At 50.2% G+C, this 139104-nt stretch overlaps 7 protein-coding genes across 16 annotated transcripts; 4 read left to right on the plus strand and 3 right to left on the minus strand.

Moving 5' to 3' along the window:
• Nucleotides 1-1845: 1845 nt before the first annotated feature.
• On the minus strand, nt 1846-6814 carry Ankrd63 (ankyrin repeat domain 63). Its single transcript, XM_013117965.3, has one exon. The coding sequence runs from the start codon at nt 6090-6092 to the stop codon at nt 4932-4934; it is 1161 nt and encodes a 386-aa protein (XP_012973419.1). The 5' UTR covers nt 6093-6814; the 3' UTR covers nt 1846-4931.
• A 4057-nt stretch (nt 6815-10871) lies between these two features.
• On the minus strand, nt 10872-29641 carry Plcb2 (phospholipase C beta 2). 4 transcript variants are annotated; one of them, XM_021230949.2, is made up of 33 exons: nt 29517-29641; nt 29283-29382; nt 26734-26811; nt 26090-26158; nt 25307-25447; nt 25092-25171; nt 24949-25002; nt 24785-24860; nt 22517-22617; nt 22234-22400; nt 21996-22142; nt 21678-21835; nt 21374-21456; nt 21017-21101; nt 20197-20371; nt 20020-20132; nt 19811-19907; nt 17909-17993; nt 17672-17796; nt 17011-17165; nt 16317-16481; nt 15665-15764; nt 14916-15020; nt 14667-14761; nt 14471-14546; nt 14204-14248; nt 13880-14090; nt 13634-13799; nt 13467-13543; nt 13284-13379; nt 12834-12891; nt 12209-12295; nt 10872-11857 (listed from the first exon to the last, which is right to left on the minus strand). In XM_021230949.2, the coding sequence occupies exons 2-33, from the start codon at nt 29364-29366 to the stop codon at nt 11654-11656; spliced, it is 3558 nt and encodes a 1185-aa protein (XP_021086608.1). In that variant the 5' UTR covers nt 29367-29382; nt 29517-29641; the 3' UTR covers nt 10872-11653. The 4 variants fall into 4 exon arrangements, 3 of the variants coding, with proteins under 3 accessions (XP_021086608.1, XP_040601971.1, XP_021086613.1); XM_040746037.1 differs by lacking the exon at nt 14204-14248 and having other exon boundaries at nt 29283-29606; XR_002384118.2 differs by lacking the exons at nt 10872-11857; nt 12209-12295; nt 12834-12891; ... (1 more) ...; nt 13467-13543; nt 13634-13799 and having other exon boundaries at nt 13986-14090; nt 14204-14304; nt 29283-29613.
• A 17260-nt stretch (nt 29642-46901) lies between these two features.
• Inafm2 (InaF motif containing 2) lies at nt 46902-48005 on the plus strand. The gene has a single exon (XM_040746038.1). It carries the CDS (start codon nt 47271-47273, stop codon nt 47727-47729), a length of 459 nt encoding a protein of 152 aa, XP_040601972.1. The 5' UTR covers nt 46902-47270; the 3' UTR covers nt 47730-48005.
• Nucleotides 48006-54605: 6600 nt separating this feature from the next.
• On the minus strand, nt 54606-64159 carry Ccdc9b (coiled-coil domain containing 9B). Of its 7 annotated transcripts, none has more exons than XM_040746040.1 (11): nt 64057-64159; nt 62225-62338; nt 61836-61943; nt 61072-61212; nt 60856-60987; nt 60075-60274; nt 59762-59814; nt 59121-59174; nt 58948-59038; nt 58391-58430; nt 54606-58307 (listed from the first exon to the last, which is right to left on the minus strand). In XM_040746040.1, the coding sequence occupies exons 2-11, from the start codon at nt 62312-62314 to the stop codon at nt 57765-57767; spliced, it is 1452 nt and encodes a 483-aa protein (XP_040601974.1). In that variant the 5' UTR covers nt 62315-62338; nt 64057-64159; the 3' UTR covers nt 54606-57764. The 7 variants fall into 7 exon arrangements, with proteins under 7 accessions (XP_040601974.1, XP_021086597.2, XP_040601973.1 ...); XM_021230938.2 differs by lacking the exon at nt 64057-64159 and adding an exon at nt 63114-63268; XM_040746039.1 differs by lacking the exon at nt 64057-64159 and adding an exon at nt 62535-63083.
• On the plus strand, nt 63871-77249 carry LOC121140291. Its single transcript, XM_040744986.1, has 6 exons — nt 63871-63942; nt 64789-65044; nt 67167-67269; nt 73884-73931; nt 75006-75013; nt 76906-77249. Exons 1-6 carry the CDS (start codon nt 63871-63873, stop codon nt 77136-77138), a joined length of 720 nt encoding a protein of 239 aa, XP_040600920.1. The 3' UTR covers nt 77139-77249.
• A 1373-nt stretch (nt 77250-78622) lies between these two features.
• On the plus strand, nt 78623-94462 carry Disp2 (dispatched RND transporter family member 2). Its single transcript, XM_005064741.4, has 8 exons — nt 78623-78872; nt 85417-85746; nt 86069-86098; nt 86227-86350; nt 86622-86737; nt 86931-87058; nt 87374-87471; nt 89004-94462. The coding sequence occupies exons 2-8, from the start codon at nt 85433-85435 to the stop codon at nt 92223-92225; spliced, it is 4032 nt and encodes a 1343-aa protein (XP_005064798.1). The 5' UTR covers nt 78623-78872; nt 85417-85432; the 3' UTR covers nt 92226-94462.
• A 14228-nt stretch (nt 94463-108690) lies between these two features.
• On the plus strand, nt 108691-123135 carry Knstrn (kinetochore localized astrin (SPAG5) binding protein). Its single transcript, XM_040746045.1, has 9 exons — nt 108691-108982; nt 109084-109175; nt 111537-111663; nt 113372-113419; nt 115683-115788; nt 115978-116071; nt 117894-117949; nt 120338-120412; nt 122496-123135. The coding sequence occupies exons 1-9, from the start codon at nt 108774-108776 to the stop codon at nt 122625-122627; spliced, it is 939 nt and encodes a 312-aa protein (XP_040601979.1). The 5' UTR covers nt 108691-108773; the 3' UTR covers nt 122628-123135.
• The last annotated feature ends 15969 nt before the right edge of the window (nt 123136-139104 follow it).

Raw genomic sequence — 139104 nt, forward strand, 5'->3', positions numbered from 1 at the left:
CACAGGACTGACCCTGTCAACCCTATGACCCACAGGACTGACCCTGTCAACCCTAGGGAACCACAGGACTGACCCTTCAACCCTACTGAACCACAGGACTGACCCTGTCAACCCCACTGACCCACAGGACTGACCCTGTCAACCCTAGGGAACCACAGGGACTGACCCTTCAACCCTACTGAACCACAGGACTGACCCTGTCAACCCCACTGAACCACAGGGACTGACCCTGTCAACCCCACTGAGCCACAGGGACTGACCCTGTCAACCCCACTGACCCACAGGACTGACCTTGTCAACCCTACTGACCCACAGGACTGACCTTGTCAACCCTACTGACCCACAGGACTGACCCTGTCAACCCCTACTGACCCACAGGACTGACCCTGTCAACCCTAGGGAACCACAGGACTGACCCTGTCAACCCCACTGACCCACAGGACTGACCCTGTCAACCCTATGACCCACAGGACTGACCCTGTCAACCCTATGACCCACAGGACTGACCCTGTCAACCCTACTGACCCACAGGACTGACCCTGTCAACCCCACTGACCCACAGGACTGACCCTGTCAACCCTAGGGAACCACAGGACTGACCCTGTCAACCCTATGACCCACAGGACTGACCCTGTCAACCCTACTGACCCACAGGACTGACCCTGTCAACCCTATGACCCACAGGACTGACCCTGTCAACCCTAGGGAACCACAGGACTGACCCTGTCAACCCTATGACCCACAGGGACTGACCCTGTCAACCTCACTGAACCACAGGACTGACCCTGTCAACCTCACTGAACCACAGGACTGACCCTGTCAACCTCACTGAACCACAGGACTGACCCTGTCAACCCTACTGACCCACAGGACTGACCCTGTCAACCTCACTGAACCACAGGACTGACCCTGTCAACCTCACTGAACCACAGGACTGACCCTATCAACCCTACTGACTCACAGGACTGACCCTGTCAACCCTATGACCCACAGGACTGACCCTGTCAACCTCACTGAACCACAGGACTGACCCTATCAACCCTACTGACCCACAGGACTGACCTTGTCAACCCTACTGACCCACAGGACTGACCCTGTCAACCCTACTGACCCACAGGACTGACCCCTTTCAACTTGGGCTTCTCCCCTTGCCTGGTCCCCAGGCTGCCCACAAAAGTTCCCTTAAATTTCTACCTGAAATAAAGCAGACCCTGTTCATTTCATAAAACTGAAGGAGTAAGTTTGAAATTTCAAAAGAGCAGAGAAGTGGCCAGAAACCAAGAAACGTGGGTTCTAGCCCTGGGGTTGGGAGGCGGGTAAATTTACCTTTTAGCTTTTAGTTCTTGCAGTGATTTGAGCTTCCTTTTCTGAGCTCTACACCCAAAGCAATACTCACTGAAATCACTTAACTAGGAGTGAGGAGCCATACCCAGCCCCAGCCCCAGCCCCGCCCCCGGCCCCAGCCCCAGCCCCAGCCCCAGCCCCAGCCCCAGCCCCAGCCCCAGACCCGCCCCCGGCCCCAGCCCCCAGCCCCAGCCCCAGCCCCAGCCCCAGCCCCAGCCCCAGCCCCCGGCCCCGCCCCCGGCCCCAGTCCCAGCCCCAGCCCCAGCCCCAGCCCCGCCCCCGGCCCCAGCCCCAGCCCCAGCCCCAGCCCCGCCCCCGGCCCCAGTCCCACCACTTTAGCAAGAAGCAGCCCTGCAGCTCTCTCCCTTCAGGCTCCAGCTGCAGAAATGTCCAGGGCCAGGGCTGATGAAGGTAGGAAGCACCTCCACATCAAGTGTGTGCTTCCATCTTTTCAAAGGAAGCCAAGAGGCCGGAGTGAGCAGGAAGGCAAAGAGAGGCCGGTTGTTCTCCAAATGGAATAACACTGGGTTTATTAGCTGCTCTTACCCCCCCCCTCGGCTAGTCCTTGTCACCACACGCATCATTCTAAACGCATATGCCAATGCCCTTTAGCCTTCTACACCAACCAGTACTGATCGGCAGTGGCCTGGGTGACTCTTCACAATGAGGACAATAATATGAAAAGCAGAATACACAGCAAAATCTTTTCTACAGCAGGAGGGAGCAACGGGGCACTACAGCCTCAGTGTACGAGAGCTGACAGAGGAAGTTTAGGGAGAGTGAAATGTGCTGGAGCTCTCCATGGAGCTTGTTAAGTCTGTGCAGACAGCAAGGCCCACAATTCAGTTCAGACAGGAAAGATCTGCTGCAGTCTTCCAAAAACATCATTTCAACCGCCCAGCTTCCGGCCACTCCGCAGAGCACAGACAGCAGCAGTGTTTACCCAGCAGAGATGGCCCAGGTAACATTCCCCCAGAATACATCAGCAGTGCCGAAAAGATAACAGCACCCTGATACCCAATGTGTGAGCCAAACTTCATGGTGCTTGAAGCCAAAATATTTGTATTCTCACACCATTAAAAATGTCATTAAAATTAAACACAGTTGAAAATGGAATGTGAGCGAGGAAGGGTTAGAGGAAAAGCAGCGCTCGCTTGAGTGTCCCTGCCCTGCCCTCCTCTGGCTTCTCAGACTTTGTGGCATTGTTCATCTGCCACTCGGGGGACTGAGGAGAGGCAGGTGTGTGCTAGGGGGCGAGGGGGTGTCTGTGTGTGTTGGGTGGGGTGGCAGATTGCTAGGGGGCGAGGGGGTGTCTGTGTGTGTTGGGTGGGGTGGCAGATTGCTCGCCACAGAATGGAAAGGAACTCATAAGAAAACAACGCACATGGTAAGGCAAGGCTCAGAAGCCTTAGGCGTTGGCAGCTCCGGCTGTTCCAAAGATAGCAGGGGCTCTCTCAACGGTAGCCTTGGCTCGGGAAATGACTTAGGGTTCTTGGTAAAGGGGTTCTGGGCACTTCTTACACCCAATGCTGACTTTCCTTGTACACTGTTCCTCACTTCATTGAAGTGAAGTGACTTCAAGTATCCGGATTTAATATTCTACAAGAGGAACACGCTTCATGGGTGCAATGCACACAGAGGAAGAAGTTACACATCAATGATCCCCGATAAAAAGCGAAGCCTGAGTTCCCTCGGCACAGCGAGGAGAGCACAGAGGTGCCACCAGGGGGCAGCAAGGATCACCGTCCAAAGTGTGGCCTCGGACGCTAGCGAGGCCAGGAACTGGGGAGGTGTCTGCGCTCTGCAAAAGCTGAGGCCCAGTTTCTCAGCACCAGCATTCTCTCTTGGCAGTGCCCTCGGAGTTACTGGTGAGAAACCCTCCCACAAATTCAACAGATCAACGTCTTAAAAAGACTTTATCGCCGGTAGGCGAGGGGCAACACGCTCACTCTTCCGGATTCACAAACAGAAACCGGAGATAAAGTCATGGCCAGAAAACTTCCACTGCTTTGAAGCAGGAGTTTTCACCACACCCTGCTGGTACAGCTCCACCACCAGGAGCTAACACTGACACTGAGTCGTAGAGCATGCGACCTGTCAAACCCTTTTCTTCGCCGCGGTGGAGGCGGTACAGTTAGTTGGACGGCAGGGGCGGAGAGGGAGAGGACAAAAGACTTAGCGGGGAGGGGGCCTAACTACCTCTTCGCGGTTGCTTCTGACTCACCAATCTGCCCAGTAATAAAAGCTGGAAGCTGGGCTGGGCTGGGCCTGCATCCCACGCGGTGGGGCACAGGCAGGGGTCCTTGGTCTCGATCAAGCATCCATCATCTGCCCTGCCCTCCATTACTAACCCAGCGAGAAGCAGGAGACGTTTAGCAGCCCCCTCCTAGGCTCCCTCCGGAGTTTGATGTAATTTAGATCCGGACCTGCGGTTCGTGTGGGCTCCCGACTCCCGCGCGCCGCCGTTTAACGTTGCAAACACTCCAGTCAATTATCCCCCTCGCCGAGGTGCTATTTAAAGAGACATTGTCAGGTTCTTAAGCCTCGGATCAGACCTGCTGCTTTCCGCCTCATACACAAAGGCTCAAAACACGAGTTCTTTTGAGGGTTGAAAGAAATACAATTAAGCAAATCCTTCCTAACTGTTCTACCCTCCTGGAGCACCCACGTGCAGAATGGGGGAGCTGGGAGGAGGAGGAGGAGGTGGGACGCTAAGTCCTTTCCATTTCAGGCCTCTAGGACTAAGTGGAAATATAAGAAAGGCTGGGCCAGAATGAGTGAAGCACTGAACCTCAAAGATGAAATCCGAACGCAATCATGCTGGGGGTCAAGCTGGCCCAGGAGCCAAGAGTCAGGCAGTAGGGGCTTGGAGGAGCAGCAACCCTATAATATCGATGAAGTCAGAAGATGATTACTACCCAGAAAGGACAACTGGTGAACAACACCTAGTCGGGGTACAAAGCCCCAAAATACTCACTGCCTTGAAGGAGGAGTTTCTACCTCAGAAAACCTTAACCACTGGATTTCTTCATAATCAGCCCTCTGATCCAAAAAGCATTTGGGGCGACTTCAATCCTCCCTTTCCCCAACACTTTCAGCGAAGGGAAACTTTGGTAGTTATCAAACTATTATGGTCAGCAACTGTAGGCACGGCCGGCTGGGCCTTTGTTCTGCAAAGCCAGCTCTACTGTTGCCGGGCTACCAAGGTGATGGGAAAAGTTAGAATAAGTAGTGGATTTCACAGGAACCGAAGCAGAACCTAGGCGGTTGAGCTGCAGGGTCCACTTTTCTGGCTAGAAAGCTGAAGCCTACAGAAGTCTTTCGAGTCTCTTTTTTTTTTCCCCAGGACAAAAGAGTCAGGTTGTAGGAAGGTGAGACTTCTACACAGGAAATACCAAACAGCACAAAAAGATGAGATCTTTCTTAAATCTGGTGGAGGACTGGTAGAGGTCTCCCTTTATCTGTAAGGACAAAACGGGGGGGGGGGGGGCGAGCCACAGAAAAAGGGAAGGACTTGGAGAAAGGGTTATCTCAGTGGCCAGAGACAAGAGCCATATGGACTGTGCAGGTCTCGATCTTCATGCCCCTTACCGTTGAGGCTGCAGTACCACAGCCTCCGTGCCCGGCTGCCAAGGCTTTGGCCCAGGCACTGAGAAAGGCAGAGCGTTGGTCTCTAATTCCGGGCCACTCTCTGGCCCTGAAGCCTCCCCGACCAGGCTGGGAATGTCTGGGGCTGTGGACCGTCGCCGCAAACCCAGGCGGCCAGAGCCCGGGCCTCCCTCGGGATGAGGACTAAGGCCGATAGGGGCTTGCACAAAGGTCGGGGGCGCTCCCTCCAGCACCTCATGTGAGCGCCACCGGCCACTCCCCGAAGACTGGGGTGAGTTTGGTCGGGCCATCAGAGCTCCTGCCCGAAGGCGTGCTGTCTCCTCCTCCGTCATGGTACCCAGCGCTAGGCTCATGCTCCGGCCCAGCTCTGGCCTCTCGCTGCCTTGTGCCCTGTGACGGCCTGAGCCCTTGCCAGCAGAGGCAAGCTCACCTCCGTGGCCATGGCCGTGGCCGTGGCCGCCGGCAGCTCGCGCAAACCGTGCCAAAAGGGGCCGCGGTAGACGACGGGGACTGGGTCGTCGACGCTCGGGGCTGGGCGCCGGGGCAGGACGGCCAGGGGGACTATCGGAGTTGGAGCCCCGGGCCGCTGCGGCCGCGGCTGCCCGACCCCAAGGCCCGGTGAGGGCCTGCACACAGGTCCCGTGCCCGCGGGAGGCGGCCAGCTGCAGCGCCGTGAGGCCCGCACGGTTGGTGCGGTCAAGGCGCAAGCCCAGGCGGCGGAAAGAACGCACCAGGAACTCCAGCACCGCCCCGTGGCCGCACGCCGCCGCCCACATCACCGGGCTGTTGCCCGCCGAGTCCGCTGCCTCCGGATCGCCGCTGAACTGCACCAGCAGCTGCACGGCGTCCAGGTGGCCTCGCTCGCAGGCCAGACTGAGCGCGGTGCGGCCGCGCTCGTCCCGCAGGTTCACGGCCGCACCCTGCTCCAGCAGCAGCCGCACGAAGCGCGAGCGCATGGCGGGGTCCGGCAGCCCCACGGCCACCATGAGCGGCGTACGGCCCTGCTCGGCGCGGCAGTCGATGATGCTGCGGTCCAGCGCGTCCAGCACGAAACGGGCCAAGTGAACTTTGCCCGCCTGCATGGCCTCGAGGAAGGTGCGCGTACCCGCCCGGGGGCATAGGTCCTTGGGCTTGAGCATGGCTCCGGCGACCGTGCCCGGGCAGGCCGACCGTTCCGCACGGGGGCGCCCCTGTTCTCTCACCCTACGGGGCTACGGCCCCAGCCCGGACACCGGTACCGCTCTTTCCGCTCGTAGGTGGCAGCAGCCGAGGGTCCTGCGGTTCCCGCTCAGGTCTCCCTGCTGCTCCCTCTGTCTCGCAGCTCCGGGTTTGTCTTGCGCTCCTCCCCGGGCCTCCCGCCTGGAGGTGTGAGCCGCTTGCAACTCCTGGCTCCCGCTCAAGCTCGACCTCCTCAACTCGGCCTCAACACGGGGCCGTTTTCCCCGTGTCCGACGTCCCCTCGGACCTTCGTGGCTTGCAGCAGCGCCACTCACAGGCACCCCGGGCAGCCCCGGCTCCCCTGCTGAGCGGGTGACTCCCGCCTGGCGCGCCTGCCTCTTGCCTCAGCGGGGAGCACCGCTCCTCCAGCTCTCCGAGCCTCTCCCCACCTCCTCCCCTCTTGCGGGGGCCGGGACGCTTGCTTTTTTACTTGGGGGGCTCAGCGGCTCGTGAGGTGCCCGACGCCTAGATACCTGGCTTTATAGCTTCAGGGGTCTCCATAGCAATGGCTGCCCGGGAAGCCGGCTCTGCCGTCAGGACAGGGACGGACAGGGCGAGGGAGACCGCCCCTGACCCCCACCCCTTCGTGGGCCACGAAGTTGGGGAGCGGCTCCTCCTCCGCGCTCCCCTGGGAATGCGGCGGCGGTTGCGGGGCGGGGGCGGAGGCTGCTCGCCGGGGGCCACATGCACCCGGCGGGGCCAATCCTAAAGTCTGTCTTCTTTCCCCGCCCCCCGCCTCCGCCTGAGTCGGTACCCTCCGCTGCTTAGAAACTGGCGGGAGCTCCTGCCATCGGTTCTAGATTAAAGGGACTGGGACCCCACAAAGACAGAACTGGACAATACACGAGCTTGACTGGGGTGGGGGTGGAGGGGCAAGAGACAGGAGTAATTTGGGGTCTGAGGCATTTGTGCTCCGCACTGAGGGTGCTCAGTCTGGCTGATAACTGCCATCCAAAGTGCAGCGAATCAGTCACACACAATTGTGCCTCCCGCACACGCTCACTCAGAGCAGGGCGGGGGTGCGTTCTCCAACCTCAGACGTCTCCAAACCTGACAGCGCGCCCGCATGCCAGTTCCACGGGCGCTGTGGAGCAGGCTGACTAGACGCCTGTGCCCAGGGCAGGTGCCCTAGGAAGGACCTGAGAGTGCAGGCGTTAGGACTTTCCGGGAACTACCTCCCAGCCTCTCCAGGACAAGCTATGGTCCAGGAAAGGACAAAAGACAAAAGCAAGAATTCCTCCGCAGGGAAGGATTCTCATGAACATAAAATCATCTCTAGGCCACGGGCCTCTAGGCCTGACCCCTAAAGAAAGGAGAGAGTCTGAGATCCATTTTCAGTCAGATGTGTGAAAAAGCCTCTGGATAGCTTCTTCCTTTGGGGAACCAGCTGCTTGGCTGTGGGACAGGGCGGAGGGGGTGGGGAATGATACTGATGGCCTCCTCTGAAATGAGTTACAACGAATGCCTCACAGCTTCGCAGGTCCAGAGGGCATGAGGAGAGTTGGAATGGAATTTATGTGTCGAGTAAGTAAAGAGCTAGGGATTTTTTTTCCAGCTAGTAGAGTGTTTTGTCCAATATGCAAAAAACCGTTGGTTCCCACCATTGCATGAAACCAGATGTGGCACTGCACTGTAAGCCAGCACTTGAGAGGCAGAGGCAGGAGGATCAGAAGTCCAAGACCATCTCTGGCCACATGAGACCCCCAGTTTCAAACAAAGAAAAAGTGAACTACTGAATCAGCTACTGAATTTCTGAGATGTCATGAGCCCGTTGGTGTGTTTCCAGATGCACAAGCTGGATCCTGAAAGACATTCGCCTTCTCAGTAGGAAGACAAACCCAGGATATGACACGGGGCGGGGGGGTATTGCTTAAGGACTGCTACATACAAAACTAAGCCAGCCAGTGGAAGGAAGGGTGGACTGATGGGGAAGAGAGGGATCTGCGGTCTTCTCAGGACAGCAGCCAAAGCTGGCTGGTCCTTCAAGGATGAGTGCTGTTGGGCTGCTAAGCAATAGGAAGGCGGTCCAGACAGAGGGGTTACAGACAAGGGCACCTAACAGGGACAACTGTAGGGAACAGCATTGAGGGTTGTGTTCAGGGGTCCCCTGCTGTAAGAGACAGGAAACTCAGTGAAGAACTGAGGGGCCCCCAACCTGGGCAGAACAAGAATATGCTTTGTAGATGGCTCCTGAGACACAGGATTCCGTGAGGAGGGCTGTTGCTGCTGCTGGGAAAGGATAAAAGGCCCAGGAGCCGCCCCCCACCCCAGGGTGCCTTCTGGAACTCCATGGATTTGGACTAGACCTTAAGCAGGGACTCACATGCCATTGTCCCTTGAGGATCATGTACAAACTTCACCCTGTGAAATGAGCCCGCACACATTTCTTGGCACAAGAGCTAGGCCTGTGACATGTGTTAGCAGTGTCACTCCGAACCCGCACTTCCCCATTTTTAAGAGGCATGGCAACTCAGTCTGTTCCACACTAGACCAGGGAGCCAGTGTTCGAGAAACAGCACCACATCACTACTTAAGGGTAACCCTTAAAGTCTGTCCCACCTACGACCAGGAAGGGAACCGGGATGTTGTCCCTCTTGACTCAACAGAAGAAAGGCTTTTGTTCCTTTTGGACTCAAGTTTTCCCTGTCTGCATTAGGAGAGAAAACACGTTCTTCCCTTCGTCTGCATTCAGCATCAGGAGAAAGGCTGTGTGCTTCTAGGAGAAGAAAAGCAACAAAACCCAGGGCATTGCCAAGCCCTTCCACCCAACGGACCAGCTCAGCCCCTGCTGCCTGTGGTGGAGGGAAACAACTTCGGGGGTCAAGTCCCCTTCAGAGCCTTGCTGTGTCTGTGCCAAGTTCCCAGATGGGCAGTGATCCCAGGTCTCAGGCCCTACAGCCTCTGCTCTGACTTTCTTCCCTGGGTTCACTGTGTTCTGAACAGAAGCGAAACAGCAAAGCTGCAAAAAAGCTGAGACTCCACCGTGGAGCTCAGAGGCACCAGCAGCCGGAATTAGAAGCTGTCGCTGAGGGAGCTGAAGGCTGACAGGAGCAGGAGCTATGCTGGCAGGGGGCAGGCAGGCACTTCACACTCCTTCCCTCCCACCTGCCCAGCTTCTCCCCCTGCAGGCCCCAGGCTGGCAAAAGGGCTTCCTCCTAGAGGTGCCTCAGTCTGCAAGTCTGTCTGTAACTGCCCCTCCCCGCCCCCTCCTTTCCTCCTCAAGTGTCACCAGCCCCCTCATCCTGTCACATTGCACTAGCTAGCTCCTCAGGGTTGAGCCTAGTGGCACGTGCCTGGGAGTTGCAGGGAGCCGGGGTGTGTGTGTGTGTGTGTGTGTGTGTGTGCGCGCGCGCGCACCGCACTCAAGGGGTGGGGTGAGTCAGCAGAGGATCTGATTCTGAGTCAGCCAGGGGACTGCTAAGGGATGAGGACCCTTCTCCATGCAAAATAAATGGATCATGAGTGGAAAGGGGTCCTGGTGCTGAGGTACAACACGGATGGAGCCCAGGTGTCTTTCACCTGACCAGTGCCCAGGGTCCAAGGGACAGCATCAACTCTTCCTCTGTACTTCCCCTGTGACCAGAGATTAGCTTCTCTCCAAGGCCTAGAGACAGCATTTGCCCAGGGGGAGAACAGGTCCTTAGGCATCAAATTGAAAGCAGGCAAGTGGGTATCCAGACTACTTGAAAAGCCATTCAGAGGCCCCTTCAGGAGGCAGGATTGCACCCCCTTCCCATTCCTGGGCTGCTCACTTCCATCCTGGCCCGGCAAGAGGAGAACTGAAGGCAGTTTCTCCTTGCTCTGTAGGTTCATGGGTATTGACTGTGGCTATTGCCCAGTGGCTGTGCTGGTCCTGATGGATGCCCATGTACCTGGCTCACTGAGGTCCTCTCAGTCTGGATCCTAGCCCCAGGAAGTAGGAGGGAAGGGAAAAATAGGACTTCTGGAGTAGGTTAAGGTCAGGGCTTTGCTCTGGAGTGTAGATGTCTCACCCTGGTGGTATCCAATGTGGCTATGATGGAGAGGTTGGCTGACAAATTTCAGGCTTTAGCTTTACCCTGTGGTCAAGTACTGGTAGGGACCCCTGGGGACAGGCCCTGAGAGGGACAGGGGAGGGTGTCCCTGTTCATTTTCCAAGGGCACAGGTGCTCGAAGTTAATGGCATCTGTTGTAACGCTCAGATAAGAAAACAACCTCTTCCCAGAATCGCCCCACCCTGCCAGCCCCATTTGGGATTTGGGACGGAGCTGAAGGTGTGGTAAAGGGCTGCCCACAAACCCTGCCTCCAGCAAGAGCAAGAATCAACCACAGCAGAGGCAGGTCCCCAAGCACATGCTCACTCTAGCTCTTCCTAAAGAGGCCCTGATAACCTAAAGGTTTGGGGTTACCAAGAGGGCGGGGTGCACTTTTGTACTGGGAACTTCGGCACCAGCCCTGAGGGTGGAGACAAGGAAGGCCACATCTGTGGGGGAGTGGAGAAGGGGGAATGACATCATCCTCCAATGGCTCTGGCATCAGGGCCAACAGATGGGGAAGCAACTCCTGTTCCATGCCAGAGGCGGTCATTTTATGGGGCCTCAGAAGGCTCCCAGGGGACCCTCCCCATCCCCATCTAAGTAGCTTCATTTCAGAGGCATTCAGAGGCATTCCCCTGCTGTCTTTTCCTAACCTGAGAACAGAGGCCAGCCTAAGGCAGGAAATTCCAGGTTATGGTTCTTTGATAGGCATGGGAAGGAGAAAAATAAATAAACCACATACATCCAGGAAAGAAAACGATGGTGAACTCGGCAAGCAACCCGCCTGATAGGGCTGAGGTCCCTGATAGGAAATGCCGGACTGAGACCCAGAAAAAAAGGGTGAACCAAGTTCAGAGCAGGGAGAGAGAGCAGCAGAGAAGCTAGTCTCCCTTCAAGCTCCAGTGCTTGGGCAGCCGAGGAAACTCCATGCAGTCACCTTTCCCCACAGGCAGGAGGTAAGGGCAGGGGCTTTTGCTGCCATTCTGGAAGTAGCCATCCCTAGAAAGCTTTGGGGCAGTACCAGGCTCCGCCTTAAGGGGTTGGCAACACTCTGTACTCAAGGCAGGCCTGAGATGTGTCCTTAAGCCTGTGTAGGGTACCACATCAAGGCAGGAGGGCTTGGATCTAGCTCTGCGGGAGCCAAGAGTAAAGGAAAGGAAAATGAGCTTTCCTGGAAGGCCATTAGTTGCACACTAGGAAAGGCAGAGGGGGAGACCAGAACGCAGGTTCTTCTCTTAGTCCATACTCCTTTGCCTCCAATGAGCAATATAGGTGGCATGGTCAGCAGCCAGCTTAGAGAAAGACTTGGGTTCCAAGCGGTCTCTTGTCCTGATGGTCTCTTCTTCCTACCTTTATCCGGATGAGAAGGGGCTGCAGCATCCAACAGAGCCACAGGCTCCACAGTCTCTGTTATTAGGGTTCTCTTCTTCTAGGGAATGGGACCATGTCTGAGTGAGATGGTGGCATCAGAGACGGCTCTCCTGGGTGTCTGCTTTGTCCATGGGTAGTTCTTGTGGGCACAACTCCCTTGAGGCCTCACAGGCCCTCTGAGGCTTGTCCTCTGTTTCAGAGGGGAAGCAGGCCTTGAAGCAAGCCCTCACTGATTCCTTTACTTCAGTCTCCAGGCCCTTCATCCTGGCCTCAAACTCTGCCAGGGCCTCCTCCTGGAACTGTAGGAACAGCAGGGGGTCATTACCTGAGGCAGGAAGGGGCCCTGCCCACCACCTCCAACCCTGGACTAGCGAATACTAGGATGCCTAGTCTAGTCAGAGTTCCCAAGAGACGGGGCGAGGTAGAGACAGTGGAGCCCATCAGAGAACCTCCCAAGAGAAAGATGAAGTAATCTGCAGAGATGTCTCATCTGAAAGGACCTCAGGACACCATGAGAACTTGCCTGTGACCCACTGGTGAGATTTGATGGTCCCCTTCCCTCACCTCTTGCCCAGAGCCGCTGGGGTTGGGCCCCTTCCCACCCTAGATCTCGCTTGGCTCCACTGGGGCCAAGATAGAGATCCTCTCACCTGCTTTTCTAACTCCCGGATCTGCTCCAGGCAGGCTGTCTGCTTCCCTTCCAGCTTCTCCTGGTGCCGCTCCAGGGTCTCTGTCATCTGAGAGTCGGAGGATCAGGACAGTATAGTCGAGGTTGGGCTCCAGTTCTAACCTCAGCTAACCAGCAGTGAGACTTAGAACAAATGCCTTAACCTCTGGGCAGATTTTTTTTCTTTTTCACTTTGTAAGATGAGGTGATAGTACTTAGAGTGTGAAGGATTACATGGGAACATTCACAGGAAGCACTTGGCATACACAGTGCCTGACAAGGTCAGGCCACAGGCAGTGCGAGGCCTGTCCCTGAGGTCAGCAGTGCCCAGGGAAGGAGCTTTAGGTCCGTTCTCAGCAGGGCTTCCCTCCCTCTTTCCACTCCCCAGCACCTCAGGAAGCCTTCCTCCCTGCCCCATCCCATCCCACTCTTCCACAACTGGCTAACCCATGTTCCCGCACAGTTCCCCTCAGACTGGCACCCCGCCTCTATACCCAGGCCAGAACCTCAGAGTACCTCCTCCCATCCCTAGTTGCACGGACACTTCTGGACAGCGTGCCATAAGGGCTCCCAGGAAAGACAGCCACATACCCACCCAGCCTGCGTACCTGCTTGATAGCCTGCACCACTTCCTGGATGTGGGAGTTATTAATCTCTCTCTTGAGCCTGTTGATATAATTGGAGTCTTATAAAGGGGCACGCCTGGGGGACAGGGTCCTACGGGCTTGACAAATAAGAACTCCAACATTGAAGCAGCAGTCAGGAGCAGGAGAGGGGGCACCGGGAGCCTGCATTCTCACTGAAACACACTGACTTAACGGCATCCAGGTGGGGAGCACAGACGTCCACCCCCTCTCTTTGTGTGTGGTTTCCCTCTATTGCTCCTCTCTGCTTAGGCAGTGTTGGCATCTGTGTTTTGCTCAAGGGAAACTGAGATACAGCAGTAGGACCAACTTGTTAAGGGCCGGGAGAGAGAGACGCAGGTCTGTGGGAAGCGAGTTAGGATCCCATGTAGGGAAACCTTGGCTGTTCAGCTGAGCTTCCCCTTCAGGCCTTACCTCTCCTGGGCCACCTTGTCTGTGGTGACTTTGGTCATGGCCTGAATTCGTTCCAGTCTCTTTGCCTCCAGTTTTTTCTTCATCTCTTTGGTGTCACTGCAGGGGACAGGGAGAAGGAGACAGGCAGTGAGCTGCGGCCTTTGGCAGGAGGTAGGAGCAGGCAGACAAGGGAGGAGATCTCACGTTTCTGAGGTCTCCTTGAAGGTCTTGAGTTCAGCAGCCTGTTTCTCTCTGGCCAGCTCCAGCATCTTGGCGATTTGCTGAGAAGGAAGAAGACGGGCTTAGCCAGAAGCCTTTGGCTGCACAGAAGGGGTGGGGTTGGCTGCTGCTGCCGCCGCCAAGTCCCACACCTCGGTCACATGCTGCTCCTTGCGCTTGAGGACAGAGCGGTACTGCTCCTCGCCGTGCTGCTGCAGCTCCTGCTCCAGCCTGTCCTTCAGCTCCCGAACACGCGGGTCTGCACCCTCGGGAAGCTCGCTAGGCGCCACCACGACAGTCTCCTCACAGGGCAGGGTCCTGCGGAAGCCACGTGAGAACAGGCCCTGAGCCAGGCGCCAATACTCTGGGGGAGGGCAGGACGCTGTTGACTCCTTTACCTCTTCTTGCGGGAGCCCTTGCCCGGGCGGAGCTTACAGCCGGAGGCTGCAGCCCCGAGTTCTGCCAGCTGTGCGGTGCCACGCTGCAGCAGCTCCTCCCAGCGCCTGGCTCCACGCCGCTCCAGCTCTCGAAGCTCCTTCTCGTGTCTCCGCTGCAACTTCACCACACCCTTCAGCTCCCTCAGCTCCTCCAAGCTGGCGGTCTGCGGTTCTGAGGAGGCAAGGTGAAGACAGCAAGCCACCTATAGAGTCCTCCCTACCCTGCTGCCCACCCCCCCAGTTCGAGGCCCCTTATCTCAAGACCACAGGTTCAGCAGGCCTTACCTGCCACTTCCTTCGTAGCTTCCTCCTTGGCCTTGGCCCCAGGTGCTGTAAGAGCACAGGACTGGACTGTCAGGTGCCTTGGGGGCACCTCATTTTGGATCCTGCAGGGTTGCAGTTTGAGCTCTCTGCAACTACCCCTTTCTAGTGCTGAGGCTTCAGACCCAGATCCTCCCTCCCCAGACGAAAACGTTAGTCTTTGGGGGACTATGACTATGGTGGGAGAGGTGGAGAGGTATATACAAGGCAGGTGGGCCCAGAACTACCTACCTGTCGACCCATTGCCCGCTGAGACTGATGCCCCATTGGACTGGCTGGCAACAGGAATCCCGGACTGGAAGGGCTTCTGTATGAGGACAGCCTCTTAGAAAGGCGGCTCTAACACCCCTTCCCCTGAGCAGGAGATGCCCCCCCCACTCATTCCACAGCTCCTGGAAGATTTGGACAGAGTCCAGGCAACACAGACCTCAGGCAGACTTCCTGTCACCTCCTTGAACTTCAGAGACTTCTTATCATGGGCATTGAAGTACTTGATGGGGTTGGCGAGCGCCACAGTAAGATCTGGGAAGCAGGGGACATGGCCAGCCTGGTAGGTATGAAGCTGGGCCTGGAAGGAGCCTCCTACCAACCCTTCTTGTTCCACTTGAGCTGCCGGCTTAAGGAAGGGAAAGGGAACAGACGGTCTGGGTCCCCCGGCATGCCACAGGTCTCCTACCTGCCCACGTGTCAGGCACATAGTCCTTCATCTCCAGGAAGACAAAGAGGGCAGGCATGGTAAGAGGCATGTTGCTCTCACTGCGCAGGCACAAGTGGTGGTAGCCTAGTGAACATGATGCAGGGGATGGTGATGGCAAGCCAGAGCCCACTCCTGCCCAGGACCGCACAAACAGCATTTAGGACGTCTGGCTTCAGGGCCAGGGTCTTAAGTGGAATGCTATGCTTCCCTACTGTGTGACTTGGGGCAGGTTAGGTTAACTTCCTCATCCATCAGCCTCATCTGTTTATTATGAGAAAGCGTTTCTATCACACGCTTGTGTGTCTACTTTGGGTGTGCACGCATGTACACATGCATGCAGAGGTCAGAGGACAGCCTGTGGGAACAGGTTCTCTCTTTTCACCATGTGAGGCCTGCCTAGGGTCAAACTCAGATCATCGGGCTTGGCAGCGAGTGTCTCTACCCGCTGGGCCACCTCCTCGGCTCCTCTCACACATTCTAAGTGCCCATAGACGCCAGCTGCTCAGGAATCTGTAACAGAAGCTCCAGAAAAGCATGGGCATTCTGTGAGGTGGGCAGAGTTCCCACAGGTCAGGGAGAAAGTCTATTCCTGTCCCACTCCTTAGATAAGATGATGACATGAAGCTGGTGAGGCCTCAGAGACCCTGCCTGAAGCCCCCCCACCCCTCCATGGGATGCCGGTTTCCATCTTAGTGTCTCAGCAAGTAGGTAAGAGGTCCATTCTTTACCAGAATGTAAGGCATTGATGGGGATGATTCGGTGTCCAAGAAATTTGTTGCCTTCTTCCATCACAGCTATCCTGAGGGAAGCCAGCTCAGGCATCAAGATCTAGAGGTAGTTTAAGGACAGGAGAGAATGAAGAGTGGGCATGGGGGAGCCAAGCTGTCCCTCCCCCATCTCCAGGAGTCTCGGTGCCAGAGAGAGAACCTGACAGGCATTACCAGATTTGGTGAGGTTAGGCAGAAGTCGTACCCTATGGCACATACAGACATCTTACAGTTTGTGTCAGGCTCACATGGGGAAAAGGGTTAGATGTGCAGCCCCGGACAGTGAGCCCCATGCAAATAGCCCTTGGTAGCTTTGCCAACCAAGGAGACAAAAGAGGCCCATCAACCCCTCACAGGAATTCATGTTTCCACCTCAAATCCTAACTTGTCCAAGCTCTTTCCCAACACACACACACAGACAGACACAGAGACACACAGACACACACACACACACACACACACACACACACACACACACCTAATGAACTTGTGTTTGAGACTTCTGAGAGAGGAAGCAGTAGGTCAAGGAGCCCCTCTCCCGTTGTTTTTTCTTCTCTGTAAGCAAAAGTCAGGAACTAGGGACAGACCCCAATGCCAGCCCCAACCCTAGCACCTTCTCAAAGACAAAGGGCTCCTCTTTCCAGACAGGATTGATGGAGTTAGTGGTAGGTGACAGCTTGGTACGATAGCGCCTCTTGGGGTCTCCTGGGAGGCCAAACAGCTCCACTTCCACATAGGTGCGGACGCTGCGCTCTGACAGGAACTGCCCCGAGATCACCTGAGGGTGAGGGCCCATGGAGACCAGCATTAGATACCCCACATACACTAGTTCCTAAGCCCCTGGGCTTTTGTCTCCATAGAGCTAAGTATCTATCATGGGTATTAAGGAAATCCCCTTTCAGCACTGGCCATCAGAAGCCAAGCTTTGCAGCCGAGCTCTGAGGACCTGGGTGCTTCCGGCACTCAGGGGAGAGGTGGGCCACCCACATTTCTCCTTAGACAAGAAGGAGGCACCAAACATTTTCCCTCTGGTCTGGAGCCTGAGCTCCTGCTGCCCAACGTGGCCCAGTCCCTCTCCCCTCCCCCACTGGAACCTCAGCCCTTCCCCTTGGTTTCCATGGGGACCAAGAGGCAGACTCCTGTGCTGAGGAGGAGGCAGTTTCCAAGGCAACTTGCTAATGCATGAAGTGGCTGGGGCTGAAGTCTTCAGGATATCGGGGAAGGGGGTTGGAGTAGAGGGGTGGGCTTCTCTGCCTTCCTTCTCAAGAGCCCAGCCCTCCCAGCCCCTCGTCAGCCCTGGGCCTTGCCGTAATGGAAAGGGTGGTGGCTACCACCACATCAATGCGGTCCACCGAGAACGGGTTGAACTGCTTGTCCAGCCTGCGCATAAACTCGTGCTTCAGGAGGTATCCACTCTGCCCGTTGAACTCAAACAGTGCCATGTTCTGCTGCATTGGCAGGTCTGGGGTGTGAGAGAACGCAGAGAGGACGGTGGAGTCAGTCCATTCTCAGTCTCTTCAATACCTTCCAGCCTTTCTTGCCTTGGCTGTGGGGAGATCTGGGTAGATCACGAGGGTGAGGGTTTCTCAGATCCCACCCCAGGTCCTTGGGGTGTCTAGCCTCTCAGGAAGGGTCCTCAGTCTAGAGTCAGCAGGGAGCAATGACGTGACTGGGCTGCAAACTCACCGTGGATCTGGGATAACCGGCACAGGTATTACCAAAAACACAGCCAAACAGAGCAGCCAGAACCCATGTCAGCCTTGGTCTCTTACGTATGTTCCAATATATGAACAGCCGAACGGGCATCAAGGGAATGTTCCCCTCCCCGATGTGCTCACATACCAGGACATAGTCCCAGAGCCTACACAAACACCATATCCAGTATGTATCAAAGATCCCCCAGGAAGGGGTAAAAATGGGCTAGACAGGGCCCAGGGGAGGGTTCTTGGGGTCTAGGAGTGTTCTCACCCATTGTCTGGAAATTGAGGGCAACCATCTGGCATCCAGCATTCCAGAACATCTGGGGCATGTAGTTAGAAGAGTCCATGCGTGTGCCCTTGGGATACACTCGGCTCATCTGGCGTTTATTGTAGCTGTTGCTGAGTATAGGATCTGACCAAGGCCACTTGCACCAGCAGGACCCCAAAGCCCTCCCCCCAAGACCCATCCCACCAGGGACGTTGGCTGGTGAAGCTTCAAGGATACTCCACAAACTGCATCGAGGCCTTGGAGAGCAGCTCATTGGCCTTGAGCTCCGTGAAGGAAGAGATGACATAACTTCTGTTCTTCTCTGTGCAGGGGAGAAAGGGAGGGGAAGTCCACATCAGGCTGTCCTCTCTCTCAGCCCTGTCCTTTTGTGGTACCTTCCTCCATAGAGCAATGCTTCCAACCCTGGACTCTGAGGACTCTGTTGTGGTCTCAGGGTTTAGCAGCCAGATTGGAGAGGAATGTGTCGGATAAATGTGCTGGGGTAAAGGGACTTCACAGTGGACACGCAACAGGAGGGAACCTGAACCAGTGTCCTAACGAGTGAGGGCTACGTGCTATGGATGGGCGTGGAGGGTGTGGCAGCCATATGAAGCTGAGTCCAGAGTATTAGGAACTTGTAGGCCATACACCTAGTGAAAGAATAGCTGGGGACACACAAAACTCATATGTTGTTTGTTATTGGCTGTCCCTGAGTATAGGTGGTGGCCAAGGCCATTTTCACTGGAAGGGTCCCAGGCCTTCTTGCAAGCCCCCATCAAGGGGACTTTGGCCTCAAGGATACCCAGGCCTTGACATTTACAGGGAGTGAAATGTGCAAGCAATAAGCAAGTGCACAGGGGCTGGAGAGATGGCTCAGAGGTTAAGAGCACTGACTGCTCTTCCAGAGGTCTTGAGTTCAATTCCCAGCAACCACATGGTGGCTCACAACCATCTGCAATTCAATCTGGTGTATATGTAATAAATAAATAAATCTTTAAAAAAAAGCGAGTGCACAGGGCAGTGCGGTACCCCATCATTCCAGAGCACACCCTGTGCGGTACCCCATCATTCCAGAGCACACCCTGTGCGGTACCCTGTCCCTCCAGAGCCCACCCTGTGAGGTACCCTGTCCCTCCAGAGCACACTCTGCGTGGTACCCCATCATTCCAGAGCACACTCTGTGCGGTACCCCATCATTCCAGAGCCCACCCTGTGCGGTACCCTAACCCTCCAGAGCACACTCTGCGTGGTACCCCATCATTCCAGAGCCCACCCTGTGTGGTACCCTGTCCCTCCAGAGCACACTCTGCGGTACCCTGTCCCTCCAGAGCACACTCTGTGTGGTACCCCATCATTCCAGAGCACACCCTGTGCGGTACCCTAACCCTCCAGAGCCCACTCTGTGGGGTACCCTGTCCCTCCAGAGCACATTCTGGGTGTGTCCAGGTAACAGAACAGGTTATAAGGTTGGGCATGGGGACTCAGTGTGGCAGAGAACCAACCGCACAGGAGTGTTCAGAAAGTGCTCCTACTGGGGAGACACATGAGGGTGGGAGATGCACTCAATGCACCCTGAAAAGATCAGGGCAAACAGCTTGTAGACACACACAAGAGGAAGGAGCCAATGGAGTTAGGAGAGCATCAGGAGGTTTCTCTCTCTGCCTTCTGCCCCCTCGTGGGAAGCCTCTCCCTCTGCCTCTCTCTGGACAGGATTTCTTTATGTAGAGCCCCGACTGTTCTGAAACTCACTATGTAGTCTCTAATTCAGAGATTCACAAGCCTCTGCATCCCCAGTGCTAGGATTAAAGGCACACTCTCCTAGAAACTCTTACCTCCAGGACTGAGGCTCTTAGACTTGGGGCAGCACTTAATATAATTCAGGCTTGGGAGCTGCAAAACTTTAGGAAACTCCAGAAGCCCCAGACAGATCTGGCTGAGGTGGCCTGTCATAACGACCTGCCTGTCACTGACACACTCCAGAACATTCCATTCGCTGCCAAGTTCTTCTGGGAGCCACTGTCACTTAAACAAGCCCTTTGCCTGACTCCTCAACTGGGTATTTATAGACAAGGACCTCAGTGCAGCCTTCTGAACCCAGCCTGCCTTCTCTCCCCCACCTCCCTGGACTAAAGTACGTACGTGCAGAGAACTCGAAGGAAATGAACTTGGTGGGCTGGATATAATTGACGAGGCTGGACATTTCCTCATAAGCTGTCACCTCCAAGCCTGCCGTGCCCTGGAGATCAAGCGGGAGAGTGAAGGCAGGAACAGTACGGAGTCCAGGCTGCGGCCCACGCCCACCCAGAGGGCGCCACAGTGGAGACGGCAGAGAGGCTGCCCCCACACACCTCATCCGACTGCATCTTCTTTATCTCTTCTTCGTCCAGGGTTCCTGACTCCTCCTCTTCCTCTTCGTCCTCCTCCGCCTCCTCTGCCTCAGTCCGGTGCTCACCAGTCCACACTGCCACACGGTTTTGTCAGGGCTGGCTCTCCCCAAACCCCACCCGTTTCTGTTACTCACTCACCTGTGCCATCCTCTGTGGAGACACTAGGTGGGCAGTCGCCCTCAGCCTCCCCACCAGGCTTCTGTCCACCAGGGCAGCCCGGGGATGTTGGCCCAGAAAACTGGTTCTTCTTATTCTTAATGAGGATCTTGCCCCGGAGGTCCTCAGGGCTGGGCAGAGGGACGCCAGGTTTCAGCTGTGGGAAGGGAAAGGTGGGTGGGCACCCTTGCTCCTTCGTGGTGTGTGCCCCCAAGCTGGGCGGGGCCTGTCTGTCGCCTCGCTGGCTGCCATGGCCCCTCTCACCTTGAATTCCCACTTGACCAACATTGCCTGTCCCTTGGCAGTAATGCCTCTTTTGCCCATTCCTTCTGACTAGAATGAACTTTTCCCATGCTCACTGGGACTTTGTCATCTCCCAGATTTCATTTTAACCATTCACATCCCTCCAGGAAGCCTTCCCTGATCCTCTAACTCCCAAGCACTGTTTCCCATAGCAACCACTGGCTGTATCTGGCCTGGATACTTGTTCATCTTCTCATGAAGAGGGTCAGAAACCTGGGACAGCAACTGTGGAGTTTGGGTTAGTTTGGTTTTGTTTGTTTGTTTGTTTTAGATGGTCTCCCTATGCAGTCCTGGTTGGCATGAAACTTGAGGTCTTCCTGCCTCAGCCTCTCAAGTGTCATCACTAGTAGACCCTAGTTCTAGCACACTGTCTGACACACGGCAGGGTGCTGACAGGAGCCCAGACTCACAATCCAAGCAAAGAAACTCAAGTATCTCCACCCTCCTAACCTGGTTCCACCTTTCCCCAGGTCCAGATGCCACACAAGACTGCACTCACGGGAAACTTTTCCAGGGGATCTGTGAGCAGGGTGTCTCCAAACATGGTCCTGCAGTATTCAGCCATCTTAGCCTGTTGGCGGGGTCTGGTAGGAGAGAGCAAAAGTAAAGGAGGGGTTAATAGTTTAGTACCAATTCTCTGGCCCACCTTTTGTGCCCTAATGGCCCAGATCAGAGGCCCAGGAAGTGGGGGAGATAGGAACACAGGAAGGAGAAGCTGAGGCCCCAAGGAGGCTGTATTGAGATCAGAGAGCTCAGTGAAGGACTAGAGGCCGGGAGCAGTCCAGTGAGTGGGTGGGGTTCAGGCAAGAGGCTGGGGTGCAGTCGAGAATTAGGCTGAGTAGGCCTGGATACGCACGAGTCCACGTGGTTTTCAAATGACAAGATGACTGGATAGGGGGAGGTCTTAAAGGCACTTTCTGCAATGGCTTCAATTGCTTCCTACAGGAGAAAGGAACTCTGTAAAGAGGGTAGCCTCTCCCCGTGGTGGCCCTCCCCACAGGACTCCTCCCCTCGGTGTCCCTTCCCATGGTGCCTCTCCGAGGCAGCTTGAGGCATTCCAGATAGTTCTCCATTCGGCTTGGTTCCCCTAACTTCAGAAAGCTTCTACTCAGCCCCTTTCTGGTGGCCACTGTAGTCAGCCTCCACACCACAAGACCCACCTTGAACAAAATATCTGTGGTCATGGTGAAGCCATGGGTGATAATGGGCTCCTCGTCAGGGGGCTTCCCCTTCCAACAGTCCAGTTCTACACAACGGCAGCCAGACAGCAGCACCTGGCGGTACATCTCAGCCGAGGAAAGGCCAGAGAACTGGCCAGCTGAGCCCGTGGAGAGAAGGGGCAAGGGCGTCACTCCCAGCCAGGCCAGCCCCCTCCCAACCTCATTGTCTGTCCTGTTAGCAGGGCAGGCAGGAGTTGAGAAGCATCCCTGGAGAATCCAGAGCCTGGGGCAGCCGGACACAGGGTTTCCAGCACCCACCTGTCAGGTAGGTGTTGTGTGAGGAATTGATGAAGTAGTGATTCAGTGGCTGTGTCATGTCATGGTGGAGCAGCAGTGCATTGTGGGCTAGCACACTGTTCTCTGGTCCACAGAGAAACCAGACCATGCCCTCTGGTGACAGTTGGCCTGCAAGACAGCGGATGGCAAGCAGTCACGGCTGCAACTCAGTTCCCAGGGCGGATGAGACTCCAGGAAGTAGGGGCTCCTTAATCCTCACCCCTCTGCACATTGATGCCGCTGGGCTCGTACTTGTCGATGAGGGCCTGCACCTGCTCAGGCCGAGCTGGTGGGAACAGCAAGGAGTTGAGTCGAGAGTCTCGCTGCTTCTGATTGATGAATTTGGTCAGATGCTCCTTGGTCATGTAGGGTTTAGCTTTAGCATGGCTGCAGGCCAGAGAAAGGGGCACAGACGTAGTCTTTGGGCCTACAGGCCTGGGCTGCCCTCTTACCTTGTGAACTGCCTCTTTGCTGCTACTCCATGCCCAGCCCAAGGGACTCACTAAGAAGTGAAGATCTCATCGATTTCTGGCCGAGGACAGAGACTCATGAGGAAGCTCTTGTATACAGACTCTGGGAAATCCTCGGGATTGATAGCATCGTTCTGGAAGAACAGTCACCTTGTTATCCTTCATCTCATCTGCTCAGAGCTAAGACTCACCACAGCCTACCACCAGCTCTGGGAAAGGTGGCCTGATCAGAAAGAGCCCCCAGGGCAAACAGGCAGCCGTCACACGGGCATGCACACCTCAAGGGGCTTGCCATCCGGCAGCACCAGCTAGCTGGCTTGCTCTGACGATGATTTTGGATACTTAAGGAGTATAAAATGCCACAAGCAAAGGGGCGCTGCTTTCCTGCTCAAGCACTGGGCTTTCACTTCCTTTTCTTCCCTTCTTAAGTGAAGGATAAATCATCTAAAGAAACTATTTGAACACAGACAAATAATGCACTTAACAGTAGAGCCCTGAAACATGAGAGGTAATGTAACAGAATTGGAGGGAAAAAGAAAACAGTTCAACAATAGCAGAGTATTTGCCTAATATGCACAAGACCCAGAGCACGTACACACGTAAGCGTACGCACACGCACGCACGCGCGCACACACACCAAACAAACCACAAATAGAGACACACACACAACGGGATAAAAATCACACTCCATCAAAATTTAAAATATGCGTGCTTTAAAGATACCATCAAGGAACTGAAGGCTAGCCTGAGCTAAGAAGGAAGGAATGGAGAGAAGGAGGGAGGGAGAGAGAGAAGGACAGATAATCCACAGAATTAGATAAAATATTTGCAAATCAATTATCTGTTAAGTGATAATTCAACAACCAAAAGACAACCCAAAAGAATGAGGAGATGGCTTGGCTGTTCAAGTACCGGCTGAGCAAGCATGAGGACCTGATTCAGATCCCCAGCCCACATAAATGCTGGGCTCAGTGCTGTGTGTGTTTATAGCCCTAGGGCTGGGAGTGAGTGGATCCTGAAGTTCACTGACAGCCAGTCAAACATGAGCTTCAGGGTGAGTGAACAGCACTCTTCAGGAATAAGATGGAGGTTGGAGAAACCGCTCAATGGTCAAGAGCCAACACTGATCTTGCAGAGGACCCGAGTTCGACTCCCTGCACTCACATCAGGTAGCTCACAGCTGCCTGAGACTGCAGCTCTAGGGTTCTGTGCTTTTCCTTGTGTTCCTCCAGAAAACAAAACAAACAGCAAATACCACTCAGGACCACACTGAGAAATCAGCTTGGATCTTAATCGGGAGGTGAGGGTCTTCCCCCAGCCCAGCTCGGCCTCCGAAGCCAGTCAGTGGCCTCTACTGGGGCACAAGGGAAGCAGACCAATAGGGACACAGCCAGGGACTGGCTCAGAGGAGAGGTGGGTGGGTATTACTACAAGCAGGCAAGCACCGCCTCAGGAGCCCCGGCCACCTTCTCCTCACCTCAGCCTGGCATCCAGTGTGCCTGGCCGCACATGGGGCCAGCAGTGATGTCGAACCTGGGCCTATAACAGAGTATGCCTCATGTGGTTCGTAAGGATAGATGCTTAGAGTCTTTAGTTTTACTCATTCCTACTGTTCTCAATTCTCACGGGTGAGGGCTATAATTAAACAAGGGCACTGGCCAAGGTGGACAAGGGCTTGAGGACTAACACCACTCCCTGAGCCAGGCTTGAACCTTGGCAATGGGCCGTATCTACCCAGAGAGCTCTTTTTTTGGTAAATCACATAAGACATCTCATGGGGTGACCCTGCCTCTGACTTGTAATTAAAAATTAATTGCTTAATTAAAAAGAAGTGGAAAATGTGTTTCCGAATTGAGCCGAAGTCTGTGCCCTGGCAGCTTCCACCCTCGGCCCTGCTCCTCTCCCCCAACACCCTGCAGCACTGGTCCCTTCCTGGAGCTGTCAGCTCCCACAGCCTGTCTCCTGTCCCTGCTGACCCTGTCCTGCTCCCCCGCAATGGAAGCATCCCAGGCTCACTCCCAAGGCTACGACAGGAAGGCTTGCCGTGTGCTGCTGGCCTCCCCAACACTGCAGCCAGCCCTGTTGGATGCAGCCTTTCCCACTCTGAATCCAGTGCTGCTCCCCTCGCCCTGATCCCACCTTTATGCCTGGTGTCAGTAGCCAGAGGTTGTGGGCTATCGGCTTTGGGTCTATTGGTGGGGAAGTGAAGTCATTTCTGCTCTCCCCCTCCATCACTATCCCGGCCATGTTTCTCTGGGGGGAGTGAGAGTTAGAGTTGACTGGGGATGGAGAACTTCTCACCTTGCCTTTTGCGAGGTGACAAGCACTGAGGGCAGCTTCTACTCGTTTGCGATCAGCAGGAAACATCTGGAAAAAACTGAGAGAGCAAAGTAAAGTACAAGGCAGGCCACGAGTCATGCCTAGGGAGGGAACTTGGGCAGGGAGGGGAAATGCAGGACACTCACTTCTTCACAGGAATCTTCCCTTCAGGGTTGAGCTGCATCTTAAGCTTGACCAGGCTGGAGGAACAGACAGTAGCCCATCAGGCTGGGAGCCGGCATGCCAACCCCTTGAGCTCGGATGTGGGGGCCCGGACGGGGTTACTTACATCTTGTCTAGGAAAGTGCTTCGGGGAGCATTGGCTGTCATCGGGTGTTTGGTGAGAGCCAGTATATCCTCAGCCCAACCCTGCAGAGCACAGAACCTGGAAGTCACGCTTCTGGCCACAAGTGCCCCTGAGCCCCTTGGCCCAGGCCTGTGACTCTCGCAGGAAGGCTAGGCCGTCCCAAGTGCCAATGCTCTACCCAGGTGTTGCCAGCGCACCTTGCCCACATTCTCCTTGTAAGAGACGAAGTTGTGGAAGGTGAGGTCCACCATGTCAGGGCCAGACACCACTGTGAGGGCTTTCATCAGGAAGTGGTTATCTGGAAAGTCCATGTTGAAGACCTCCCGGAGTTTCTGGCTCTGTAGGAAGCAGTGACACAGTGAGGATCAGAGGCATGCTCTCAGGCTTGCCAACGTGTCTTTTCCTAAATCTCCTCATCGGCTACTTGAACTGTAGGCCACTGGGGCAGAATAGCATGGAACCTAGGAACCTAGGAACCATAGGCTTCAGTATCCCCTGCCCTTGGCTCCAGCAACTGGCATTGGAGGCCCACAGAGAGCTTGGCTAATGAAGTGGATCTGGGAATCCTGGGAATTCTGTTTGAAGAAAGATTCTTAGCTCCCTAACTCAGGGAATCTGACTTCAGCTGTCAATCACTTCAGTCTTACCAGCTTTAGGCAAATGCAGGCAAAGCAGTCACCAAGCAGTGGGGAGCAAGGGGTAGAAGAAACTCTTCCTAGACAGTCTGGCACACTTAGGGGCAGGGATTGGCTCCTCCTCCTCCATTGCTGCCATCTTGGCTCACTGTGCCCAGTCTCCATGCTCAGAACCCAGGCGAGCCAAGCAGCAGCCGCTGCACCATCCAGCCTTGGCCTGAGCGAGACTTCTTGCTGCCTAGCAGCCCAGGACTCATCATCTGGTCCCACAGATGGGCTCCCCAACCCCAGTGGAGACTTGTTCCTTGCCCCATGCATCTGGTGGCTGCTTCTGGACCTACGTACCTTAGGCATCTTGGCAAACTTGCCAAAGCGAGTATCTCGGATGCTCGTGATATCCAGAAACTCCATCTCCTGGCAGCAGTTCCCAGTGGGAGCAAAGAAGGGTGGGGACACAAAGGCCAAGGGGAGAATGAAGAACGCAAATGGAGAGAGCTGACACATTCCCTCCAATCCCAGCTGCTGCCGTCTCTGAACGCCAAGACCACTCGAGACTATCTGGACCCCTCCCTTGACTTTGTCCTCATCCGTTTCTCTCTCTTTGTGGGATTCTCCTTTCCCCCTAGCCCATTCCTTCTCCGGAATAAGAGCTGTAACCCCCACCTTGTCTTCCATCCTGGAACTCCCCAGTCCTCCTCCTGCCCCTCTGTCTGGCTGCTGAGCCTGTCCTCCGTGCTGAGCGCTGATGTGACCTGGAGCCACTGGTAACCCACTGTCCTTGTCACTTCCCACTCTCTCCAGGAGATACTAACTCAGGACTGAGTAGGCCGCGGGCAGTCATGGAGGGAGGTGACTGCAGCGTCCCTCCCTTGCCCAGGGGAGCCCCGGGAGCTCCTCTCCCAGGCTGTCCTCTACTCCCCTGCACCCGTGCCCCCATCCTATACCACCAGGGAGGGGCCTAGCAGAGTACACATTGGACAGTGTCTTACCTTACTCTGATATGTCCAGTATAAGTAATAGCCCTTGGGGTCCACGCGGAGGATGACTGGGGAGGCAATTGAAGTTTCCTGCAGAGAGAAAGAGTCAGCTCTCTGCTCTAAGATCTCAGGTCAACTCCCTGGCCCAGGCCAAGGATTCAGACAGAGTCCAGCGTTCTTCCTAGAAGTTAAAAGGCATCTCCCTTTGCTCTCCTAGCTAACAGGGGAGGCCTTGGGGATGGGAGAGTTGCTGGAGGAGAGGTGGTGAACTTTCTGGTCCCCAGCAATGCCTCTACCTCTCCATGTTCCCAAGGGCCATGGCTCCACTAAGGGACAGATTCCTTGCTACCATCCTGGAAAGCTTGACCCAGTGGGAGCTGAGATCCTGAGCTCTGTACAACCAAGGCTCTGTACAATACAGCAGCGGACCTGCTCTGCAGAAGTCCTTCCATCCAACCATGAGCACTGCCTACCCCCATCCAAATAATCCAAAGAGACTCCAAGTACTTCCCACCTCCAAAGTAAAGTGCTCAAGCCTCCTCAGCCTGAACTGTCTGCAAAGACCAGACCATGCCTCACCCCTTCAGAAAAGGCTTCCTGAAATGTATTCTCATGCCTCCCTGTACCCCACTTAGAAGAACCTAGAAAAGGAAGAACTGAGAACCCACCATCGTCCCTTCTACTGAGCCTGCAGTTGCCCTGGAAAGAGGAGAGCAAAACACAATGAAAGCAAGGTTGGAGTTTCACTTCTAATTTGTTTCTGGAACAAGACTGTTTTTTTTTTTTTCTGTCGGTTTGTTTGTGTGGTTGGTTGGTTGGTTTTGGTTTTCTGAGATAGGGTTTCTCTGTAGCTTTGGAGCCTGCCCTGGAACTGGCTGGCCTCAAACTCACAGAGATCCACCTGCCTCTGCCTCCCAAATGCTTGGATTAAAGGTGGGGACCGTTAGACTGTCCAAGGGTGAGGGTAATGTATGATAGCTTTCTGAGTTTCTTTCCACAACTAGGAGAGGTTTTCCCTCTAAGTATGTTTTGAAGGGGCTGTGGGAGACTAAACAGAATCCGGCTTGGTTGTAACCCTTGCAATACAGTTATCAAACAGTGAGATAGATCCCTGCCATCTACTAACTTGGCCTGAAGCAACCTGAGAGCAGAACCTGGATCATAAGTCATGTGTCCTGTGACAAGGCTTGGGGCATTCCTGCTCATGTAAGTCAGGATCCAGGGATCACACAGTGCTCTGACTTGGGGAAGTGAATGGATCAACCAGACACACAGGTTAGAGAGAGAGAGAGAGAGAGAGAGAGAGAGAGAGAGAGAGAGAGAGAGAGAGAGAGAGAGAGAGAGAGATTGCCACATAACATGTCCTACCTCTGGTGACCCACTGTCCACTCAGGTTACACACAATGCCCAGAGGAACTGAGAGCAATCGCTTCACTTTTCATGTGAGTCCTTCCCCCCCTTCCATAGGCTCCTAAGACATGTCCCATCACCTCCATGCCACCTCCATGCCACCTCCATGCCGGCACCGTTCCACACCAACCAAAACAAAACTTGTCATTGCAGGGCCTCATCCCCACAGCTTGGGCAACCAGATGCCTTAACCTAGCATAGCCCCAAAGAGTGTAGACCCGTTCCCCTCATTGCATGGAGAAACCAGACAAGCCAATTAGTGAGCTGAAGTAATACTTGTAGGTGGCCTGAATGTCACCTGCTGCTGGAAACCCCAAGCCCTATGGATAGTCTAAAGCTCTCTTAAGGAGGCCTGACCTTCCCAGAGGACATTCCTCTTTTTACTCTGCCTAGACCGAGAGACTCTGTGGTAGTGGCAGTGTTTGCAGGGCCCGGAAGGACCGTTTAGGAAAGAGGAGACTCGGTGGGCTGAGGTACAACGCCGTCTTCCCTTCCCTGCAGACAGGCTGGCAGGTAGGAGCAAGTAGAAGGCTGAGTTGAGCCGCCAAGGAGAAGCAGAAGTCAGCAGGTTCCTTCCCAGGCCCCATAAACTTGAGCCTCAAGTTTCCAACTGGGCCCACAGCCCTTCTGTGATGACCCCACAGCCATAGCTTGAGGGAGAACACAGCTTCCCTGGGAGAGGACATATCTTGTTCTGTGGACTGGGGTGGTCGAGCTGGTTAGCCTCCACCAGAGCAAACTTGGGATGTCTGTGCTGGGAAGGTGGCCTGGCTGACCTCTTTTGCTGTCTTAGCTCAGGGGTATGCATTTTCCCTGCCAACACTGAAATTACTAGAAACAAACCTTTATCACCTTTAGGGATTTGAAAAGGGCAAATCAGGTCCAAAGAGATCACCTTTTCCGATACTACCGCCTCTCTCTCATACATAAGCATAGAGTCCACCCTTCACTCCCAGACACACAGGCTTCCCTGCAGCAGCCAGGGACACCCACCCTCACCCCAGACTTGTTTATCTAGGCTGTTGTGCCAGCTGCCAGGCCAAGTCACAAAGGCGCCTGGGTGCTGGGAGACATAAACCAACCCGCCCGCCTGTTCTGCAAAGCACCCAAGCTACCGGGCACCGCCACTCCCAGGGCCCATCCCTACTCACGTCGTCCCACTTGATGAAGCGCTCCCCTTGGCTCAGATACGCCTTCACCTCAGGGGGCAACAGGACAGGGTTGAGCAGAGACATGATGTCTAGTGACCCTCTTTGGGGAGGTTGGGCAAATACCGGCAGACAGGAGGAGGGAAGGAAGGAGAGTTAACAGGAGGGGAAGCTAGACTGGGCTCACAGGCACCCGCCCAGCATTGGTCCGGAAGTCGGGGTGTTCTTATAGCCTACAGGGGGGCAGTGGCTGGATGCAGGGCTCAGAGCTTCAGGCAGGGGTCTGGTCGATCTGCCTTGTAAATCAGCCTCCTCCTCTGTCTGAAGTGGGGGGCTGCAGTGACTGTTTCTGCCTAGGGGGCTGGGCTCCTCTCCTGGGAGTCCCCTCCCCACCCTCTGCCTCAGCACTTCCTGTTCTGGGCTTCCTTCTCTGGGCTGTGAGGTCTAGAAGTCCTGCAGCCAGGGCCTCTGTTACAAGGACATTCTGCTTAGCTCTGACCTGAAGGCTGGAAGACAGTGATGTGAGGTGTTGGACAGTAGGTGATGCCATTACTGAGCCTTGGAATAGGGATGGGGGGCGCATGAGGAGTTCTCTAGGAAAAGGGCCCTCTACAGAGCAGGGGCTCTGTCCTCGGAGGGTGGGTCCACTCTGGAGGTGGGAGTCGGGGACAGGCCATGCTGAGCCCCAGCTGCCATTGAGTGTTTTGAATAAGCAAAGTTACCCGAGCACCCAGCTCCTCTTTCTCAACGCTTCCTCCCAATGAAAATGAGGGTCAGGTGAAGCAATATGCCCTTCACCCATGACTCTTCTCTGGGCTTTTGAGCCTCTGAGTGAAGACCTGAAACCTTCACTGTTCTACACGGCCTAGAGAAGCCCTATTCCCCCAGCCTTCATTGAGAGCCTGGCTTCACACGCTGGGACCCTGGGGGCCAGAGGTTCTGAAAGACAGAAGCAGCCCTGTTCCAGCCCTGCTCAGGGTGTCGGGATCCCTACCCTGTCCTCATCTATTCCAGAGGGTCAGGTCCAACCCAGCTTGGCCCCAGCTCCTTCCTCTTACCTAACCCACTCTTATCGGATTTCTTAGCCCAGCTAGGGAGGCTAGAACCTTTACCCATGGCTTCCTTCCCTCTGAGGTCCTGGCTTTCTGCAATGGATCCCACCAGGCATCTTTGTGGCACCCCTGACAAACTGAGGCCTTTCCGGTGCCCTGGAATTCCCTCTGCAGGTCAGAGTCAACTCGGGAGAGTGAGGGGTGGGCACAGGGAGAACAGGTCAGACAGACAAGTTAGCTAGCATTAGTGAGAATCAAAGGGAAAACTGTGGAGCTGCGGCACAAGCCGGCTGTCCCAGCACTCAGAGATAGAAGGAGGGGGCTCAGGATTTAAGCCAGCCTGAGCTACAAGAGAGCCTGCCCCCCCACACACACACAATGGGAGCTAGCTCAGAAATGGTTCCCAGAAAAGCAATTCTAAGACCAGAGGGGTAGAGCTAAGAGCAAGATCTAAATGAGCCACCAGGAAACAGCTCCCAAACTCCTACAGGTGACAGGTGCCTCAATCCCTCTCTCATTGTCTCCTCCCTCTAGCCTTGGATCTCCCTGGGGGCCTCCTGGGAGCTCCTGCTTATCTGCCTATCTCCCTAGGGTCAGATTCCCTCTCCGTTTGAATGAATTTTGCAAGGGAAATCCCTGTCCCTTCCCAAAGCCCTACACCTGTCACCTGCAACGGATCTGGCCCCCATATCCAAGTTCCTCCTTCCTGCCTTGCCTGCAGCCACGGGCCTAGAAGCCAGCCTAGCCAGCAACAGGGCTGTTTCTGTTCCTCTTTCAAAGATTTCCGGACTCTGCTCCTTCAATCTCAGGCTCTAGGCCCACAGAACAAAGATTTTATATCCCTACCGGCTGATGGCACCCTCCTGGACAGGTCCTGGGGTTCCCAACTGTAACCTCAATGGAGGCCAGCAGTCTCCTACCAAATCCTGATGCTAGCCCTAAGAATGGCAAGTCACTTGAAAGACCTTCCTTTTTTAAAAGTACATATAAGATGTCCAGCATGGTGGCACATGCCTGTAGTCACAGTTCTCTGGAAAGATGAGGCTAGAGGATTGCTAGAGCTCTGTCTGGAGTTCTAGGCCAGCCTAGAGACTGGACAATGTAGTGAGACTATGGGGAAAAAAAAAAAAGACCAAAGCAAAACAAATCATTAAAGCTTTAAAAATATTAAGTTGGCAAAAATGTAAATAATAGAGTAGCTGTGGCAGAAGGAAGTCACAGGAATACATTCGGGGAGTTGGCCTCGGACGACTCTTGGGCGTTGCTGATTGGAAGGCACTGCTGGCAGGAGGCCAATCTGGCCCCCAGGGTAAACCGCGGAAGGGGAAGGATGAGGATGCCCCCTGCTGGGGGCACTGGAAAGCCGCGCCCGCTAGGGAAAGAGGAGGAGTCCGGGAATCAGACAGGAAGTCGCTGGTAGATCTGTGTCGTTTGTGATACCGAGTTTGACATGTGGGAGCTGTGGGCTGCGCAGACAGGGAAGGAGCTTACACTCAACAGCAAGGGGCGGGGGAGGGGGGGCGGGCTAACAGGTCCCACGTTCACTTGTCTGTGTGGCTCCGGACTTGCAGGATGACTGGATTTCCAATGGGCTCTCCAAAGAAGTTCAGGATCTGAGCTGAACTCCTATCTCCAGGTGCAGAGACTTACCTGCCAAGTAGGTCATTTTCCTACCTGATGCAGCAGGATTCGGGAATGGGGAGGCACACTGTGTGCTGTGGGCCAATGGCTATCTTGGGGCTGAGATAAAGATGGGTCACTCGATGCACCCTCTGGCATCTGTTTCCCACATACTACTCTGTGAAGCCAGCCAATCGCCAAGTAGGTTTATCTTGTGATACTTCTGCACCTCATCGTTCTCACCTGTAAACTGGGTATAGTCCCACCTTATAGGGATATCCCCAGCCTGCTGTGGAAAGGCTGGGTCCAGGAGGCTGCTGATAGATAGGCCATCTGCTAGCCCGTGCGAATTTGACATGTGACGCTGTAGGGAAAGAGCTCATGCTCAACAGCTGCCTCCCAAGGGTAGGTCCCACCTTCCCATGCTCACAGCCTGACCTAGGACTTGGCTTTCCCAGTGCTGGAAGTGCAGGTACGTACCACTGTGCCCAGCCTTTTTATTCCTCCTTGTGCAGTTAGCCCCTGAGTCCATGGGTTCCGCATCTGTGGAGTCAACCAACCACAGAAGGTAAAAAGTGGCATCTGCACTGACATTGCAGACATGTTTTCCTTGTCACTGGTCTCTAAATAATGCAGGGTAGCAGCTATTTACATAGCATTTACATCACATCAGGCATAAGTGATCTAGATACGGCCTAAGGATGTGGAAGATATGGTAGGCAATATGCAAAAGCTATACCATCTTACGTAAGGGGTGTCTTTGGGTTCTGCTGTATACAAGGGATCCAGGAGCTAACACCCCATGGATAGCAAGGGACAATTTTATACATGCTTTTCTTTCCACATGTGTCTTCACTGACTTACTGTACACACACACACACACACACACACACACACACACACACACACACACCGCTGTTTGTATGAATCAGGTGCTAGACCCACCTCTCCAGAGCAAGCTGAATTAGAGATGTTCCGAGCTGTAGTCCTGAAATCTGCTGTCTCCAAGCTGCCTGAACTCCCGCAGTTATGAGCACTGGGGCTCAAATCCTTAACAAAGGGCACCCTCCTGTGAGCATCTCAGCTCAGCCCCCACAGCTGGTGAGACAGACACAGAACGAGGACCCAGGGTATTGCTGTGCCCAACTGTGCCCCAGCTGAGACTCCACTAGCTGCCCACTGCAGTGCTGAGTGTGAGCAGAGGCAGGACAAAGATGAAACAGGTGCCAAGGCACTTGGACAACCAAGAAGATTCAAGTGCCCTTTGAAGCTGGTGTGGCCCATGCCTTTAGTCCTAGAATTCAGGAGACTGGGGCAGGAAGAGGGCCACAAGTTTGAAGGCAGCCTTGGCTACATAATAAGACTCTGCCTCAAAAATAAGTAAGTAAATACACAAAAGTTCTCTAGAATTCTAGGAGTAAGATATTGCTTGTCCTTCGCTCCAAACTCTCTGGACTGCAGGAGAACCATCTGGAACTTCAAAGTTGAAAGAACAGTAGTCTCGAATGTGGTTTTTGTTTTAGTTGTTTTTGAGACAGGACATCTCTGTGTAACCCTACCATAGCCCTGACCATCCTAGAACCCACTATGTAGATCAGGCTGGCCTTGAACTCACAGAGATCCACCTGCCTCTGGCTTCCCAGTGCTGGGATCAAAGGTGACTGCATGTTTCCTTTTGAAGTGTCATTTTGAATTAAACTTATATGGTCCATGCTCAAGAAGTCTAGTAGTCCCAAATGTAGTAAATGTTGACTGTGGGCTCTTAGCAAAATGACTGATCTTGGGGATCTAAAAAACTTGATCATGTCGAGATTCATCTAGTTCTAAAAATCTCTTTCCAATTAGGAGTGCCAGCATTGCCACCTGTGTCTCCAAGAGATGGTCACCTCAGGGAAAAGAGCTGCAGATGGCGGAGAAAACATGACACTTGACTCAGTGTTTCCTTAGACGTGGTCACTTAGTTTTTCTGCCTGTGTTATACATCTTTGTAAAGGGCGAGTTTTCATACACACAATGAGGGTCAATTAGCTGATGTCTGTCTCTGAGTGGGCATAGTGCATCACACATATGAAATGCCCTAGGTATGATTGATTGACAGATTGCTTCTGTCTTTACTCCTAATTTGGTCCTCCCCCACCTTTTTTTTTTTTTTTTTTTTTTTTTTGTCTGAGCAAAATCACAGCCTCCTGGCTCTGTGACTAGCAGGAAGCTAGTGAGTACAGGAATATTTTGGGAGAATCAGAACCAAACGCATCTACTCTGAAGGAGCAACAGCCCAAACCCGCAAGGTAAGATGAAAGGGTTCCACGGGGAGATCCAGGCTTGCCTCCAAGACTTCGGCTGTACAGGGACAGGGTGGGGAAGTGTCGGCTTAGCAGAAGCATGTGTGAATAAAACAGGGATTTTGCTGACAGCCAGCTCCATCTGAATCAAAAGACATTGCTGCCAATAAAATCGAAAGCTCCTGAGTTGCCGGATGGAAGCTGACTCTGAGCCTAGTGGTTCTCCATCTTAAAATTTCATCAGAATCACCAACACTACACGTTCCCTGCTGTGCCCATGCCCTTGGAATCAGGATCTAGAACAAAAGGAGAGGACAAGGCATCTGTAGGTCTTCACTCCCTGGTGCTGGGGCAGGCACTGTCCTAGAACCAAAGACGACTGCCCCATTCTCTTTCTCTGCATTACCAGGTCTGGATTATTACAGGATGCATAAACTTGGGAGCATTTGGTAGAGATCAGCCAGGATGTAGAATGTATGCAGCCTTTTGTTGGATCAGTATGGGGATCCCAGGAGAGAAAACACAAGTGCCTAGAAGCTCCACCTTCATATGGATGAGTCTTAGTCTCTGGGTTCCAGGGGCCAGAAGTGGAGATGAACTTTGGGGCTGGGAGCGGATGGTGTGTGCTTCCGGAGAAAACACTTGTAAAGTGAGGAAACAAGGATGGAACAGAAAAGGAAATGATCGATCGATGATCCAGCCACAACCCAGAATGCCTCCATAGGGAGTGTAGTCAGTGATTTGAATGAGATTGGCCCGTATGGGTTCATACATTTGCCTGCTTGGTCCTCAGTTGGCAAACTATTTGGGAGTACTGAGAGGTGTGGCCGTGTTGGAGTAGGTGTGTTGCTAGGGGGTGGGCTTTAAGGTTTCCAAAGCCCATTCCAGGCTCAGTGTCTCTGTCTCTGTGTCTCTCTGTCTCTGTGTCTTTGTTCTCTGTCTCTCTGTGTCTCTCTCTGTCTCTGTGTCTCTGTCTCTCTGTGTCTCTGTGTCTCTGTGTCTTTGTCTTTGTTCTCTGTGTCTCTGTGTCTCTCTGTGTCTCTCTGTGTCTCTCTGTGTCTCTGTGTCTCTGTCTCTCTGTGTCTCTCTGTCTCTGTGTCTCTCTGTCTCTCTGTGTCTCTCTGTCTCTGTGTCTCTGTGTCTCTCTGTCTCTGTGTCTCTCTGTCTCTCTGTGTCTCTGCGTCTCTGTGTCTCTCTGTGTCTCTGCGTCTCTGTGTCTCTGTGTCTCTGTGCCTCTCTGTGTCTGTGTCTCTCTGCGTCTCTGCGTCTCTGTGTCTCTCTGTGTCTGTGTCTCTCTGTGTCTCTGCGTCTCTGTGTCTCTCTGTCTCTGTGCCTCTGCGTCTCTGTGTCTCTCTGTGTCTCTGTGTCTCTGTCTCTCTGTGTCTCTCTGTGTCTCTCTGTGTCTCTGTGTCTGTGTCTCTGTGTCTCTGTGTCTCTACGTCTCTCTGTGTCTCTCTGTGTCTCTATGTCTCTGTGTCTGTCTCTCTCTGTCTCTGTGTCTCTGCGTCTCTGTGTCTCTGCGTCTCTCTTTCTTCCTGCCTACCTAAGGATCAGGATGTAAAACTCTTAGCTATTGCTCTAGCACCATGGGAGCCACCACGCTCCCCCGCCACATGATGGACTGACCCTCTGAAACTGTAAGTGAGCCCCTGATTAAATGCTTTCCTCTGTAAAAGTTGCCTTGGTATTGCGTTCCTTTGTAGAGCAGTAGCAAAGACAGGGAGCTCTGGAGCTGCAAAGACCCCACTGAGCTAGCCCCTACTAAACAAAGAAAGATCTGTGCCTTTGAGGGGGGGTCTCAAAGCCCGGCAAGGCAGTTCTGTTGGCAGCTGAAGGAAGTGTCTGAGGAGAAACTCGGTCATGAGCCCTCAACAGCCAACACTCCTGGCAGCATAGTTCTAAAGATAAGATTGAGGTCGGCCTCAGATAAGATTGCATGGCTCAGACCTACTCCCTTCACAGAGTAAGTTCATTCGACCAGGACTGACTCCCTCACAGTGATGGCAGTTTTTTCCGGAAAAGTTACAAAATGTAAACGGGATGAGCTATAGGTCCCGCTACCACAGTCAGATCTTGGTGTCACACAGGTGCTCACTATCCATCCCTGTCCTTTATTTCCCATTTTGAGTCTACCTTCGGTGTGCACTGCCACGGGCATGGGTGAGTCATCTTTCCAACTGTGCTTCTGCACATGCCCATTTTCCATCAAAGTCGAGCAAGGGCGCACCAGGAGACACCCCAGTGGACCCCCAGATGCAGAATATAGTTTCCTTCTCCATTACATAATGGCATTCAAAGGATGGGAGTCAGTTACCCCTGCCAGCAAGTGACTCCTGGTCTTGCTTCCCGCCCAGCTTAAGTCAGCACTTTGTAAGCACCCCAGACAGTGAGTGTGGTCTTTCAGATGGAAAACCAACTCCATATTCAGGATATATCCAGCTTGAGTCAAGTGAGGCACCAACTTTTCTAGAACAAAACAGGTGCGATATAATCAACTTGTTACCATATGTCAGGCTGGTCCTTGGGTTTGGGAGGTAGCAGAGAGGTCAGTCTTGCTGTATGGGAGTCCATTCTGGCAGACAACTCCTACCATTACTTACATGCCTGTGCACAGCCTCCATCTAGATCACCATGGCCATTCATGTGACCATTGTGCCATGCATGGTTGTTGACGATCTTTTGTGCCGGGTTCTTTTAAGTGAACACACACACACACACACACACACACACACACACACGTCTGCGGAAGTAGAAAAATCACAGCTACATTGTCTGAGTACTGTGGGAGCCTTCCTCTTGGAAACACGACCTCTAAGTCAATGTCTTAGTCACTGTTCTATTGCTGTGAAGAGACACCATGACCACAGCAACTCTTATAAAGGAAAGCATTTAATTGGAGCTGACTTACACTTTCAGAGGTTTAGTCCATCGTCATTATGGTGGGAAGCATGGCGGTGTGCAGGCAGACATGGTGCTGGGGAGGTAGCAGGGGGAGAGAGAGAGAGAGACAGAGGGGGGAGGGGGAGAGATGGGACTAGGCTTGAAACCTCAAAGCCCACCCACAGTGACACATTTCCTCCAACAAGGCCCCACTTCTTAGTCCCTGTCAAGTAGTACCACTTCCTGATGACCAAGCATTCAAATATATGAGCCTACGAGGGCCATTCTTATTCAAGCCGCCACAGTCGAGTTCTAAATGTAAAACTGGAATCAGATTTGGAAATTGAACAACATCTATAGGTTTTTATTGGAGCAGCTTGTCTGTCTTTGATCTTTGATCCACTAATGTTTTAAAATTTTTATTCATGCATCTTTACTACATTTTAAAAGTTACTTTGTGTGTGTGTGTGTGTGTGTGAGAGTGTGTTTGTGGGCACAGGTGTGAAAAGGTTTATATGTGGAGATCAGGGAACAACTTGTGGAAGGGGGTCCTCTCCTCTCCTTCCAGGGACCAATCTCAGGTCATCAAGCAGCAGGTATCTCTAGCTGCAGAACCATCTCAATGGCCCTATTAGCATATCTTGACAGTACCAAAAAAATAGGTTTTAAGATGACATTTTCATACATGTAAATATGTTTTGATCACATTCAGTCAATATTATCCTCCCTTCCCTTCCCCCTCCTCTGGGTCCCCTCCCCCTCCCAAATAGTCCCTCTTCTGCTTCCATGTCTTTTTTAAAATCTAGATTCCTGTGATGGCTAATTTTGATTGTCATCTTGACTGTATCTGGAATTAACTAAGAGCAAGATGCTGGGCACCCTGCTGCAGGATTCTCTGAATCAGATTGGAGTGGGAAGACCCACCCTAAATTTGGCCCACACCTTCTGGCAGGCAGAAACTTTGCCTTGCCTGCTTGTCCTCACTCTTGCTGGCAGATCCATCTACCCTTTGCTGTGGCATTTCTTCGCCCATCTTAAGACCAACATCTTCAGGATTTCATCATAGACCGAATATCAGCAGCTCTCCTTCAGGCCTTCAGCGCCAGCTCAGGACTGCAAGGCCTCTAGCCTGGCAGACTGAACAACTACTGGATTCTTTTTTTTTTGTTTGTTTTTATTTTTGGAGACAGGGTTTCTCTGTGGCTTTGGAGGTTGTCCTGGAACTCGCTTGGTAGTCCAGGCTGGTCTCGAACTCACAGAGATCCGCCTGCCTCTGCCTCCCGAGTGCTGGGATTAAAGGCGTGCGCCACCAACGCCCGGCCCCAACTACTGGATTCTTGACCTCAGCCATGTGAGGCAGCCATTGTTGGGCTACCTGGACCACATCCCAGGAGGACAATCCATTCTCTCAGTTCTGTTCTTTTAGAGACTCCTAATACAATTCCTCATGTGAAAGAGAATGTAACATTTGTCTTTGAGTTTGACTTATTTTAATTAACAAGCTATATTCATTTTCTGGAAAATGACATGACTTCATTCATTCATTCATTCACTCATTCATTCATTCTTATTCTTTTTGTCTTTTGAGACAGGATCTCACTGAGCAACCCTGACTGTCCTGGAACTTACTCTGTAGACCAGGCTGGCCTGGATCTCACAGAGAACCACCTGCCTCTGCCCCCCCCCCCACCAAGTGCTGGGATTAAAGATATGTGCTACCACGTCCAGCTTGTTATTATTTTTCTTGATGATTGTTATCCTAATTTGGGTAAAATGGAATTTATTTTTAGTTTGCTGTTTCCTGATGGAAAGGATTAAACACCTTTCCCCCTATTTTTTTTATTTCAATACTTTTTAAACCATTTACCTTTGAAGATTTTTATGTGTATGAATGTTTGTCTAAGTGTACCTATGTGTACTATTTGTGTACCTGATGTCACACGGAATACACACACAGACTAGAAGAGGGTGTTGAATCCTCTGGAACTGGAGTTGTAGTTGTAACTCCATGTGGGTATTGCGGACTAAACTCAGGTCCTCTGCAAGAGCAGCAAGTGTTCTTACCCACTGAGTCATGTACCCAGCCCCTCTTTTCATGAATTTATTGACTATTGGTATGTTTTTTTCCTTTGGAGAACTGTATGTTCAGTTCCTTCCCCCATTTACTGATTGGATTGCTAGTTCTCTTGGTGTTTAACTTTTAAATTGTTTTTTTTTTATCTTACTTATTTGATACATATGGGTATTTTGTCTACATGTGTGTCTCTGCACCACACTGTGCCTGGTGCCCTTGGAACCCTGGGACTGGGGGTACAGACAGTTGGTTGTGAGGTGTAACATGAATAATAAAAGACCCAGAGTCAGATATTGGGGTTCAAGCTTCAAGCTGAAGATCAGAGAAGCAAAGCAGCCAGTCACTAGCTCTTTCCTGTACCTCAGGCTGCAAGGGCTGTCCTGCCTCCATGAATTCTCAGAGACAATGCTGTCTCCATGAGTCCTCAGAGGCAAAAAGCTCTGAGTTCCTGTCTCCTCCTCCTTATACTCCTTTCCATCCAGTCATATCACTCCTGTCTCCACCTCCCTAGTCCTGGGATTAGAGGCGTGTGATCCCAAGTGCTGGGATCACAGGCATGAGCTCTGTTACTCTTCACTCTTGTGTAGGCCAGGGTAGCCTTGAACTCAGAGAGATCCACCTGCCTGTCTCCTGAGTCCTGAGATTAAAGGTATGTGCCGCCACCACCTGGCTCTGTGGCTTGCTAGTATGGCTGCTGGGATTAAAGGTGTGTATCACCACCTGGCTCTGTGGCTTGCTAGTATGGCTGCTGGGATTAAAGGTGCGTATCACCACTGCCTGGCCTCTATGGTTTGTGGCTAGCTCTGCTTTCTGAACTCTCAGGCAAGCTTTAACAAATCATAAATAATATAGCACCACAGTGAGGGGCCGTGTGGGTGCTGGGAACTGACACTGAATTCTTTATATACTCTGGATACTAATCCCCTGTCAGGTGAACAGCTGGCAAAGGCCCCCCATATACTCTGTCAGTTATCTCCTCACACTGGCTGGCATCCATTTCTCCTGCTGTGAAGAAGCCTTTTCACTGATGAATCCCGGATGTCAGTTCTGTTCATCTGAGCTCTTGGGGGCCCAAGCAGAAGGTACTTATCTATTCTTACATCTTCAAGTGTTTTCCTCTGGCAGTTTCAAAATTTCAAGTCCTTTTTTTTTTAAGATTTATTTATTATGTATACAGTGTTCTGCCTGCATGTGTGCCTGCAGACCAGAAGAGGGCACCAGATCTCACTACAGATGGTTGTAGGCAACCATGTGGTTGCTGGGAATTGAACTTAGGACCTCTGGAAGAGCAGCCAGTGCTTTTAACCTCTGAGCCATCTCTCCAGCCCCCCAAAGTTTCAAGTCTTACATTAAGGTCTTAGACCTTTTTAGAGATTTCATAAGGTCAAAATTATTTTCATAATACTAAGATGATAATTTGCCTTTTGAAGTGTGTTGACATTTGGACCAATGGTGCAAAAGTAATCGTGCATAAAACTTTGGCATCTTTAAACTGCTGTGCCCAAGATGCAAAGTCCCCAGAGACCACCAGGGAGACAGACCCACTGAACTGTAAAAGCAAGGTTTTAATTGTTCATCCATCCATGACAGGGACCCCCGTCAGACTAGCTGTCACAGCAGCCTCCAGAGGGAGTGAAGTCTACTGCTAGGCTTTAAAGACAAAAGTTACAGGATTATAGCAGTAAGTATGGGTTGGTTTCTGATTGGTTGACATTTGGGAACAATCAAGAAATTATTCAAAGTCATGTTTTTGGCGTGTAATACCTGTGTACCCATTATTCTCATTGCTAAGGGGGAGCATTCTGTGGTTTCTATGGCTTTGTCTTGTTACTTGCAGGTGGCCTGTTGTTCATAGATACCAATAGTTTTCAGAACTATATTGTGGAGACCACAAGGGAGGTTTTGGTGCCCTCTGGAGTTTCTTTTGTGGCCAAACAGTTCCCAGGAACCAAGTATCTAGGAAGCCGGGGGGGGTTGTCTGGAGTTTCTTTGTTGTTAAGTGTTAGCCCTAGATTCTGGGAGGTCAGAGGATCTGGAGTTTCCTTGTGTCAGAGGACTACATGTCTTTTCTGTAGCCTGTCATGGCTGCTAAAGCAGGGGCCTAAGTGAGGGTCTGGTCCCTTTATTTTTAAATTATTAAAAGTAAAGTCTTTGAGTTTAGTTTACCCCTTTCATAAACAACAAAAACAAGGAAGTGACACTAAATGGAATGTCAATGATCAACTATTAAGTTTAAGAGAGGAAAAGGAGTTGGGTGGTGGCTCACACCTTTAATTCCAGTACTCGGGAGGCAGAGGCAGGCGGATTTCTGTGAGTTTGAGACCAGCCTAGTTTAAAAGCAAGTTCCAGGACAGACTCCAAACCTACAAAGAAACCCTGTCTCAAAAAACAAAAATAGATAGATGGATGGATGGATGGATGGATGGATGGATAGACAGACAGACAGACAGATAGATAGATAAAGAGAGGGTGGGGGTGGGCTAGGGGGTCGGTGAGGGACAAGGGAGGACGGAAGGGAGAGGGAAGGGGGATTGATATGTAAAATAAGATTGTTTCTAAAAATAAAGATAATTACAACATAGAAATAAAATAAAAGAGAGAGGAAAAGGAAGACAGGGAAAAGCCGGTTTCACTTGAGAATGTCCTTCACAAAGCAATAACCATCACTAAATTAAATCATGAGGCTTACACACATTTCTTTTAATATTCTGAGTGATTGACTGTAAAGCGCTCTACGGCACACAGGAACATAACTGTCCTTTTGGGGAAATCATGTGAGCTATTGGGTTATGAACTAAAGTAGCCACCTGCACTGTGGAACATTATTCTCACTTGAAGAATAACTGACATACAGCTATTGTCATGCAGCCTTGACTACATGGCAGCTGTTTTCTCAAATGTGAACCCAGTGTCCCTGTCACTTTAAGGAGAACTGACATCTATTACTAATGATAAAAATCTGACCTTTCAAGTGAAAATAGAATTTAGAATAACATATATGCACCATATTATGACCTTGACTGAATTCCAAGGGCTTAAACTGTTTCTGGTGTTAACAAATATGATTAATATATTGCATAGTTAAATGTATCAGTATTTGGAAATATACATACATTGGTAAATCAAGATTTTCATAATAACCAAAGCAGGATGTTACAAAATCATACATAGGTAAAAGTGCCATTCCAAGAGCAAGGTGGACAATGACTTTAGTGTCAAGTACCAAAATTCCATTGATATAGTAATAATGGGGTGCAGGTTTTGTTTTATTTTGTTTTGTTTTGAGACAGGGTTTCTCTGTGTAGCCCTGACTGTTCTGGAACTGTAGACCAGGCTGGCCTTGAACTCACAGAGATCAACCTGCCTCTAGGATTAAAGGCATACACCACCACTGCCCAGCTAGTAATAATATTTTATAGTCTGCAATGCAACTTCCATTTAGTACTCGTTGAGATTTGGTGTAGTACAAAAAATAGCCACAACAATCTGAAAGACTACTAAAATACTCTTCTATTTTCCAACCACATATCTACACGATGCCAGATTTTCTTTATATATTTTGACCGAAGGAACACAGTGCCAGCAAAAGTAAGGCTCCAGCTGTCTTCCATAAAGCAATGTTCAAGAGAGTTGTAAAAATGTGAAACTGGCCAGGCATAGTGGCACATGTCTTTTGTCACAACCGGGGGAGGCAGAGACAGGCAGACCTCTGTGAGTTCGAAGACAGCCTGGTCTACAGAGCTAGTTCCTGAAAAGCTGGGGCTAAACAGTAAGGTCCTGTCTCAAAAAAAAAGTGACACTAAGCCAGGGCATAGTAGCATACACCTGTAATCCCAGCATTCAGAAGGCTGAAGCCGGAAAACTTCGAGTCCAAGGAGAGCCTTGGCAACGTAGTAAAGCCCCATCTTAAACAAAGCCAAGCTGCTTGAACAAAAATATTCTTATATTCATAAAAATATGCTCTTTGTTCACATGCAATGGAATTGTAATATCCTAACAAAATCATATTTTATCAATTCCTGCTTTCTTTTTAATGTGGCAATATATCAATATCTATCACCCGCACAAGCAGAAGTTTTTTGTTGTCTGTCTCATGTTGCCAAGACTAGTCTGGAACTCCTGGCCTGAAGTGGTTTCTCTGCCTCAACCTTTCAAGTAGCTGGGACTACATGATTGTGCTACCAAGTCTAGCTCTGGAAACCTGAAACTAAAATGCTTGAGGACCCCTGGGACAACTGAGCCACAATGTGCCACTGTGAGCTGTGAGCTAGCTTGTCTGATACTATAGTATCAACCTGGTCCATAGATACACTGGTTAGAACCTCCACCCCACTGGAAGCTCTTCATATTAGCTATATCAACAACTGGCTTCTATTGTCTTGCAGAGCCACTTCTGAAAGAGCCTCTTGCTGGCTTACAGAGGACAGTTCACACTGAGAAGAAGCACCATGATACCGGTATCCTTCCCATCATTCCTTCAGACATTCCTTTGATACCTAAGTGTTGTCTGAGTCTTCTTGGCAAACTTAAATAGGTTCCTAGCCACACACAGATTACACACTGTAGCACCCCAACTCTCAGTTTGTTTATTTGTTTGTTTGTTTGTTTGTTTGTTTCAGGACAAGGAATCTTTGTATAGCTTTGGAGCCTGTCCTGGAACTAGCTCTTGTAGACCAGGCTGGCCTTGAACTCACATAGATCCACCTGCCTCTGCCTCTTCTGGGATTCCGGGATTACAGGCGTGCGCCACCACTGCCCAGCTCAGTTTTTTTTTTTTAAACCTTCTTCTATGGTAGTTCTGGCATTCCATTTTACTGTGGTGTTTCTCCAACCTCCCAAGGTCTTTGCAAGGGTAGAAAATCCTGCCTTATGGAGCAGTGCTTCCATAACTATAGACTCCCTGATTCAATACCATGTTCAGGCCGTCCCACACCCCACTAACCTTATACATCTGTCTCTGGCTCCTACCAGTACATACTTGTAAATGTGGAGGCAGAGGCAACATCCTTTGGTGCCTGCTTAGGGACAGTTCCCAGGGACATCAGGGAACCATCCATAGCCAACCCCCCAGCAAATGGAGGAATGAGGATGTCCATCCAGTGGACATCTTAGCTGGTACCTCACAAAATCCACTACAGAGACAGAGTCCAGGATTGACTGAAGAGCAGGGTCAAGTACCTAAGCTCTGGAGTCAGGAAGACTTGGGTTTTAACTGAATTCTACTTATGTGACCTTGGGTAAGTACCTTAGCCTGTTTGAAGCAATTTCTTCTACAAAATAGACTAGATGGTAACTACTTGATAAATTGTGAATGCTTATGACTCTCGACATAGTTCCTGTCACATCCAAGGCCACAGTTCCTGCTGTTGCTTTGAACTTCTCTGAAAGCTGCCGGGGCTTCTTTCAGGGAGCAGACAACCCGGCGCGCCAGCGGAGACAGACGTTTAGCTGCTGCAGCAGAATTCTCCACAGGATGTTGTCCAAGAGGCTCCAGGGTGGTTGAGGATATTCACCAAAGATGGCCTTTTGGATCCATTCTGTCCCCAAACTTGCCTTGATTCTTGAGTTCCTGCCTAACCTTGATGGGGGAGAGGCACTTAGAAAAGCATATTCACTTTCAGGCCACTAGGGGGCCATTTAGTTGTCGGCAACAGGAATACACTAATGGTTTCTTAATGGCTCAGGCACCAGGGAGATCAGGCTCAATTATATCTGAAAGCATTTTGAGTTCCAGGGGTAAAAGACACTATGTAAATCCAGATAATAAATAGTGCTTATTGACGACAGGTTAAAGAATCTGGCACCGTTTCATTTGGAGAAGAATAGGGGAGGAGTTGAATAAGGGCTTCAAGTACATCATTGTTTAGAATAAAAAGAGTGACATGTTGTTTTCCTACTCTGCTGGGAAGCAAGCAAGAAAAAGGAAGTGTAATTTGCAACAGAAATATGGAGAAGTAATATGGAGTGCACTCCAGGAAGGGGACCAAAGGGGCTCCATATGGGTTAACACCCGTATGGGATCTTAAAGCATAATTCACCTTGGGATGGTTGTGTGATCGATCAATCCTGCCGGGGAAGTCAGAGAACAGAAAAAAAGAGAAAATAACATTTGATGACAATTCATGGATGTTAACTCTATAGGCCACCTTCAAGACTAGCTCTGGCTGCCCTGGGTGCAGGGGAAATCTCTCTCCTCTTCTTCCTCTTCCTCTTCCTCTTCCTCTTCCTCTTCCTCTCTCTCTCTCTCTCTCTCTCTCTCTCTCTCTCTCTCTCTCTCTCTCTCTCTCTCTCTCACACACACACCACCTATCATTCACAGAAGCCAATAAACACTCCAAACTCCCAGTGTCCTTGTAATTTCTCAGAAAGTAAAAGGACAAGCTGTTCCTTGAAACAGCTTGAGTTGGGCCATTTTGCTAGTGGCACAGCCCTACCTGAGCCTCCACGAGGACTGGATTAGAAGCTTGTGGTCCCAGCAGCCCACTAGTAGTGGCTTCTGTGCCTAGGGATGGGAGGATTGGGGTAAGGCTTGGGTAAGGAACATCCAAGTCAAAGGCTCCTGGAGAAGGAGAGGTGGAAAGGGCAGAGGGAGTCCTGCCCCGCAGGTAAGAAGCCAGCCAGGCCCTCCCTCGCAGAGGCCACATAGAGGGCACCCCACCCCAAACTCATCAGAACCAGTCTCCTCCTACACACCCACCGACAGTTCTCTCATCCATTCGGACGCCCAGGCTGTTCACAAAGGCAGTTTTGGGAACACGGAAAGATTCAAGCAGGAGGGCACCAGATAACACAGTGAACCCCACAGAGCAGAAAGAAGCAAAGGGGAAGGCATGGGGAACGTGATCACGGAGAGCCCCTGCATGCAGAGGGCTGTAAGCGCCCATAGGGCTGGAAGAGCAAACACAAAGTCTAGAGCCTGGTAGGACAAACCTCAAACGGGTAAGACAATTCTCTAGACCCTGGGGCTGGAAAAAAAAAAAATGAAAACGCTGAGAGACGCCTTCCATAGCTCAGTGCAGCCCCTCGGGTACAATTCAAGGCCAACCCGGCGAATCAAAGACCTGAGTAGGACCTGAGACCTGTTGTGAGGTTTGAGATTAAGGTAGTAGGCGATTCTAGAGAAGAAACTTTGGCTCTGTCCCTAAGGCTCACGGCAGCCGGACTCAGGGGCAAGAGGACCCAAACAGGCAAGATTCGTGTATTCTCAGAGTCCAGCCCAAGAGGAGAAAAGAATCGCAAGAGACAACGGTTTCGGTGCGCGCGCTAGGTTTTCAGACCTGAACCGGCTCTTCGGGGTAAAGGGGTCTGGGACACCACTACACCCGCTCCGGGAGAGCTAGCTGGAGATCAAAAGCTTAGTGTCAGCTTCAGAGGCCTCAGGGATCAGGGACCTGGTGGACCCTACCACCTACCACCTCCTAGCCTGGGGCGACGTGGGGGAAATGTCTGAATTGACCGCTCTCCGCCCAGCTCACCCTCCCCGCCGCCTCCCCGTTCCGCACTCCCTCCCGCAGAACGCCGCTCCCCCTTTAAAGAAGCACCGGTCGCCCCTTTAAGGCCCAGCCTCCCTTAACTCTCTCTTAACTGGGCGTCCCCCACGGGGCCCGCGACGCCCAGCCGCAGCCACCTCCCCAAGCGGTACTTCCGGGCCCGTGCATCGCCCTTTTAAGAGGCAGCCCCGGGCAGCGCGCGGCCCCGCCCCCTGCACCGGCGCGCCCCGCGGGGGAGCCGGGCTGGAGCTGGAGCGCGCGGTCGGCGCGGCCACTGGAGACCAGGCGACCGGCGGCCGGGCAGGCGGCGGCAGCGGATGGGGACTCGGAGTCGGGCGGCTGTGGCTGTGGCGGCGGCTGGGAAGCAGCTGGCGGGCCGGCGGCGGCGGCGGCGCTGGCGGCGGTGACGGGCCCCGGCGGCGGCAGCAGCGACGCGGTGGCGGGCTGCGGGCGGGCGGCGTGAGGAGCGGCGGCGGAGCGCGGGGCCGCCGGGAAGCTAGGGCGCCGGGACGCCCCCTGCCCAGTCCTCGCAGGCCGTCAGGCCCCCTCCAGCCGGGGCCGTGGAGCACCGGGCCAAAGGCCGGGGCCCCCCCATGAAGGAGCGCGACGCGGCCCCGGCCGAGCGGGGCAAGCCGGCCACCTACACCGGGGACAAGAAGGCGAAGATGGCGGCCAAGACCAACAAGAAGTGGGTCCGGCTCGCCACGGTGTTCGCATACGTGCTCTCCGTGTCGCTGGCCGCCATCGTACTGGCCGTCTACTACAGCCTCATCTGGCAGCCGGTGGGCGCCGGGACCTCGGGGGGAGCCGCCGGCCCGCCCCCCAGCGGCTCCAACGCCACCGGCCCGTCTGGGACTTCTGGGGCGGCGGCGGGGCCCAACACCACCAGGTCGTCCCGCCGCGAGGCGCCACGCGACGCTCCCCCGCTGCAGGCGGCGAGGCCGGCGCCCCCGGAACCCGCTGCAGACAGCCCTCTGGCCGGGCCGCTCGAGCGGCCGCGGGGCCCGGACGAGGACGAAGAGGAAGCGGCTGCGGCACCCCGGAGTCGTTGACCCTCTCCGGGTTGGGGGTGGTCGGGAATCTTCGTCCCCCAAGCCCTTAGGCAGGACTTTGCAGCAGGACCGGCCCCGGGGCCCTCCGGAGTGACCCCCTACACGAGCGAACGCCCCCACACACCTCAGCGATCGCCAGCTCGCCCCGGGAGCGGGTAACGCACAACCGGATCTTCAGCCAAGGGACCACGATTCGCCGGGGACTCGGGGTTTGATCTTCCCAGCACCGTGCTGCGCCAGGGCCCTGAGCCATAAGGGGAGCTGGGGGTGGGGGGGTGGGGAGAACCTAGCATCCAGCCCTTCTGCGCCGCTAGCTCTGGTGTATCCTAAAGCCAGGGGTGACTCGGGCGCCCCATCCCCAAGACTCAGGGGAGGGGAGGGAGTTGTGTAGGGGCTCTTTTTTAATAAGCTGAAGCTCTCCAAAGAAGAGAGCACCAAAAGTAGCGGAGCTCAGGTACGTCAACCTAGTTGCAGTGGCCAGACATGCGTTTAATTTATAGATCCCTGTATATAGTTGTTGACATATGCACTAGAAGCTATAATCACATAGAACTCTATGTATTTCCCCACACCCTGGGTAGCTACTGAATGGTGGGGTCCAGCAAGGGCTATTTGCTGGCCTCCAAATTGCACTTAGCCAGAAAGGCACAAACACAGCTTTTTTCCCCCCCTTTTCCATCACCCACTCTTTCACCTGTTCCCTTCCTGTTTTCAGAAAGATAAGTTCCTGACTTTCTTAACACAAGAGTATGGTCATTCTTAGACTGCTAACATGACAGTGGAAAAACCTTAGCAGTAGAAACAGTTAGGGAGGGTGGGGAATGAACCGATCCCCACCTAGAGCTCTGGTTCCCATCCTAGAGCTCCCACCAAAGTGGCTTCCTGTTGCAGCCCTGAGTATCTGGATGTATGCCAGGGGCAATGGAGAGGAGTGAGTGCTGTGTTTAGATCAGTCCCTTCCCCTCACAGAATTCCTTTAGGAAGAGCAAGCCTTTTTAAGTACAGTGATTGGCAAGTGTTTTCTCTCATTCCTTTTCCATCTCCACAATTATCTTATCTGGTTCCAGATCTTATTTAATTTCTTGCCCTTCTAGATATTCTCTTCCTCATTTTTGCATTTCCTATTTTCTGAGCCCGAAACAACACAGCAGCTTGCCGTTAGGACAAAATCAGTTTCAAAACCAGAGAGAGCTTTGATGTGTTGTGGTTTTGAGTTACTTTATAGGATCAGAAAGAGCAGAAGGTAGGAGTCAAGCTTAGGCGTGTGCTTGGATAGCCCGTGAAGAGACCAGCCATGGGAAGATTGAATTGACAGCTTGATAAGCTCCCACTTAAATGCAGCAAGTTTTCTAGAGGTGGTGACAAATGTCAAGGGATACGCACACACACTGCTACACACACTCACACACACACACACACACACAGCTCCAGGGCAGCAAAAAATTATACTTCTTCAATTTGGATTCCATTTCCTCTGCCACTTGCTTTTAGGCAATTGAATGTGGGTAGTGACAGAGATCAAACCCTTAGTGTTTCCTTTTTTGGGAAATGAGCTACTTAAAAAGAAACAAACAGAAACCCTGCCCACCTTGGTCCTCAACTGTCTATTCAGTTTTCTGGCCTACCTTGTAGTTAGCTCTGATTTAAGTTTACAGGACAACAGTCTTGATTTAAGCCATGTCCTGTCCTGGGCAAGAAAGTAGCTCCTAAGCTGGTGGCCTCCCAGCAGGCTGCTGACACCCCAAGGTGTCTGGGCTTGGAGATTGCTTCACAGCTAATGAGGACTTGGGTCATTAGGAGGCCCATGGGGATTTTTAAATTTTTGATGAGAGACTTGGGGGGGGGGGGGGGAAGAAACATAAAATGCCACTTTATAACTTCAATAATAGCCTGTAATTTATATTTATGGTGTGAATTTTTAGTCCTATATTTTAATAATTTGTAAATTGATCTCTTATTCCAAGAATCCTCGGGACTCGTGGGAGAATATCTGGGAGTCCATTCCTCCTCCCCTTGTGACCCTGCTTTCTGGACTGTTTAAATCCACTTTGGGATGAATCAGAGTCCGGCAAGACCACTTGTGGTCCAGCTGGCCTCCCGGCTCTTCCAAGCCTTCACTGGAATTGGGACGTTCTCTCCAGCCCTAGCTGTGAACACAACCAGAGACATTATTTGTAATTCAGCCATTCAAGATATACCTGTACTTTAAAAGTCCTGTATATTTTTTAAAAGTTTTATTTTTCAGGTGAACAAAAATACATTCTAAGAACTCTGCGTAAGCCTGTGTAGGTTGACATTTCTCTTACTGACTTGGTGGAGAAGGAGTAGAGGTGGTCTCAGATGCAGTGGGCGGGTGGTGATGAATAGGTTTAGAAGGAAAAAGCAATTGCCCTGCTGTCGTCGGCACCAGCAACTGAACAGATTAGAGAAGGGTGGCAGGATCCATCTTAGTCTAGATGATGCTAGTTTTTGACAGCCTAAAAAGCCGTAGGGCAAGAAAAGTTCTACCTAGTTAAAGGATACCTAGCTAAAGGGCTAGTAAGTGTGAATATTAAGTTTTAATGACAAACACTTAGGTGTCTGAGGTAAAGATCCCGTCCCTGCCGGCATCTCACCTCACGGTTGGCCTTTTGCTAACTCAGTAAGTGCTAACACTGGAAAGACAAAGCATGCATGCATCTGCACTGCTGCCCGCCTGCACCAGAGCCTGTCTCCCCTGGAGCCAAGCTGCTGAGAGGTGTAGGTTGCTTCAGAGGTGAGGGTCCCCCCCCTTAAAGCAAACAAACAAACAAAAAAGACGTGTGGGTGAAAATCATAAATATAAGGGATTAGTTATACTGCAAAAATAACATGGTACGAAACAGAGCTCAGCTCATTCCCAGACAATGGTACCCAGTACAGATCCAGAGTGAGAAGCCAGTGTTGGTGGAGCCCCCTGCGGCCTGCACTTCTCCAGAGCTGTTAGGGGGTGGCCACTGTGCTTTTACTTCACCTTGTAGTCTGCAGGGAGGCCAGGAAAAAGTCCGCCCTTCCTTTATTTCCCTCTTCAGCCTACACAATGGCTTTCTGTGAGAGGGCTTGGTAAGGCAGAGCAGGAGAGAGTTCAGTGGCTTTTGACTCAGCCCCTCCTTTCTGCGGATGGGGACATGTGGCTTCTACAGCTGCACACAGCTTACCACATTGGCCAAAGACAGCAGTAGGTACATGGAGAGCCTGCTGGCTGATTAGAACAGGGCCCGATGGGATGGGAATAGGCGTCGGAAACAGCTTTCTTTGCAAATGTTGGGAAGGAGCAAAACTGTCCGTGTTTTTAAGCCTGGAAGGTCTGTGCAAAGGACATTAGGGACTTCTCTCTAACTGCTCTGCACTGGGACGATCCCTAGATGTCTGCATAAATTGAAAGTCACCATGTTTATTCATTCCCTGGCAGCTTGAATTCGAAGGAAAAAAAAGAATGAGGTTTTGAAAGTCTTTCCTCCTGGATGCTCAGGTATAGAGAAGTGGGTTCTCTTGAAGCCTTAAGCAGCATTGTTTCCCCACTAAGGACTGCATGGTATGGCACCACGGTTTGGGAAGCTGTTCTGTCTACCTTGTTTTTCAGTTTTCACTGGGGAATTCTAAGCTGGTGTGTTCTGTAGTCGAGTATTTATATCCTGTTTTGAAATGCTGGAGGCAGAACATCTACTTGTTCCTACACGCTGCTCTAAGGAGTACTGAAAGGTTGGTGACTTTAGGGCCACTGCAGCTATTTAGAAGGTAATAATTGTCCTCCCTTCCTGTCTGCAGAAGATGGAGGTATTTCTGGAATTGCAGTTCAGTAACAAAAGGGCCACAGCTGTACTGTTTAATTGGCCTCCTCTGGGGAGGAAAGGGCTGCAGCGGCTTTGCTCAATTCTCATGACCAGTGCCAACTCAGTGCCTGGCACGGAGCACTGGGTCCTCAGAGTCTGTTGATCACCTGGGTGGTCACCATGATGGATGTAATGACATGTCATCGTGGTGTCCCTGTCATGGTCCACTCGTAGAACCTGCACCACAGCCCATAGTCTCATTCAAACTATAGCTGACTGGACGGCTCCTTCCTTCCATGCTGAGAGGCCTGGGTCTGACTCTCCAGTTTTATCCAGGGACCAGGGGTCCATGCTGTCACCCATGTGGATGCATCATAGGCTTTGTGACCCATTCGTTGTCCCTCTGCCCCAGCCTTAGTGTAGAGCTACAGAATAGCTGCACTGTTGACAGGCTTTTGGTCACATCTGTTTCCCTCCCAGACATAGCCTGTGGTTTTCTACTGCAGAGAGCCTATGTTACGATTTTCATTCCCTCCAGTAGCTCATCAAAAAATAAACAAAGCCTGCCTTTGCCACACACCCCAACTCTATTAGGATGTCCATTGTCACACCAAACACGACTCCCACTGGTCCCTCCCACACGAGTCACCTGGTAGGTCATAAGCACCCTTGCTGAGCCAGTTCTTGTGGTCCTATTCAGTTCTGGAAGCATTGGTTAAGTTACAAGAAAGCAACCAGGAAATCACCACACACTTCTTGCCCACAGCCGTCACGCCCTATTACCTACACAGCCCCATTTTCCTATTTTCAGCCATTAGTTTTTATACCAGTAGCAAGATTCTGTTTAATATCATCAGGAATATTTTCCACAAGCCATTACCATTAATTTAGTGTTTATTGAGCGCCAAGTGAACTCCAAAACTCTCAAAACCAACTTGTCAAAAAAAGTAACTATGTTCATCAGAAATGATTTCTCTTTAAATATGCCTTCTGCTCCCTTTCCTGTGTCCTAGAAGCCACCTTAGGTGCCTGCTGGGAAGTGTCAAGTTACAGAACCAAGGCTGAGATGGCTCAGCAGTTAAGAGCACAGGCTGGCCGGGCGGTGGTGGCGCACGCCTTTAATCCCAGCACTCGGGAGGCAGAGGCAGGTGGATCTCTGGTCCGACAGCCTCCAAAACAATACAGAGAAACCCTGTCTCGTAAAAACCAAAAAAAAAAAAAAAAAAAGAGCATGCCCAGGTTCCATTCCCAGCACCCACATGGTGGCTCACAACTGTCTGCAACTCCCATTTCCAGGGGATCCCCCACCCCCTTATGGGTTCCACAGACACCAGTCATGAGCCTGGTGCACAGACGGGCACACAGGCAAAACAGCCATTACATACGAAATACATTATGTATTGTAAAAAAGTTACAGGAGCCCGTATCAGAGGTGTAGTCAGCTCATGGCATGACCAGGGCCTGGGTACAAAGGCAGTGTGTTCTCAGAAGTGACCCCGGAACAGGAAGTTAAGATACCTGACAACTCATCAGTAGTGTGGAAAAAGCCTTAGCCTCTTCTGCCAGCCAAAGGGGGTACCATGAGAGCAAATGGAGGTGTGGACGTGAAGGGAATGAAGGAAGGTACACACACGAAGTAATCTGTTTTCAAGGGAATATCCATCCCTGTGGTAGAAAAAAATGCACAGCATGGAAAGAAATGCCAGGGAAGGCCAGCAGACAGGACAGAAACTCCCAGACCAAGAGCATCTGTATCACCTGAGAAACTGGTGGAACTGTGATAACCATGGGCCACAGACCAAATGCTCTCTTGGGAAGTGGGTCAGGGGCTTCTCTTTAAAACTAGTTTTCTAGCCAAGTGGTAGTGGCAGCCGAAGAGCCCGCCTTTGATCCCAGCACTCTGGAGGCAGAGGCACCCAGTCTGAGGTCAGCCAGATCTACAGAGTGAGTTCCAGGAGGGCCAGGGCTACACAGAGAAACCCTGTGGTGAAAAACAAAACAAAACAAAAAATTAAAAAAACAAAACTCAAAAAAAAAAAAAGCTTCCCAGGTGATTCCAGTTCACACTGAAGTTGCAGAGCCAGGCCCAGACTTTCTGATTCTAGCTTGGGAATTTTCTGTTTTGCTAGCGGGTTATCAATGTACGTGACTTTTGGTCCTTTGGCTTCATTGGCACTAGCTGCCCTGCTCTAGGGAGAGGAAACACTCTATCTCCAGAGTTTGTAAGAAAAAGGAAAAAGCCTACACTGTCCATTATTTTTGACAGTTTGCCCTGGAGAGCTTGTTAAGATGGACGTAGGCTTGAGAGCCTCTTCCCTCTGACTCAAAGGTGCTGATGTGTTCGCCTCGCCTCCTGCCCTGGGCCTGCTGCTTCTCCAGCCAGTCCTGAAAAGGGGCAGTGGGCGCCACACTTTTCTCTCTGGTGCCAGCTCTGTGTTTTTTCACCTCCCTGGCGTCAAGTGGATGCTTAATGAGAGCCGTGACGTAGGCGCAGCAGACTTGAGAGAACGCAGCCACAGTCTCCGCTTTCTGCTGCCTGGCTCTCCTGTGCACGGCTCCCAGACCTGCATTTTGCCTCTGTGGGGAGACCATGGCCACCCGATCCTCCGTAGTCCAGATAACCCTGACTCAGAAGGAGATGCTGGTGGACACTGATAAATGACAGTGTGAAATGGCCGTGCCTTTGTTTTCTCTATTCTCTTGACAACCCAGGGTTAGCCCCCACTACCAGAAAAGACAGTCATATGGAAAATTTGGCTATTTCCTGGTGTTCGTAAGGACAGTGCCATCTTTTCCTGTAATTCTTGTCCTGAGGGCAGGACCAGGGCTGGAGTTAACTAGTGGTCAGGTCTTCCAAACTTGTAGCTTGTTTTAAATAGCTGGGGTTAGCCATAAGAAAACCAGTCTTTGGCTCATTTGGGTGGCAGAATTTTCATTCTGGGAAACTCGGAGGAAGCCCCCTAAGAGGTGGGCTTCTAGGGGAAAAATAATGAAACAAAACCTGCCACCCTTTCCCTGAGAGAATACTGGTCCCCAGGAAAAGGAAAATAAAAATGACAGAAAACAAGCAGACATCGACACTGGATCAAACATCTAATGCATTTATTCAGCATCCTCTCTGCGCCAGACTGCCCTTCCCAGAGTCTGCTGAGTGCAGGTATATTTTGCACACTCTGGCTTTCTCAGCAACCCCCTTCAAAGTCGAGCTGCACGCCCCATTTTACAGATAAGGAAACTGAGGCTTTTAGAAGTTAAAGTTGACCAAGGTGGATGGGAGGTCCAGGGCTCATATTTAGTCTCTCAGACTCCAAGGTGTGTTCTACTCTACTATGGTGCCTGGAATCAAAACTGGAACCTTTCTTACAGTATGGTCTCCATTTTCCTTCCGCCCTCTTTGTTTCAAGGCTTCTGAGTAGGATTCTTGTCCTCTCCCTACCGGATCCTCCTGCTTTGCTCGGCTCCTTCCAGCCCTGCATCTGGTTCCCCAGAGCTGTATTTAATGAAGACTGCTGCTTTTAAAGAGCTGTCTTGTCTGGTCATTGGAAAGAAGAGGGCTTCCAAAGGGAAAGCTCTGGGTCAGACCTTTGCACAAAATGACCAGGAAGAGTTCCAACCAGCTCTTTGTAGACACTAGAGGAGTGACTCCATAGCTGACTCTGTAACAGAGCAAGATGGCCACCCCTGGACAGAGAGCTGGGAGGTGTCACTCTTGTCTGGGAGAAGTGCTCCCCTTTCCCAGGAAAAGCTTGGTGTCATTGCTGGCCCTGCAGGCTTCCTGTGTTGGCTTCCGTTCTCTCCAGCCCCTAGGGCTGCATCCCCCAATGGTCTGCTTAATGATGGCTGCACAGGAAGAAAAGTCTCATGCTCTCTCAGTCCTCCTTGCCAGCTCTTTCTCCTGCATAGGTCTCTTTGTAAGGGCTGAGCCAGAACTCTGCCAAATTTTTACATCCTCAACCCATGGTCAAACATGTCTTGCTCTATGTTTTTTGATGAAGCACATTGTACAGTTGGTGGCATCCAGTGGGAGGCAATTGTGAATCTTTTCTCTCCGTCCCTTCTCTGTCTCTTTCTGTCTCTCTCTGTGTCTCTGTCTCTGTCTCTCTCTCTCTCTCTCTGCCTTGAGGATCTTAGAGATTGAACCAAGGGGCTCATGTATACTGAGAATGAACTCTACCAACCTACACCACTAGCCCAGAATTCACATCCTTGATCACAATCATTTCTTTGCAGTATCTGAACTCAACAGCTCTGACTGGACCTGCTCTATTCTAGTCCTATCTTTTAGGAGTCACGCGCTCCAGGGCCTATGTCACACTCTAAAGACCTTGAGACTTGAGACTTCTGGAAGGCAGGATGAAAACTTGAGTTTGGATCCTGCACTCTGGCCCAGGCATGTCTCACATGTACAGGAATGTTTTTATGCCTCTCCACACTTCCGCTGACCCACCACACTGACCCTCCCACCCGCATCATCCTGTCACATCCCTCCCTGGCCAGCTTCCTTTTAATACACTGTAGAGTTGACCCCACTGCCCAACAACTCTTTCCCAGGAGCCTCTGAAGCCAGGGAGCCTCTTCCATAGGCAGGAGCAGCACTCCTCTAGTTCCTGCAGAGCCGGTAACTTGCCTTAGAATCTTAACTCGGCTCCAACCCGAATGCTTCGCAAGCCCCGCTCCAGAACTCGACTCCTCAAAGGGTTCTTCAGGCCCAAAAAAAAAAAAAAAAAAAAAAGAGCAGCCATGCATCTCTCACCTGAGACATACTATAAATGCAAACTTCCAGACCTTCCTCAGCCCCACTGAGTTCAACCTGCACTGCAGAGTCACATGAAAGTGTGAGAAGTCTCTAACCAACCTGACCTGCTTGAAGATTCGCCTGCCTGAGCAGAGGGAATAGATGGAAACAGAGCCAGGAGGGGAGGCCAAGACAGGAACCCAAGTTTCAGGCCTCTTGTGTAAAGATGGAGATGATGTGCGCTTTCCCTAGAGTTTTAGAGGGTTATGTGAGACCCCTACCCTTGTAGAGAGGAAGAGGGGGCTGCATGGTGCCGTCCAGATCAGGGCCTGGGAGCAATGGTGCAGGCCATATCAAAAGAGGGGGAACAAAGGTGGGGTGCATCTCTTCCGGTTCCTGCCCTCATCATCCCCAGGGCTGCCAGGCATCTACAGATGAGAACAGCACTTGCCATTCAGCCTTGAGTTGGATGCCTGAGTTTCTTCCCTCCCTCCTGCTGGCAGAGTCACCCTCGCCCACTATCTAGATTACTGGGAGAAGATGCTCAGGAAATGTTTGTTGTATTGAAAGGAAGCCACAGCTTGTGCAGAGTCTGGATAATTCACCAGACGTGGGCCTCATGGGAGGGGCCTGGAGGGAGACAAGTGAAAACGACACACCCTGATGTCGTACTTAGCTGAGGATGCTAGTCATCCATCTCCGTCGTGCGCTTACTCTAGCATGGCCCTGGTGAGGGGAAATGCAGAAGAGAGAGAGGTCAGGAAATGGCCCTGGGCTGCAGGGTCCATTCAGGGCACCCATGAGGTCTGATCTCAATATAGAAGAGGCAGGTTCAGTACCTGCTAGTAAGCTCTCCCATTCTCCTATGGTCACGCAAAAGAGAAGCCCAGTTCAAAGAAGAGGCCCTCGGATGCCTCCTTTTCCCCAAGAAGCCTTGGGTCCTACTCTTCCACTCCAACCTTGATCCTGTCTGTGTGAGCCCCGGCCCACTTTCTCTGGGCCTCAGGCAATTGTTGAAACCTGGATTTGGCCATCTTGGAAGAACAGGACTGAGAATCACTTGGATGCAGGGTATCAGAGAGGGGCTGGGCTGGCCACACCAGCTTTGAGACTGCCCAGAGCTGAGGAGCCTGAAGGCTGTGACTGGGGAGTGAGACCTGGCAATAAGGAAGGACAAGGAGCAGGAAGACCCACATTCTGGGGTACTCCCAACTCTTGTTTTGTGGGAAGGGCCTATCCTATATAGCAGTAGGCCCAAGCCAGGGATGCCATCCTTGGGCAAGAGATCCAAGCCTGGCAAATACACCAGGGGCCTTGCCTGCAGGTCAAAGACCCACTTATGTAGAGAGACGTACGTAAGAGGCCCTCGCATGGCGTCCCTGTGGAATTTTGCCACACTGCTGGGCCAAAAAGTTACAAGCCACCAGCAGCCAGACTTCTGCCACACAGAAGACCCTTGACTGAGTTCTCCCCTCCTTAGCCTGACTCCCCAACTCCCATGAGCTTTGCTCAGCATCTTCCTGCAGGGCCGGGGCCTCCCGCCCTGGATCTCCTACTTGTGCCTCTTGCCCTTTGGCCAATCCCTCTGGGGGCCCTGCTTCTCGGTGCCAGGTTCTGCTGGGCCCCAACGTTACCAGCCCTGTCTTCTTTGGGCTTCGAGGCCTCTGCTTCTCTCTGTGACTCACTGCAAGTGTGGCCTTCCGGCCCAGACTGGTGGTCATTCCATGCTAGGGCCTGCTGCTCAGAGCCATCTGGCCATGGTACTGAAATTTGCGGAGCCCCACACTTTGGACTGAGTCCACAGGTGCTTTTTTCAGGCTTGGGACTGCTAGTTCCTCCTAAAGAGAGGTCAAGGGGAGTCAAGTCAGAATTTTGTGGGAAGTCTAGGGCTACACTGGCTGTAGAGGTTCCTGACTCCCCTTTTAGCCCCTCTGGGGAGGCCGGAGCCGGACTGGTTGCAGGCTTGGTCTCCTGTCTGCCTGGTTCCATTTCACTCTGCTTCTGTACACACTCCCGCTCTGCCCTGGAAGTCTTCGTGGTGCTCTGGCTTCCCTAAAGCAAAAGAAAAGCCCAGCTGACTAGCACATTTGGGGCTCCTGTCCCCAGACTGCCCTATCCCATGCCTAGGTACCCACCTCCTGGCTCTGCAGCGTCTCATCTTCTTTCATGTCATACCTGCAGAAACACAGCAAGTGCCAGGTCTTGTGCCAGGCTCTACCTTGCTTCAAGTAAGCCCCTTCACAACCAGGAGCCCACGTAACCCAGAGAGAAGCTAAAGCCCAGTGGTTTCGGAGTGAGACCGGAGCCCCACCCCCAGCCTTATCTTGCCTCTTGAACATAGCCAATTCCTCTGAACAGCCATCCTGGGTACCCAGCTGCTGTTATTGCCAAGCCTGTTGCACCATGAGCTCCATGGGGACTCCAGGCATGTCCCTACGTGCTCTGCCTGGGAAAGGCACACCTCACATCCCAGAGGAAGCAAGCTGTTGTAATTACCCCAGTCTCTGGGCACCAGGCTCTCACAGCCACCACCTATGCTGGTGGCCTTTCTCAGTATCTCATTAACCTGTAACAGGCAGCAAGAAGCCAGGAAGCAGGGGCCCTGGGGGTGAAGCCGAGGGACCTGGGCCAGTCTGGGAAATGAGGACACCTACACGCGCCTGCCTTGATTTTGTCTCCTGCCACCTGTTACCTCCGGGCCCTGCCAGTCAGCCTCTCCTTCCCCTGGGCTTTGCTGCATACGGTGGATGCCACCGAGGGTCTTCCAGATTGTCCACCCCGACCTGCAAGACACAGAGGACAGAGGGCTGTAGCAACTGCCTTTGCCAGCTGAAGCAACTTGCTGCATTTCCTCCCCCAACTCACATTTCCCATCCATGGATAGCGGTGGGGGTTGTAGCTTCTGGGGGGTCCTAGGACCTAGAAGGAGACAGAGGAAATGGGGATGGGATGTCAAAGGATCTGAAACAGAAACAGCTGTTCTCTAGCCCCAAGGAGTTACCAGTGGTAATTCTGTTAGGAGTTCTCCTACTCCCCCGAAGCCTGAGCTACCTCCCCGAAAAGCCTGGCCTGGCCTGCAGACCTGGACTGTTTCCACCTCACCCCACCCCCAGTCAGGTGACTTGGCCTGCTTGTTAGCTCCCAGGTTCTGCGTATGAGGAAGGAAGGCACCAGAAGTCCACAGGACTGTTCCCACAGCAAGTCAAGGAGGACCACTCCGACTTTTACCCCACAAGGAGCAGCGTCTAGAAAGACCCAGGTTAGCTCTCACTGCATCCAGACTGAGCTGTGGCTCAAAAGACACAAGAGAGATCAAATAGTGCAGGAGAGGAAGAAAGCAAAGGAAGATGCTTTTTCCATGTTCCCTTTCATCTTCGATGAGACAGAAAAGAGAGGAGAGTGGGATCCTATATGAGACGGGAGGATCATAAGTTCTGGGCCAGCCCGGGCTGAGGCTGTCTCAACAAACAAACAAGGCAGTGGACATGAGGTAGACATTGGCTCACCCTTTCTGCCTGTGGTCGAGTCCCTGTCTCTCTGCTTGTTGCAGTCCTGTGGCCTGTGTTAGGCAAGGAGGGCATTAGGTCACTTGTGGCAATGTGGACAGAAGCTGCATCAGACTCCATGCTAACACTGCCTCCCTCAGAGCTCAGGGCACAAAGGTAGTGGACTCAGGAAAGAGGGGCACACAGAACCCTGGGCCCAAAGTCTCACCAGAGGTCTGAGGCAGGTCCTGTCCCTCCAAGAAGCACCCATAGTTCGCCCTACCCGGGTCCCACAACACAACGGCTCAGCAAGCTGCTCAACCATGCCACCCACATGGACTTGGCTTTGTCCAGGTCCCACAGGCGGCTCCAGTCACCCTGTGCATTTCTGTGCCGGGCAAGGCGGGCCAAGTCAATCTGCTCTCTCTCCTGTTTCCACTGCCTGTAGTCCCAGCTGGCGTCTGGAGGTAGTCCCAGGGACTGCTGGGGAGGTGGGCCTGGGGCTGCGCCTGGACCCGGGGAGTCCAGAACACCCTGCAAGGGAAAGACACTTAAGCTTGTGGGGACATGCAGCGAGAGGATTCAAGCGGAGCTCCAGGTAGTCTGCTAAGCCCTTCCTCTCCAAGGGTCTCCACATCCCAGTATATGACTAGGTTTGTCTCATCTCCAGCATGCGATGCTTGCTATGGACTGTTTGCATCCAAACACTTATTAGCCGTCAGTTTGGGACCAGTCATTTAACCGTATCTGTAAAAGGAGGTGTCTCGAGTAGATAGGAGGGGCACCCACAGGCTGAGCAAGATCAAGAGCAATTACAAGGGGCTGCTGCCACCTAGAGGCCACAGCTGGCACACAGCCAGTCGCCTACACATCCCTCTGACACCTTTGGAGTTGAGTCATGGGTCTTAACAAGTCTGGATCATATCTCTGGCTTAAACCATTTCTCACAGCAAAGGGCATCCAAAGTGCATACAAACCAGAGAAGGGGAGAGCATGAGAATTCTCAAAGGTGCCTAGGCCAAGTTCCCTCAGGCAAGGGACATATATGTCAGTTTCTCTGCCGCCTCCGAATGGGCATTGCCAATTTGTGTCCCTACCCCTTCTTGAAGATGTACCTTCTTCCCTGCTGAATCTGTGCTGGAAGTCATCTGCAGGGGCAAACTCTGGCCCCGGTCTCCTCCAGATGTCCCCTTTGCCCTTGGGCTCCTTGCTTGGGTGGTGGGTTTTTCACTTACGATCCGTTTGGCCTACAGAGGGTGTAGACGGGCATCATGGCTGAGCCAAGGGATAAGCGACCACCTACCTGGGGTCTGGGAGCTCCAACTGCTCACCCTGGCTTTGTTTTCCATGGTCACAGCTAGTTCCACCCTGTCCCCCATGCAGAAAGTGCCCGTCGAGTCTGCAGCACCGTCACCATCTGTCCCGTGTGGAGAGGGCACCCTGGCCCAGCTTCTGCTGACCACCCTCTTCTCCTGCAGAGTGAGACACCTGTGTCTTTAGGCCACATGGGCAGTCCTGGGCAGGACCAGGTGCTGGGTGCTGGGTGCTGGGTGCTGGGTGCTGGGTGCTGGGTGCTGGGTGCTGGGTAGGGGGTTCCTAGGTTTGGGTTTTAGCCCTAACCCTCTCTGGAATGCCCATGGAGAAACTTGGCCTTTCAGGAGCCCACATGCCAATGAGATTAGCTATTCAGAGCCAGCCCAGGGGCCCAAGATGCCACCAGGGCTTGTCATCTCTGCGCTGAGAAAGCCAGAGCACACAGACAAAACAGCCTTATCTCTAGGACACTGTTTCTTTTGCTTTCAGCACAGGCTTCTCTGTCCTCTGCTTTCTGCAGGGTTCGGCCTCAGGGGCTGGGGCTGTGCCTTAGAGCATATGTACAGAGCCAAGGGACTGGAAAAGACTGTAAAATGGTTCTGTTTGGTGGCCTTTCATTGGCAGCCCTGGTGGGGGAGGGGGAGCAATACTTGATTGTTGAGGAGGCCTGTTGCTGGTGGAAGGGGACACCCACAAAGGCACATAGGAGAAAGTGGGGTAGTTGTAAAACCCTAGGCATGGACCAGGCCTCAATTTTGCCTGTCTCCAGGGTGAGACTTACACCAGGAACCTGGCTGATGGTGACTGTGAGACAGTTGGGTTGGAAGAGCCCTGCTGTGGTCACAGCCATGCCCCCCTGCTCTGCCTGGCGACGATCTTCCTCGATCTCCTGTGGGAGGGCCTGGGGTCAGCAAGGCCATAGCCACCCAGGCCCACAGACACACAGAGCTGACAGGCCTACACAGAGAAACACCAGTGGGACACCAGGGGGCAGAGGCACCATGTCACCAGTGCCCAAGACTCTGACCATGTCTCTGAGAGAGACTCCACCCAAACCCTGAGCCAGACTCTGGAGATATGGTCTAGAGCCTTCAGAAAGAACCCCCTATACAAACAGGCTTTTGAGGGACCCAGGAACAGAAGCCCCCTCAGCCTCTACAGCCCACTCACCTGGTACCTGCGCAGTAAGGCCTGGTTCTTCTTGCGCAGGGCAACTATCCTACGGTCCAACTCGGCATCCTTTTCCTCATGTCTGCGCATTGTGGACTCAGCTCTGTGAGGCACCTACAGAAGACAAGGAATCCAATGACCCAACGTTCACACTCCCACTCTAGGAGCAGGTCATATCCCCAAGTTAAGGCAGAAGGAAGGGGAGGGGTTCCTTAGGAAGATGGCCTATGCAAGGCCCCAAGCCCCATTCCACCGAAGAGGCCTGTCTGCCAGTCTGCCTCCTCAGGGGGCTCAGGTCAGGGCTCCATACCCAGGGCCTTTGCTCTCAGCAGCGGGCTGCCCCTCCCCCTGGCTCTCCAGGGAGTTCTACTGTGAGCACAGCCTGGAATGGGAGTTAAAAATGGCTCTGGCAGCCGAACCCGCCATGACTGGGAAGCTGCCAGGGGATTCAGGAGGTCGAGGCGGGAGGGACTCTTTGCTTCCCAAATCTAGAACCACACACACACAAAACACAGGCCTCAGCTTAGTTCTGGCCTCCCAGGCACTGGAACCCACACCCTAGGCCTGTGCCCAGTCTGTAGGAGAGAGCTCCTCCCACAGGCTCAGCCAAGCCTCCAGGTCTGAGCCGCTGGCTGATGGGCAGGGGAGCAGCAGGTCAGGAGCTACTCTAGGCAAACTACATCTCTGCATCAAGATCTGAGGTCCTTCTTGTCTGGCTGCAGGGTCTGTGTTTTTGCCCGGTGACTTGCCCAGCCCACCACCTGCCTCAGCATGGCCTTCTTCCTCCCGGGCCCAGCTGTCACCAGCTGTCTCTAGAATGTGGCTGCTTAGTAGTTCAGCCCCCTCCCATCCTCTAGAAGCCCTCTGCCCAAGAAGAGGTGCCACTCACAGCCAAATGCATGGAAATAGCAGGCACTGAGAGAATTCCAAAGCAGCCCCTGGAGCCAGAACTGTAGGGAAGCTGGAGCCACCAGAGCCGGGCCTGTCGGCCTCTCCCTGCCGGCTTGGGCTTCTCTGCTCAGCACAAGAGATCATGTTGTGATTACAAAAGAGTGCTCTGGGCTCCCAGCCAGGAACGCCTGGCCGCCACCCCCACCCTTCCACTCTCAGAGGACCAGGGCACCAGCAGCTGCCTAGTCTTGTCCAACACCTTTCCCTGCCCTGCCTCAGTGGACCCTCACAGGAAGTCTAGGCGCCCAGGGCCCACCTTCACCTGTGCTCCTTAGCCCCAGTAAGACCCCTGCCTGTATTTGCCTGCAAACAGAATGGGTGGATAGCATAGGTCTTCATCCTCCTCAGTAGTAGCAAAAGGCAAGGGGTGCAGACCCCACCCCCTGAGGACCCCACGTCTGCTTTCCTGCCGGCTGTCCAGGGAGTGGAGGTCTAAGTCACTAGGTAAGAGTGAGAAACCCTCCTCCCAGGCCTCAAAGGCCTCTCTCCATCATTTGTTCCCTGCGGTAGAACACGGTTTTCTCTGTACTCCAAGCATAGTCACTCCTGGAGGCCTAACTCTCTGGGTCTCCAGCCCTTTACTATGCTGAGATGGGCCTTTCTCTTGGGTCCTTAACATTTCCACTCAGAGCAGTCAACAGCCTTCTTCCTGTGGGATCCTCTCACAGGGTCTTTCTCTGCCTTGCACTCCAGGGATGACCTTTCCAGACCCTCTGGCCCCAAGAAAGGACACAGGCCCCTTTCCCAGCAGTCTTCACACAGCTGAGGCCAGTCTCTCAGCCCAGGGGTGCCTAGGGCAGCTTCAGTCCTTATGGGGTCCTGACTTCCAGGCCTTGAAATGAGGATCACAAACTCTGGCATTCCCCGTGTCCCCAACAGACCTTGGCTCTTAGACCTCATCAGCATCTCCCTTCTCTGAATTCTCTTGTCACTGTCCTCAGCCCCTTGCTGCCCATGCTTCACCCCTGGCCCCACACCCCATCTCTGCAGCTCCAGAGTTCCCATCCTGCTTGCAAATGCCACTGTGTACCCTCCTCCCTTCCTGCCGGATGTTCCCACTGAGTCAGACTATGTACTTTCCCAGCAACAGTGACGCACCCAAGCTCCTAGATCTCTCTCTGCCTCCCTCCCCGCTTTGTCTGCACACACACACACACACACACACACACACACACACACACACACACACACACACACACACACTCTAGCGCGCACATGTGCCCGCGCATGTCTCTCCCTTTCTCCCACCTTCTCTGCACTCTGCACCCTGCCCCACAAATACTGCTGAGTTCAGTGCTACCCCACAGGTCTCTAGAAGTCTCAAGCTTCCCATTATACCTGCCCCTGCTATGCTTCATTCAGCTAGGAGGTCCCCAGAGCCCAGTCCTAGAAAGAAAGAGACGTAAGGCTGTCCCCCCTTTTAGTCATTTTAGTCCCTTGACCAGGTTTAGGGAGGCGGGGTATGGATAGACTACAGAGATAAGGCAAGGTCTTTGTTCATCTCGGCTCCCACTCCTGGCCAGGGTCAGGGGGCACGGGCAAAAATCTGACTACCCTAACGAGAGGATGGCCCAGACCTCTGGAAGGACTGCAGGAAGATATCCTGAATGTAGAAACAAAGTTTTCCCAGCTATTGGGCTGAAGGGCCATGTACCCTGAACAAACCTACAGTCAAGACCAAACCCACAGCTGCTGACCGTGAACTTCCGGGTGTCACTCACACAGCTTGTCACGCTCTTGAGCAGTCCCCCCACTTTCTCCACAACCCACCATTTGCTTCTCTGCTCTCACATCGGACAGACAAGTGCCCTGAGATTCCTCAGGGCCTGGCCTGGTGCCTCCATGCCACAGAGCCTCATTGCTGGCAGGGTGAGTATGGAAATAGCCGGTGCTATACTGTGTGTCACTGTGGGCACCCTGTGTACGGGCTGTGACTGCCTTTCTGCCACTCAGAATGCACATAAGCCTAAGAGGCAGGTGAGTGGCAAAGGATCCTGGGGCAGGGGACGGGAGGGGGGGGCTTTGAGGCAGGAGGATTTCCAGTCTGGTATTCCCAAACATGCTTTTTTTTTACTCTGAGTCACCACTAGGGGGCAGAAACATTCCAAAAGCTTGGCTATGGGTGGGGGAGGGGCCACCCCTCTTTCTTGTTGTCTCCCAAGTCTAGCTCAACCCCACCTTCCAACTTCATCAGACTAGACCGACTGTCCTGTGAGGAGGAAACAGGCCCAGAGAGATGTTGCCTTTTGGGATGCCACAACCGTTAGAGCTGCAGACAACACAGAGAGTCAGGGCGGTGGCTTTGCTGTCCCAGGAAGCTTCCTTGTCTCTTCTCACAGCTGCCCCACCAAAGCTAATTGGATTGAGACTTCTCTCTGTCCTCTGCCTTTCTCCTACTAGGTGGAGTGGCCTGGGCTTGAATCATTGCTCTCCTGTGGCGGCTCCCCACCTTCCCAGGCCACCTGCCAACTCAGGTGGCCGCCACACCTGCAGGGCCGACATCGTTAGTGACATCTGGAAAAATACAGCCAACTAAAAGAACAAGATGGCTGTAAGTCCAAGCTTCTCTCTGGGAGAAACAGGGACATCTTCCTAGGGGCAAAGGCCTAAGAAGTCCACCATGGAGGCGATGACACTCAGGCCCTCCTCCCCACCTCGAGTGGCTGCCCCTGTGCACCTCTGGCTGGTCACGTATGGTACTTGGGCCCTTGCCCTACTCCTCAGGCTTGGTCTAGGAAGAGGCAGGCAGGATGGTGGGTTCCGGTCTTCTCCCTCCTTACAGGCAGGGTCCCTTATCTCTCCACTTCTATAAAACAATATGGCTATCACTCAGTGAGTCATGTGATGATAGCATCCAAATACCTAGCAACATCCATATTTGGAACAATGCGTGGCTCAGAGGAAGGTTCAAACAGTTTTCTTCTTGCCTCAGGTAACTTCATAATAGTCATCTCCTCCGAGGCCTTTAGGGAGTGCCCAAGGCTACCTCACCCTGTTCTAGGGAACTTGAGCTCTTGGCTGTTATCTAAGATATCTGGAAAGTACTAGTGATATCCTGAGGTGCCCCTGTAGCATCCTTTTCAGACCTTTTTTCCCCTGAGACAGGGTTTCTCTGTATTGTTTTGGAGGCTGTTCTGGAACTCGCTTTGTAGACCAGGCTGGCCTCGAACTCACAGAGATCTGCCTGCCTCTGTCTCCCAAGTGCTGGGATTAAAGGTGTGTACCACTAATGCCCAGCCCATTTCTGGACCTCTTTTCCTGGGCTTCTGCACCACCACCCCAAATCCTCTGCATCTGCTCCCTATGCCAGGCCCCAGACCTTGCCACACCAGCGCAGGAGCTTCTGGAAGCAGACCCTGTCCTAGATCTGCCTGCAGACCCCAGCTGGTTGTCTGAGTCTCCCATCCCTGTATTCGGGGAAGGCTCTTCTTTGTTGAGGCTGAGTTCTTAGAGGTCACTAGTGGGGAAATGTAGAAGAGTACAGTCAAGGCTGGGCTGCGTAAGGCCCAACTACTAGATAGGCCACCCTCCAGATGGAGGGAGAGGGCAGCTCGAAGCATATTCCTTTTCGTAATGACCCACCCACAACCCGCTTCTGCTGCGGACATTCCTGTCTCGTGGAATGCTGTCCTGACCTCCTGGGCCTGGAATGGAGACCTCAGAGTGTTTGAAGTAGGACTGGAGGGACCAGTCCTGACCAGGTTCCAAAATCTGGGCCCTACCTTACCAAAAGCACACATGCCACAGCAGGGTGGCTTCTGGAGGAAGCTGGTGACCTGCCTGAGACTCTCCATTTTCCAACACCCCAGGCTGCAATGCCCATTCTGAGGACACACCCAGTCTGTGTGTTCCTCAGCCCCAATCCTAACCATGGGAGGTGAACCCCAGGGTGGGACTGAAGTCCTGGGGACTCCTTGGGCTGGGGCAGTGACCTTCCTGAGGGGGGAGCAGACTCACAGTTTTTCCCCAGAACCCTGCATTCCCTGCCTAGTGCCATCCTTGGAAGAGGCTGAGTGCTGCCTTCATCAGGACCTGCCTGCTCACCACACGCCATTGGCAGGACATCTACTAAGGTCTTCACCTCGTCCATATAAGTAAGAACCGAGTGGGAAGGACAGAGAAACAATGGTGAACTTCTCTCTCTCTCTCTCTCTCTCTCTCTCTCTCTCTCTCTCTCTCTCTCTGTGTGTGTGTGTGTGTGTGTGTGTGTGTGTTTGCACATGTGTATGTCTATGTAGCCCTTCTACTGGAACTTGCTCTGTAGACCAGGCTGGCCTCAAACTCAGAGATCCGCCTGCCTGCCTCTCCCCTCCCCAGTGCTGGGATTAAAGGTGTGTGACCTTTACTAACAAGAGAATGTCAAATTAGGAAGGTAGCAGCCAGACTGGGGAGGTCACTAGAGGGCAGCCTGAGAGATGAGGAAGCCAGGGAACTCACGGAGGTTTCCAAAGCAGGGCAGTCTAGGAAGCTGAAGCTGGAAGGTCTAAGAAGGGTCAGTTGACGCAACTGGGATGGGCATCCAAGGCAGTATCCAGACACCAGAGCCTGGGCCTGGCAGGGGGAAAGTCTTGGGGGAACCAACAGCCACTGTGGACACAGAGCCAGGACAGTCATGAAGTGTCAAGCCAGGAGTCCTCATGGAAGTGGGAAGCAGAAAGAGCTAGCCTGTGTGTCCCTATTGCATTCCTCACGAGGGACTGGACCAAGGGGTGGAGGTTCAGGGACAGAAGCTGGAAAGCCATCTTGGGCTATGCGGGTTCTACCAACCTTGAGGCTCACTGCCTGGGGTGGAGTGTGAGTCAGGCCACATCTGGTGGGAATAGGGGGGTCTGGCACACTTTTGAAGGGTGACAAGGACAGAAGCCCATGAGCAGGCTGAAGTATGGGTAGGAGCTGTCCAGGTGCTATGGGGTTGGGGATTGGATAGCATGATGAGAAACCTTCATTGGACTTGAGGCTTCCAAGCGGGAGACAGCAACCAAGCGAGAAAACACATATCACAAGGTCAGGCTTAGGATACTGTGGCCACAAAGCTAGCTGATGAGAAAAAGTTGGCAACCTGAAGGGTGGAGGGAGGGACAGGGTGACTAGTCATCTCTGTTTGCCCATGTCTGTCCCTGTTTTAGTACAGGGTCCTCTGCTAGGAATATATGTTCATCTCACTGAATGTTCCAACAAAGGAGATGGGGTCAGCAAGGCATCCCTCAGGAGCAACCACACAGTGTTCTGAAGGATGCAAAAGCCAAAGGTGATGATGTGTGTTAGTACTCAGGCATCTGTACTGGCCTGCTCTTGGGGTTCTGACAGGATGCGACCTGAGCTGTTGCCACTAAGAGCACCACCTGGGCCTGTTCACTATGTTACCTTTTAAAGGGGCCCAGCCCCCCCCCTCTCTGCCTGTCCCCAGAGGCTGGTCTCCCTCCTCACCTTTCCCTTTTTTACAACCTTTTTTCAAAAAGAAACAAACAAAAAGCCCTCCACTTGAGCTCTGTTGCATGGTGTCTTTCTCTCTCCAGTGGCTTTTTTTTTATGTATTTTATTTTTAAATTACAACAATGTGTCCAGCAGCCAGATGCCCAGAGTGAAGCAGGGGAGGAGCGATGGGGTTAGACAGTTAAGCCCACCAGGATGCTCACACTCGCTACAGTAACACATTGCACCTACAGCTTATGCTTGCTGAGTCTCACACCTGTGACATCATTTGATCTCCTCAAGTTCTGGAATGTGTGAAAGAGCCTGGGCTGGTGTTATTGGCATCTCTGAGGAGGGCACGGTCAGTGACCTGATCAATGTCTCCATGGTGAGGCTTTCTCCCTGCTGTCTGGCACGTCCTGAATCAGAGGTTAATGGCCCTTCCTCCCGCCCACATCCTGGGTGGGCCTCCTTTATCAGCACAGCCACCAAACCAAGGCATCTGGATACACGCGCACGCACACACACACACACACACACACACACACACACACACACACACACGTCTAACCGGCTGCTGGGCAGGCCAGGGAGCAGAGTGGCTTGGCTAGCTCTCTTGACAGATATTGGAATGTCACAGAGAGGGTTGTGGCCCACATGCTGCCCCCCCACCCCCCACATTGCCCCGGAGACTCCCTAACATGTTTTCTTTTTCCTGATCCCGACCCTCATTCCAGCCTCTCCCACAGACATGCCCTTCCACCTTCCACCAGGTCACCTCTCCGGGGGTTTCTGACTGGAAGTTGTCCTCCGTCAACCAAGCCTTAAACCGAGTATTAGGAGAGCGTTTACTCTGCACGGCACAGCGCTGAAGGGTGGAGGGGATACACATGTGACGGGGCTCTTAGGATTGTGGAGGGCAAGAAGCAACAGATGCTCGGCCGTGGATGCCCCGATGTGTCCGCCCCTGCTCTGGCAGCCTCCTTGTTGCCTCAAGGTCTCTGGCCTCCAGGGTACCCACAATGCCTTACCTTCTCTATCTATCCCATCGAGACAGTCTAGCTCCCCTTTGACAGTCCTCAGCACCTCCACTTTGGCCTGCCCTACCTTAGGCTAGGGACTCCAGAGACAGGAGGAACCGAGGCCCCAAACCTGGAGCCCAGAGCACTGCTCCCATCTCCTTCCTGGGGAGCTCTACGAGTTCAGAGAGCTTTCTTTTCAGCCTCCTGCCCAAGGCTGGCCGTGAAGGAGATGTAGTATCAGTGTCCCTTAGAGAGAATAGGAAGACTCCCGAAAGAGGAGGGCTGGTAAACACAGGGGGTTATAGGCATAGGAGTGCCATCTCCTCAGCACGGTCTGCAATGTGGGAGCCTCGTGGCCACCACACCTTTGCAAACCTCTTCTGGGGCTCTGCCTGTCTGCTGCCTTTGCCTTGGCTCACTCTTCTCAGAAAGGCAAGGAATGTACACAAAGCTCCCCGCCTACTTGTAAAGCAAAGTCCTCTGCAGACCTTCCAAAGCAGGCTGGAGTGTTTTGGTTTTCTTTTTTTTTGTTTTGTTTTGTTTTGTTTTTTTTTTTAGAAACGCCTTCCTGAAAGCAAGATGGTTCAATCTAAGAAAAGCCCAGGCTCTAGATTCAGGCAGCCCCTGATTAGGACTGCTGCACACTGGCAAATCTCTTAATACCTCCAAACCACAGTCCTTTTCGAATCTGTCAAAAAAGGGAAGATAAGGCTGGGTGTGGTGGTGCATGCCTCTAATAACACTCCAGAGATGGAGGCAGAGGATCAGAAATTCAAGGTTAGTCTCAGCTGTGAGAGACTAAGTCTACACACACACACACACACACACACACACACACACACACACACACAGAGTCTGGAGAGATGGCTTAGTGATTAGGAGCCCTTGTTCTTGAAGAAAACCCAGGTTCCACTCCCAGCACCCACAAAGTGACTCACACCATGAATAACCCAGGGGAGTGTGAGATACCTACATGCATGAAATACCTACGTGCATGAGATACCTACACACTTAAAGCAAAATAAATTATACGTCTAAAAAATTAAAAAAGAGGGGGAAGGGCAGCACCTCCTAGAGGGGAGGTCTGGAGAGAAAACTCAGAAATTAAGAGCATTAGCTGGTCTTCCAAATGACCAGGGTTCAATTTGCAGGACCCACATGACAGCTGATAACCATGTGTAACTCGAGTTCCAGGGAATCTGACTCCTTCTGGCCTCCAAGAGCACTAGGCATTCAGGTGGTGCATAGACATACATAAGGCAAAATACCCATAATGTAATATTTTATGTTTTATTTATTTATATAATATATATAATAGTAATATATACATATGTAATATTCTAATATATATATGATCTGAGCTCCCTGATGCTGTAGAGGATCCTGGTTGGCAGGCACCTCCCTCCTATATTTTCATCTTGTTTTCTGAGGGTGACTATGGTGCTTTTTATTTTACAACTCTAATTGAGATCACATTGACATGCCATAAACCATGCATATTTGAATTGCGCAAGTTGCTTTGCTATGTGTGTACTTCATGAAGCCATAACACCAATCTTTTGTTTCTTCCTGCCCTCCTCTGTGTTCCTCTTCTCTATGCCTACTGGTCTGCTGTCTTCATCAGTTTTCTAAGTTCTTTATTCTTTTTTGTTTGTTTGTTTCATTTTGTTTTATTTTTTTGAGACAGGGTTTCTCTGTGTAACAATCCTGGCCTCTGTAGGCCAGGGACTCACAGCGATCCGCCTGACTCTGCCTTCCGAGTGCTGGGATTAAAAGCATACGCCACCACCCCTCTGGCTATTTAAAAATAAAATAAAAAGAATGTCATTCCCTGAATTTACTAGGCATTTACTAATGCCAGGAGAGTCATCAGTGGTCAAGTGACTGAGGGGAGCCACTGAGTCCCTGAATCTGAGGCACACAGAGGTCAGTGGGAATAAAAAGCATTAGAAGAAAGGATCCCAAACCGGGCGGTGGTGGCGCACGCCTTTAATCCCAGCACTCGGGAGGCAGAGGCAGGCGGATCTCTGTGAGTTCGAGGCTGGGCTGGACCGACAGCCTCCAGAACAATACAGAGAAACCCTGTCTCGTAAAACCAAAAAAAAGAAGAAGAAGAAGAAGAAGAAGAAGAAGAAGAAGAAGAAGAAGAAGAAGAAGAAGAAGAAGAAGAAAGGATCCCAGAAAGTAGGGGCTCCTGGTCGGCTTGAGAGAGAAAGCACACAAAGCAAATCACTGTGGCACTTAAGAGAGTTGAGGCCGCAGCATGGGCAGCCTACAAAAGGCTTGGTAAAGGCAGAGCAAACCAGCAGTTAGGTTCATCCTTTCTGCCCCATCCTGATCTCCTTCCCACTGTGTAAAACTTCTGTTTCCAGACAAGCTTTCTGGATGGGGCCAATTTAAGAACTCACCTGGGCCATGGAATGCAAAGCAAAAATGTGCTTAGGGTCACTTTTGCTCTTCCACCTGTCCAGTATGTGGAAGCACTCACTTGTGACCTTGAATCTGGCTCTGAGAATGCTCCCCACTCTCCTCATCTGCTCTACCCCACCCCACCCCACCTCACCCCACCCTATCCTATTTCCTAGTGCTCTTTGCCCAGGTAGAGATTAGCCCATCCCTCATCATTCCCTGAACCTTCTATTCTAGAGCATATGACCTGACCCAGCCCAACCCTCTCTTGTATAAATACTCCCCTGGGTGAGACAGAGTCTCAACCTTCCTGTCTCTGACTCTGCACTCTCAGGTAAGGACCTGGCCCTGCTTGCTGAGGGTGTAAAGGGAGAGGGCTCTGTGAGAGTGGAGGGGGTGACTATGAGGTCCTAGTGTCTCTGGGTATGTATTTGTGCATTGAACTGGTTGGTGGTCGTGCCTCTGGGTCTTTGGTTTCTAAAGGATGTATGTGTCTGTGCCAGGTGGTTGTGTATTTGTATGCATACCTGCCTGCCTGCCCTCCCCACCTTCCAGGCTGGCCCCTGTACCTCACTCTGCAGGAGTTAGAAGTGACAGGCCAGATAGAGGGCTCACCTGAGAGTTGCAGACTTGCACGCTAAGACTCTTCTAGAGCAGACAATTCCTGTTTCTCAATAGCTAGACCTGAATGGCAAAGACATTCCAAGGACTGTCTTTTCTCTTGTTTTTAATTCAGGTCTTGATTGAACCAAGGATTTTCTGTACCTCCCCTCAGACACCCAAGTCCAGCCTCATGAAACTCTGCCAAGTTCATCATTAGTTAAGGGTAAAGAGTAGGAAGCAACCTGGGCTGAAGAGGTAGATGGCTTAGCAGTTAAGACCATTGGCTGCTCTTCTAGAGAACCTGTGTTCAATTCTCAGCATCCACAAGATACGTCTCACAGCCACATGTAATTCCAGTTTCTGGGTATCTGGTGTCCTCCTCTGGCCTCTGTGAGCACTGCATGAACATGGTGCCCAGATGTAAGGCCAGGCAAAACACCCGTACACATAAAAAATACAAATAAAAAAGAATAGCAAATGGGAAAGACTATGATCATAATTTGGGACTGATTTCAGCTGAACATACAAAAGCCAAAAAGAATGAATGGTTTTGGGGGGCCGAGGTGAGGCTCAGTGGTAGACAGCCTGCTTTCCAAGTACAAGGCTCTACATTTGGTCTGCAGCTCTAGGTCTTTTGTATTAGAGGTGTGTGTGTATGTGTGTGTGTGTGTGTGTGTGTGTGTGTGTGTGTGTGTGTGTGTGTGTGAACCTCTGTGCTCATATGCTCAGTCACCATATGAGTTCAGAGAGCCTTGATACTTTTAGTCTTCAAGTGTATTATGTCATTTGTACTGGTCCATTCTATGCTTGTTAATTGTGATTTGCATGCCAGGCCCCAAAAGATGAGGCTAAACCTCAACTGTCCCACATGATGAGAACTTGTCAGTGAATGACAAATTGACTCAGATCTTAAACTTTCCACCCTTTCCCAATCTGTAGGGTAGGAGGCAATGGAAGGCTCTGGAAGGCTCTCCATTCATCTGTGAGGCAAGAACAAAGCTGTCTCCCGGGTCCCCAGAAGCTCAGACTCATCAGTCCGTTCTATCCCCCCCACTCTGGGTACACTGACCTTTCCAAGCCTCTGTACACCATCTCTATGCCATGTGTTTATACAGAGACCAACATAGGGAGTGTATCATGACCAGGGCACAGGGCAGGCATCCTTTCTATGTGTGCACAGCCCTAGGAGGGAAGAAGGAAAAGAGATAGATGGGGAGAGGGGTTAGATCACTGCAAACTAAAACTTTCTCCGTTAACCACAGGTATTGTGTGTGTCACTTCCTGTTCTTGCTGCATAAAGATGGATCCAGGTAAGCAGTGAGGCTGGGGGACTGGGAGGTAGAAGAGGGAAGAGAAAAGGAAGGAAAGTGGGGAGGGCAGAGGCAGAAGTCAGCCATGTCTACCGAATGCCCGGCGTGCACGCATATGTGTGTGTATAGGCGTGTGTGCAGGCTTTCAAAATGCAAGCTTTTGTATTCCAAAGAGCATATTACAGTTTAAGAAACAGGTGTGCGCATCTTTCATCTCACGAGCTCTCCAACCTCAGGAGAAAATCAGGCAGGTTCCTCTCCGAGGGTACACATGAGGCCCAGGAAAGTCAGCGTTACGCTCAAGGTGAGGGCATGAAAGGCACTGTTGGGTCTAGAGCCCAGAAGAGCCCAGAGGAGCCCAGAGCCCAGCAGCTGTGCCACTGGATCCTCTCAAAAGATGCAAAAGAACTAGAACTCCCACCAAATTTACCTTTCGGGACACCAGTACCACACAGGTGGCTCTGGTAGAATAAGCTGTTGTGTCCACAGTGGGGCTCCCCGTGCCCCAGTGATGTGGAATCCCCTCTGTGCAGAAAGGCAGAGTGAAGCCAGACAGATTTCCAAGCAGCAGACAGCATAACAAAGGCTCAGAGACCAGAAGGTTACAACCAGGATACAGCAGACGCCAACACGCAGCTCTGAAGGGCTGTAACTGGGAATGAACCGGGGAGACTGGCTGGGGCCCGGATGGAGATAGACAAAGAAGAACTGGGCTTTACCACAACAGAATGCCTCCCTGATGCCCTGAAATTTGACCAAGGTTAGGAGGCAGAGCACTGGCAGTGTGGACAAAAGCCTAACCTCCCACCTGGCCCAATGCCACCCAGGGGATTCAGCCAGCTTTTGAGCCCACGGGGATGCACAAATGGGCCTTGTACTGACTTTCAATGTGAATCCACAGTGAGTGGATGAATGAAGGAATGCTTGTCGGGCCGACCGGTGGCCAGGTCTAAGGAGCCTTGTTGGGGGTGGGGGGGTGGGTACAAAACTAGCTAGCATCAGGGAGAAGTCAGGTTGTCCCCTTCGGAACCGAATGACTGAAGCTGCTGTTTCTTGTCCCCTTCTCTCCAACAGGTCACAAGGTAGGAACATTCTCTAGCCTTCTTCCCTTTGCCCCCACCCCCACCCCCACCCTGGCCGTTTCTTTCAGGTTCTCCTCATTCTGGGACCAGTACTTGTGCTAAATGAAGTCAGGAAGACTCAGGCACCAGCCTGGGAAGGGCGGGGTACTGCTGTAGTTACCCACCCCCCTGCCAACCGCAACCTTCTCCTTGGCATTCTCTCCTCTGTTTTCCCATCTGTCTCTCCCTTTCCTCACTTTCCTCCCCTGGCCCCGCAGCTCATCCTCTCTCCTGCTGCTTCCCAGCCTGTTCTGTGCTCCCCTGGCTAGAGGGCTGGCTTGCTCCCAAGCCCCAGCCGGGCAGGGCTCCTGGGACAGGCTTCTGCTATGGAAGGAAAGGAAGGCTGCCTGCTCCCCACTTCCCCCTCCCACCCAGCAACAGCCCAACTCCCTCTCCCGGATCTGTAACCTGCCATAGAAAAGAGGAGAATGGTGGGATGTGGCTGTTTCCTGAGGCAGGGACCGCTGTAGGCAGAAAGTCCCCGTTCCCACCTGTACTCTGCTTACTCAGACCCCTGGGAGGTCAAAGCAGAGTGGGGAACCATCCTACTCCCGGAGTAGGGGCATAGCCCCATCTCTACCCCACTGGGCTCAGACCCCAGTGCCCTAGACAGGTAAAATGATTTCTCTTGGGCCAATCACAATCGATCAGCCCTTCTGGTCTCCAGCCAAGAAAGAAGGTTAAACAATACTTTCCCGGGCCTCTTGGATCTGAGAAGCGGACGTGTAACTTTACTTTCTCTTCTTCCTGATTGGGCCTGGCAGCTGTTCAGAGGCATTATAGGCTCATACCCAGGCAACCTGTGCATGCATCTGTGTGCATATGTGTACATGCTTATGTACCTACCCACGGGAATATACACAATCATAGATAGCATTTTGCTGTGGTTTTGTTGCTCACAGTGCTGGGTTTGTACTTTCTGGACAAGTTCTCCACCACTGAGCTCCATATCCAGACACAGCTTTAAATTTGTATTTATTTATTTGTTTGTTGTTGGTTTTTATTGTTTGAGAAAGGGTTTCCCCATATAGCTTTGACAGGTCTGGAGCTTCCTATGTAGACTAGGCTGGCCTTGAACTCACAGAGATCCACCAGTCGCTGCCTCCTGAGTGCTAGGATTAAATGTGTGCACTCCCACACCTGGCCAAAAAATAAATTAAAGCAGGACCTCATCTTATATAGACATACACGAACTAACTGGCCTGAAACTCACTATATAGATCAGGCTAGGCTAGTCTCAAACTCATAGAGATCTTCTGCCTCTGACTCCTCGGAGGGTTAAGGCCATGTGCCACCATACTCTGCAACCATAGCTGTTTTATATGAATTTAACACAGTTCCTATTTACACACAAACACATCCTTGTTTTCTGCCTCCTACCTTTGACCTGCCACATCTCTTCTCAGAGCCTGGATTTCTCCCTACCAGCTTTTCAGGGAATTCCCCTCCAGCCTCCCCAGCTTCATCTTTGCTCTTAAATATAGCAAGGTGTCATTTCTAGCAAGGCAGAACTTGTAGCCATTCTGCTAGGGGCCCCAAGTCAGGGAAGGGGTCTATGAGATAATTTTGTTCTTACAAATAAATAACCCAAGGACCAGGGAAAGAGGGTACACCTTTGCAGAATAAACAAGAGACAACTAGACATCTCCCCCCCTTTCTGGACCAGAGCTTAAGGGGCTTTACTGCAAAAGGAGCAGGGTCAGGAGCAGTCCCTTGTCACCCAACTCCCCATCATAACCCCTCGCAGATGTTTAGAAATCCTGAGTCCCTTGGGGAGAGGAGGTAAAGAGGAGCTGACAGCAGCCGTCGGCATTGGTTTTGAACTCTGACATTTCCCTTTTGGCTTTCCACAGGGTCATTGCCATCCTCACGGAGGGCCACCCCATGGTCATGGTCCAGGACACTGTCCTGGGGGACACCACCCTCCAGGACCTCCCCATGGCCCAGGACACTGTGGCCCACACCCTCCCCCTGGCCCAGGACACTGTGGTCCACCCCCTCCCCATGGCCCAGGACACTGTGGCCCACCCCCTCCCCATGGCCCAGGACACTGTGGTCCACATCACTGAGAAATCAGAAGAAATGAGAACACAAGATGAGGAGTCTGCATAGAACCTTCTCGCTGACCCGGCCTCCAGCTCTAAGCCAGAATTTTTCCTTCCAAATAAATAGCCTCTTAGAGGTCATGTTTGCTCTCCCCAGAGACTATCTTTCTTCACATTCAACCTGGCACTCAAGGCCCAGCTCTACCTAAGTTGTAAAGACTGGATGTCCATCTTGGCATTCCCAGAAGCTTGACTTGGTGGTGGCCACAGCATAGGACTGTTTAAGACTACTGATCTGGGGGGGACAGCTCCCTATTGTCATTACATTCTCACAATTTCCTGAAGAGGCACACTGAACCTCCCAACCTCCCTTCACTGCAGTCTCCTAGTTTCCACTCCAGGTGAAGGTCTTTCATACCTTCACACTGTCAAAGCCTTCAGAGCCAGCCACAGCCCCGCTGTCTCTAGACAGTTTTCCTCAAGCCGGTCAGGAAGAAACATCTCTCTTTGCACCCTGCCCCTTCTCTGCCACAAATGGCAGATCAGAGATGGTCTGAGCTACCTCATAGACCTGGCCACACCCGGACTGCCTGGCACCAATTTAAGACTGCCCTTTATCTCTCCAGCCAACTGTGAGTCTCTCAAAGCACTTCCAAGCCTCTAGATCCCCTCAGTCCTTGCCCTATGACCCACGCCTTGCCCTGACCAGCACTTGGACACACTTAAGGGATATATCTTCCAGCCAAACCCTCGTGAGTCTTACTCTCCTCGGTCCCCCGCTTTCTCAGCTTTTGCCTATCCAAATCTGTCCAGGATCTTTCCGCTCCGCGGGCTTCTCATACTTCTGGTCTCCACTGTAATTCTTAGCACCCCAATATATTCTTTTCCTTCGCAGCTAGTCGCTGGTGAGGGCGGGCTAGCGCTCCGGAGGGGGTGGCTATCAGGTGTGTGGAAGGTGGGGCGTGGTGGCGACTGCAAGGAAGAGGCTGGGCATTTCTCTGAGTCTCCTCCTTTCACTCCCCCTCCCCTTGTTGCGCACTTTGAAAAACAGAGAAGAGTCTCTAACGCAAAAAGAGGCCGCAGACTCAAGGCCATGTTCAAAGTGGGAAGAAAGACCCAGCCCAAGCGTATGGATACCTAACACCCTGGGGAAGACAGAAGGACACGGAGAGAAGCAGAGAGAAATTGGGGTACTCATGAGACCCGATCTCTCAAACCCTCTTGCGCTATGAAGTGTAGAAGCCTGCGGTTCAAGTTGTGAGGATTTTTGCACGGGTCGTTCTGTCTGGTTTCTTATAAGAACGACGCGTCCAGGAAGGGCGGTTTGGCCGCATTACTAAGGCCAATGATCAGACCTGGCCAGGGTAGAGAGGCCTGTGCAGCAACCTCCAGGGAACCTTAGTGGCAGCGACCCCCCCAGCCCCCCGATGTTGCGGCAGCTTGGGTCCCAGTCTCCCCGCCCTCCTTCCTGTCCTGCGTCCATTGGTGGATTCCCCTTCGGCACCGCCCAGCGACTGGTTTCTGGAGCGGACGCATGCGCAGGAGGCCCCCGCTGCCTCTGCTTCAGCACCAGAGCCCGGACAGCGGCGCCGCCCACGGGCTAGAACGGTGGTAGCAGCCCCAGCTGCTGCAGGGATCCTCTCCTTGCCAGTTCCTGAGCCGGCAAGCAGCGGCCTGAGAGAAATACATTAACCCCAGAAGGCAACTGCCGGGACAAGTAGGAAGAACCCCTCCGTAGATCCCGCTGGAAGAGCTTCTCAGCACGCTTACATCAGGTATCCTTAGTAGCTGCCGCCACATATCACCTCATTCATTCCCTAGCCCTTCTGAGAGCCCTTATACCCCTTCATCTTGCCTGGTCAACTTATTCTCTAAACGACACTCGATAATGCCAGCTCTCATTGCTTTCACCTCTTGGGGGCCTGCCCCACCCACTGTTCCCTCCTTTCTCCTAAGGCCCGATGTCCCTTTCCTTGGCCTCTGGAGCTCCCCCACTCCCCCTAGGCCTTGCCTCTGCGTCTTTGCAGCTGCGTCAGTCTGCATGTCAGTGTGCAAAGGGGTGCTCATGGACACGGAAAAAGAGGCTCGCCAAAGCAGGTGTCCTGGGGAGGGAAGGCAGACGTTTGGGACTACATCACCATCACCATCGGTTGCTGCCTGCCCATCACATCATTGTTTCTCTCCCCTGCATGGCATCCTGCTTGTGTAAATACTGATTTTAGTCTCCATGTGTAAAAACTAGACTGAAGCTACTTGTGTATTCAGGGTCTGAGGCTCAGGCAGGGGTCTATTTGACCCCTGAAGGAGCCTCAGGCTTGTGGAAGAGGAAACGCACCTTCCTGCTGAGCGCCCATTCCCAGATCCGGGTGCCCCTCATTTTTCTGCCTTCACCATATGTGTGGAGGAACAGTCTGGCCAGGTAGCAATATGGCGCCATTTCTGTGTCCTGCCTCCCTCTGCTGCCCCCAGCATCTCTCTTCAGACGTGACACTAACTCTCTCCTGCCTGGATCAAAATAAAAGGCATTTTTAAGAGGCAAAAAGCAGATACAAGCACATTATCTCCAGATTATCTGATTTAAAATGTACACTCTGTTCCTCAGAGGGAAGAGAAAGCCCCACAGGTTGAAGCAAATGCTTTCTCCCTTTATTAATTTGTCAGTCTGCAAGACAAAACCGTGTTCAAGAGGGTAAGACACAGGAAGGCTGTATTCTCCAGACCAGGGACTCTGCTTGGAGTCAGGCCTAACGAAAGGAAGGTGGCAATGCGGGCAGACAGGACATCCTGGTGATGAAGCATTTTCTACCGTTGGCAAGGGCTTAGGTTCCATCCCCCACCACTGCAGGAAAAAGGGGGAAGGGGGGCCAGCGACAAATCAGGGCAGGGCCCAGGGCCAGGAGCATCTGTACAAGGGGCTACCGCATCAGTGGCTGTCTGGCATATCTTGCCAAGGATCAGCCCTGTCTGGTTTGCTCATTTCTCCTGGGCATGAGAACCACTTGTTCTCTTCCAGAAACTCTGCCTCTCTCTGCAGTTCCCCCAGAGACTGTGGATTCTACACAGGCATAAGGACTAATAGAAGAATGCAAGCCTGCTCCTCCTGTTGAATTAAGTACCATCCTGGGGATAGATATACCATGTATAAGAGTACATACACTGTACATGTTAAACACACACCACATTGCATACTCATGTTCCCCCATGAATGCCCTATAGTCCTTACCCCCAATGCAAGAGATTAAATCCAGAACCTTATGTGTGCAAAGAATGCCTTCTACTGCATCCTCACTCCCCATCTCCATCCTCACTCCCCATCTCCATCCTCACTCCCCATCTATTACATCCTCACTCCCCATCTCCATCCTCACTCCCCATCTACTGCATCCTCACTCCCCATCTCCATCCTCACTCCCCATCTCCATCCTCACTCCCCATCTATTACATCCTCACTCCCCATCTATTACATCCTCACTCCCCATCTCCATCCTCACTCCCCATCTACTGCATCCTCACTCCCCATCTCCATCCTCACTCCCCATCTCCATCCTCACTCCCCATCTCCATCCTCACTCCCCATCTATTACATCCTCACTCCCCATCTCCATCCTCACTCCCCATCTATTACATCCTCACTCCCCATCTCCATCCTCACTCCCCACCTACTGCATCCTCACTCCCCACCTACTGCACCCTCACTCCCACACTTACCCCCAGAACATTTTGGGAAGGAGTCAGGCCTTAAGCCTGGTGCCACACAAGATAACACACACCTGTAATGCCAGTGGTTAGGTGCCTGGGACAGGAAGTCATGTCCTGGACTACATGGGCTCTGGTTTCTCCCTCTGGCTCTCTGCCTCTGTATCATCATCTAGGCTATATAGAAAGACTCTGTCTTTAAAAAAATTCAGGTGTGGTGGCAAATTAGTCCCAGCACTCACTTAGGAGGCAGAAGCAGAAATGTAGAGTTCAAGGCCATCCTCAGTTACATATTTAGTTCAAGAATAGAGTAGGCTGTATGTACACTCAGTTCTTCAGAGGCTGAAGAAAGGATTGGCCATGACTCTGAGGTCAGAGAGAGAGAGGGAAGGAGGGAGCGAGGGAGGGAGGGAGGGAGGGAGGGAGGGAGGGAGAGAGAAGCCTGGACAGGGTGGGGATCCTTTGCCTAGGCTAGCCTCCAAGTATCTGCACTAGAGGCACGACTGCCAATCCTAACAGCATTTTATAAATTCATTGACTACAGAGATGTTTGAAATAGTTAATTATTTGTGTTTTTTAAGTTACCATTTATTTTTCTTAGTGTCCTGGCCACTCTGTGGGATCACAGTGACATCCAGATGACTATTCTGTAGGTTCAGGGCCAGCTTAATTCATACACATTTGCCTCAATTGGGGCTCTGTGCCTGCGGTCTTGATAAAAGGTGACCTTGTGTGTGTGAGACAAGACTCATCACTTTCTATGCCCACTGACTTGGCTCCGGGGTGCAGACAGACAGCCTAGGGAATTACTCATCTTAACTTGAGACCTGGCTCTTTTCACTGGGAAGACTGAGACAAGGGCTCAGCTCTACCGCAGTCAGGCTAGAGGACTCCAGGTTCTCTACACTGGTATAAGTCTTCCATAGTGAAGAGGGGTAAGATTAGGATCAGTTGATCCTTGATCTCTGAAGAGGGACTAAAAGGGTTGAAAGGAGGGGTCTAGAGCCACAGAGACCCCAGTGGAAGCAAACAAATGGTGGAGACTAGCTTCTCTTTAACTAGAAGGAGTTGGGAAAGAGAGTACTCCGTCTCTCAGCAGCATTCCTTGTGGCTGACTTCTATTGGCAAAGAGACTGACACTCCAGCCGGGGGCCTGGTTCCTAGGACAAGTCCTGTGCTCATGCTGTGCGGTCATGGGCTGCTGGAACAGGCCCCTCACTCCACCACGGCCACCCTACTATCTTAACCTCCAGGAAGCAGGCCCTGCTGTGAAGAGTGGGAGCAGAGCTGATGCTGGTCATGCTGGGACCCAACCCAGATCAAGCTCGGTGCTACAAATTAAAAAAATAAATTGGGGAGATTGAGATAAAGGCCAAGCTCTGCAGCAGTCAGGGGTTTCAGACTCTCCGTGGTGATATAATGACCAGTGCAGTGCTGAAAGGTAAGATTATGGACAGGGGCATAATCTAAACCAATATGTACACAAGCAGGCAACCAGGCAGGGAAGGCAAATAATCACCAGACAGGCAGCAAGGTGAGCAGGCAACGGTGAAATAAAAGATCTCCAGACTAAGGGAAGAGAAGACCCCACCAGTGGAAGCAAACGTTTTCCCTCCTCTTATTAATTCATCAGTCTGGTAGGTAGAAAGCCTTCTTCTAGATGGTAAGACACAGAAAGCAGGCTGTGTGTGTGTGTGTGTGTGTGTGTAAGAGAGAGAGAGTTGTGTGTGTGTAAGAGAGAGAGAGAGAGAGAGAGAGAGCATTGCTGATGCTGGCTGTACTCAAGCCTTCAGGACCTTGTGCAGACCGAGCACATGGAATGTACAAATAAATAGATGAATAAGTAAAATAGAAGAAGCTATAGAATTGAAAACTCTAGGAAATGTCAGTACCAGGCATGGTGGCACACATTTGTAATCCTAGCACCCAGGGTGCTAAGGCAGGAGAGTTATGAATTCAAGGCCAGCCTGAGTTACACGGTGAGATCCTGTCTCAATAAGTAAATAAATTAATAAATGATCTCACACGTACACATGACCCAGGGCATTGAGTCACTTTCTCTTTGGCTCAAGGGGATTGACCTCCAAGAGTTGGTATCTGCCAGCACCCTGGCTGCTTATGTCATCGGCTTTGCAGAGTTGTCCGAGGTCTTGCTTTAGAATGTCTTTGGCCAAATTCATATATTTCTAAATGTTGAGTTGGTGCAAATAAGTATTAGTGGTTTCAGTCATGACATCAGATTTCAAATGCAGCTTTTAGAGAACAAACAAAAGAAAGAATATAAGGTTGAAGCTACAGTGAGATTCTCAAGATATAAGACATTATAAAATGGGGGTATTGCCTGCGTTCCTAAAAGGGACAAGTTGTTCATGCTAATATACTTCTTGGAGCACACACTCCCTATGGTCCTGAATTTGGGAAAGAGCAGGAAACCAAATATGTCCTCAACATGCCGAGCTCTGTTCTGGGAACCTCATGTATGCTACTTCAAAACATTCCACACCAATTACTCCAATGTTTATCTTTTCTGAGGGTCCAGAGACAAAAGATGATGGAGCCTAGAGCCTACCTCAACTGTCCCATTTTGAGGCTAGTCCTCTCTTAAACAGCCACCCTTCCAACAGAGGAAAATAAGTAGAGTTCTATTATTTCCAGTTTCTCTTCGTAGTTTCTGGGCAGAACTTAGCTATGTTTATGTCACTCATAGGTGCTGCAGTAGAGAGAAAAACTCACTAAGATGCCAACCCTTCATTTTCTGAAGGAACAGAGGTGTACAGCCTTCTTGGAAAAGACTGACACCCACCTAGCTGATTCCTGTTACTTTATTCAAACATATGCAAGGTTAATAGGGGCTGGAAAAGGTTCCAACTACCAAAGTCAACTTGCTCTTGCTGTCCATAAGAGCAGACAACCCACACAAATCTCAGTCCCTTTTGATTATGGCCATAATCAAACTGTAAGGACTCCGACCCAGCCAGAGGTTTCTTAGGATCAAAGTCAGTGCAGCTGCAAGCACTCACATAGCACCATGTGTAGACTCTCCAGGGAGGCAATGCTTCTTCAAGGTTTAAACAGTCTCAGAACAATTTCTCAGCCTCTAGTGATTAGCCCTAACATAGCAATAGCTTTGCTGAAACTTTTCACTTTAAGCCAGGCACAAAGGCCTTACTTTACATATCATAACAATGCAAGCTAAGGGAAAGGAGACCTTGTCAAAGTATTCAGCCCGGAACCCTCCCCACAAACCCCCATGATCTCCAGGCAATCGGCTCTGTAGCCATATTTTTTCTCCTAAGATTGGCAATCTTGCCACAGGAGTGAGACTCTACCTTCCCTTGGAGACGAAGACAGGAACCAAACCTATGCACAGTCTTGTCATGATGACTAATCTGGGGTCATCACTGACTCCTTCCCACCATATTCCGTGGAGGCTCCGACTCCCTCTCTGAGCTGTGCTGTGCATGGGAAAGAGCAGGAAACCAAATATGCCCTGTTTGCTGAACTTTCCACCTTCTTCCGCCTCCATTGAAAGTGGGCCGTCTGAGTTTTTCTCATACAAACTAGCATGTAGGACTGTTTACATCTCCCAACTACTATGAATTCTCAGAGACAAGAACAGGGCCTTATTCATCATCATGCCACTCTTCACAGCCAATCTAGCACGGTGTTCACTTAATGAACATTCCCTGGCCTCCTTCTGTGCCAGTGAGCTGTTTGAGGTCCTGCAGATGTGGAGATGAACCTTTCTATGCATCAGCTCCTGCATTCCCAGCCTCCCCTCCCATCGGATAGCTAGCTGCAGCAAATACACAAAGAAATATCCAGTGGGACAATGGGGGTGACAAGTGATTGGCTTAGGAAGAGGATGAGGGGAGCAGGTATTGAGAGGATGTCTGTCAAGATTATAAACAAGCTGGCGCACACCTTTGATCCCAACGCTGGATGCAGGTAGGCAGATCTCTGTGAGTTCAAGGACAACCTGGTCTGCATATGACTTCCAGTACAGCCAGACCTACATATAAAGACCCTGGAGAGATATGGGGTGGAGATAGACAACTATACAGGAAGTGCATAGTCTACAAGTTCAGAAGAACTTCAGCGTGGTTCAAGGTCCTAATCTTTGCTTCTCACAGAATCTGTTTTCAAATCTGTAAAACAAAGAGATTCTTGGGTTTTGTTTTTTGTTTTTTTTTACGAGACAGGGTTTCCCTGTATTGTTTTGGAGGCTGTCGGACCAGCCCGGCCTCAAACTCACAGAGATCCGCCTGCCTCTGCCTCCCGAGTGCTGGGATTAAAGGCATGCGCCACCACGGCCCGGCTGGAAATTCTTGTTTTTGTAGGCAGTAAACAAGATCATGTTTACAGAAACAGGTGTGATATCGAGCAGTGTCTGACATACGGCAGGTTGCAGGGATATGTTTTTGAATGCAAGGATATTTAGATGAGAGCATGGACCCCAGCATGCAGGCTTTCAGCTCCCACCTCTCCATTTGTCCTCAGAGCTAATAAAAATAATAATGAAAAGCCAACCCTGAGCTCCTGTCTCCTTGTCTTGCTTATTGAACACCTCTGGGACACAGATAACCCACCAACACTCCATCTTCCCTGCCTGCCCTCTCCCAGGTCCTAGACCAAAGCCATGGCTCCCGAGGCAAGCCCGGAGAGAAGCTGCTCTCTGCACACCTGTCCCCTTGAAGACCCGACAGGAGCTGCAGTACCAGCGCCAACGGTTTCCGCCCTCCAGGCTGTAGACCCGACCAGTCCGTTAACAGCGGGCCATTTTGCCTTTCCTCGAGCGCCTCAAGAATATCAAGAAGGCAGTTCGTTACTAGGATTGGGAGATGAAGCAGTTCTGTGTGCCCATGTCTCCAACCTCAGCACTTCCATAGACCCCTTGCAGCATGACGGGGTCTGGAAGCCACCTTCTGTGCAGAGACATGTGGTCAGTGTCAGGTGAGGAGGGGCTGGAAAACCTGCCGGCTGCCACTGAAAGGTACAGCAAACACTGAAGCCTCCTGATTCCTGGAGGCCACCTAGATGTGTCCTGCTGCTGGAGAAGGAGGAAGCGTGGGTAGAGCAGGGAGAAAACAGCTGAAACTTGGGGGTGGGCAACTCTAAAAACTTCCTCGATGCCCATCATCTGTCTTTCACTCACACCCTCCCCATCCAATATGTCTCACTCTTTCCCCCGCCTCCAGCCAGGCATGCACGCACGTGTGCACACAGATACACACACCGGAAGACAGTGGTAAATTTCTCCTCTTCTCTCCCACAGGCAGGAACGCACTTTCCGGATGCCAAAGAGGTAGGGCCAGGCCCTGAACTCCCAGGAGTGGCCACCCTGGTACCCACTTTCTGCTCCACTCTCCTAGCTTACCAGCCTTCCCACCACACCCACCCTCAACTCATGTGCACTTCCACCCTCTTTTCCAGCTATTCCCAGCTGATCGCCGAGTGGCCGGTGGCCGTGCTCCTTCTGTGCCTGGCCTTCATCTTCCTCTGTACCCTCGCTGGGTTGCTGGGAAGCCCTCCACTTGACTTTTCTGAGCCTTTACTGGTGAGAAGCCGGGGGGGGAGGGAGAGACACCCCTGGGCTGAACATTGCAGCTCAGTCTGAGGCAGACAGTTGACCCTTCTTAGGGGTAAGGTAGCGTTGGTGGGCTCTCGATTGCCAGATAACTGTAAGGATGGCACAGGGACCATGTGTCTACAATCCAGGCAGGGGGAACCAAGGGGGGCAGAGCTGGGAAGGCCCCAGAGGGAGGGCACTCCTCCCTTGGCCCTACTCTCTCTTGTATACCCGCTCCTCTCTGCTCTCCTCCCTGCAGGGTTTTGAGCCTCGAGACACAGAGATCTCCAGAAAACTAGAAGTCTGGAAAGCTATGCAGGCCCTCACTGGCCCCAAGAATCTGTTTTCCCTTTCCCCGGACCCTGAGATGAACAGGTAAGGGGTTCCCATCTTCCCACTGAGGGTAGCAAAGGGAGAAAAAATTCCAGGAGGGGACACTGGGTGACCTCTCCAAAGACATGAGACGAGACATGAGAGATTGCTGTCGCTCCCTGGGAGAGTGGTCTCTCATTTCCTGTGAGTCTACTATTCCCAAAAGTACCTTGGAAAACTACTCTCTCTACCTCAGCTCAAGCCTCCTCAGCACACTGAGCCCCGCATCCTGGGGCAGGGCCGAGGAGAGTGTGGTCCGGACCAAGAGGATGGTGGAGCCCGTGGAAGACAAAGAAGAAGAGAACTTCTTTTGTGGTCCTCCCGGTAAGCTACCGCATGGCCAGTCCTGACATCAGTGGGGGCCCCATGGAGTCAGATCAGCAGGTCCAGAGCAAATGTGGGCAGACAGAAAGAGAAAATGGCCACAAGTCATATTCAAGCCAAGGAAGATGGAGTAATGAGTAGGTCTCAAGTGTTTCAGCCAGGTACAGTCAAGCTGATGTGGGGGAGATGAGCATCAGACATAGGCTTCAAGCTCCTGGGAATCAAGGCTTCAGGAGGCCCAGGATGGGCATCTTCTCCTTAGTGGGCCCAGGTTCTGGGGCCAAAGGTCTGAGCTGTGTGGGGGTTGTGTTGCAGAGAAGTCCCATGCAAAGTTGGTGTTTGTGTCCACCTCTGGGGGAAGCCTGTGGAACCTACAAGCCATCCATTCCATGTGCCGCATAGAACAGGAGCAGGTGAGCTGGCTGGGGAGATGCCAGGGGCTTGGGTGGGAACTGAGGACACAAAGTCCCATGCAAAGTTGGTGTTTGTGTCCACCTCTGGGGGAAGCCTGTGGAACCTACAAGCCATCCATTCCATGTGCCGCATAGAGCAGGAGCAGGTGAGCTGGCTGGGGAGATGCCAGGGGCTTGGGTGGGAACTGAGGACACAAAGTCCCAGTGCAATACAGCTTAGCCAGGACTGCCAGGGTGGTCTGGGGACAGCTCTCCCTGCTTAGAAATATTCCAGCTCTCCTGGAGGCTCTGGACTGGGACAGGCAAAACAAAACTGGCTGTTTTTAGAAGGGCCAACCTCCTGTCACAAAGAGAGCTAAAGCAGAGCCCCGAGAGTTTCAAAGGGCTTTGAAAAGACATCTCAAAAATGTGTGGAGGAGATTCTGGCCCTTGGAAGCTGAGACTCCAGGGTTCAAGGATGTAGCTCTCGACAACCCAAGCAATGCCCATTCGGTTATGCTGTTAGAAAACTACATACAATCACATCTATGATATGTTTGCTGCTAAAAACAGTGTGGAAACCGCTCTGTAGTTCTGTAGCTCAAGTCCCCCGTGCCACGGCATGATGTCCAGAGCACCAGAGGACACTAGTTAAGAATGTGAGCTCTACACTCAGATGCCCAAGTTCAAGGCCCGCTCCAGGACTGGCTGTCTTGGTACATGCTTCTCAATCTCTTGGTGCCTCATATGTGTTGGCTTTTTGTTTCAGTTTGGTCTGTTTTTGCAGTGCTGGGGGATCAAACCTAGATACCTGTGTGTACTCAGCATGTGCTTTATTACTGAGCTACATCCTCAGTCCTTCCTTATGTGTGAAATAGGAACAGTTACAGTGCATTCTTTATAAGGTTAGTAACAGTGAAATGAGATAGAATCTGGAACAATCTTACACAATGCTGGCACTGGTAATGACTTGATAGATATTCAGTATTGTCATCACTATGAGCAAAGTCCCAAGGCTGTGCACGTTAGGTTAGTGGCAGAGCAGGGCGTGTGGCTCCACGCTGGGAGCTGTTTGAACTACACCAGCTGTTGTGATGCGAACAGCAAGGCTGGGGAGAAAAGGGGATACAAGCTGGGCAAAGAAGGGGTTTTAAGCACCCCAGGCAAAGAGAAGCCAGGAGTTCTCCGTGACCCTAGAATATCTCCTACTGCTTGCTTCCAGCTCCCGGGTCTCTTGCCCCTTGTTCCTTATGTGACTTGTCACCTCCACTCCAGTTCCTGACTCCGGAAGTTGTAGAGTTAGGGTGTGCAGCCTATAGGAGCCCTTCTGGCAGAGCCTATGGGAGGAGCCTGGGGAAACTTCCCTTAGGTTCCTGTTGGATGAAGCCAAGATAAAGCTCCTAGGAGCTGGGCCAGGGGCAAAGGCAGCTCTGTTGAACTGTCAGGATGTTTTCTCTCTGCCCTTCAGTGTGACAAGAGGTGAGAGGGCTGGGGAGACCCGGGCCCCTGAACTTCCCTCTGAGCTCCCCCTCCCACTCCTGTGTGCCCTGCAGATCCGCTCTCACATCAGCTTTGGGGCTCTGTGCCAGCGATCAGCAGCCAATGAGTGCTGCCCCAGCTGGTCCCTGGGCAACTACCTGGCTGTGCTGTCCAACCGCTCCTCCTGCCAGGACACTACCCAAGCAGATGCAGACCGCACACTGGCCCTGCTTCGCTTCTGTGCCACCTACTATCACCGCGGCGTCCTGGTGCCTGCTTGTGTGGGGCCCGGGAAGGATAAGCCCCCGTACTGTGCCCAGGTTCCCACCAAGTGTACCTGGAGCAGTGCCATCTATCAACTCCTGCACTTTCTGCTAGACAGAGACTTCCTCAGTCCCCAGACGGCAGATTACCAGGTGCCATCCCTCAAGTTCGGCCTGCTCTTCCTGCCCATTATAAAGACTTCCTCCCTGCTAGATATCTACCTGGATGGCCTTGTTGACCCAATTAAGGTCTCTGATAACTACACATCTATCAGTGGCATGGACTTGGGCCTCAAGCCCAGACTGCTGAAGTACTACCTGGCCGAAGATACTATGTATCCCTTGCTAGCCCTGGTTGTCGTCTTCTTTGGCATGTCCCTCTATCTGCGTTCACTCTTCATCACATTCATGTCACTGCTGGGGGTGCTGGGCTCCCTAATGGTGGCCTTCTTTCTTTACCATGTCGCATTCCGCATGGCCTACTTCCCCTTCGTCAATCTAGCATCCCTCCTTCTGCTTAGTGGCGTCTGCGTCAATTACACTCTCATCTTCTTCGACCTGTGGCGCCTCAGCAGGGGGCAGGTGCCCTCTGGGGGTCTAGCGCATCGTTTGGGCCGCACCATGCACCACTTTGGCTACCTGCTTCTGGTCTCAGGCCTCACCACCAGCGCGGCCTTCTACGGCAGCTACCTGAGCCGCCTGCCCACGGTGCGTTGTTTTGCTCTTTTCATGGGCACCGCTGTGCTAGTGCACATGGGGCTCACACTAGTCTGGCTCCCGGCTACCGTAGTGATCCAGGAGCGCTACCTGGCACGAGGCTGTGTGTCCCAAGCGCAGGGTCAGAGGGGCGGCGCCGACCCCTTGCGGCTGTTGCTGGCGTTGCACAGACGGATCCGCATTCTTCGCAGGATTATTTCCATCCTTTCGCGTCTGCTCTTCCAGCGCCTGCTGCCTTGTGGTGTCATTAAGTTTCGGTACATCTGGATCTGCTGGTTCGCAGCTTTGGCGGCAGGGGGCGCCTACATCGGCGGCGTAAGCCCTCGCCTGCGACTGCCCATTCTACTACCCCTTGGCGGCCAGGTCTTCCGGTCTAGCCACCCCTTTGAGCGCTTTGATGCTGAATACCGCCAGCAGTTCCTATTCGAGGACCTGCCTCCAAACGAAGGCGGCAACTTGCCGGTGGTAATGGTGTGGGGAGTCCTGCCAGTGGACACTAGTGATCCCCTGGACCCTCGCAGCAACAGCTCAGTAGTAAGCGATCCTGACTTCGCGCCCAGCAGTCCCGAGGCCCAGGAGTGGCTCCTGGCTCTCTGCCATGGAGCCCGGAATCAGAGCTTCTTTGGAGACCAGCCAGAAGGTTGGCCTACACTGTGTCTAGTGGAAACCCTCCAGGAGTGGATGGAAAGCCCCAGCTGTGGCCGCCTGGGTCCCGATCTATGCTGTGGCCAGTCAGAATTCCCCTGGGCCCCCCAACTTTACCTGCACTGCCTCAAGATGATGGCTCTGGAGCAAAGTCCTGATGGCACCCGTGACCTGGGACTCCGCTTCGATGCTCATGGCAACCTGGCAGCTCTAGTTCTGAAGTTCCAGACCAACTTACCGTACAGTACAGAGTACGGCCCGGTCCACCACTTCTACACGGAGGTCAGCCGCTGGTTGTCAACAGAGTTGGGCAAGGCACCTCCGGGCCTCAACCAGGGTTGGTTCACCAGCACCTTGGAGCTGTATAGCTTGCAGCACAGCCTAAGCACAGAGCCTGCTGTGGTGCTCGGGCTGGCTCTGGCACTGGCCTTTGCCACACTGCTGCTGGGCACCTGGAACGTTCCCCTCAGCCTGTTCTCTGTGGCAGCGGTGGCTGGCACTGTGCTGCTCACTGTGGGCTTGCTTGTTCTCCTCGAGTGGCAACTCAACACTGCCGAGTCCCTCTTTCTCTCTGCCTCTGTGGGCCTCTCTGTAGACTTAACCGTCAACTACTGTATCTCCTATCACTTGTGCCCACACCCTGACCGCCTGAGCCGTGTGGCCTTCTCCTTGCGTCAGACCAGCCGCGCCACAGCAATGGGGACTGGAGTGCTGTTTGCCTCCGGTGCGCTCATGCTGCCGTCCACCATTCTGCTTTATCGAAAGCTGGGCATCATCGTCATGATGGTCAAGTTTGTTGCCTGTGGCTTTGCCAGCTTCTTCTTCCAGTCCCTGTGCTGTTTCTTTGGGCCAGAGAAAAACTGTGGGCAGATCCTGTGGCCCTGTGCCCACCTGCCGTGGGATGCCGGGACTGAGGATCCTGATGAGAAAGGACGAATGGGGCCGTCTGGGTTCTCCGAGCACTATGAGTTGCAGCCCCTGGCACGGCGCCGGAGCCCCAGTTTTGATACCAGCACAGCCACCAGCAAGCTGTCCCACAGGCCTTCCATACTCTCTGAAGACCTGCAACTGCATGATGGCAGCTGCTGCCACGCCCACGCCCCCGCCTATCCGAGAGATCTGCTTCTGGACCACCAGACAGTTTTCAGCCAGTGCCCAGCTCTGCAAACTTCCTCTCCCTACAAGCAGCCCGGCCCCAACCCCCAACCCTGGATCAGACAGGACTCCCAGGGACAGAAAGCTGAGCCCTTGAAGGCCCTGCCAGAAGCTCCTGCCCACTGCCCCAAGCCCAAAGTCGAAGAGCTCCCGGATGGCCTCTGCTCTTCAGGCAGCACCCTAGAGGGACTCAGCGTCTCTGATGACACCTGTGCCTCTGAGCCCAGCGTCCGTGTGCCAGATTCTGTGGGCACCTCACCAGAAGCTATGAATGGCACTGGGCACCCCATACTTGAACGGGGCCAGCTGAATGGGAAGCGTGACACTCTATGGCTGGCACTGAAGGAGACCATCTACGACCCAAACCTACCCAACTCTCATCACACCAGCTTATCCTGGAAGGGCCGTGGGGGGCCAGGTGATATCAGCCCTGTCATGCTTCCCAACAGTCAGCCAGATCTGCCCGATGTTTGGCTCCGGAGGCCCAGCACCTACACCTCTGGCTACAGCAGCTGAGAGAGCCCAAGGAAGGCCAGACCAGGGTCCAGAACCCTGCTGGTAAAAGAAAATAAGACAGAGGCTACGAGAGCCTAGAGCCTGAAGGTATTTCTCCATACTGATATATTTCACCCTCCAGTTATGGATTCTAAACCCTGCCAGATGTTCCAGCCTTGATCTCTCTGCTACTTAACCCCTGCATCTGGAGGTTTCAGTGGGAAGGCCTTGCAAGGTAATGCCTGGCTCTCCCTGTGATGAGCTGAGGGCTCATCTCCCCCACAGTGCCAACAAGGACCCCCTCCTCTGGAAAGGGGGGGCCAGATGTACCACCTCCAGGTATCAGGGGAAGCTGATCATTTCTCTCCTGCGTGGCAAGAAGTTCAGTGATGCTAAGGCACCCCCTTCTTTGGGATCCTGTCAGTGTACCTCGCTGACTAGAAAAGCCCTTAAGAACCTCTACAGCCTGCTAAATCTCATCTCTTTCTCATCAGCTCTTAATCGGACACTTCGCTTGCAGGGGAGCTTTCCTGGGCCAGAATTGAACCCGGGCCTCTGTCCTGCCCTGTTCAACTCATCCTCCCCAGTGTTACGAGACACGCCCAGAAGCAGGGCAGAGATGGCTGCTGAGGGAGAAGCAGGAGAATGTGAAGGCTGGCTTTCGAGTGCCTGTAAGTCCCCAGATCCCTTTACCGGAAGCCGGTTCCGGGATGCTCCCCTATGGATGAACAGTAGTCAGCCTCTGCCGTCGCGGCACCTGTCAGTCTCCTTGGGCTCTCGCAGCTCCACTACAGAGGGGCCTGAAGTTGGTCGGGACACTAAGTAGGGTTGATTGATTTACCCAAAGTCGTGTCACTGGCTCCTTCCGCCCCTGCAGCTTCCCCTACCGACTGCCTGCTTCGGGCACACTGAACCCGGCTGTATGGACCCCTTGCTTCTAGCACTGAACCCACTCTCCCTGCTTGAGTGTCTCTCTGTAAGTCCTCCCTCCCCTCCCACCCCCAGAAAGAGTTGCAGTCTGAGCAGACCCGAGTCCCTCTTTGCCTTTTCCATTCCCCCTTGGAAATTCTCCGAGATGCCGACTCACAATGGGACCTGGCAGGTCACAAGCAGCCGATCTACATCTGAGGCTTCAAGCTCATGCCTCTTCCATGGGTAAGGACTACAAAGAGGCTTTGCCAGGAGAGGTGCTGTGGGGCAGAGAATTTGAGCAGAATCATTGAAGACAGGAACACAGCCTTGCTCTTGTGTGGGAGTTCTCTAAGTCAGGTCCCAGTTTCTAAAGACCAGCTCTCTCTAGGGTGCTAGGGAGACTCAAAGACCAAAGCCTGGCTTTCCCCACCAAAAGCAAAGGTTCTGTCCTGAGGCTTTGTCCCATGTGACACAGCTGCTGAGACTCGGCAGCATCTAGGCAGCATCGTCAAGTTGACTGCACACCTGCTTTGGGAATGGTATTACAGGCAGTACAGGTGTGGCGGGGGAGCATCTTCCATACACAGGCAGGCATTAACAGGTCAGTGCTATTGCTGAGCATGGGTACCCAGGGTGAGGTGACCAGGAAGATCTCCTGAAGAGGAGTGGCTTGAGCAGCTTCAGAAGATCAAGCATGTTAGACGGGAGGGGGGAGTGGTGATTCAGCACCGAACACTGTCCCCTAAGGACTGTTCTTTCAAAGAACGCCTGTGTCTAAAAGTAGCTGCTCCACTGGGTGTGAGCATTAAGGGGCAGCCAGCTCAGCTCCCTTTCTAGTGCAGCTCTCCAGGGCCCCCAGTTTCCTGGCAGATCCATACGACGTGGCATGAAGACCACCAGTCTAGGCCATTTTACAGATGAGAAAGAGAAGTGAAAAGAATTGTTCAGAGTCAAACAATCTGTGGCGAAGCTGGAGGCAAGCCAGAGGGCGTCTTTGCTTTATCCTGTTGCATTCCTGTGTAGTTGAGATCTACCTCCCACCCCAAGTAGCCCAGGACAGGAGGAGCAGAAACTCAAATGAGGGCATAAGAATGTGGGAAAGACAGAAGACAGCTGTCCCTCAGTATTCATGGCGAACTGGTTCCAACACCCCTGCCCCCTGCCCAGGATAACAAAATCTGAGGATGCTCAGTCCCTTGTGTAGAATGGTGTAGTATCTGCATATAATGATGCATATTCTCCTGTATACTTTAAATCGTCTCTAGAGTACTTATAATGCCTAATATGATGTAAATGCTATGTCAGTCCTTATACTGTGTTGTTGACAAGAAAAAAAAGTGTGTTGAGCTTGTGTTTCTTTCCTTTTCTTTTTTAATGTGTTCATGTTTGGTGTGGTCCCCCTCACCCCCGAATATTCTGGGTCTATGTGGTTGAATCTGTAGATACAGAACTCTTGGCTACAGAGAGCTGACCGTGTAGGCCAGTTCCTTGCAAAATTACTAAATTGAGATAAGTGACTCCTGCTCATGCTGGTATCATGCAAATTCTGCAGTCTCAGCTACCTGGGAGGCTAAAGAAGGAGGATCACTTGAGCCCAGAAGACCAAGGTTAGCTTGGGTAACAAACATAACAAGACCATGCCAAAATAGCCAGGAAGGAGAGAGAGAGAGAGAGAGAGAGAGAGAGAGAGAGAGAGAGAGAGAGAGAGAGAGAGAGAGAGAGAGAGAGAGAGAGAGAAGAGTTAAATAACTGCTGATATTTGGAAGCATAAGCAGTCACTAGACTGCTTGTTTGAACCAGTCTCCTTGAGTAGTAGGGGACCATCTCTGGTATTATGCCCAAGTGGCAGCATTCAGCCTTCCTAACCTGTGACTGTTGGTCCGGATCCTGGCTTACATGCACCATGTACTGTGCACCTCTCTCTACCAAGCAGCCAGGCTGGGATGATGATCCCAGGGAAGCCAAGGTGACTTATGTTCTTGAGCAGTTCTGCCTTGGGCTGAGGTACAGCTTAGCAGTACAGTGTATGTTTAGCGTACAGGAGTGCTGTAATCTACCTCCTGCATCCGTCTCCACAAAATTTTACCTCATCTCAGAAGAGAGCGGAATGTCTCCTCAGCAACTGGCCTTGGCTGTTCTACTTCGTGTTATGGGAGACTAAAAGGTTCATGAACCCTGAAGAGTCCGCTCCCTCCCCTGGGTATGGTTGCACATGCCCATAATACCAGCACTTGGGAAATGGAAACAAGAGGATCAAAAGTTCAAGGTTATCCTCTTGGGGAGAGGTGTCGGTTGGTTTTCTTGGTTGTTGTTTTGTTTTTCTTTTTGTAAGACTTACTTATTTTATTCTGTGTGTGTGAATGGTTTCCCTGCCCTGTAGGCGTGTGTACCATGTGCATGCCTGGTACCCGAAGAGGTCAGAAGGTGTCAGATCCCCTAGAACTAGAGTGACAGATGGTTGTGAGCTGCCATGTGTGTGCTGAGAACTGAACCCAGGTTCTCAGCAAGAACAACAAATGCTCTTAACCACTGAGCCATCTCTCCAGCCCCTGTTTTGTTTTCTAAGACAGAGTTTCTCTGTGTAGCCCTGGCTATCCTGGAACTCACAGAAATCCCCGAGTGCTGGTATTAAAGGTGTGCACCACCACTGCTGGTTTCAAGGTCTGTCTCAAGTCTCCAAAAATCCCTCCCCACAAAGAATCTGGAAGCCCCCACACACACAATTTTAAGAGTGTGTTTGGGAGTGTGTGTGTGTGTGTGTGTGTGTGTGTGTGTGTACATCAGGGTTTTTTGGTTTTGGTTCTGTTTGGAGTTTTTTGTTTGTTTGGTTTGGTTTTGGTTTGGTTTGGTGGTTGTTGTTATTTCGGTTTTTAGAGACAGGGTTTCTCTGTGTAGCTTTGGGCCTAAGGATGCAGCTCAGCTGGTAAAGTGCCTGCCCAATACAGGGGAAGTAGAAGCAGAGAGCATCAATGTCATCCTTGGCTACATATGGTCAGCCTGGGCTACATCTCCAAAACAAACAAACAAAATCACACAGTGGAGCAGACTGATGGAGTTCATCACCTGCACCTGCACCCTCAGCCGTGCCTAGCTAGAAGTTCTATTCTAACTATTAGTTTTCATCATTTGAGATGACTACTATTTTCCCACCTTCTTCTAACATCCGGTGCTCTCCACTCTACCTGCTCCTTCCACCCTTACTTCAGAGAACAGAAGAAACTCATTCTTCATAAGGAAAACTAAGGTCCTACAGGTTGCTACCTCATGCCTATAATCCCAGTTCCTGGGATTAGGGGCTGCACACACCCGAGACAGAGTTCAAGGCCAGCCAGGACCATATAACTACCTGATGAAAGCCTATGGGGAAAGAGAGAAAGAGAGAGAGACAGACACACACACACACTTAGAGAGAGAGAGAGAGAGAGAGAGAGAAGAGTGCTAGAGAGATGGCTCGGTAGTTAAGAGCATAAATTGCTCTTGAAATGGACCCAAGTGTAGTTCCTAACATGTTGGACAGCTCACACAGCCTGTAATTCCAGCGCTCCAGGGAAATCTGGTGCCTATGAAAGCACCTGAATTCAGGGTGCACACCTACACACACACACACACACACACACAATTAAAAACAGTAATAATAAATCTCTAAAAGAAAAAGCTTGAAAAAGACCCACCCAGATATGAGGCCATCCAATCACTGACTTCCCAAACAGGAAGCTATCCAATCACTCACTGACATCCTGCCTCTGCCGTGTCCTGAATCCCTCCCATCATTTCTGTGATGATGAAGGAACCAACGATGGCACCAGCAATGTCTCCTTGCACTTTGTATAACAGTCCTCCAAAAGAGAGCTGATGCTCTTCAGTGATGTGAAGACTTCTGGGACAGTGGGGGACACCGAGTTCTCAGGAAATTAAGTTTTAGGATAGTCTCTTGTCTTGGTCAGGGTTACTAGTGCTGTGATGAAACACCATGACCAAATGCAACTTGGGGAGGAAAGGGTGTATTTCACTCACAGTTCCAAACAACAGTTCGCCATGAAAAAGCCTGAGGAGAGGAACTCAATCAGGGCAGGAACCTGGAGGCAGGAGCTGATGCAGGGGCCATGGAGGAGGGCTACTTACTGGCTTGCTCCTCAAGGATTGCCCAACCTGCTTTCTTATAGAATGTCCCCTGTCCCTCTGACTCAGGTGACTCTGGACAGCTGATTTGTAGCTTAGCAACAAGAAAGCTGCATATGAATGAGCTCTGTGAGCAAGAACAAAGAGCAGAAAAACTTTGCCCCTTGGCTGTTACCTGCCTCCTCTATTTCAGAATGCAGGGGGTGGAGCCCAGCAGTGGTGGCCAATCACTTTAAGCAGAGGCAGGCTGATCTCTGTGAGTTCAAGGCCATCCTGGTCTACAGAGTTCCAGAATACAGAGAAGCCCTGTCTCAAAAACAAACAAACAAACAAACAAACAAACACAAGGGATCAGCCTGGAAGTGGTGGTGTACACCTTTAATCCCAGCACTGGGGAGGCAGAGGCAGGCTGATCTCTGTTGAGTTCCAGACCAGTCCGGTCTACAAACTCTTGCAGAGGATCAGTTCTCAATGCCCACACCAGGAAGCTAACAATTTCCTGTAACTCCAGCTTCAGTGAGCTCCAGAAATATCGGATACCTACACTCATGTGCACATACCCCCACACAAACACACATAAGTGGGGCTAACGAGTTGTTTTCTTGTTTGTTTTATTTAAAAACAACAACAAAACCACTTCAGTTTTGGATGGATAAGATGGCTCAGCAGGTTCAGTCTCTGATTGCCACACAAGACTGACAACCTGATTCTAGCCCCAGAACCCACATACAGGGGGAGGAGAAAACTGACTCCACATGACACCATGAAGCAAGTGTGCCTGCACTTACATAATGTGGGCGGTAGAGAGCATCTGTAGTCCCAACACTAGCAGGAGTCGGCAGGAAGACTGACTCAGGTTCAGGACCAGCTTGGCCTATATAGTGAGACCTGTGTCAAAAAGCATTTGACTTTGCCAGGCATGGTGGCGCACGCCTTTAATCCCAGCATTTGGAAGGCAGAGGCAGGCAGATCTGTGAGTTTGAGGCCAGGCTGATCTACAGATCGAGTTCCAGGACAGGCTCCAACGCTACAGAGAAACCCTATCTCTAAAATCAAAACAAAAAAGCAGGTGAAAAGACTGAAGCCATGGTCTCACCGGTTAAGTGTGTCATACTGCTCTTGCAGAGGACCCAAGTTCTGGGAAATTGAGCACTGACAATAACCTGCAACTCCAGCCTGGGGGAATCTGATGTCTCTGGCCTCAGCAGGCACATGTACACACACACAGTCACATACACATAATTAAAAATAATAAAAACAAATCTTTAGAAGGTTAATGGAGGGTATGTATTAGCCCCACTTATCTGAATAGGACAATAAAATCTTAGAGAAAATTAGTTTGATTCGGCTAATAGATTAGAAAAGGAGGATTGGCTCAGTCGTGGTAGTACATGCCTGCGATCCCAGACATGAGGATCACAAGTTCAATACTAGGCTAGACTATCTAGCAAGACTTTGTCTCAAAGCATGGGATGTAGGTTATTGATGAAGCGTCTGCCTAATGTGTGTGTAAGGCCTAGGGTCTATCCTCAGCACAGGAGATGGGGGAAGGTGACTTGTAAAGAAGGCATATGGTGATCACTTACTCTCAAAATAGAAGAATCTCAAAGTGCTCCATAGTTTAAGCAAGAACATACTTAGAGTGCTGATACATCTAGCATGAGCAAGGCTCTGAGTTTGATCCCCAGTGCTAATAAAAAAAATCAATGGGCTTAGAGAGATGGCTCAGTGGGTAAGAGCACTTGCTGCTCTTCCAGAGGACTCAAGTTAGTTCCAGGCATGGCAGCTCATAGCCATCTGTAATGACAGTTCCAGGGAATTTAATGCCTTCTCCTGACCTCTGTAGGAACCAGGCATTCACGTGGTGCACAAACACACATGCAGACAAACACTCATACACATAAAATGTTTAAAAATAAAAAAGCAGCCGGGCGTTGGTGGTGCACATCTTTAATCCCAGCACTTGGGAAGGCAGAGGCAGGCAGATCTCTGTGAGTTCGAGGCCAGCCTGGTCTACAGAGCTAGTTCCAGGACAGTCTCCAAAACAATACAGAGAAACCCTGTCTCGAAAAACCAAAAATAAATAAATAAATAAAAATAAAAAAGCAGAGCCAGGTGTGATGGTTCATACCCTTAAACCTAGAGCTAGGGAGGTAGAGGCAGGCAGATTAGCAGGCAGCTCTCCATGTGTTCAAATTCAGCCTGGTCTACAAAGCAGCTAGCCATGGTTACATTCTTGTGGGAATTCTTTCAGCCAATAGTCTTTGAGGTACTGGCCCCTTCCAGGCAAGGCTCAGAGGCTATGTGTGGGCTGGGAGCAAGCACTCGGTCTCTTGGATGGTGGTTGGAAGGCGCACAGCAACACCCAGCCACTAAAGGCAGAAGACCTCGGTGGTTCTCTACCTTGCTTTGTCATTTGTGAGTGTGTGAGTGATTGCCCAATAAACACGTGACTTCCCTTTATCCGAGCTTCCGTGGACTCTTTTTTTTTTTTTTTTTTTTTTTTTGGTTTTTTGAGACAGGGTTTCTCTGTAGCTTTGGAGGCTGCCCTGGAACTCACTTTGTAGACCAGGCTGGCCTCGAACTCACAAAGATCCACCTGTCTCTGCCTCCCGAGTGCTGGGATTAAAGGCGTGTGCCACCAACACCCAGCTTTCCGTGGACTCTTAAAATTGGCCATTTACATTACATACATTACACCCTGTCTCAAAAATAAACAAATAAATAAAATTTAACAAAACTTCCCTTTTCAGCAAAAATGGAGGGCATCCATGGCCAAATTTATCAACCTGTCTGAAACAACCAACCCAACAGCAAAACCAGAAAATGGTGGAATTCAGAACCTTGAACATCAGATAGCAAAGACCAGGAATCTCTGACAGATAAGAAACTAGTAAGATTAGGCCCAGGAGCACCCCCACCTACTACTGAGATTCCAGTGTGTACCACAGGGAGGGTCAGGGCAAAGACTGTGGAGCCTTGAGTGTCAGTTCAGAGTCTGGAGAGCCAAAGAGGGAGTGCTCAGAACACAATCCTGGAGAGTACAAAGAGAATTCTGGGGCTTCTGGAAAATGTCACCATCCACCAGCTTTGGGGTGTTCAGCCAACTACAGGTCCTCATCCAAGAGGGAGGAAACTCGTTGAACCCAAGGAAAGATCCACCCAAAATAACGAAGATGATACTATTCACACAAGACCTGAGTGGTGCCTATTTCTACCAGCCAGATAGAAAACTCCCTCAGCTGTGGAGAAGGGTCCTTGGATCTGGCTTACACACTGCCAAGTTCTGCCCAACTCTTACATCTCTTCCTTCACCCGAGAGTCTCACTATGCAGTCTTGGCTGGCCAGGAAGTTGCTATGTAGACTAGGCTGGCCTCAAATTCATAAAAGATCCACCTGCCCCTGTCTTCCCAGTGCTGGGATTAAAGCCCCTCGGGGCCACCACCCCCACCCCCACCACCCCCAACCCCCCGGTTTTGGTGCTTGGGGCTGAATACAAGATTTTATACATTCTTTTTTTGCTGTTGTTGTTTATTTATTTCATTATCTTTTAAAGTGTGTGTGTGTGTGTGTGTGTGTGTGTGTGTGTGTGTGTGTGTGGTGTAGATATGTGCGCATCTGTGTGACTGCCCCTGGTCCAGAGGAACACATCAGATTTCTTGGAGCTGGGGTTACAGGCAGTTGTAAGCTTCCCCATATGGTGCTAGGAGCTTGTGTCTTCTAGGAGAGTCAAATGCTCTATTAACAGCGGAGCCATCTCTATAGCCCTCGCCCTCACACATTCTAAGCACACACTTATAACCAAGCTACACCCTCAGTTCTATGCTATCAAATCTTCAGACAGACTAGGAAAGAGTAAACTCCCATTAAACAACCAAATGCATCCCAGAAAAGCTCAAGACTATTTATTTAAGTCCAAAAATAACCAGCACCACAAAACACAAAATTCACAATGTCTGGAGTCTCTAGAAAAACAATTACCAGTGAATCAAAAATGACCCATCCCAAGGGGAAAAAATGAATTGAAATGAAGCCCAAATTAACACATACGTGATAATTAGACAAAGACAAGTGGTTATTACAGCTCTCTCCCATATGTTGTAAGTAGAGATTTGGGATGCATAAAAATATTCACCTTGAACTAGTGGTTGTAAAAACTAAAATGTTTGAGATTGGGGAAAAAAATCAGTGGTTGAAATCAACAGTTTAGAAATTGCAGTGTGTGTGTGTGTGTGTGTGTGTGTGTGTGTGTGTGTGTGTACATAACAATAGGGACTGAGGATGTAGTCTAAAGTAGACCACTTGCCTGGCATAATCAAAATTCTGGATTCTAGCCCTCACCGTGAAGACATAATAACAGAAATTATACAAACAGAACACCAAGAAAAATATAAAAAATCATGCAAAATATAGACTACATTAAAATTATCTCCCTTACAATTATCTAGAATTTTGGGCAAAAACCAAACCAAACAAACAATAACAAAAACCAAGAGATAAGGGCCAGGAATGATGGCACATGCCTTTAGTTGTAGCTCTTAGGAGGCAGAGGTAGGTGAATCTCTATAAGTTTAAGGTCAGCCTGGTTGGTCTACATGGTAAGTTCCAGACCAGTTAGGTCTACATTGTAGTGCAAGACCTTGTCTTAAACAAACAAAAATTAGTCATCAACTAAAAACAAGATACAGAGAACTCTTAAAAATAATTTTTAACATTTGTTTATTTATGGTTTGCTGAGCACACGTGGCCACAGTGCTTGCGTGGAGGAAGAGACCATGGCAGTAATTCTCCACAATGTGGGTCCAGGGCATCCAACTCGAGTTGCCAGGCTTGCAGGCAGGTGTCTTTACTCACTGAGCTTTCAAATTATTTTCAGGACAAGAGCTCATCCTGTCTGTACTGCCTGGTTTTATGTCAACTTGACACAAGCTAGAGTCATCTGAGAGAAGGGAACCTCAGCTGAGAAAAGCCTCCTTAAGATTAGTCTGTAGGCAAGTCTGTAGGGCACTTTCTTAATAAATAATGGACAGGAGAGGGTTCAGCCTCTTGTGGGCAGGGCCACTTATGGGCTGGTAGTCCTGGGTATTGTAAGGAAGCAGGCTGAGAGTTGTAGGATAATCTTTTTGTACACTGTGAAAATGTGTCTTTGCCAAGGCACCTTCTGATTGGTTTAATAAAGAGCTGAATGGACAATAGGCAGCAGGAAGAGGTTAGGCAGGACTTCTGGGCAGAGAATGAAGAAGGGGAGATGAATCGAGGCATGGGAGAGACGTCAGAGGACAAGGAGATGAAACAGGAGGTGCAAGATGGACCAGAGGTAAAAACCCATGAGACAACATGTAGATTAATATAAATGGGTTAATTTAAATTACAAGAGCAGACTGAGCTTCCATAATTAAAACGTCTCTGTGTCAGCCAGGTGATGATGGGGCATGCCTTTAATCCCAGCATTGGGAGGCAGAGGTGGGTAGGTTTCTGTGAGTTCAAGGCCAGCCTGGTCTACAGAGTGAGTTCTAGGGCAGCTAGGGATGTAATACAGAGAAACCCTGTCTTGAAAAAAGAAGACTCCGTCTCGATTTTTACGAGTTGGTGGCCCAAAGAAAAATCCAGCTGAGTAAACCATGAGGAGCATACCAGTAAGCAGCACTCCTCCATGGGCCCTGTGTCCAGGTTCCTACCCTACCCTGAGTTCCTGCCCTGACAGCTGTGGTGTTACCTCTCTTCCCACTTGCCCCTCCTGCTTCCTCTCCGTGTCTCCTGGCTTCTGACACCTAGATTCCTCCTCCTCTTCCATTCTCTCCCTGGAAATCTTGTACATACCTCCTGGGTAACTATTGGCCGCTCAGCTTTTTATTAGACCAATTACAACAACAGATCTTCACACAGTATACAAATATCCCACAACAGAACTGCCTTCAATGATGAGCTGTGATATGGACACGCATAATGGGATAGAGGTAAAAGCCATATGGTAGAATGTAGATTAATAAAAATATGGGTTAATCAATTTATAAGAGTTAGTTAGGAACAAGTCTAAGCTATAGGCCAAGCTTTCATAATTAATATGTCTCTGTGCTGCTGAGGGTTTTTGTTTCCTTTTGAGGTCTGGCCGCATATAGCCTAGGCTGGACTTGAACACCTCATCCTCCTGCCTCTACTGCCTAAGTACTAGTATGACAAACATGTGCCACCATTTCTGTCCCTCCAAAAAAATTTGAAAATGATAAACTAGTAGAGTGTGGTGTTTCATAACCATAATTCTAGTACTGGAGAGGTGAAGGCCAAAGGATTACTTCATGTTCAAGGTCAGTCTTGGCTGCATAATGAATTCTAGGCATGTGTCTTAGGATTTCTATTGATGTGATGAAACACCACGACCAAAAGCGACTTTGGGAGCCAGGCGTTGGTGGTGCACGCCTTTAATCCCAGCACTCGGGAAGCAGAGGCAGGTGGATCTCTGTGAGTTCCAGGCCAGCCGGGTCTACATAAAGAAGTTCCAGGACAGCCTCTAAAACAATACCAAGAAACCCTGTCTCAAAAATCAAAAAAAAAAAGCGACTTTGGGGTGAAATAATTTATTTCTGCATCTGGCTGGTTATCTGCCTCTCTTCTTCCCAGAGTCCTCTCTGTGCCTGGAAGTCCTGCCTATACCTCCTGCCTAGCTGTTGGCCATTTAGTTCTTTATTAAGCCAATCAGAAGGCACGTTGGTAAAGACACATCTTCAGAATGTACAAAAAGATTATTGCTGCAAATCTTTCTCTGTCCCGCCAGCCAACTGCCAAATCCCAACACAGAGACTTATTATTAGTTATGAAATCTTGGCCAATGGCTTAGGCTTGTTTTTAACTAGTTTCTATAACTTAAATTAGTCCAAATCTTTTATTCTATGTTCTCTAACCTGGTTCAGTTACCTTTACTTTGCAGAGCCCATGCTGCTGGATCTGCATCCCTGGTGTGTCTCTTCAGGACTCTGCCCTTCTTCCCAGCATTCCTTCTGCCCCCCCCCCCCCAAAACCCTGCCTAGCTATTGACCATTCAGCTTTTTATTGAATCAGTCAGAGTGAGACATATTCATAGTATACAAAAAGGTTATTCCACAATAGATTATTTCACAACAGTGTGGGCACACTTGAAGAAAACAGCTCCTGGATGTTACTGTAAACCCACCTTCCTTCCTCGCTCTTTCCCCACCCTGTTCCTCAGAGCCCCCCACCTCTCTTAACTGGCATGCTTCTATCACCCCCCCATCTACGTCTCTGAGAAAACCCTCCTTTGACCTTCACAGCCCACCTCCAGCTCCTCCTGAAACTCTGCTTTCTGTTCCCTTACTTTCTCTGCTTCCTTCCCTTACGTCTTCTAAAGGGGCTTTCCCCTCTGTTTCTACCTCAGTTCCTCTTGCTGGACTCATCAGTAACTTGCTTTTACTAAATGAAAAGAATCCTTCTTAGGTATCATCTAGCTTGCTTTTTCCATCTACCTCATTTTATTGCAGTAGCCAGAATTGAATTTAGGGGTTCACACGTGCAGCACAAGTACAGTACTACTGATCTATATCGCAACCCTCTTTTGATAGGGTCTTGCCCAGTCTGGATCGACCTCTTCACTTTGTAGACCTTGACCTTGAAAGCCCATCCTTTTCCTTTATTCCTATAGTTTACCATTCTCTCCTGTAACAGTTTACCACTTCCTCTTGCCTTCTGGGACATTGCCCTGCTTTCCATTTCTTCTCACCTCTCGTGAACCTCCTTAACAGGTTTCTTGGCAAGCAACTTGTATCCCTTTGTATCACTGCAGCTTCTAAGTGCCAGAGTTCCTGCCCTTGGCTCCAAGGCTCTCTCTGTACTTTTGATAATCTTGCCAAGTATCACAACTTTAATACATTTGCATACCAATAACTCCCAAGAGCACAATCAGTATCTGCAGTAGGTTGGTTCCAGAACCCCACAGGATCCGAAAACCCAATACTCAATCCCTTGTGTAAAATGGGGTGAAAAATCTGCTAACTCAGAGAGCAACTAGCTGACCTTGCTTTTTTGCTAGAGATGATGCAGGAGATGCATCTCTTGCCTTTTCCTAGAACTTAAAAAAAAAGCTCAAACTCTAGTCCCTACCCTTTTCTTGCTGTGCATCTTCTCTACCCGAATTGCTGGCTTCTCTATGGCTAATTCAGTCAGCTCGTCACTGGCTCTGCTCCCTGATTCAAAGTAAATATCATTAACAGTCTAGAGTGTCAAATATTCCTTTACCCTGTGTCACTGGGGTTGGTTTAATAAAGAAGCTGACTGGCTGATAGCTGGACAGGATAAGGTTAGACAGGAAAATCAGACTAAGAACACTGGGAAGAAGAAGGACAGAGTCAGAGGAGACACCGAGAAGAAACGGGAGGTGCAAGATGAAAGAGGAGCAATTCCTCATGGAAGAATGTAGAGTAAGATAAATGGGTTCGTTTAAAATCTAAGAGTTAGCTAGTAACAAGCCTGAGCTCTTAGCCAAGCATTTATAATTAATAATAAGCCTCTGTGTGGTTATTTGGGTGCTACTGGTGGGACACAGAGAAAATCCACCTACACTGGAGTGTCATTATTTGGTCAAAATATCCCACAACAATCTGGCAACACAGTACTCCAAAGGTGAAGGTAGAGGCAGAGGAAGCAGGAAACGAACATGCCATACTGAAATAAAGTACAAAGTCACCTTAATACAGGTTAATTTAAGATATAAGAGCTAGCTAGTAATGAGCCTAAGTTATTGGCTGAGCATTTATAATTAATGTCTCTGTGTGGTTATTTGGTGTTTTTCACTGGGTGTCAGGTTGCCTGGAATTGGACTTACAGGTAGCTGTGGGTTGCTATGTGGGTGCTGGGAATTGAACCCAGGTCCTTTAGAAGAGCAGTTGGTGCTCTTAACCACTGAGACATCTCTCCAGTCCCTCTGTGTGGTTATTTGGGAGCCAGCTAGCAGGGTAAAATGATCTGTGGTTCCAACAAAAAAACTCCACCTATGATTTTCTTCTTTTCTTTCATTTACTTTGGAGACAGTCTCACTACATAACCAGGACTGGCCTGGAACTCTCTTTGCCGACCACTTCTGGCCCAAACTCCTGATTGTTGCAGGATATTTGATCACACTGTGAACCCCAAGATTGTGTATTTACTGGAAAAACTTGCTTCTAGCTATTGTGGAACATTCCTTAACACCCTGTGAAGATGTGTTGCTGTGAATGGTTTAATAAAAAGCTAAATGGCCAATAGCTAGGCAGGAGGTTAGGCAGGACTTCCGGACAGAGAGAGCTCTGGGAGGAAGAAAGGCAGAGTCAACAGCCAGATGGAGAGGAAGCATGATGGGGGGATAGAGTAAAGGTAAATGAGACACATAAAAGAACATAGATTAAAAGATAGATTTAAGCTGTAAGAGCCAGTTAGAAACAAGCCTAAGATTTCAGCTAAGCTTTCATAATTAATAATATGGCTGTGTTGCTATTGAGTACCTTGCTGTCTCAAGGAAGAAAATATGTCTACACTAACTGTGGTGTGGCTCAGTCCTAGCACACACCTTTAATCCAAAAGCTTTCTGCTTGAGTACTGTAAGCAGAATTAAATAAAATCAACCATAGGTCATGAGGTGGAGCAAGCAACCAGTTGACAGGAAAAAGAAAACAGAGAATAAGAGGAAATCAGGAGCACAGAGACTTTTACCAGAAGTAAAAGGGAGGAACATGGAGTTTTGTTTGAGACAACATGAGAGAAAGCTCTCTTTCTGGGATGATGATGGAGGAGGAGGGGGCAGCCGGGTGATTTCTCTGCCTCTCTGAGATAGCAGGTTTTCACTCCAGCATCTGGCTCCTGAGTCATTATTGATAAAATAGAATGATAGAGACATAGTAAAACAACACATGGCCAGGTGATGGTGGTGCACACCTTTAATCCTGGCACTCGGGAAGCAGAGACAGGTGGATCTCTGTAAATTGGAGGCCAGCCTGGTCTACAGAGCGAGTTCCAGGACAGGTAGGGCTGTTACACAGAGAAATCCTGTCTCGAAAAACCAATAAACAAGCAAAAAAACCATCTGATTTCTTGGCTCCACCTCTTCAGCATGCCCTACTGGCCTGTGATACCACAATGGTTCCACTTTAATTCTTTTTTTTTTTTAATTATTTACTGTGTATACAGTTTTCTGCCTACATGCCAGCGGAGGGCACACAAGGTTGTTGTGAGCCGCCATGTGGTTGCCAGGAATTGAACTCAGGACCTCTGGAAGAATGGTCAGTGTTCTTAACCTCTGAGCCATCTCTCCAGCCCCCTCTGCTTTAATTCTTACCCCCAGCTATCTTTCAGTTCCATGAAGACAAAACCTCATTTCTACCTTAGAGCTTTGCACTTCTCAATGTTAATGAGATTAACTAACTCTCACCTTTCCCAAATCAAATACACTGAAATTTTCACAGTCTTTGTGCACTGGAAACATGTATCACTCTCACTGGTTAATGAAGAGCTGACTGGTTTACAGCTGGGCAGGAAGGGGTTGGGCAGGAGAGCCAGACTAGGAGGACCCTGGGAAGAAAGGTGAAGTCTAGAGAGATCCTATGAGAAGCAGAGCAGGCAGGTGGGAAACATGCTGGTGAGTTAAACGAGCCTAGTAGCAGCACATAGATTAGTAGAAATGGGCTCATTTGTTGTAAGAGCTACCTTAAAATAAGCCTAAGCTAATGGCTGGGCATTTATAATTAAGTCTCTGTGGTTATTTCTTGAGCAGTTGGCAGGACAGAAAAGTTCACCGACCCTAAATCTTACTTATTTAGACAAGATTTTACTATTGTACTGTAGCTCTGACTGGCCTGGAGTTCACCATATAGCCCAGGCTGCCCTTGAAGACAGAGTCCCCAGAGGCAGCCCTTCTGAGAGATGGAATTAACGGTTGTGAACCACCAGGGCCCCAATCTTCCCAATTTAAACTATTTTCCTCAATTTTAAACTATTTCTGGCTTTTCTCTCTTATAGCGTTTTGTGGTTTTCCTTCGTTGTCTTACCATGGATGGTAAATATGTATTTGCAGTTATGTGTTTAGTGTCTTCCCTGGTTTGTGAACTCCAAGATAGCAGAGCTAAAGTCAGTTCTGATATTTGCTTTCCTTAACCTATCCACCCTCTTAGTGTCCAGGACATAGCTGCTGCTCCTTCGGTATGTGTGTTTTTAACGAAACGACTGAGAACTCTGCTTTGTTTTGTACGAGTAACTTTAATTTCTAACTAAATTCGGATGCCGGTTTCTTAGGTACTTCAGCCCCTTCAAGTTGGGTCTGCAATACTTCACCAGGTATCTGGTAGTTTTTATTCAGGTCACCTGGACTCTTGGTAGGATCTTTAACAATCAAAAACAAATAAAGAGGATTGTGACTTGGACGCTAAGAAAGATCACGTTTCCGCCTCCACCCAGGAATGTGACACAGTGGCTTACTAGCCCCATTCAAGCCTGCTGAGTGCATCCCTAGCCGGCCTGACCCGCGGGTTCGGGCAGGCGGCTCGAAACTTCCGTACAGCATGGCGGCTCCCGAGGCTGTGATGCAGGAGAAAGTCTTCCGTACAACAGGGCCGCCTACAGACCCGGAGCCCCGCCCCCTCCCGCCCAGCTCCCGGAAGTTTCCTTTTGAAAGCGTGGCGGCAAGCTCTGCCGAGTCCAGGGCGGTTGCTGCCGAGCATCTTTTGAAAGCTAATCAAGAGGACTGCGGGCGGGAGCGGCTGGAAATTGGGTTCGGCTCTGCGGGCCCGGGGCTGGGCTGCGTGCGGGCAGACGGGCCGGCTGGCGTGGCGTTACCCCGGCGTTGCTAATAATCCACCTTGCACCTTCCAGGGCCCAGCCAAGCTGCCCGGCTACTATGGCCACTGCTAAGACGGTGTGCGACACTCAGCCCCATTCGTTGCCCAGCGGCGGCTTGGCCACAGGTGGGTGTCCACACCGCCACCGGCCGGGGCTCCGTGGATTCTACTATCGAAATCCGTGTATGTTGGGGCGGCGTTCGGTTAACTCTGACGCCTCACCCCAAACCAGGCTGTGAAAAAGAGTCCCTGTTCCTACTCCTGACCCCGCCTCCTTCTGTGTTTTCCAGTTAGATCTAAATTGTTGGTTGTTGTTTAGAAATAGTTTTTTGTGTGATGTAGTGGTGGTGGGGGAAATTCGTTATATAGACCAGCTGGCCTCGAACTCACGGTGAATCCTGAGTCTGCCTCCTGAGCGCTGGACTTAAAGGTGTGTGCCACCATGCCCAATGCCTGGCCTCACTTCTTTTTAAACTAGGTTTTCAGTGTGTAGCTCTGCCCGACATTAACTTTGTCACAATCTTCTTGCTTCAGCTCCTGCATACTGAGATTGTAAACCTGCTTCTCTAGAACTCTGTTTTAAAGACGTATTTTTTAAATGGAGGGTGGGGGCAGGGCGCTTGTGCATATAAATAGAGGTGCCCAAGGGTCAGGGGACTTGATCCCCTACAGCTGGAGTTAAAGGCAGCTGTGAGCCCCCTGGTGTGGATCATGGAATCAAACTTCAGTCCTCCGGAAGAGTGGTTCTCCCTTTTAACTGCCGAGCCGACTCTTCAGCCCTAGAAATCGCTCTTTATGCAATTATCCTTTTTATTTCCAGATTAGGGCTGGTTGTCCTGCAGATGTGGTTGTCAGATAAGAGGACCTTTTGAGGAGTAGGATAGTGGGGAGGAATCCAGGATGCCTTGTTCTCGTTAGCAGGTGCACAGTGGCTCCCACTGGCATGCCGTATGTCTAGAGGCAGAGGCCAACCTGGTCTGTATAGTGAGTTGCAGGCCAGGGCTGTACAGCAAGACCTTTCCAGGAGGGGCTTAGTGAGTTGCAGACCAGGGCTGTACAGCAAGACCTTTCCAGGAGGGGCTTAGTGAGTTGCAGACCAGGGCTGTACAGCAAGACCTTTCCGGGAGGGGTTTGAATCAATAAGTTTGACAAGTGTTCGTTACATCAGCCATCCACTTCTCCTTAGTTTCTCCTTCCTAGAAGATGATCTTTGTTAAATTCTAATTGACTTTTTCCTACAGTACATCCTCAGGCTCAACAGAAAGAGATTGTTAGAGCTGATTGCAATTAATGAATTAGGTTTTTTTTTCTCAATTTACTATGAGCTCTTTGTATATGGGCTAGATATTTTATTGTATTTAACTTAATACTACTTGAGATAAGACAAGATAATAGCACAAAATAACTTTTTTCTGAAAGATACCTCCAAAGAACCCATTTAATATTTGCATAGTGTACCTATAAACAAAACGTGTCAACCTCAGGAATTATATATTTACTCCAAATTATTGTGCAGCAAGTAATTTGAATAAAATTTTTATTAAATACAAAGTACCCTGCAATATGATCCAGCACTTTATACCTCATTTCTTCAACTTAATTATTTAACTAGTATAGCCATTTTACAGTGAACAAAGTGAAGTTAGTAAAATCTAGGAAACCCTGAGCTGGAAAGAAATAGAAAGGCTTGGGGGTAGGGCATGACAGGTGCTCTGACATGCTAGTATAACATGTATTAAATGACATGTATGGTGAGGACGGAAGGTTACCCAGCCTGGCCCGGTAGGCAGATGAGCAGGGATGCCCGATAGGAACCTCCTAAGTTTAATAAGGGGTCATCAAAGTAAAAGTCCTGTAGAAGGGCAAGAGCCCGGCACAGGGAAAGCAGAGGGACTGGTCACAGGAATGGGCAGTGAAGCATGTGTAGCTGATGTGCTTCGTCTATTCCACTGGTTGGTTCTTGGCCCTTGGTTAATGCCAGATCCTGGTTAAGTGGTGACACTTAAGAGGGAGTGGGAGCCCTGAGAAGTCAGTTCCAGCTGGGCTGTCCCTACTAACTCGGCCTCCAACTCGTTGCTTGCACTGGCCTCCGTATTCACATACCTGTAGCCTGTCAGTTTGACGTATTGTCAGGTACACTGAGCTATCACTTTGTAGAATTTTGAAGCTGTATGTGTTGGTGCACACCTATGATCTTAGCATTTGGAGGCAGAGTCAGGAGTATCACTCTTAAGTCACGAACAGTCTCCGCATACCTGGAGCAAGGCCACTCAGACATAAAGTAAGAACCGTATCTCCAAAAAATAAAAAAGAATCTTAGTTTCTAAAGCCAATTAGTATAGAGTCCTTGTCTTTGGGAACAGCCTCTATTCTTTCACTGCAAGTGGACAGTATGAAAATAAGGGCTATGATAGTTAGCAAGGAGACTCTGTATGGCACAGGGTCTGGGGGTAAGATGCTGTGGTTCACTCTTGTTTTCCCTTCCAGATGCACAAACTCGAGCTACTTCTAAGCTACCTGTTAAGTCCAAAGAGGCTGATGTGTTTAGACATTTTCATCCAGGAGGCTCAGATCATGATGTTACAAAAGCCACCAAACCAAGACGAGAGAATGGGTAAGAGCAGATGGTTGGCATCTGGTTAGAACATCTTGCTAGAGCTAGGGGGTGGAGCTAGAGTGCTTGGCCTTGCATGTTCAAGGGCCTGGGTTGAGACTCCAGCAGAGAGGGGGAGGACGGGAGAGACTGATCTTTCTAGAAATTGCTGAGCACCAAAATTTTAAAAAGAGGCTGAGGAGATGGCTTAACCCTTGTGGCTCTTTCAGAGGACCCCAGTTTGGTTCCTAGCACCCATCCATAACCGGGTTCTAGGGGGTCCAACATCCTCTTCTGACTTCTGTTGGTACCAGGCACATATTTGATGCACATCTATACCTGTAGACAAAACACCCATACACAAAAACATAAATAAAAATAAATTAAAAAATACTAAAGCTGGGCATAGTGGTGGCACATGCCTTTAATCCCAGCACTTGGGAAGCAGAGGCAGGTGGATCTCTGAGTTTGAGGCCAGCCTGGTCTACAGAGTGACCAAGACAGCTGGAGCAACATAATGAGACCCTGTCTCCAAACACTCCCTAAAAGGAAAAAATAGAGTATGGGAGCCCTTGTTTCATACAAACAAAATGGGGCTCCTGAAATCTTTGTGAGGACCCTCTGTTCATCTTTCTGAAGACACACAGTAAGGGTTCTGAGAAACGTTTCCTCTACCACACTGGCTCTGACCACACAGTAGCACCTGGCTGGCTGGGAGCCTCACTCAGGAGTCTGAGCAGAGCCCAGCCCCAGGGTCTAGTGTGTTTGTGACCCTAGCCGTGATCCTCTGCCAGACGGGTGTGGTTGGCATGAGATACACAGTATCTGAAGCAAGCTCAGGTCTGTCAGGTTGTCAGTGTGCTGAAGGTCCTTTCCTTAATAAAAAGCTGTCTTCCCACACCAGCTGAAACCAAACTTCGTCAGACTATCTGTGGACCGCCAGCCCACAACTAATAACGACCCAGAGACTTGTTATTAATTATGAAAGCTTGGCCTTAGCTTAGCCTTTTCCCCAACTAGCTCTTATAAATTAATTAACCCATACTTTCTAAATCTACATTCTACCACGTGGCTCAGTTACCTCTTCCTAGTACACATCTGACTTGCTCTGAGTCTGATGGAAAAATCGTGAGTGACTAGATTCCTCCTCCCAGCTTCTCTCTGCTTGGAAGTCCCCCCTGCAGCCCCCTGCCTAGTTATTGGCCATTTAGCTTTTTATTATACCAATCACAGCAATACATTTCACACAGTGTACAAATATCCCACAACAGGCATGAGCCCTCTGGCCCTCAGCCTGTGCTGTTTACTGTTTACATTGGCTCTTTCCTTAGAACTAAAATCTCATAAACCAGGTATGGTAACATGCACTTCTTTTTTTTTTTTTTAAGATTTATTTACTTATTTATTTTGTATACAGTGTTCTGTCTGCTTGTATCCCTGTGGGCCAGAAGAGGGCACCAGATCTCATTACAGATGGTTGTGAGCCACCATGTGGTTGCTGGGAATTGAACTCAGAACCCCTGGAAGAGCAGCCAGTGCTCTTAACCTCTGAGCCATCTCTCCAGCCCAGGAGCATGCACTTCTAATCCCTAACTGGAGAGGCTGAGGCAGGAGGATTGGTAGTCCAAACCCTGTTTCCACACGATAGTGAAGCCAAGCCCCCGATTGTACCTCATTCATAGCACCTAGCACTGTGGTTCTCTGATTAGCTTTGATTCTGCTTTTGTAGGCAAGTGAGAACTACAGAGGCCCCCAACAAGAAGAACATCAGGAAGAGGTGAGCATGGGGTGGACTAAGGGCGGAGGCTAATGTGGACACAGATAATAACGTGACCATGGGGTAGACTGAGGGCGGAGGCTAATGTGGACACAGATAATAACATAAGCATGGGGTAGACTGAGGGCGGAGGCTTGAGTGTGACACAGATAACATGAGCATGGGGTAGACTGAGGGCAGAGGCTTGAGTGTGACACAGATAATGTCAGCATGGGGTAGACTGAGGGCGGAGGCTTGAGTGTGACACAGATAACACGAACATGGGGTAGACTGAGGGCGGAGGCTAATGTGGACACAGATAACTGTCACATTAGGCTCACTTGTTGTGTTTAAGTGTAGGTACCATGACATATACCTGAGTGGAATTTGGGGATAAGACACAAGAAGGTGTAAGAACCAGCATTAGGAAAAGGATCAGTCGTACCATCATTTTGATCAGTAGTCTTGACAGGAAACCCCAAAGCTTCTTTAAAATTTTATTTTTTATTTTACTTTTTAACTCTGTGTGTGTGTGTGTGTGTGTGTGTGTGTGTGTACCTGCAGAGTATCAGATCCCCAATAGAGCTGGAATCATAGGCAGTTGTGAGCGGAATGATTTGAGTGTTAGGAATTGAACTTGGATCTTCTGGAAGAACAGAGCATGCTCTTAACCACTGAACCATCTGGCAGCCCCCCTCTTTTTTTTTTTTTAATAAAAATATCAATCGTTCAATTTTATCAATAAAGACCTGAGAGCCAGTTGCCGGGGTGAAAGCCTGCTAGCTCACAGAGGCAGAGTAGGTACTCAGGTGACCCTGCTCCTCCATCGTCTCTGAAGAGATCCCTCTTCTACACCATCTAAACAAAAGCTCACTCAGTGTCCTTCCCTTCTGCTTCCTGTGTGTCTCCCTCTGTCCTCCTGACTCCCTCTTACAATGTTTTTTTCACTTCCTGTCAACTGGATGCCTGCTCTGCCTCTTGACCTATGGTTGATTTGATTTATTCCTATTTACAAGTACAAAGCTCCTGGATTAAAGGTGTGTGCTAGGGCTAAGCCACACCACAACTAGAAACAGGTTTTTCCAGTAACTAACTCAGTCTTGGCGTTTACAGTGTGATCAAATATCCTGCAACACCCCTCCCTGCAGAACTACTTCTTGCCAGATGTTTTGGATTATGCCTGTAATAGAAGTACTTGGAAAACTGAGGCAGGATTGCCACAAGTTCAAGGCCATCCTAAGGTGCATATTTCAGGGCAACCAGGGTGTAGGGTGTGCTGGATAGTTTTATATCAACAACACAAGCTAGAGGCACTGGAGAGGAGGGAGCCTCGACTGAAGGAAATGCCTCCAGAAGATAGGGCTGCAGACAAGCCTGTAGGGCATCTTCTTAATTAGTGATCAATGGAGGAGGACCCACCCATTATGGGCTGGAGCTCCTGGGTTCTGTAAGAAAGCAGGCAGAGCAAGCCACGTAAGCAGCTCCCCTCCATGTTCATCATCAGCTCCTGCCTCCAGGTTCCGGTCCTATTTGGGTTCCTGTTCTGACTTCCTTCGATGATGAACAGTGATCTGCAAGCATAAGCCCTATAAACCCTTTCCTTCCCAAATTGCTTTGGTCATGGTGTTTCACCACGGCAATAGAACCCTAAGACATAGAGGGAACCCCTATTTAAAAACCACACACCCTCCCACACACACAAAAGGTTTTTGGGGCTGGGGAGATGGCTCAGTAGGTAAGAGTGCTTGCTATGTAAGTATGAAGGCCTTGGTTAGAATCCCACAGCACCCTTGTAAAAAGCTGGGTGTGCCCACACCTGCCTGTAGCTGCAGAATTAGGAGGGGGGCAGATAGACCTGGGAACGTGCTGGCTGGTGGTCTAGGTGAGCTGCAGACTCAGTAAGAGATCCTGTCTCAGGGGAATGAAGTGGAGCAGTAGGAGAAGATTCCTGAAGCCCTGATCTGTGGCTGCATAAAGATCCACATGTACACACCACACACATTTTTGAAAACTCAGGATCTTCAAACTGAAGGTTTAATATTAAGGATGACAGCTGTCTATTACAATTAAGGATTACAGCAGATGTTAAAAGCATTGTCCATGGATTCTCTGTCTTATAGTGATGGTGTGAAATGGAGGTATTGTCTTAATTCTAGAAATGAGGAAACAAAGCCTCAGGTTACAGGCCACTGTCAGGAAGCCAGGACTGGAACCCATTTGAATAACTCAATAGCATGTACTCCAAAACCCTTCACCCCATCATGTTACTACAAATTTATCTTAGCTACAAACCACTGAATAAGCAAAAACCAGAGGAGGAACTAAAGGATAAAAACCAGCTCCTGGAGGCCACCAACAAGCAGTTACACCAGAAGCTGGCAGAGACTCAGGTAAGATGCCCACCCCAGTTCTAACTCATCAGCAGCCCCTGGGTGATGCAGGTGGATTCCTGCTGGGTTGGGAGCACCGGACCACAGCAGACAGAAAAGAGGCCTCCTCCAGCTGTGGCTCACCACGAGTCCAAGCAAGGAAGACCCACCACTTACAGGACGCCTGATGTGTTGGTTGCCACTCTACAGGGAGAACTGAAGGACCTGACCCAGAAAGTGGAGCTACTGGAGAAGTTTCAGGATAACTGTTTAGCAATTTTGGAGAGCAAAGGCCTCAACCCAGGTAAGAGGCAGCAGCACACAACTGCTTTGGAAAGTCAGTGCAGGTGCCCTTCCTGGGACTATGTTGGCAGCAAGGGATCTTTGCCCTGTGAGTAAAGGAGCTGCTGAACCAAGCCCTAAGCGTTTTTGAGTGTTTCTTGATGTTCTTAGGGAGTGTCCATTTCTGCCTGACTAATACATCAGGCGACTGTAGAGAGTCACTTCTCTCTCTTAGCTGAGTACTGTTTCACTAGGTGCCAGCAGCTAGGAGCTTGCAAAGAGACCAGAAACACTGTTTCTTTCCAGGGTGATAGAGCTTACAAGGTAGCCTGCTCAGGTGACAAGAGGGACAATTCTGTCTCGGTGGTTCCTGAGTTGGCTTTTTCACAGTGCCTGTGACTCCTGGGTAGGGTATACTCGGTGAAAGGGATGTTCTTAGGATGTGGAAGACCCTGGGTTCTATCGCCAGTATCCACCCCCAAGAAGAGAGTTTGTCTAAAGACTGTGAGATGGCCTCAGACTGCACTGAAGAGCCAGAGACTGCCTAGGAAAGGGACCTGGGTCTCTTTGAATCAAGGAATGCTGACTCTGTGCTGTAGATGGAACCCCGGGCCTGCCATGTGTCAACATTTATTACACCCTCGGATCCAGTCTTAGTGTCTGTTTGGGGGAGTAGGACATTTGGGGGGGTGTTTTCATTTTTTTTTGTTTGTTTGTTTTTGTTTATTTGTTTTTTCAAAACAGGGTTTTTCTGTGTAACAGCCCTGGCTGTCCTGGAATTGCTTTGCAGCCCAGGCTGGCCTTGAACTCACAGCGATCTGCCTGCTTCTGCCTCCTGAGTGCTGGGACTGAAGGTCCACCACCCAGCCCTGTTTTTCTTTCTTTAAGACTTTATTTTATGTATATGAATGTTTTGCCTACATGTATACTTGTGTGCGTCCCATGTGCACTTGGTGCCCTCAGATTTCAGAAGAAAGTACCGAATCCCTTGGTACTCTGAATAGGTTTATGGGGGGAAGCAAAGCCTGTGAGACAGGGCCTTACTAGGTAACCCAGGCTGACCTTGAACATTGAATCTTCCTGCCTCAGCTAGGCGCTGGAGTTAAAAGGCAGGGAATACTACACCTAGCCCATCATCTTTACTAGATGCATATGTTTTCTGTCTTAGTCACTGCTCTGTGATGAGACACTGGCTAAGGCAAGTCTTATAAAAGAAAGCATGCAGTTAGGGGCTTGCTTAGAGTTTCAGAGGCCAAGTCCCATCATGGTTGGAAGGCACTGGACCAGTAGCTGAGAGCTAGATCCTGATCCGGAGGCAGAGAGGCAGAGAGAGAGAGACTGAACCTGGCATGCACTTTAGAAACCTCAAAGCCCACTCTAATGACACACTTCTTCCAACAATGCCTTGCCTCCTAATCTTTCTCAAATAGTGTCACTCCCTGGTGACTAAGCATTCAAATGTATGAGCCTGTGGGGACCGTTCTCATTCAACCACCACAGTTACCAAAGATAAGGACTTTAAAGGCCTGAAAGATTCTTTTAAATAATTTTGTATATTGTAAACAAAACGAAAACTAACACATGCATTTCCTACGGATAAAGTTTCTCCAGAGAGAAGCAGAACAGAATAGACTCTGGCCATTTGCAAGCCTAGAGAGACAGCGCTGGAGAAAATACAGCTCTGGGGGCAGACATAGGCGGCATGGCCAGGATAAAGCTTCCAGGGCAGGCATTGGAGAGGCTTCCCTTAAAAACATGCCTGTACTGTGCATGGAGGCCTATTTCCCCTCTGGTTAAGTGTGTGTCCCATGTGAGGCTGACCTTGTTGTATGCATCCATTTTAGGCATCGAGACCCTGGCATCACAGAGGGAATCTACTACAGATCACACGGACTCCATGGTAAGGGCAAGGGTGTGGATGGGCGGGTCCTCAGCCAATGAGAGTAAATACATCTCCAAAGTCTTTGGTCAACTTAAGCTTTATTTTCTGTTAGACAGGGCTATCCCCTAAAAGAGGGTTACAGAAAGCAGGAATGAACTTATTTTGATTTTGTAACAAGATGGCTTTCAATCTTTTTTGGGGTGGTAGTGGTTCGAGACAGGGTTTCTCTGTGTAGCTTTGGAGCCTGTCCTGCAACTATCTCTTGTAAACCAGGCTGGTCTCGAACTCACAGAGATCCACCTGCCTCTGCCTCCCAAGTGCTGGGATTAAAGGCACGCACCACCACTGCCCAACTGACGGCTTTTAATCTTAAAATGGGTCGGGTTGGTCCATCACCCAGCAGGAGCTAAGATCTATGTTTTGTGCTCTGAAAATTTGAGGATGCTTGGCTTTGGTTGTCCATGATACTAGATAAGAGAAATGGAGTGTGTATTTATAGCGTATTTCACTTGAAAGGTAGTTCTATCCTCACAGGTAGATATAAGTGACTCTGAACTGAAAATATACCAAAACACAGAATGGGCTGAGGAAAGGGTTCAGTCAGTGAAGTGCCTGCCATACAAGCATGAGGACCCGAGTTCAGATCCTCAGCAGCCATGTGAAAACTGGGTGTAGAGTGGTGAAAACAAGTGGATATCTGGCTCATTGTCCTGCCAGCCTACCAACTGGTCTCAAAAAGGTAAAGGTGGACCTACAAGATGGGCTGGCAGGGAAAGGGGTTTGCTTGCCAAGCCTGATGACCTGGCTCAGTCCCTGAACTGGCTCCTTCCGCTCGTCTTCTGACCCCCATATGGTACATGAATTAGGCCCACTCCTACATGTAAATAAATGTTTTTTCACAAGTGGAGAGCTGTTGAGGAGGCTGGGTAGGTAAAGGTGCTTGCTACAAGCCTCACAACCCAACTTAGATCCCCAGAACACACATGATGGGAAGAAGAAACCAATTCCCCTAAGTTGCCAACCAGCCTCCACATGCATATCACAGTACATGCATGCATGTGTTCATATACATATTAAATAAATATATGTTTTAAAAACTGTTTTAAGATAGGGGAAGGCTGGGCAGATACTTAAGGTGGTGGTCAGTGGATTAAGGTCCTTGCGATACAAACATCACCATGAGTTTGATCCCTGGAGGGAAAAGTGGATGAAGAGAACCCACCCCACAGACTCGTCCCAGGATCTCTACATATGTGCTGTAGCATGCACACAATTATAAATGATAATAATAAAAATAATTTTTAAAGGTAAAAAGCAAAGAAGATATCTGTTGTCAATCTCTGGCCTCCACAAGCATTTGTAGCTGCATGTATGTGTGCATATGCCAAAGGAACACACACATACACACCACATCTCTCATACACACACACACACACACACAGACACACGCACAGACACACACACACACACACACACACACACGCACGGAATCTGGAGATATGACTCACTGGAGTGCTTACCTAGTATTCATGACAGTTAAGATTGACTCCAGCATTTCAGACAGACCACACATGCACATGTGTGTACACATAAAAACCTTTGATGGGAGAACTTGTATAAAGACCTTCTACACTTCTTCAAATGTCGCCTCTATTCCATTGCTGACAACTCATAATGCCAAGGCCTAGCCTGTTTGAATTCATAGTTTCTTTCCCTAAAGGAAGGTAGTTTATTTGGGCATAAAGACCTCCAAACCTAAGATCAATTGTTGCAATGCCGGCCAAGAAAGCCACCTCTGGCTTCTCTCTGAGTCTGTAGGGTTTGCTCCTAAGGTCTGTGCAGCACAGAGCACATTGAGGTAGATAAATTTGATATCCCAAGGAAGGGACCTGTAGTAAAAATGAAGTTTCTTGGGTCTGGATTGTTGAAATTGCCTGAATAAATGATGGGATATTGGACACAGGGAATTTTATCGTGCTAGATAAAGGAGTCTATGGGATAGAGGAAAAATTCCTAAGAGCATCACAATTCAGAATCTGGCTCATTGGTGGGCTGGGTTCCTCAGAGGGGACCAGTGGAGATCCTGGCATGTTCAGTTGGTGCTCATATGGTCATGAATGGAAAGGGTGGTAGCCACCATCTAATTCACCTCTCTCTCTCTCTCTCTCTCTCTCTCTCTCTCTCTCTCTCTCTCTCTCTCTCTCTCTCTCTCTCTCTCTCTTTCTCTCTTTCTTGCCCCTAACTTTTAAAATAGGGTCTCACTATGTACTACCCACTATCCTGAAACTCACAATGTAGTCCAGGCTGGCCCGAACTCAGAGATCTCCCTCAGTCTCTGCCTCCTGAGTGTGGGATTAAGGCTTGCACCACCACCCTAGGCTCACTCAATATATTCTTTCCTTTCAGCTGCTCCTAGAAACTTTACAAGATGAATTGAAGACTTTCAATGAAACTGCTAAGAAGCAGATGGAGGAGTTACAGGTAAGGCACCCACCCCAAAGCAGGGCTGTCATTTTTACTAGTTTGTGGATTTGGGGGAATAATTCTTCCTAGTTTTCTTTTTTGAGACAGGATTTCTCTGTATCAGCCCTGGGTCCCTGGAATTCTTGTAGACCAGGCTGGCCTTGAACTCAGATCAGCCTGCTTCTGCCTCCCACATGCTGGGATTAAAGCCACCACAGACTGACTCTTTTCTTCTCTTTGGATAGAGTCTTGATTTGTAGCCCAGATTGGTCTTGAATTCAGGATGATTTTCCTACCTCAGCCCCTTAAAGACTTATGGGTGTGAGCCACTGTGTCTGGCTCTTTTTTTTTTTTTACGAGACAGGGTTTCTCTGTATTGTTTTGGAGGCTGTCGGTCCAGCCTGGCCTCGAACTCACAGAGATCCACCTGCCTCTGCCTCCCGAGTGCTGGGATTAAAGGCGTGCGCCACCACTGCCAGGCTCTTTTTTTTTTTTAACATTTATTTTTATTTATGAGTATGTGTCAGTATGAATGTATATCACATACATATAGGTACCAATGGAAGACATGAGAGGACTTCAGATTCCCTGGAACTGGAGTTATAGGCAATTGTGAGCTGACTAAGATGGTTACTAAAAACTGAATTCTAGTTGTCTGGAAGAATGGGGATACTCAACTGCAGAGACATCTCCAGTTCCCTCCGCCTTTATATTATTTAGTGAGTGCATGTATATATATGTATGTCTGAATGTATGTGGGTCCATACATGCCGCAGCACATGGGACTCAAACTCAGGTCCTCAGGGTTGGTGGCAGGCACCTTTACTCACTGAGCTATTTCACCTGTCCACATGCTTAACTCCTATTGTTTGATTTTAATAAACTATTTTTAATCTGTGTCGGGGTGGCGAACAGCTTTAATCCCAGCACTTGGAAGGCAGAGGCGAGTCTTGTCTAACAGAGCTAGTTCCCAGGACAGCTAGAGCTGTTACACAGAGAAACCCCGACTCCAAAAACCAAAACAAAGCAAAAACCCATTTTCTAAATAATTTTAGATGTATAGAAAAGTTGCATAGATAGATAATGCAGAAAATCCAGCTCCCCTAAGGATAACACCTCACAAATGCTCACACATTTGCCACCAGTAAGAAACCAACACTGGTGTGTCATTGTTAACTAAATTCCTGGAGTGGTTACTGAATCAGTTTCTGTTTGTACAATTTTTTCTTTGTATGTTCCTGAAGGCCCAGAAATGTTCCCAGGGATAACGCCTAGGGCAGGGAGGGGGAATCTCCACACCTCCAGTGGTCCACACAGTAGGCTGCTCAAAGTTGAGACTATGTGAAATTCATGCAAAAAGCTTATGTCAAGATGCGAAGAGACCTGAGCAAGACCTCCTGACTCCAGGACGAGAAGGACAGCTCACAGCTGAGAGTGCTGCTGCTGCTGTTGCAGGTCCCAGGCTCTGCTTCCCAGAGCTCATAACTCCATAACTACAGCTCCAGAGAGCTGATGCCCTTTTCTCCTCAACACAGGCATCCAAGGCGCACACACACACACACACACACACACACACACACACACACACACACACATGCACACACGCACACGCACACGCGCACACGCGCACACACACACACACACACGGGGGAAAAAAATTAGAGGCCAGGCATGGTGGCACACACCTTTTATCATAGGGGCAGGAGGATCTCTGTAAGTCTGATCTACATGGTGAGACCCTGTCTTAAAAATAAACTGAAGCCGCCACCGGTGGTGGTACATGCCTTCAGTCCCAGCACTCGGGAGGCAGAGGCAGGCAGATTTCTGCAAGTTCAAGACCAGCCTGGTCTACATAGCGAGTTCCAGGACAGTCTCCAAATGTAGAGAAACCATGAGGCAGGAGACACAGAGGATTTTATTGCTCCAGTTTAAAATTCCCCAAACCAGCCCAGATAATTCCCAAGGTAGGGAATTCGATGTGTGGCATTGGCTAATCTGTCTTCCTCTCTGCAGCTTAGATGTAATGTTCTGTCTGAGTACTGTCCTTCTGTGAGGCCAGAGTTTTGTTGTGGGTTTTCCTTTGGAATGTCTTCCCTTTCAGGCCTTGAAGGTGAAGTTGAAGTTGAAAGAAGAAGAGAGGTTCCGGTTCCTGGAGCAGCAAGCCTCATGTAAAGACCAAGCCAGTGACTTCACAGTCGCCCTGGAGGAAATGGAGCAGCTTTTAGAGATGTAGTACAGGGCAGTGGCCAAACTCCCAGAGGAAGCCAGCTAGGGTATCCTCAAGGACTCACCATCCCTTATGCACTGTGGCAGGCAGTTAGTTGATGCAGAGTGGGGTTCCTCCTTAAGCAGACTGCCCACCTTCAGACTGCTCAGCTCACCTGAACCTCACATGTTGCTCATGGAGGCCTGCAAGAGAGGGACCTAGAAGCTTGACTCCACCACCTGCGCACAGAGCACCAGCCTTCAGAGCCAGGATGCTAAACCAGCCACCTTGGAGAATCTAGAGGCGCTTATGCAGAAACGTGGGAGGAAAGCCTTCATACAACAGTGCATGTACTGTACAGGAGATGTCACTAAGAACCATGCTGTCCCCTGTTGGGCCTAACTAAGAAGGGCTCGGATGTGAGGCCCAGTGTAAGCTCCTGAGCCTGACTTGAGTTTGGCCACCTGTCTCTAACCTGTAACCTCCACGTGGGGGTGACTCAGCCAGACCTAATGTAAGACTGCCCCCTGCCTAGCTATCTGCCTGCTTGTTGGAATACTATTGGCCCTTATACCTCACGTTACCTTACCCTATCCTATGATTCCCATCCCCCTGCCATATAGGTTCTGCCTGTTGGAATAAATCGAGATCCTGCTTCGACAGACTCCCTACTCAGTGTGCCCCCCCCCTCGCCCCCCCCCCGTAACTAGTAAGGGGGAGGGCCTGACCCGCTCAGCCTCCCCAAGAGACCCGCTGGACCCGCCCTTCCCCCCGCCCTATCTGCAGGGAGGACCCTGCACTCCCCTTCTTTGTCCATCTGGTTGAGCTAAATTTGTGAACTTGGAATTCTTGAAGTTTTTTTGGCTTAATAAATGGGGTGGAGATATACATAACACCTACCTGCAATAAATAGCACTTGGAGCTTTCTAAGTACTGCTTTTGAAATAAATACTTATGTGGATTTTAATACTCTGACTAGCACTGAAGAATGAAATAGCCTTTTTAGCTCAGTGTGGTGACTCATGTCTATAATCAAAACTTGGGAAACTGAGGCAGGAGGATTGCCTTGAGTTAGAGACTAGCCAAGGCTTCAGAGATCCTGTCTCAAAAAAGGAGGAAAAAGGGAGGAGGAAGGGTTGAATAGCACTTCAGTATAGATGGATGAGTTGAGTGTGCTGGGTAAGCTCTAGGCGTCCTGACTTACCGGTGGATTTTTCCCGCCACCCATTGGCTTGTAGCCCCCTTGCCTTCCAGGAAGGATCACTGCTTCTTCACTGCGAGCCATGTTGAACTCACCATGTTTGTGGCCAGCTGCTGTCTCTGTTGTCTGTATGTCTGCAGTTTGTCTGTCACAGCCAACCCAGAACTTCATCCCACAGGTCCTATGGTCTCTGTGGGTCATGCCCTGGCACCCCTGGTAGCCTCCACTTGGGGTTACCAAAAGTGCTGCCACGCTTTCTTTCAAACTGAAACATTGTCGTGTGCTTTGGCTATCTTCCATCATTTGTGCCTTCCACCAAACTTGCCTAATATGTTCCTCTAAATCACTAAGGCTACCAGAGTTCCCAATCCACAGTGAAGCAAGTCATGCCCTGTACTTTTTCTTTCTTTCTTTTTCAAATGTATAAAATGGTTTATAACATAAAGGCACAAATAAGGACCATCACACAGTAGGTAAAGCAACATGCATTTACCATGTGCAAGATGGGAGTCCAGGAGGGGTGGCTATAGAACAATGCGTTCTGGGTTCCTCTGTGATACACATCTACTCCTTTGATGAATGGCCCTACCAAGACTCTGGTGAAGTCCTGAATGGAATGCAGAATTCAGAAGAGTGCAGACAGTCATGTAGTCTATGCATGCAGGAGACCAAAGGACACTAGCAACAGGATCCACTATGGCAGCATGTGACCCACACGGTCACTTTGAGCTGCCTTACGTATCTTATTCCATTCTTGTACCTATAAAAACTAATGTTGTACAATGATTTCTGGGTTGCAAAAGAGCGTTTTTTTGTTTTTTGCTTTTTTACTTCTCTTTAATGCCTTTTTCCACCAGTGGAACAAAAGCACACACACACACCAATCTTAAAGGGCTAGAATTGAGTATGTCATAAATAGCATAATAGGGGAAGAATAAATAAATACTCTTGTTTGATTTTTTTGGGGGGGGTTGGTTTTGTTTTGTTTTCAAGACAGGGATTGTTTGTGTAACAGTCCTGGCTGTCCTGGAACTCTGTAGACCAGGCTGGCCTTGAACTCACAGAGATCCGACTGCCTCTGCCTGGGATTCACCCATCCAGCTGGGGACAGTCAAGGTAAGACCAGGGACGCCTAGGAGAAAGTAGGGGAACAAGAGGTACAAGGAATGGACAGCAAGTCAACATGGCTGATCAAGCTGACATATCTAAAGAGGTGGCATTTCTCTGGGGTCATGTCCTCCATGTGACAGGGTGAAGGGATTTCTAAGTAACCTGACTGTAGGAAGAAGAGTTGTTAAGTGACCTAGCTGCAGATTGCTATCAGCTATTCTTATGAGCCCTAATTCTATTAGTCAAGGAGCTGGAAAGGGCAGGAAAGTTGATAACAAAACGGGCTATACTTGGAAGAGCTGGCATTATTTACAAGAGGTTCTAAGTAACAATGACCGCTCCCCACATGGGATTAAAGCTGTGTGTCACCATCACCCAGTCTCATTCTTACTCTTTAGTTAACATACAAAATAATGGGTCTCGTTTTGATATTTTCATGTATGTCACTTCTTAAATTTTGTAAAAAAAATGTTTTATCACTTCTATTTTGTATAAAACACAAGGAGAAACCCAATCAGTCAACCTGTGACTGACCACTTGGAAAGGGATTTACCACAAACGTTTTTCTTATATGCGAGGTAATTGTCTATGCTTTCTCCATTGAACTCATTTTAGAGATTGCACGTATCCCATTGGTATCTTCTCTCTGCTACAGGAGCATGAGGGAAGAGCAGGTTGGTTAAGCAACCTCCTAAGGCCCTGCCTGCTGTCCCTCCTTCCAATCAGATCTGTGAATGTGAAGAATCACACTACCCTAATGCTGCACCAGCACAGACTTCAGGCTGCAAATGACGGGAAGTGGTAACCCTTTACTCTGAGGTCCACTCTCTGACAACTCTAGCACCTGTCGCCCAGTGACACTGCCTCAGCCTAGGCGTTCTCACTGTCGTTTCCAGCTTCACCTCCAGCCAGAGTCCCGACTGTGCATGCCCCCTGCCTCCCCTAGACACCGCCCCCTTCTCATGTGTTACTAAAACCAAACTAGAGAAAGCTTCTCACAGCCATTCGGGCCTCAAGGGATGAGAGGCGGGCACTCACTGGTAAAGTATGTGTTCACACTGCACAAGGCACTAGAGTCAATCCCAGGCAACACACACCGTTTTTCCTTAAATACACAAATGAAACCACTGATGCAAAAGTCACTAAAATAGTCAAATTCATTCAGACAGAAAGTAGAGTAGAGGGGCTGGAGAGATGGCTCAGAGGTTAAGAGCACTGACTGCTCTTCCAGGAGTCCTGAGTTCAATTCCCAGCAACCACATGGTGGCTCACAACCATCTATAATTCAATCTAGTACCCTCTTCTGGCACGTAGGCAGAACAGTGTATATGCAATAAATAAATAAATCTTAAAAAAAAGAATAGAGCGTGAAGGGAGAAGGAATTAGTGTTCAGCAAGTACCATCAAGTTTTTGATCTTCAGTGGTTTTGTTTAGTTGCTTTTTCTCAAGATTTGTTATCATTTTTAGCATTCCTCTAATCCCAGCCCTCAGGAGCGGAGGCTGGTGGATCTCTGAGTTCAAGGCTAGCCTGATCTACATAGTGAGATCCTTTCACAAATCAAAAATAAAAGTATTCTCAATCACTACATGTTTATGCTGATTTTACAAATTAAAGGGTTTTGTTTTGTTTTGTGCTGGAAATTGAGTCCAGGGATCCCAGAATGCTAGGCAAGTGTTCTACTGCTAAGTAACATTGCCAGGCCAAAATTACTTTGTTCATTTATTAGAGAGAGGACCTGTCTGTGTAGCCCAGTCTAGCCTGAAACTTGATATGTAGCCAGGCTGCCCTTGAACTTATGATCCTCTTACTCAGCCTGCTGAGAGCTAGGACTACAGATATATGTCACAGCGTCAGCCACCCTGAAGTTTTCCAGTTAGATTTTTCAGAACTGTTTTCCCAAGAGCTATTTCTAATGTTAAATGAAAGTTACAGGGGGTCAGGTTGGGATGTAGTTTAGTTGGGGAAAAAATGTTTTGAGACAGGGTTTCTCTGTGTAGCCCTAGCTGTCCTGGAACTAACTCTGTAGACCAGGCTGGCCTTGAGCTCACAGAGATCCACCTGCCTCTGCCTCCCGAGTGCTGGGATTCCTGGTGTGCACCACCACTGCCCGGCTAGTTGGTAAAATTCTTACCTAGCATATATGAAGGCCTGTGTCCAGTCCCTAGCACTGTATTAAACTGAGCTTGGTCGTGAGATAATGCATGCCTCAAAGCCCAGGCACTGGAGGCAGAACTCAGAATTTAAGATCATCCTCAGCTGGGCTAGAGAGATGGCTCCACAGTTAAGAGCCTTCTCCTGCAGAGGACCAGAGTTCACTTTCCAGCACTGTGTCACCAGCTCTAGGTGATCCAGTGTCCTCTTATAGCTCCTGAGGGGACGGACGGACACACACACACACACACACACACACACACACACACACACACACACACGATTAGAGAACTTCTTTTTAGATCATCATCAACTACATACTCAGCAGGAGTACAATGCCAGGGTTTTGTTTTGTTTTATTTCCTTTTATAGGGTAATATAGAGTTACAGGAGGTCATTATTTTGAACTGATCTAGACAGGCCAGGTTAAAATTCAAAAGAGAAACTAAAGTCACCAAAATGAAATTAAAATGTTTATCTGCTCTTACGAGATTAGACTGATAACAGTCAAATTTCCCAAACTTGAAGTTAATATACACTCTGTCTTAGCTTGGTCAGGAAGCTCACTTACCCACATGGTAAAGAGTTGCTTTCCTAGTATTTCCTATATCTGTCTCTACCCTCCAAGGGAATTAACCAATCCGTATTTGATTTCTGCTTTTTCAAGCCCTTTTCTTTTTATAAAGCCTCGTCAGTATGTGCTCAGTTTATTCTATGGGTTATTGTGCTCAAAAGTAAAGCAATTAGAAACACTGTCTACTTTAATTCTGCTCTTGGACAGATCTGGCAGCCAAAGAAAAGACACAGAATTTGAAAACTCCCAGAAACCCCCATAGGAACGTAGGAGCGTCACTGATGATCGCTTTTGAGGTCTGTCCTCCACATGCAGCCCCAGAATTGTAAGTGCTTCTCTGCTGGAGTGGACTCTTCTGTCTTTGCACTGAGCACACCACCCTGACATCTTTTTGGTTTATGGGGTGCCAGCAATGGGAGTTTATTCTAAAGCGAGTGTTTGCCTAGCACAGCCTATAATCTCAGCACTTGGGAGGTGGAGATAAGAGTTCAGAACCAGTCTGTCTCAAAAAAGAGAGATGAGGCAGGTAGAAATACAAGGGATGCTTTGAGACTTGGGAAGAGGAAAGGGGCCCCTTACCCAGGTGACTAGGGAAAGTGAGATCGTAGAGCTTCCTGGAGGCTTTCTCTCTCTCACGGGTGGGCTTTGACACGCAAGTTAGGAAGCCAAAATCTCACAGTCACACAAAACTTTTACCAAACCACTGGCCCCAGGTTCGTGTGGATTCACGGCCCTCAAATGACCACGCAGCTGCTAGACCAGGAGTGTTTTAGGACTTATGGCAGTGACTGGGGTCGGGCTTGGGCAGGGGGGGCAGTCCAGCTGGACCACCCACGAAGTATGCAGGTACTCCCTCTCAGTTTTGATCACATCCTCATGCGAGCCGCCAGGCAGTGCTGCTCACTTAGGAGAACTAACCAGGACCCAGCAACACCTTCCTGGCATCACTGGCCTGTAGCAAGGACAAAACTGCCGACAGAACCAAGGACATTTCAGGAGCTGCTGCTTCTGGGGTCCCTGCCTTAAAGCTTTCCGACCAGTTTCTGTTGTCCTGGAAGGTGTCTTGTTTCCCCTGAGAAGAGGTAACCTATAATCGCCTTTGAGGAATCTGGACGATGACTGCCCTGGATCCTCTGAGCTGAGCGGAGCTCTCTGGAGGCCAATCTAAGGGACGTCAAGAGCATTTGAGCGGCTCCAAACGACAGCCAGGCGAGGTCAGGAAAAGGAATCTGATTGGTGCCCGGGTAGAGACACGGAGGAAGGTCTCTGGGAGCAGGTTGAGTTCATGCAAAAGCTTGGCGTCAACATCTGTAGACAGAGAACCCAAAGGCAGAACAAAAGACATCTGGAATGTCTGCTTCAGGGCTGGAGAGATGGCCCACTGGGTAACAGCAACTGACTCAACGACTCCCATGTGGAGTTTTATTGGTGAACAGGAAAGGAAAGGGGGGTGAGAGGTACCGAACCCATGCAGAGCAGAGAGACAGAGACAGAGACAGAGAGACACAGAGAGACAGAGAGAGACAGAGACAGAGAGACACACACACACAGACAGAGACAGAGAGACAGAGAGAGACAGAGACACACACAGAGAGAGACAGACACACACACACAGAGACAGAGACAGAGAGAGACAGAGACACACAGAGAGAGAGACAGACACACACACACAGAGACAGAGACAGAGACACACAGAGAGAGAGAGAGAGACAGACACACACACAGAGACAGAGACAGAGAGAGAGAGAGAGAGAGAGAGAATGGGAGTAAGAAAGTAAAAGAGAGCATAAGCGGACAGAGGTCAGTCCCTTAAAGGGGTCCTTTGCACCTGTGTGGTTCGCACAGAACTCTGGGCTGGCCAGAGTGCTGCCCGAGTGCATCCTGCCAGGTAACAGGGCAGCCAGCGTAATGCCTGAACCTTTCAACTTGGGTTTGGTTCCCAGCATCCTCACAGTGGTCCACAACTATTCATAATTCCCAGTTCCAGGGAATCAATGCCTGGAATGCAAGTAGAATGCTCATATGCATAAAAGTCTACATTTTTTCTTATGTCTGAATTATAGCCTCTCTATATAGGCTCACACAGTGATCTATATTTGACTTATTAGGCACCTCTTAAGGTTTTTTTTTTCTTCCCTGGCCGTCAAGGCTGAATTTAAAATGAGGAAACAAGGTTTCTCTTTCAGGCTCTATGACAAATGTTGGAAGGGTTAGAATAACAGTGTGAAGTTCCAGGGATGTTTGAAGAAGAGAGAAAAAAAGAGCAATTTGACTCATAACCAGTCTTGTCTCAGCTGCCTGTCTCTGTAAGGAAAAAGAACCAGTCAAAGAAACACACCCTGAGCAGAGCCAAAAGAAACACACTTTGTCCCTGTAAAAAGAACCAAAGAAATGCATCCTGACCCTGAAACAGGTGCCAAAGAGACACACTTTGTCCTTAGAATCAGAGCCAGTGAAAGAAATGCACTCTGGCCCTAAAATTAGAACCAAAAGGCAAAAAGGGCCAGTGAAAGAATATATTTGGCCCTGAAACTAGAGTAAAATCTGACCTTGAATCTTCTGAGCTCAGGGATTGAAATCTGGCCAATCCTGGTAATCTCCCTGGAAAAACTCTGCCCCTAAGAAGCCCTATATAAACCCTGTGCCTATTCAGCTTTGGGCTGTCCGCCTGTCCTCTGCCACCTTGGCAGAGGCAGCCATTCTCCTGGATTCTTCCCTCCCAATAAATCTCTTGAATGAGGTTTGTGTGAGACCTTCCTTGACCAGAATGGAGCAGAGGAGAAAAGTTTTGTAAGGAATTGTCGGCAGAGCTTGAACACAACCACGACTGTGGAAGTAACCCCTGAGCTAAAGCCAGTCCTAGCAGAGGAGAAAAGTAACAAACTTTTCCAGAGCAGATTAGAGTGGAGCAGAGCTTCCCCTAGCTAAGTGGGGGAGAAGTTGAGGGAACCTGATCGGAACGTAATAACTTTACCAGGGAATCCCTTGCCTGCTGGAGCAGAGCTGTTACACTGGAGAAGCTTTTCCCTGGAACAGGGCTGTAAGTTGCTACACTTATTATGAACAGCCCTGGCCAGCAGGCCACAAGGAAGATTGAGCCCACAGGAACCTGGATGACGGACAAGAGGCTCAAAGAACGGACAGCAAGACAGACCTTTCGATTAAGCTGTGAAATTTTACTTTTCTCAGGTCTGTTATATAGTGGTTGGGGGGGGGGGACTAGGTAGGGTGGAGTAATCAAAGGAGAGGAGGGGTCGTTGCCTAGTAACCAGGCCACTGAAGGTGAGCAGATAACAGGTGTTGGCAAGGGTAAAGGGTCGCAGAGGGAGGGGTTAAGTGATCTAATTGTGGAAGGTTTCCTTTTTGCCATCGACTATTTCCTATGAGCCCAAGTTCTATTCATTAGGAAGCTGGGGAGGGGATGGACTATTTTTTAAAAAGACTGACAATATTTACAAGGGGTTCTAAATAACAGAGATTGCTTCCAACAGTGAACTGTGGTATTCCTTGACTCCCGAGTGCCAGAATCCCTATCCAATCTGAGCCGACACCATGCTTATAGTCTCATTGGGTGCTGAAGTGTTGAAATTGACCCAAGGTGGCAGTGACTCGTATCTGTGTGGCATTTTTCTTGTTTTCAAAATGAAAATCAGGATGTGAGGGCGATCTGGCTGCGACATCTGTCACCCCATTGATCGCCAGGGTTGATTCGACTGATCTGGCTGGCTAGGCGGGTGTCCCCTTCCTCCCTCACCACTCCATGTGCGTCCCTCCCGAAGCTGCGTGCTCGGTCGAAAAGGATGGCCTTCCCCGAATAGAGGAGGACCGTTCTTCGGTCAAGGATATATGAGTAGCTGCGCTCCCCTGCTAGAATCTCCAAACAAGCTCTCAAAATGAAAATCATTAGTGAGAAGTGGTTTTCTATAATTGCTTTAAGTCTGGTGCTTTGGAGAGTGTGCCTAGTTGGATTGTTTAAAAAAGAAGAAAAAAGGAAAAAGCCAGGCATAGTGGGACATGTCTTTTTGTTGTTGTTACTTTGTGTTTTTGGTTGTTTGATTTTTTGAGACAGGGTTTCTCTGTGTAGTCCTGGCTGTCCTTGTAGGGAAAAGGGACCAGCCAAAGAAACACACCCTGAGCAGAGCCAAAGAAACACACTTTGGCCCTGCAACCAGAACCAAAGAAATGGACCCTGACCCTGAAACCAGTGCCAAAGAAGAACATTTTGTCCCTGGAATCAGAGTCAGTGAAAGAAATACACCCTGGCCCTAAAATTAGACCAAAAGGCTAAAAAGGACCAGAGAAAGAAACATACTTTTGGCCCTGAAACCAGAGCCAACTCTGACCCTAACCCTGTGCAGAAAACTAACCAATCCTCGAGGCATTGAAATCTGACCAATCCCCACCCTGGAAGACCTATATAAACCTTGTGTCTGTTCAGCTTGTGGCTGTTTCTGCTACCTGGATGTCCTCTGCCACTCTGGCAGAGAGCAACCAATCTCCTGGATTTTTCCCTCCCAATAAACCCCTTCGATGAGCTTTGGATGAAGATCTTCTTTTGTGGTGGAACAGAGGTGACTCTGGGAAGAACAGAGGGAGCAGGACTGTAACGCTTATGCCCACTCTCCACTCCCCTGGGAGCAGAGCTGAACTGTAGCAACTTTGCCCGGGAAACCTCCTGCCAGAGCAAAACTGCTACACTGGGCAAACATCCCCAGCTGGATGACCCTCTCCTCCTGTTAGAGCGGAACAGATACACTGGGGAAACCTTTCCCTGAGGCAGGGCCGTAAGCTGCTATGCTTACTGTGGTGTGGTGGTCCTTGGCTCCCGAGCTCCAGGATACCTTTTCATCTGAGCTGTGTAACACTCAGTATTCCGTGACTCCTGAGTGCCAGAATACCTGTCCCACCGGATCTGCCCAAAATGCCTACAGTCCTGAAACTTGCTCTCTAGCCTCCAACTAAGAGGTCTTTCTGTTTCTGCCTCCCAAGTGCTGGGATTAAAGGCTGGTTGGCATTTGCCTTTAACTGGGAGGAAGAGGCAGGTGAATCTCTGAGTTTGAGGCCAGCCTTGTCTTCAAAGCAAGTTCTGGGACAGTCAGGACTGTTACACAGAAAGAAGCCCTGTTTGGGGGGGGGGGGCGAAAAGGAGGAAGCCTGACTGAATGGCTTTAATCCCAGCACATAGGAGGCAAAGGCAGGGGGAGTTTCTGTGAGTTCAAGGCCAGCCTGGTCTACATCCAGGACAGTCAGAGTTAGAAAGTGTGACCCTGTCTCAAAACAAAAACAACATACCAGTCACTTTAATCTTCAGCTATACTTTCCTGTTGGTTGTTTCATACTATCTAGTAGCCGAAAATTAAAAACTACCCACTATCCACTCACATCACCTTTTTTTAACTGCAATGCCAGATCTCAGGGGTACTTGGGACTGGGGTGGATCCCCTGGCTTCTCCAGTCTCTCTCTTACAGGTTGGAATGTGTCTTGCTGGCTCAGGCTCCCTTAGCAGCACAGGAAGCATGCCCCGCTGTGCAGGCTCTCCACTTTGTAAACCTACACCGGTTGGGGTTTAACCTTTGGATCTCAGTAGCCTCTGATCAAGAGAATTGGCGACTCACCAGAGTGTCAGGACTTTTATGGAGATGCCCACAATTCCAGGGGACCTAATTAACTTTGGAGGCTGTTTTAGTCACCTTGTCCATACTGACTAAGGCCTCCAGGTATGGTTGCTGAGCACACAGAGTCTGGTACCTTGAACCGTTATGTAACATTTAGATAAAGCTTTTGTAAAAACAAACACTTTAAAATCTTGGTTTTGTTAAGACTCAGTTACCCGTGGAGTTAGGTTGATTAGATACAGTTTTTACTAGTTGTGTTTTGGCAAATGTTAACAAGAAAATAATAGAAGAACTTCACTGATCTAAATAGAAATTTGTTTTTAGTGTGCTGAACTTTGACCTTAGAAATTTTAATGTCACTTGTATCAGCACCAGGTCTCAGCTTTTACATTCCTTATATAACTTACTCAGACATCAGTGACTTGTGTAGGCTTTCTAGCCTTGTCTTACTTTTCTTCTTCTGGAAGAATCTAACTACCTTACTTTAGGATAAAGTCTTACCATTTAGACAGCCTTATTTACAATAAATATCTTTATTCTCACATACTTCTAGCATATCTTTCTTCCACCTATTGGCTTCTTTTTATTTATCACATAATAATATATTTACCATCTTACTAAAAGAGAATTGAATTCAAACTACACTCTGTAATATAATAGGTTAAGATTACCTCAATAGGAGCTGGAGAGATGGCTCAGAGGTTAAAAGCACTGGCTGCTCTTCCAGAGGTCCTGAGTTCAATTCCCAGCAACCACATGGTGGCTCACGACCATCTGTAATGAGATCTGGTGCCCTATTCTGGTGTGCTGACATTCATGCTGGCAGAACACTGTACACATAAATAAATAAATAATTTTGGGGGGTTTCAAGACAGGGTTTCTCTGTATTGTTTTGGAGGCTGTCCTGGAACTTGCTCTGTAGACCAGGCTGGCCTTGAATTCACAGGGATCTGCCTGCCTCTGCCTCTCAAGTGCTGGGATTAAAGATGTGCACCACCAACGCCTGGCTAAATTAGTAAATCTTAAGAAAAAATTACTTGTATATACATTGTTATGCTGTAAGGCTTTTGTCCTCAGGCAAACCTCACAGATAATAAAAAAGAGCAAACTCTTGTGTTCTGTATGTCTGGAGAGTGATCTCCTTACTGCAAGCATGATTTCATTTTGAACCAGCAAATTTGTTAAGTATAGAGAAAGCACAAGTAGAATTATGGATAACAAGTAGCAGGTAGACAGCAAAACATTATCAGATCAGCGGAAATCAGCCAAAGACCCTGTTAAAAGTGTCCCGATGGAATGACCATCTGGGAGCTGTGCAGGCAGAAGGCCTTCCCTGTCCTTTCATCTTTATGCTGGGTGCATTCCCATCATAGCCATCCCCGCGGCGGGCACTTTCCTATGCGGATAAACAATAGTGACCAGCTGAAATGTCTTACCTGTCAGCTGCTCTCAGCGTGCTGTGTTTCTACTCTTGGTCTGTTTTACTGTTCTCCCTGCTACAGAGTCAAGCGTTTTGGAGCACACCTGACAAACATGCTCAGATCTGAGGTAGGGGTGCCAAATCCTGCCTAGAGAGTCAACTTTTCAGTGAGCTTAAATAGCACATGACAACTTGCCAAAAAACTGTGTACTACACCTTGTCACTGCAGCTTTGAACATGAAAGGCGTCTGCTCCCCCTTTAGACCTGAAGAAGACTGTTAATGGTTACCCTTGCTGAAGAAAGAGGTGCAGGCTGGCAAAAGTGATGGCAGGCTGGACCCAAAGCTTCCATCTGTTCGGATTGTGTGCAGATCAGTCCCAGTTAGTTTTGTTGTCTGTCGGGTTGTGCATTGGGACTGGGGGTTAGCAAGAACCAGAAAGCTGTCTCCCTCAGAATGATGGTTTTCCTTTTTATCCAACACCCAGAAAAGGCTGTCATAGACAGAACACTTGCTTTTGAAGGGTTACAGACCACTATAAACAAAAGGCCAAATCAGAGCTCTTTATTAACTTGTTAATAAGAGCAGGGTCTAGCGTCAAAGAACGTTGGGCCCCAAAGCTCAGGGGTACAGTGTTGTTACAGGTGAAAACCATGATGGCGTCACTGTCAGGTACAGGTCAGGAGAAGCGGTGACATTTGTTCAGGCTATTCATTCAGCTGATATTTTGTGGTGTGTCTGGGCCATGGCCTGGGTCATGGAAAGTTCTGACTGTGCTGCCAAAGTGGACATGACTGTTCAGAGAGCAGGGGATAAAAAGTGCCTGCACAGACGCAAAGTTGAGTCAGGGCAAGATCAGCACAAAATGGCGATACTTCAGTCACTTCAACCCTTTACTGTCTTTAAATTGTATAAGATCGTGAGTGCCTGGCAACCCGAGCAACTATTGGAAAACCTGGACACAGAACTGGCTTGTGTTTACAAGGGGAAGCAGACAACCTGAAAAACTTAACAAACGAGTGCCCTCCCCACACAAAAAGATAACACTGTGGTTGATATTTCCCTCTGGGGTTATCTTTCCATCCTCTAGGTTAAATTCAGGCCAGGTGTGAGAGCAGAAAAATATCAGATGTTTTTCCATTTGAGGTCTGGGTCAAACAGACAGTCTAGGGGACTTTCTTAGTCACGGTTCTATTGCTGTGAGGAGACATCATGGCCTAGGCAACTTATAATAGCCTTTAACTGGGAGTTTACAGTTTCAGAGGATGAGTCCATGGTCATCGTGATGGGCAGCATGGGCTGTAGCAGTAGCTAAGAGCACACTTGGTCCACAAGTTTCAGGTAGAGAAGAGAAACTGGGCTAGGCATGAGTTTTTGAAACCTCAAAGTCCATTCTCAGTGACACACCCCCTCCAATAAGGCCACACCTCCTACTCCTTTCCAAACACTTCTACCAACCAAGCATTCAAATTCATGAGCCTATGAGGGCCATTCTCATCAAACCATCCCAGGGACCTTGTTGCCCCTCTATAGTAAAAATAAAAGAGGGATTGGAATGTCTTCCATGGCTCTTCTACCCTCCTCCCAGAGCATCATCTGCAGATTTCCCTTATGTTTCCTCTTCTCAGCAACCACAGGGAGAGGGATCTGTCAGACAAGTTCTCTGGCACATGAGATCACAGTTCCCTGCATCTTGTCCTCCCTCATGAGCCTCCATAAAAATGGGGGCTTAAGCGCCGGGCGGTGGTGGTGCACGCCTTTAATCCCAGCACTCGGGAGGCAGAGGCAGGCAGATCTCTGTGAGTTCGAGGCCAGGCTGGACCAACAGCCTCCAAAACAATACAGAGAAACCCTGTCTTGAAAAACAAAACAAAAAACAAAAAAGGGGAGGGGCTTATTGGACTAATTGCCCTTGCCAACATTGTTTTTATTACCTTGTGTTTTACACTGATATATTTTTCTTGGTTAAATTTAAATAAATTAATGGCTTAAAAAAAGTGTGTAATGCATATGAAAGTCAAACCAACAGGCCCAGGGATTGGTCGTGGCATGTATTGTTTAATTCCAGGGTTACTTTGATTGGTGAAAACCAAGACCCAAAAGCTTACTGTAAATTGGGATCATCTGTTCTTCTAACTTCTAAACTAAACCTTAGTTTTCAAAAATTAAGCTTCCTGACCAGCAAGGCTCAGGACCCAAAATTGTCTTGATTGGCAAGGATCACACACACACATATGCACAAACACACGTAGACACACACATCCATATGCACTCTCACACACTCACGTACTGTAAATGGCCACACTGTCTCACTAAGGTATAATTATTCCACACACCTACTCAGCGTGTGTTTAGGTGAGTCGAATTTCCTGTGGGGTGATCTTCTGGCCTGGTGATTGACAGGGCCAGCTCTCTCTCTCTCTCTCTCTCTCTCTCTCTCTCTCTCTCTCTCTCTCTCTCTCTCTCCACACACACACACACACACACACACACACACGCACGCACGCACACACACACACCTCTCTCCTCTCCCTTATTCTTGAACTCACATAATCTACCTACTTCTGCATCCTGAGTGTCACCACAAACATTTTAAATGCCTGTTAACTGTGAATGAATTCCCAGCAACTTGAATGATGTTTTCTGTAGTTGCCTAACACTTCAAAATGGTTGCAGAATTAGTATAATTTTTATTCTGGGGTTTTTTAAAGGATTTATCTTTGTGTGTGTGTATCTGTGTATCTGAGAGGCCAGAAGAGGGCAGTAGACCCTATGGAGTTGAAGTTACAGGCTGTTGTGAGCCTCCATGTGGGAGCTGGGAATGGAGCTCAGATCTTCTGCAAGAGCAGCCCACAGTCTTAGCTACTCAGCTGTCTTTACGGTCCCTAATATAATGTTTAAAATGTCAAAGTGTGCTGCCCCATATGGCACTGTTCTGCTAAACTGGACTAGTTAGTATCTTCTGTAGCAAGATACTGTCACTACAAAATGTTCTCAACTCTAAAGGAGTGAGAGGTAGCTTATTTTTGAACGAAATATGAGTGAGAATGGTCCAAGAACACATGAAATGAGGAGTTAAATGTGGAAGGGATGACATAACTCCATGACTGTCACTCCAGGTATCTCAAGGAATTCATTTAATCCAGTGATTCTCAATATGTGTGTTGCCACCCCTATGGATCAAATGACCCTTTCAAAGGAACCGCCTAAGACCAGTGGAAAACACAAATATTTACATTATGATTCATAGCAGTAACAAGATTAGAGTTATAAAGTAGTAATGAAAATAATTCTATGGTAGGGGTCACCACAACATGAGGAACTGTATTAAAGGGTCCCAGCATTAGGAAAGTTGAGAATCATTGATTTGATCAGATAAATCAGACCCTTGGCTTTGACACAGAAAAGAATTCAGGTTGAGTCAGCATGAAGCAGAGTTGGGGTTTTAAAGATATTTTAATACATGTATTTTAAGAAATGGGGTTAAGAGCAAGAGAGGCACTCCAGGAAAAAAGAACAGCCTGTGGGTGGATCTCTTGGAGAAAGCCACACCCACTGTCCTACGTCAGGCATAAGCAGCCTCTTGGTGCATTTGGAAGCTATTCTCTTTGGATGGTGGCTAAGGAACCTAAATAGGATCACAGGGACACAGCGGTGGTTCTCAACATTCGTGTCTTGACCCCTTTGGGGTCACCTAAGACCATCAGAAAACACAGATACTTACATTACAGTTCATAACAGTAGCAAGACTACAGTTACAAAGTAGCAACGAAAATAATTCTGTGGTTGGGGTCCCCACAGCATGAGGAGCTGTTAAAGGGTGGCAGCTCAGAAAGGTCTACAGGGTACAAGGTTACAGGAAGTTGGGGTCCTCACTGTAAACAAAGTCAGGGTTCTTGCTGGAGATTCCCTGAACGTCTCTGGAAAGAGATGAGGTCAAGGTTATATACATCCATCCAGGCCTTAAGAGCAGCTCTCTGCTGTTGTTACATAAAAGATCTCTACAGGAAAAGAACACTCTGCATGTAGACCACCTTCACAGCAAATGCTAACTGTGCTGAAAGTGCTCTCCAGAACTACAAGCCTATGCAGAAAATGGAAGGTTGGGGGCTGGAGAGATGACTCAGTGTTTAAGAGCACTGGCTGCTAGGACCCGGGTTCAATTCCCAGAATCCATGTGGCAGCTCACAACTGTCTGTAACAGGGGATCAAAAAATAACCCTGTAAGACTCTGTTGAGATTGGGTCACCCTAAACCACTCCATATTGTATAAAACAGTGGCTTTGCAGCCTGTGCCTTGTCCTGAGAGGCTCCATTTTATAGCAGCTTTTGACTTCATTTTGAAGGCAGAGGATGATTGTATGCCTGGGTGGACATGTAAACACCACCACCTGTCCAGTACCACCCCTGCAGCACAGGATGGTAAATTAC

Source organism: Mesocricetus auratus, unplaced genomic scaffold (assembly GCF_017639785.1).
Source record: "Mesocricetus auratus isolate SY011 unplaced genomic scaffold, BCM_Maur_2.0 Super-Scaffold_100004, whole genome shotgun sequence".
NCBI lineage: Eukaryota > Metazoa > Chordata > Mammalia > Rodentia > Cricetidae > Mesocricetus > Mesocricetus auratus.

Excerpts from the sequence above, each read along its gene's own strand:
- Ankrd63 (XM_013117965.3), bottom strand. The coding sequence starts at position 6,092 with ATGCTCAAGCCCAAGGACCTATGCCCCCGGGCGGGTACGCGCACCTTC.
- Plcb2 (XM_021230949.2), bottom strand. The coding sequence starts at position 29,366 with ATGTCTCTGCTCAACCCTGTCCTGTTGCCCCCTGAGGTGAAGGCGTAT. Across the intron at positions 24,861-24,948 it reads GGGAAGATTCCTGTGAAGAA|TTTTTTCCAGATGTTTCCTG; the intron begins GTGAGTGTCCTG and ends TTGCTCTCTCAG. Across the intron at positions 14,762-14,915 it reads TGTGCCTGACACGTGGGCAG|ATCTTACTGTGGCGCTCGCC; the intron begins GTAGGAGACCTG and ends CCTGCTTCCCAG.
- Inafm2 (XM_040746038.1), top strand. The coding sequence starts at position 47,271 with ATGAAGGAGCGCGACGCGGCCCCGGCCGAGCGGGGCAAGCCGGCCACC.
- Ccdc9b (XM_021230938.2), bottom strand. Across the intron at positions 60,988-61,071 it reads CCATGGAAAACAAAGCCAGG|GCCAAACGGATCGTAAGTGA; the intron begins GTGAGCAGTTGG and ends CACCCTCTGTAG. Across the intron at positions 59,039-59,120 it reads GCTATCCATGGATGGGAAAT|GTCGGGGTGGACAATCTGGA; the intron begins GTGAGTTGGGGG and ends TGTGTCTTGCAG.
- LOC121140291 (XM_040744986.1), top strand. The coding sequence starts at position 63,871 with ATGACCTTTCCAGACCCTCTGGCCCCAAGAAAGGACACAGGCCCCTTT. Across the intron at positions 63,943-64,788 it reads GCAGTCTTCACACAGCTGAG|AAACAAAGTTTTCCCAGCTA; the intron begins GCCAGTCTCTCA and ends TCCTGAATGTAG. Across the intron at positions 65,045-67,166 it reads AGAGCCTCATTGCTGGCAGG|TGCCATCCTTGGAAGAGGCT; the intron begins GTGAGTATGGAA and ends TTCCCTGCCTAG.
- Disp2 (XM_005064741.4), top strand. The coding sequence starts at position 85,433 with ATGGCTCCCGAGGCAAGCCCGGAGAGAAGCTGCTCTCTGCACACCTGT. Across the intron at positions 85,747-86,068 it reads AGACATGTGGTCAGTGTCAG|GCAGGAACGCACTTTCCGGA; the intron begins GTGAGGAGGGGC and ends TCTCTCCCACAG. Across the intron at positions 86,351-86,621 it reads ACTTTTCTGAGCCTTTACTG|GGTTTTGAGCCTCGAGACAC; the intron begins GTGAGAAGCCGG and ends TCCTCCCTGCAG.
- Knstrn (XM_040746045.1), top strand. The coding sequence starts at position 108,774 with ATGGCGGCTCCCGAGGCTGTGATGCAGGAGAAAGTCTTCCGTACAACA. Across the intron at positions 111,664-113,371 it reads AAACCAAGACGAGAGAATGG|GCAAGTGAGAACTACAGAGG; the intron begins GTAAGAGCAGAT and ends CTGCTTTTGTAG. Across the intron at positions 115,789-115,977 it reads AGAAGCTGGCAGAGACTCAG|GGAGAACTGAAGGACCTGAC; the intron begins GTAAGATGCCCA and ends GCCACTCTACAG.